The following is a 144,179-nucleotide window of genomic DNA, read 5'->3' as shown; positions in this document are numbered from 1 at the left end:
TTCTGCTAGTGTCAACAACAATATGGAAGAGCTATCCCAACAGCGAACAAATGCAAGAGACCTCATCAAAGAGTCTTACCAAAGCTATAAAGCCGTTCTTGAAAAATGCAGGGACGCCGCTTTGGAAGACCTGAATAAGCTGTATCACGACCGAGAATTGAAAATCATGAAAGAGACCCATGAACTAGAGAAAACCATTGACAACATGGTGGACGCCTGCAAATACACTAGCCAGTTGTTGGAGAATGCTACAGTTCCAGAAATGATGTACTTGAGGAAAATTGTAATTTCAAGAATGCTGGCGTTGAATGCGAAATCACCGAAGATGGAAGGTTATTACAGTATTGAATTCAAATCGGATTTTTCTGAGTTTGAGCAAGTTACCAAAGATCAGTTTGGAAGATTTGTAACAGAAAGTGACATCAGCTCGACAGCTTCTAGCCCCGTTTCAATAAGACCAGAATTACCACCCCTCAATATCAACGGAGTCACAACCACACCTACGATTATAACAAACGGCTGCAGTATACCATCTGTAACAAACAGCCCTATATCGCTAGCATCTATGCAGTCTTCTTTTGATGGAGATTTAAGCAACAATTTACAAAATTTCTCTATTACTCAAAGTCCTCCATTACCTAATGTCAATTCAACTGCTCTACAAGGATTTTCCAGTATTGCCGAATATAATTTGGCACAACTTGCTACTCTTGCAGAAACGACCAACAGTGCCGCTACTTCTCCTTCTCCAGGGCCTTTCAATTTGGTTGATTTACTGAATAATGATACTGCCTACAAGAACCTTGCTTCCCTTGCCAAACTGGGACTCACTGCATCTGGTAAGTTTTTATTGGTATGACATGATGAGTGCAATTTTTTCTGTTTTGTTCTGATTTAGAGTTGAGTTAGTAGTAATAATAAATAATGAATAATAAATTATTTCCCAACAGGATTCACCGATACACATGAGATAAAGATTAAATTAGTAGTCTAGGTATGAAACAAAAAAATTAGTATTGAGTAGCAGTAGATTTGTACAATAATAATAATAAATAATAAATAAATAAATAAATATAAGCTTATTCATGGATAAATACAATAATGCCTACTTCAGAATACATACCTTATTATCAATAAACTGAGATATGAATCTTATGTATCTTTCCCATTAATTTTGTCACCCCCTTCAAAAATTGTTTTCATTATTTCAACTTTCAATAATTTTGGATATATTCCTGTGTGTAGGATAGTATTTGTTAAATGGGTCATTGGTCTGCTATTATATCACTTGATGTTATCAAAACTTCAAAGTAAAGCCATCCTCTCCTGGGTTTTTTTAGTTCTAAGTTCATTAATAGTGTCAATTATTTCATCTTCATCGGTTTATTCAATATGAAAAGAGTGCAAATTCGTTTTGGGTGCTTTTTGACTAAAATTCTTACCTTTTACTATACTTTCTGCTAGCCTATTCCCCACAGTACTAAAATTTATAAAAACATTTGATATATCCTTTTTTTATCGCTAGTCATTGTATTATCCATTTTAATTAATTTATTTTCATTAGAGTTTTTGCTATCATTACATACTTTTTTCAAACAAATCCAGAGATCTTTTGATGACAGACAATTTTTGTTTATTTTGGACTTATACTGTTTTACTTTAGATGTTTGATAAGAGATGTTGAAGTTTTTTTTTTATATATTTTGTACTTAATTTCTAGTTTGTCATTTATAATCTAATATATAAAAATGGATGTTTGTTGGTCGGTTGGTTGGTTGGTAAGTGATAAACTTCTACATCGCTCAACCGATCGTGATGAAACTGACATGTATAAGTAATTTTTCATAGAGAAGGTTATCAATTTTTCTGTAACTCACCACTAGATGGTGCTGAAGAACAATTTTTTGAAAGCACTGTTCTATAACGCTGCGCACGCCTAAGGTCGTTGATTCTGATTCTGTCAAAACATTGGAACAACAGCAATACAGCAACATGGTACTGATTAGTACTACAACTACCAAATTCTACGCGGGCGAAGTCGCGGGCAACAATTCTGTGTTTTATTTTAGCTTTTAACAATTTATTTATAATATTGATATTCAACAAGAGTTTTTGTGAAGTTTTTCATGAAATTGTTTTAGAATAATTTTTGTTATTTCATTCTTTGGATCTAAAATGATCGGTTTTTTGACAGTTTCATCTAAACACAAATTATTATTTATTCTCATGTGCATTTTCAAAAGATCATCTTCATTCAAAAATGGCAATAGGTGAAAAATTCTACTGACCTTGTAAATTGATTCTTTTTTCTTCAACTGTGTTATTTCTGTATGAAAGCTATAATATGATATTTAGTAGATAATAAAAGTAATAAGTTGAATATATACATCATTTACTCTTCTAATATCATAGTGGAAAAACGTGTATAATTACACTTTAAATTCATTTTCATTCCACGATTTGCAGTTTTTGGGATTCTGATTTTTTATTGTAAATCGAAATAATATAATAAACTAACTAACACAATAATCAAATTGGGTTAAAATGTTAGTATTATATACTGTGATTTTGGTTTCCCGTCATTTGGAGATGACTTTTGCCATCTTCCTGTAAATGTGAGGTGGGAATCAAACGTCAATGAAGTAATTAAATTCAGCATAGTAAATCAATGAATTGGTAACAGTAATAATGACAAAAATAATATAGGACATGATGAAAATTATATTCTTTATTCTTTGAATCATGGTAAAATGATAATGGAAAACATCAAGTTTGCAACTAGTTTTCAGCTGAAAGTATTTGTTTTGTGGTTTTTTTTCCAGTTTGTATCTGAGAGTAATTTCTATGCACCATCAACACATCTTTGTGAAGAATTTTTGAATTTAATTGCTTTCTTCCTTTTTTTTCAAAAATTTCCCATGTTTTTTGTATGAAGATGGAGAAGTGGAAAGCCAAAAAGTTTATTTTTCGAATATGTTGTTATACAATGTATAAGTGTTTAAGATATAAAACATAAATTATACAAAAAAAGGTATGTGTATGAATCAAAAAATACAAATTCAACATTTGAGACCACTGAAAATCACCTAATTTCATTTGTTTCGCTCTAATATTTGCTAATTCAAAAATTTTACAAGAGCATAATAAGCTTGTAAAAAGAGATAGAAATAACTGTGAAGAAAAATTGAAATTTGATATTCTACTGCTGCTTATTTTAATGTTAGATTCACAATTGATATATTGCTGAATCAGGTAACACTTTTATGCTTCTCATAATATTATTTTTATACGTATTTTCTCTCCATTTTCTTCATATCACCATTCAATAATCCTTAATCCTGTTGTTTACAATTGTCCTTTTATTGATATATAGTCCAAGATCCCAGAGCGATCAATAACTTATTTTCACACGGATGAAACTGTAAAGTCTCAGTAGCGTCTCGTGTGTTTTGAATACCTGCGTGTTTATGAAACTTGCTGAGTGACACCTGGGCAGGTACCAGGTGAGAAAGGTAACTAAAAATAAGAGCTACTTAACTTAAATTTGTATAACTAATTTTTATACATTTTTTGTAGAATATTATTTCGAAATACTGTAATAAGTGTCAGACACTTGTCATGGACCAGAACTTTTGTCAGACGCTTTAAAGCTCCACTAAAATTAAATGAACTTTACTCACTTTTACATGTCTGATTTTTAAATATGTTATTAATGTGACTATAATAAAGTTATAATTAATCAGTCAGACAAATTAGAATGACCAAACATCCCTCAAACACAAAAATTAGTTAACCAGAAGTATGAGCGCGAGAGTGCTGTGCGCATGAGCCTCAGAGTAAAAAATTCAAATACATTGAGAATACTTCGATCCGATTAGATATTTTTGCATCTCTGTTTTAATATGATGAACTCTAGCATTAAAATAAATATCAAAGTAAATTAATGTATTGAATATATTTGGGATAATTAATTAATTTGGAGCAATTTGGTTTCATAAGAAATTGTATTTACTTTATTGTCAAAAAGATACCAGCTAGGATAATTAAAAAATAATAATTTTTGTAAAAAAATGTTCAACTTGGATTAATTGAAACAAACATTTTTCATCTTTTAATCATCATATTCATTGTCGCAATTATTAGAATTTTCATTGTTCAACCAATCATGATGCTGCTCATCCGAGTCATCATCTTCATCATTCTCAGTTATGTTGTTGCTGTCTGGTTCTTCTGAAAAAATAGTTCAAAGAATTGAAAAACATAAAATCACAAACATAATAAATTCTAAACCTGAAATCAAAGTATAATACCTGAAGTTTGAAGGAATTCACTAACGTTTGCTGGTAATTGGTCACCATGAAACCAATGAAAGTGATATTGGTTTTCTTCTAATCTCCACCCATTGTGTTCAGGAGAAAAAATGGTTGTTTGTTTTGCATTTGCATTATTCCATATGCTAGAAATGTAATTAGCACGGCGGAATTGTTGGAATAACTCACTTTGGCATGGTGGTAAACTGCTAGCATCAATTTTTTTTTTTATTTTTGCGATCGAATTCTTCGTTAATATTAGATACGCTGTAATTATTCAAAAATAACTGAAGCAATGTTGCACGTATCAGGAACACTATAAATTTCGCAGATAAATTTTTGGATTATTTTGAAAATATCTTTTTGGATGCGCTCATCGGTAAACAACTCTGATTCTCCAAACTGCATGAAAGCTCGCTGATATTCATGTTTCTTCAGTAATATATTGAATGGTCTTTGTTTACCTTTTTTAAAAAAGGCGGGATTAATGTCACATCCAGTTAGAGCGTGAAACCCTGGCAAACTTCTACATAAAGATGGGATGGTCCCAAGTACTCGTAAACCTTTGTCAAATTGATGTATCTCTGTTTATTCCGGTCCGGTGCCTGCGTTTAACCATACATTCGAATCATCATTTTTAAAATTATGCATATGTCCTAACATAATTATTGCAATGTCAGTATCAGAACATCTTATAACTAAATTTCCTTGGAATTTGTTATGGATTATTCGCTGTTTAATACAATTTTGATTTTTTTAAATGTCTCTTTAGTAAATAACTTTAACGCATTACAGGATTGTCTACAAAATATACATTTTGAATTGTTTCCTTCCATGATTTTCACTATTGCAAATAACTTAATATTTCTCACAAATTACACGATATAAACAACAAAAACATGTGCTCTGACAGACTCGAACTAGACTAGATATTATAGGTTACGTGCAAGGGGCACATACACAGTAGAGTGAAACAGATTGTGAGTTAAAGAAGGAGAACCGAGTTATTATGGACGTCTCACTCACTCTGAAATGCAAGCACAGCACTCTCGCGCTCATACTTCTGGTTAACTGATTTTTGTGTTTGAGGGATGTTTGGTCATTCTAATTTGTCTGACTGATTAATTATAACTTTATTATAGTCACATTAATAACATATTTAAAAATCAGACATGTAAAAGTAAGTAAAGTTCATTTAATTTTAGTGGAGCTTTAAAGCGTCTGACAAAAGTTCTGGTCCATGACAAGTGTCTGACACTTATTACAGTATTTCAAAATAATATTCTACAAAATATGTATAAAAATCAGTTATACAAATTTAAGTTGAGTAGCTCTTATTTTTAGTTACCTTTCTCACCTGGTACCTGCCCAGGTGTCACTCAGCAAGTTTCATAAACACGCAGGTATTCAAAAACACGAGACGCTACTGAGACTCTACAGTTTCATCTGTGTGAAAATAAATTATGTCTGATCGCTCTGGGATCTTACTCTAATAGTTTTACTTCATGATTCTTCTGTGTTGTTGAACGACCTTTTGAAATTTTATTAATTTGTTCATTTTCTGAGTTTGTGTCATCTTTCTCACATATTTGTTTTTTTCTTGAACCAAAATCAGCTAATAAAAATATATACAGATGTTTGTTAATGTTAACCACTATATGTCACATTATTGGGACCTGAATCAAAAGTTCATGTACCTACATGATAATTGAAACAGTATCCTAAATGTTAGAAATCACTGACACGACAAGTCTTGTAGATATGAACGATTTCTAGTAGAAAAACTAACGACAATGGTACTAATAAAATGTATTATGTGGCCATAGGTAATTTCTTATGTAACTTGAATACACGATATACCTTTTCCAGTTTTTTCCAGTTTTTAATACAAATGTTATCATTCAGATGCCATACCCAATGGAAATAACATACTGGTCCGTTCTACATCGGCTGCATCACTAAATTTAACGAATAATCTCATTAATGGCTTCAGCGGTGTATCCACATCTACGTCTCCTTTACTATCCACACCTGATGATATTATCCCTGATCCTTTGACCAATATTCTCCCTTCCACAGGAACCAACTCGAATCCTTCGGTGCCCCGCACAAATAAAGTAAGTCCAATGCAGATTCGCTGCAAGTTTGGTCAGCTGGGACCCAGCAAAGGACAGTTCAATTCTCCGCACGGCTTCTGCTTGGGACTGGAAGAAGACATCATTGTGGCCGATACAAATAATCATCGAATTCAGGTACAGCTGCGAATTTGTTTTTCTATCTATGTTATTTGAATCATTCTCAGAAGATGAATCATGACGACAGTTACGAATAGATTGACTTGTTACTTGATGAAAATTAATAACACTACCCATGATAATAATTGAAAAATTTTCCCATTTTTTTTTCTAGACGTGTTTTGCTGGCTTCCTCGGTAGTTAAGGTGTTAGCGAATAGCGTCTAGTAATAAAAAATGTTTGTGAAAATTATTTTATTATTATCATGGATAATTACAAGTTTTCCAATGAAAATTTAAAATATTTTTAACTGATATTTATGTGGTGTGGCTAGTCCAGCCTGTATTTAATGTAATTTTATTATCAGTAACTTTACTCGAAATTTTACTTTGATTTTTTTAGTTGATTGTTGTGTTAAATTTTATTATTGTTTCAAAAAACCTTCCAAAAGGGTCTGAAAAATATCAGAAAGTTTCTCAGTCCATTTGTAAAATTTAAACTGCATTAACGGGTCATTCAATAACCCACCCTCCACATTGTCAGCGAAACTAATCAAAATTCTCGCTCAAGTAACCCACCCTCCACATTGTCAGCGAAAATAATCAAAATTCTCGCTCAAGTAACCCACCCTCCACATTGTCAGCGAAAATAATTAAAATTCTCGCCCTCTGTATGCTTATATAAACTTTGATATATATGTGTTGGAATCAAGTATCGGCCAATTCATTCATATATTTTATTTATTTTACATCAGTTGTTAAATAAACAGTTTTAATTGAAAAGCAGTTTTCAAATTCTTTGAAAGACATTTTTTATGGAGGACTCACTTTCTAATACAAAAGTACAGCCAATTTTTAATACCATATTCTTCAGTCATTCTCAACAGGTTATGGGCCCAGAGTTCTCTGTTTGAGATTATAATGAAATAAATGCATGAACTGAAGAAATTTTTTGTGGGTTACAAAAACACAGTTTGAGAACGTGAAATAAACTGGTAGAAACTGGTAGAAAAGAAATCATCTGAAGGAACAATTCATTCAGGCCAGTCTTCCCTTCCTACATAGTAGGTAGAATAAACTATTATTTTTATTTACCTGTATCTACTTATCCATGTGTTACCATGGAGTTTGTTGTTTTACATCAGTTGGTGAATGAACAGTTTTCATAATTTCTAATACAAAAGTACAGGCAATTTTTAATACCAGATTCTGCAAACAGTCATTCTCAACAATATGTTCAAAGTAGGATCTATTAAATTTTGCAAACAAATCATGAATAATGAATATTTAATGCTGACGTAACTACCATCTAGACCCCTCCCTGGCCCCCATGTCATCAAAAATAAGAAAAGCAAAGATCCCTCTATTCTCAAAAACTACACCTCAACGATTTGATCCCCACAAACTTTATTTGAAAAATATATCACAACATGTTTCGCTAAGACATTAGCTTTCTCAAGTTCAAGTCAAATCCTTCGAAAAAGCTAATGTCTTAGCGAAACATGTGATATATTTTTCAAATAAAGTTTGTGGAGATCAAATCGTTGAGGTGTAGTTTTTGAAATTACTATGGATCTTCATCAAGTAACGGCCGAATAAATCAGAAAATCCCTTTATTCCCCATTGGTAACTTATGTATGTTTTTTTACTACTTTTTGTAAATTGTACCACTGTTGCAAAATATGATTCGTTTTCGATTCTGTTTAAAATAACTTTGTAAAATATATATTTTTTGATAAAGTAACTTAGAATGATTTGCTCTCTTAATATTGACATATTCTTCTAAGGCCAATAATTATTAAATAGCAGTCTGAATAAAAATAAGTAAGTTCCAACATTGAACCTCTAGAAAAATAACAATTTTATTGTCTAGATATTTGAGAAAACTGGAACATTCAAATTCCAATTTGGAATACCTGGAAAAGAAGAAGGGCAGTTGTGGTATCCTCGTAAAGTAGCGATCATGAGATCAACTGGAAAATATGTAGTCTGCGACCGTGGAAACGAACGTTCTCGCATGCAGATCTTCACAAAAAATGGCCATTTCTTGAAGAAGATCGCTATTCGCTACATTGACATTGTGGCTGGCCTTGCAGTGACAAGCCATAGTGAAATTGTTGCTGTAGACAGCGTCAGTCCGACCGTTTTCATCATTGGAGAAAGTGGTGATCTCGTTCGTTGGTTCGATTGTAGTGATTATATGAGAGAACCCTCTGACATTGCCATTCATGGTAAGATGTACTTAGATGTACCTGAATATTTTTGACTTATGTGTATTTCAAAATTATTGTTGCATGTAATTTTTTCAAGGTAAGGAATTTTATGTCTGCGACTTCAAGGGACACAACGTTGTTGTATTTAGCGAGGATGGTCACTACTTGCGCAGAATCGGATGCGAAAATTTGACTAATTTTCCTAACGGTATCGATATATCTGATGCTGGAGATGTCTTGATTGGTGATTCACATGGAAACAGGTTTCATGTTGCCGTTTTCAATAGAGATGGGTCACTTATTTCTGAATTCGAATGCCCCTATGTGAAGGTTAGTTTCATTCTGTATTTATTATTATTTAATGATTATCATATTCCGAACTCCTTCAGAAGTGCACACTTTTTGAGATAAAATTTGAACAATGCTCATGTCAGTGAGGTCAAACTAATGAAGAAATACATTATTATAATTGTAGAGATTGAAATTGCATGTTCTAGTTTTTTAAAAGAGGAATTTCCTTCAGGATATATTGAAGAGTTGTAAATTGTAAGGGGCAGTGAAGTGGAGATGGTGTTGAGATCATGATTCTAACATCTTTTGTTTCAGATATCAAAGTTTGCTCTAACTCAACCTTCGTTTCATTGCTCCTTTACGATTTTAAATTTTCAGACCTACCTTTTTTACACATTCACTTGGAATTTCCTCCAAAACTATAACAATATATATGCACGTTGAGAAGTTCTATGTTCGAAAGTAGACTTTTTACTTGAATATCTAACATATCTGACTTTGTATCAAATAATAAATGAGGCCAGAGTGATCTTACTGCCAGAAGGAATTGGACGTTTGTTCCCTAACTGTGGTGGTAATCATCAGCGATGACATAATAGTCACAATGATTGATGTTTGAATTTATTTATTTATTCAGTATAAACGGGAAACCCCTGTTTTACAATGATTGAATAAAAATTCGAAGTTGGCCCCTCTTCTATCGTTTCTATTCGGTAGAATCTGGCAAATGTCTGCTATACACTTCCCCAAGTAGTGACCCAGGGAAGCATCACTACGTATTATATCCGTTCATATAGCATCAGGACCTCGCTGAAATTGATCGAGTGATCACCTACAGGCTGGTTTTAAAGTGTTACTTATCGTCAGTGCAAAAAAAGATCTAAGACACAGTGCTAAGAAAACAGTGCTGCCTGGTACTCAAACGACTATTCAGAGGTTTAATGAACAATCTCTTGATGAAGTCGTCTAATTGCCATTTTTTTGAATTTTAAATATGACAAATGAAAAAGATCAAGTTCTGAAAAGTATGTATTGAAATTTTTTTAAAGCCTACAGCTTATTGCCATCGAGCCATAGTTAGTCTTGTGGAATCGCAACCCAAATGAAAAAATGCGATTGTTTCTCAAGGATCTTGAGTTAACAGAAGGCAAAGGTCATCTAAAATAGCTGAACAATTGTAGTGGAAGTTTATTATTTTATGAAGGAATAGAACCATTGCAAGTTTACGTCTGTCCTCAAGTGAAAATAAATCTAATACAGACAGCCTCATTTGCGAGGTAAATCCAAAGTAGGGTAGGCCAAGTTTCCAAATTATATATTTAGAAAAGCGATTTTGCACTTTTTCAAGCCTCTCTTTATGACAAGAATAAAGAGGACACCAAATTACACTATTATATTCCACTTAACTTTATTTCACTTTCAATACAACAAATACTTCAACTAAAGCTTCAACTAATATTTGAATGTATAACGCCTTAGTGGATCACTTCACGTACCGAACTGTAACTTCCACTTGACTGTCTCGAAATGCTCCTGGCTAGGTTTATATATCGTAATCGAATCCAGTAGAAATTTCGCCGAAGTTCCAACGAAATCTAGCATTATTCTCACTGCTTCTAGAGCGGCAGGGAACATTCATGCGCTCTTAGTTACGTCAAGATTGGTTTATGGTAACCAGTGGCGGCCGGCGTTATTTTCTTTAGGGCATGATTCACAATAATATGTTGAGATATCTCAAACAAAAGTGTACAAAGCCTGATATGGCATAATAAGATGTTGCCTAATCTACTGAAGGTGAATTTCAAGGACGTGAACAATTTAAAAAGATTTACTGAAATTGGCATTCTTTACCATATGATATTGGTTATAATTAGTTTCTTTGAACCGTAGTTCTTTTTTTGCTATATAAAAATATTTTGTTTCAGGTATCGAGGTGCTGTGGATTGAAGATTACTTCTGAAGGCTATGTAGTAACGCTTGCCAAAAATAATCATCACGTGCTGGTCCTGAATACCTTATACATCCTTTGAAGCTCCGAGCAAGTTGATTTGATCTCGCATTGTACACAGTACTGAACTGATTTTATTTTACATAAGTAGTCTAAATCTTTTTTAATTTCTTTTGAAGAGGTTACTTTGAATATTTTATCGATCATTTCGCAAAGACTTACGAAGTGGTCCATCGTTCACCTATTAATAAGTAGTGGTACACATACTTATCGATATATCTTTATTATTTCATTCATTTGATTTTTTAGGAGAAGCACTTTTGGTTTTTTTGCATCTTATCGAATTCGATTGTTTGAAACGACAGGCGTTGCAAGGTTCCTAATTTTTTTATTTTTATTTTTCGTTTTAAGCTATCGATTGAGTACTATTTTATCAACTGAATGTTTGGAACGCTGTATGTGCCAAGTAGATTTTTCATTTTTATTTTTTTTATATATACTAAACGCTATTGTTGATTTTTAGTTTTGTTTTTGAGTGTCTGACTTGGAGCGTATGGTCGTGCGAGTGGCTTGTTTTTTATTCATCATGTCGCCTTGAAAAATGTCGAACTTGGAAACTAAGACAACTTTATTAGGCCTTTTTTGGTACATTATGATGAGTCTTGGTTCATAATCTTGATTTCATGAAAATGCTAGTCTACAATATGCGGGTTCGTATTTTCCATCAGATTTTAAAAGTTAAAATAGGGCAAAGAGCGTCTTTTTGACATTGAGGTTATAGACCAAGCGCCGGCAACAGTTTCAGTGGACATTTGCCCCTCAAATCAACTTTTTTTGATAATTAACGAATTCACACTAAAGGACCTGTTTTTCGAACACAATTCCAACCTTAACAACAAAAAGTCCTTTTCCGAAAATTATCCTTTTGAGTGTTTCGCAATAGTGGTACAAAGATAACTTTTTTCTCTGAAGTTATGTTTCTGACCACTGTTTGCTTTCGGCTGATTAATTACTAGAGGAGTCTCTAGTATACTTCGATGATGCAGTTTTCATATTACTTAGGGCAGTTCTTATGATTTTAATTGTTATACTTCCTGTCATGTCTCCTTTGCTTGAATACTCTCGGACAAGCTCCGCGAGTTTATTCGTCGGCTCAAAAACAGATTTTATGATGATTCTTCCAAGTAGAAGTCCATATTTGTCTATAACCCTTGGTGAAAAAGCTTGTCTCGCATATTATTTTTTGTTATCTGCCATTATACCATGTTTAAGAGTTAATCCCTCACAGTATACCCTCTTTGGTATATCCATTTGCTTTGAAAGATGTTCCCAGATGTTTTAATCTTTTCGAGGGATCAAAAATCTGGCTTCTCCGATAGTGTTTTTATTGTTTCTATCTATCAGCCTGAGTGTCGATTGGATTCGAAAAGAATCTGGAGAATTTGCGATCAGTAAAAAGCTTTTCAAGAAAATGGGTACACAAAACAGGATTCACAGTGAGGGTTTCATCTCAAGAGACTTATGAACTGACAACAAAAATAATATATATTCATTGCAATGGTTACGGACAGAATAGGATGTCTACTTCAGAAGTTGAAAAATAAAAACTGTTTCATACCAATAAGAAAAGTCAAGAATTGTTTGAACATACAAGAATGGAAAGAATTTCTCGTCTAGTGTTTACAATGTTGGTTACTATGACAAAATCCTATACAAAGTACTTTCCATAATTTCACTAAAATCGTAACTTGCAGTTGGTGTATCATTTGTACATTTCGTCGAAATCTCTCGATTCCGTCAACTGAAAGGTTTATGATTTCTACAGGAATCGTTTCCTTTCAGGAGGAAATACTGTATTTCATAATTGCATTTCATGAGTTGATTATTGGTTTTTCCAGTGCTTTCGTATTATGTTGTTACTAAAACAATATTTTATATTTTTTATGAATCTCCACGTAAACAAAGTTCATAAGAGAAAGAGTGAATAATGACCTCGAATATTTTAATTTAGATTTATCATTCTCCCGAATTCTTTCCATATACTGGTATATTCAGTTGTTTTTTCGAGGAAAACATTTCAGCTATCGAAGTAAGCTATCAAAACTTTATTTTGGGCTCTTTCGTTGCGATTTCCAGATTTTTTCCTGCAGTGACGCAAAAGTGTTACTTGACGCAAAAGTGTTACATATCATTTATAGATCCTAATTTACATACATAGAAACCAAAGAGTATTGGTATAAATCCATATAAATAAATAAAAACCATGCGACTAGAGTGAGACGACCAGCTGCACAAATTTAAAAGGGCGTCATTTTTTACATATGATCATCATTTGTCAAGTGTATTGCAAATGAAATGCAACACAACAAACCTTTTTTAAAAAATTCATCAGAAGGTTTACCAGAATGATTACCTTTTCAAATTATTACACAATAAATTGGTGTAAAAAGCAATCACCTTTTCCACCACAATAAATTCCAGAGTATTAGTTCTATGTTTTCAGCACATGAACATTTACAACGAACAATCAAGAGTTAGAAATGGTACATAGCCCCACGGGACATTGACAAATGACAAAGAATTATCCAAAATGTCAATACAAATTCGCCGTTCGTATGTAAAAATGGCAGCTTATATTTCCTACTCAGATCGATCCTCGGGCATCTTTTAGAAACATGTATAAAACAAAAAAAGAAATGCTATGATATAAAAAATATTTGAGTTGCATCAGTATCTTGTTTCTTTTGTTTTTTTTTTGTTGATATATTCATTTAAAATCTTCAGTCATTCATTGTATTATTATTTAAGGCTCCAAAATTTTATAAAAATCCTAGATGATCACTTGGATCTGAATTTTTGTTGTTATATTGAACAAAACATTTTGCTCATTGTGATTGAATTGAAAAACAGGATCCGCCTTTTCTTTTGAATGAAGTCGAATTATCATTGTTATTGCTTTTAGTATTGTCTAACATAGTGATTTGTGCTGTCAGGAGGCCTGGAAAATAGTTTTGACGGGTTCACTGAGTTGTCAGTTGTCATTCGATATTGTGTTTAATATTCGACAATTATATTTTTCAAGGCTGGCATGACTTTACTCAGGTTGGATAGCGTTTCCTCGTGGTGTATCTTTTGCACCTCGAACAGTGCCATGTAGGTTAGGACCTAAGGTTACAGCCTAAACAGCTAGCTTTTTGTGATTCTGTAACAATCTGACGGATGCCACTGAAATTCCCATGTAGCGAGTGTATGTGTGTGTTCCAAAAAAAACAAAAAAGAAAAAATCACCGATGCGAGCTGAAAAATCGGTCGAGCTCGCCCGGTAAAACCATGCCTGTGATAATAGTATCTTCAGGATAAGTTGTGACCTTAGTCTCTTGTTGTTATTTTGTGCGCTGCGCGATGACCGCTTGTTTTTCGGCGGTAGCGTGTGTGTGCCACAAATGGTTTTTAAAATTATATGTATATAATTATATAAAGAGAAAAATACCCAAAAAAAAGTTGCTCGAATTTAGGGCAGATTGTTTATGTATTTGAAAATAATCGTATCTTATACACTATTTATTGGTTCGGCATAGAGAAACTGTCCACTTTTGGTTTTAGGTTGGATGCATGTACCGTTTTAGGTACGGATGATACCGTTATGTTCTTGCCATCGAAACTTATTATTTCCAACGCTTTTAATTGTCCATCAAGCACTTGATAATTGCTCAAGTTATTTTGACTTGATAGCATTTACACTTCTATAGTATATTTTTTCTTACTATATAAAGTTAGACAGTGTGTGATGCTTTTCACAAGTCCTTCAACATATTGAATTGCTAGAAAATCAATATTTACCAACTTTCGAGAGATGGACATTATTAATGATTTTGAGGGGGTCAATTGAGATTCAACAGTCTTACAGTATTTATTTCAAACCCAAACAGTCTATGAAAAGGAAAAATAGTTGATTTTTTTTTTCATATAAGAAAAATTCATAAGCTTTAGTTTAGTCTATCTTCATAAGAATTTTACCTTTTGGTCAATGATGTATAAGAACACACTTTTTTATTTCAATTGAACTATTTTGCAGTTGCTTTTAAAATTATATAGAAAAAAAATAGGTTTTCAGACTTAATTATTAAAAATTATTGATGCTTATAATTTTATATGTACTTATACAACAGACACATGAAATGAGAGAAAAATCCTCATGACTTATTTTGGAGACTTTATAATAGGTAATACCTTCAAATAAAACATATTATTTGCATTTCGTGTAACAAATTAATGACCTAGTTGAATATTTCTAATTTTTTTATTAATGAACAGAACTTGCCTGTAATGTGCTTTATTTTTTAAATTTACATGTTGATCAAACAAGTAGTTCCTTTCTGAATTCAAACCACATTTTCAACTTGACACATATATTTTGATTCATCCACCTAACAGAAAAAATATCTACTCTTACTATTTCTTTATGTGAAAACATTTGTTACAAATATGAGATAAAAAATGAACTTTTGTTTTTTAGTCGCAATTGAGTGCAATATCGGAAAAAGCCATTGTATAGAGATCATTATTTATGACTTCACATTTTATCATGTACTAGTTTTGGTATTTATTAAGTGGCAGTAACAAATGTCTCACCAAAAATTGTTAATCATCTGCCAAAAAGGGCAATTTAAAAGTATAAACTTGAAAAAATAGTTTATTTGCATTTTCAACTATTAGTTTTTTAGTATTATTCAAAAATATTTTGTTGAAAGGTTTGTGATAACACTGAATCTTGAATATAATACAATTTTTCATTCACCTTGAACTCTAAAATACATCACCATATTGTCATTTATATACAATAGCATATGTGGAAAGTTTTTTTCATGTGCATAAATATTTACTAGCAGTCAGTTGGCCTTACCAACTATTGAGTTATGGGAATGGAATTAAGAATGGCATTACTTTATAATTTTTGCATTTTGACAGAACGGCAATGAACTAACGGGGCTTTATTCTTAACCAATGTGAATATTTTTTCATTTTACATTATATTTCTGACATTGCGCTTTTTTGCTTTTATCTTATGGGCGCACTTGTTGAATTTATTTTATTACAGAGATATATTTTTATTTTTATTGTACATATATATATTTTTTTGCTCTTCGACTTTTCGAAGTTTTTTTTTTTATTCGCCTGGTGGACAGTTTCTCTTTGAGAATTTTGTTCTTCAAAATTATATGTGATGTCAATAATCTCACACTTTAAGAAATATTTGGCATAGTCTTATATTTACTCCTTTTTTATTTATTTACCAAATATTAATTTACTTTTGATATAAATTAGTTTTCAGTTTACATTTATTGGATAGTCTAGTTCTAGTGATACTTCGTATATTGCATTTGCTCACATTATTGAGGTTACTTTTTATGTATTTCTTCAGCGATCATCAAAAAACAACAAAATCGACTATATTATAAATCGTGGAAGAAGTACGTGACATTTCGAATGGAAACGTGGTTGATTTCAATTAAAAATTAATATATATTATCAATGTGATAGAATTTTTTGATGATTTTTACAATCACAAGTCTTAGTGTATTTACCAAGTGTTTTTTAGATACTCGTATACCAGTAATTTTTGCCATAATATTTACATGACTAAAAGCTGACTTTTTCTCAGTTTTACGTTGAGTATCATAATATACATATTATATATTATTAACATGTACTATCTCACCAATATTCATTAGCAATAAGTATTTTCAGTCAGTATTGGAGTGAGAAATTCGATCATTCCATTTCTGCAGCGTATTTTTCGACGCTGCTGAGAGTTATATATGTTTTCCGGTATTATTTTGTTTAGTAGATTTTAGGTAATTTAGTTAATTCTAGAGCTGAGTAGTTTTTCAGACAATGAGAGTTCAAAAATACCAAATCATTTATTTGTCCAAAGATAATTACGCATATTTCAGACAATGCATTTGATGTTCCTTGTTTCCTTTTGAAGACTATTTTTTATAGCTATTTAAATCACCGTGCCAAATCTGTCGCATGTTTGGTTTACTAAAAATATTAATTTCCAATTTATTAGTCGATAATTTTAATGAAAATCCAGTATGCTCGACTTATGGCAAACCCCTTACAACTTCTGGCGAAATAACTTTTCACATGCACTTGAAGTGTGAAAAAAACTAATGTTAATCAATGGTTCTTCAATCCAGTTATCAGAGGATCAAATTTAGTTATAGATTGGGTACATAACAAAAGTCTAATGCCAACTCAATTGACAAAATGTATGGTTTTGAAATGTATTTTTTACAGTTTGGTATGCCGGAAAAGTAATTTCGTCAAGATTTATTCTCTCCCTCCTCGCTCAATCTTTTTATTCGACCTTATGAAATTTATGTACAAAACTAGGAGCCAGTTCATTTGAAAATTCAAAAAATACTTTAATTGAGAAATAAATTATTCAAAATTGGGTGAGTTGGATTTGATTCTTTTCGAATGCTCTGTTTAATAATATAACCAGATAATACAACTAAATTTGCTCAATCAGTTAAGATTAGGAATATTATGTATACTTCATTTCATACTAATTTCATGTCACCAAGTGCAAAAAGTAAAGTTGCATAACAAATGTACAGAAAGGATATAAAGATGATTTATTATTATTATATTTTCTCTACATTCATACAAAAAGCAATACCCTTAAATATTAGTAGATAAAAAATTGATGAAATCTGTAATCAGTTTTAACTATCGTTGACATAATAATATTAATGACTGTGTATACAAAACAAAATTTGAAACATTGGTAAAAGAAAATCAGTTTTTATTGACTTTCTTTAGGTGTTTTCACCGTTTACAATCTGAAAAATATTAAAATTGTAATGGAGAACTTTATACATATGTAGAAAGGATAAACTTTTTAGTTCACCCTGCTCCGTAAACTAAAAGTATTTTTCACAAAAAAAAAGAGTTCAATTTATCAGAAACATGTTCTCTTCATCAAAAAAATGCTAAGAAATTTTTCAGATACTTATCCTAACGTTTTGGAGGCTACAATCTGCCTCCATCTTCAGCATTGGAACAAATAGAAGTATATTAGCAGTTTTACAATTCTGAAAACGGAGGCAGATTTTAGCTTCCAAAACGTTAAGTATCTGTATAATTTTTTGGCCCTTTTTTTGATAGTCAAAATTATTAAATACGACAAGTTATTTAAAACATTTTTCTATATGAAAAATACTTTGAATTTATGCAGTTAACTTATCGGGGTGAATTAAAAGGTTTGCCCTTTCTATAAGTGTATAAAGTTATCTGTTACAAATTGTGTTTTGTATGAATGTAGAAACAGTGAAATGCTGAAAAAATTAAATAAAGACATTCTCAACTTTGGATTGGGTCACAGAGCAATTTGAGGTAATGATATGACAATCAATTGTAGGAAATCTAAACGAATAGTACAAACAACTAAATTTATATCATTGGTTAATTATTTTTTTTTAAATCAACACAAAATACTTTCATTATTTTTAAGAAAAACTATTAGAACTGTTCTAAAAAATCATGTAAGAAACCATATAGGTGAAAAATAAATTAATATATTTTGTATCAATAATAATGAGTGTTATGTCAAGGAGAGGTGAAACTTCGTTTTGGGACGCTTTACCACACATACTTAATCTTGAATAATATTTGCTTATTGTTATTGCATAAAACGATGTTCTTTTTAAAGACTGTCAAATGAAATAAGAAGTTAGTGTTTGAGGGAGAGAATATTATTTTACGATGCACAAGTTTTTTTTGAACCAAATAAGCTGCAAATCGTAAACTGAAATATTCCTAATGCTTGGGCATTTTTGAATTCTTGCTGATGGAATTCCGCAAACTTGCACCAGACATTTAAATGTGTCCAGTGTATCTGTTGACAGTTTTGACAAATGTTACTTAATAAATATACAAAAGAGAAAAAATAAAAAATATATATATATATATATATTGATGTACTGTAGAAAGCCGTCAGGGCTTAACAATCACTATTTCAGACCACTAAAGGTTGTGAGATCATTTTTCTGAGTAAGATTGTGGTATCTTTAGTGTTTTGTTAATGCCGTAAAAAGGTCTAAGTAGGGATAGGAGACCTTCGGGAATATTGTTTATAATTTCATTCTTATACAGGATTTTCGTCATGTATGGTTGAAAAATTCCACACTTGTGCAAAGGCTTTATCTATTGATCAATATATTTTTTATCAAGTGTTACAATGTTATTCCGAACAATTGTGTAATACTCTTATGCCAGTCTCCCTTTTTCTTTTATTTACCTTCATTGTTTCATTTTCATGCCACTGTAACCAAATGTTTGAAGGTAAATAGTAAGACACAGTGATGAAAAATGTATTGTTTTTATTTCGAGTCTCGTAGGGTTCTATTGGAAGGGGAAAAACAAGTTTTATTTCTTCTGTGGTTGAATTTTTCATCTATATTTGAAAATCACCTGTATAGTGCTTTAAGATGGTACAAGAATAATTCTAAAGTACAAAATGAAATATTTTTTGTACCATTGGGGAAAGTTTTGGATTTCTATGTTGTTGGTGTTAGATCATTATTTGCAAGGGTTTTACTGAGAACTGTCAGCTTTTCTCTTTATTCATTTTTTGAATTTAAATAATGATCTGTATACCAAATTCGGAAGTCTTCAATTTTTGTCAGTGCTGATTTCTAATATTAAGACAATTTGCAAATCCTATGCTATCCCACCATATCTATATCTTGAAATGCATGAAGTCTATAAAGTTTATTGTCAGTGTCAATTGTTTGTGTCTTTATCTATTTAAAAATGTTTCATTTTAACGTAGACATTTTCATTCAAGTTCTTTTTTTTTTAAATCATTAATATTCTGTATAATATTTAGTAGATTTTGCAATTTGGTCATCACAAGTGGTACTCCAAAGCTGTGGATTTTGAGAAAAGTCTCGAACTTTTATTAGCTTGTAAATTCCAGTGTTCCAAATGTGATGCGTTTTCATTTCATTCTAATATACCTAATATAAAGCCTATGATTTTTAATATTTTTTATGCAAAATATATTTAACTATTTAAGCAATAAGATATTGAAAGGTAGAAAGTGTACTTGCCATATATATTATATATATAAATATATTTTTTATTCCAATTTTATTTTTTTGAAACATTTTAATGCTGTGTGGGTTGATACATTATAAAACAAAATGAAAATCCTGTAATGTCCCAGTCGTGGCTTCGATTAGACACTTTTTATATAGTCATTTAAAGTACAAATGTTTTTTCAATGTATGGATGGATAACATATCATATTTTGATCCCTCTCTTTATCGGCCGAGTTTTTGAACACGGATATTATTTATTTGTGAAACCAGCATTATTTTTTAGTTGTGCAATTGTAAGATTAAGTGATTAACAAGGAATTTGGAAGATTGTTTTTGTTTCAATACTAAATTTTTAGGAACATTTTAAATAACATGGACCGTCAAAATTTTCAAAAAGTTCGGAACCAGGGACCATACGATACTTTGCAAAAGCTTCTGGTGATGTGAAAATGTATTCTGGTCTCTAGTTCTGAAAAATGTTGGACTCAAGTCATTGATATGTCCAAGGATTGAATAGCATTCACTTTTATTACAACTTATTCACATTCCACGTCATGTCAGATTCAATCCTATTTTGTTTTCAAATATTTAATGGTGATAATATTTCATAACGTTAATGTTGAAGTCATACTTTTCAACCGAGATATCTTTTATAGTCCATATTGAATTTCAAACTTTCGATATATGTTCAAATTTGTCATGTATCTGTTCAATCCTTTAAATGTTTGTTAATCACAATAGTCTTATAATAAACGAATAAATTCACTGTGTCTTAGTCCTGTCATATTAAACGAATTAAGAAGAAAAATGTATACATTTTTGAATATTAATAATTGTTATCTCTTTCCAAAGATTTTTAGTGATAAGGTTATAACAATAATAATATTCGCTAAGTTCTATAATCAGCTAGGCACATAGAATATCTGATATTATTAAATGGTGTGTTTTTAAATATAATGTGTTCGTTTTGTCAAAAAAGACGGGAATGCCTTAAGCGCCCATATGCTTGATAATAATATTTTGAATTTTTATTGTAGATGTTGAGATCCTCCTCGTGCCCCTTTAATCGTTAAGAATCTGGAGTGTTGTCCGGCTCTTTCAATAAATGCAGTCGAGTTGACCTGTTTTTGATAGAAAATATTTTTCGGTGTATGCTGGTCCTTGCAGATCGTATCTGAAATCCTTGGTTTATGCACAAAAGAGTATGCCAGATTTGCGGGGCAGAATATGGAGAGTTCTAGTACGTTCTGTGCGGATCCCAAATCTTCTATAACAATCACTTGTAATAATAATATTACTCATCTGGTTTAACCAGTCTCTGTGTACCTATTAGTAGCACTCTTGTTCCTCTGCTTAACCTTTCGATATAGATGTATCAATTCCGGAAATTACCGAGTTATTTTGCCTAAAAATATTCTAGTACCAATATATGAATATACATAGTTTATCGCATATTATATATGTATTATATTTATATTTCGGACAAGTTTTTTCTACATGCTGTTCTTTGATAAAGACTTTTACTTTGTTTATTAACGGAAGCATGATTATCTGTTGTAGCACAGAACATGATTTTGCACAGTACTGCAGATGAAATGTTTACACTAGCATTTTTCAATATTTACTTTTATGTAATTTGACGTGTTCGTTTTTTATTATTCGAAAATGTTTGTCCTTTTGATTTTGTGAACAGTTGCATTTCTTTTTCGAAATATAAAATCAATTTCTAATTTCTTTTCCTTTTGTCACTACAAATTTAATGAAACATTTCAGAAATTACTTTCATGAAAATATCGCTTCGTGTTACACATATGGTTATTCAGGGTGGCAAGAGCTTGTGTGTTTTTGGAACTGTTTTTTATTTAAATTGTACTGAAGGTTGTTTTTAATTTGTAAGTTATATTATTGGTTTTTGAATAAATATAATTGTGAAAATTGTGTTATCTTTTATCTTTTGTCACGACAAATTTAATGAAACATTTCAGAAATTTCTGGTTATTCAGGGTGGCAAGAGCTTGTGTGTTTTTGGAACTGTTTTTTTTATTTAAATTGTACTGAAGGTTTTTCAATAGTTGAAAAGAATTCACATTCTTCAATCAAATTGACATTTAATTTATCGATCGAAAAATTATCCAAACAAACATTGAAAAAAATGATAACTAATCTGCTAAAATCAGAAAGGACAAAACACAAGCACTACAAGAAAATCCTTAAGGCGCTCTAAGAGCGATGCCCGTACGAAAATAGCGATTCACGTTGGATTTGAATCGCTGGAGAAACAGTGAAGTTCGAGGTGTACTCTGAGTTGAACCTCAAAACGATGAGCAGCCAAAGTCCATCGCGTATTTCTGACATGTAACGCTCTTAGTGATATCAAATGTGCCCAGTCACTTGAACACCTCCCATGAAAACATCTATAAAAGTGACAAATCTCCAACCTTTCTTCGATGTTCTGGACTGTCAAGGTTGTAAGTGATGTTCGTGTCTCCAATCATGACTTAAAATTTAATTTTATGACTCTTCAGCCAATCATAAAACTCGGTTAGTAAAAATTATCCAATACAAACCGCCAATTCTTCAGTCCACGTGGACTAATTCGTTGCGGCATAATTCGTTTGTATTGGTTTTTTTGGCCTTTGACTTAGCCGACACCTTTAAGATTACTATATCGGTTACTTCGACTATACAAAGTGGGTTTATCTTATTTCTCCGTGTTTTTGACAAAACAAAAGCGAATCCAGGCTAGGTTTCTATGCACGTTGTATATACACTAGACTAACCTATATCATAGTATAAAGATAATAATTTCTTTATACTATGCATATATACAAAGCATTGCATTTCTCCAACCTAAATTTCGAAATTACTTAGAGAGTGTTGAAAACGAGCATGTTATTTACTTTCGAATATGTATCCACAATGTAATTTCAGCAACTTCCAATTTTATGAACAATGCGATGTTTCAAAATTCTTATGTTCTGAATGAATCTGGGCAATATATTGCGACCTCCCCAAATCTACAAAGGATGGCACGTGTTTGTTGGGAGTGCTCCACTTATTTTCGATTTTACTTTTTCAAATATAATCCCTTAGATATTTGTAGTCTTCTAGATTGCGATGTAAATTATATTTTGATTTTATGGAATAAATCCTACCTACTTATTATTATTTATCCTAAGTTCTCATTTGAAAATTTTCCACCCCCAAAACACTTCAGGGTAAGATTTTTTGTCAACCCCCTTCCCCTCCTATAGTAGCACACTAATTTTTTCAATAACAGATATTATGAATAACTGATACCGCTATATGGAAATGTACCTTTTCCAGAGTAGGCACTCCAAAAGCGCTTTTTTAATATCAAAGGTGATAGGCACCTATAGGTTTTGAAAAATAAACGATATCCCGTTGTCTATGGTTATTGACCTAAATTCGTAAGATAAGGTGATAATTTCTATTTGCTAGAAAATAAAGTAAGATTTATTCAATCAGAGATAAAAAGTTTATCAGGCAATACCATTTTTATTCTTTTATAATCAGCAGGCATCAGTGTTGCCAAACATTGCACATATGGATATTCTCTATAAAAATATTTCAGGTAAATCCTATATTTGAATAATGAGAAAGAACTGTATATTGTTATTATAAATTCTCTTGGAATTGAATGGAAATCTTTAGTATGATGATAATTACCTTCAATCATAAATGAAAGAACTATGAAAAGATTATGCAATATCGAAAACATGCAGATTTCAGGCTTTACTGAATATAATTGAATTCATCTTTGATATAGGTATGAGAGCGCCAGAGCAGAAAAATATGATTTGACGATTTTATTTTTTACAATATATTTTAGAGAACATCTCGAAGCATAAACAATTTCTCAAAATTATTTATTTGCATTCCAAAACCTCCAACTTTTGCAATTTTGCCAACTACGCATCATTTACCATTATCTAAATATCAATAATAGGTTTCAATTAAAATTTCGTCAACCCAGATATCGAGTGAACTATTCTGAATGTTGAGTACTTTATTGGCGTGAAGTTATCCACAGATTTCTGGCCACACATGCCGACGTAGAGGAAAATAAAAATCTGTGGTTGGGATACAAAATTATTAGCACCCGTACTAATATCTGTGGCTGGAAATACCTATTCACTATAGGTTGAACGTGAAATTATTAAGACTATTTGGTGTTCAACATTTTTATAGTCTTGAGTAGATTAAGGCGTTGATAATCCTTTTCTCATCAACAATACAAATTCAGTGGAAAATAAAATTGAAAATATTAGACTTACTTTCCAATATCCTATATAGAAATGATATCCGATGATGTGCGTCAATCAAAATCACACAACTTCCATAGTTTCTTGAGAAGATCAACTTGGTGACAACAGTTTTCTTGTCATCTAAACAGATTTCGAAAAAGAAATTGTTGAAACAATCAGACTCATTTTTTGAGATTCCTTGTATTCATGAAAACCACACAACTCTTATAGAATCTTGAATAGATCAACACAGTGAAAACCGTTATCTTGTTACCCATACAGATTTCGAAAATAAAATTGTTGATCAGAGCAACTTTTTAAACCCCTTGTAGAATTGAAACCAGATAATGTGCGTGCATAAAAATCGCATGAGTCTTATGGAATCTTGGGTAGATTGACGTAGTGATAACAATTTTCTTGTCACCCGAACAGATTTCGAAAACAAAAATGTTGAAACAATCAGACTCATTTTTTGAGATTCCTTGTAGAATTGGAACCAGAAGATGTGCGTTCATGAAAATTACACAACTGTTATAGAATCTTAGGTAGATCGATATAGTGAAAACCGTTTTCTTGTCACCCATACAGATTTCGAGAAAAAAATTGTTGCAATAATCAGACTCACTTTTTAAAACACCTTGTAGAATTGTAAATAGAAAATGTGCGTTCATGAAAATCACACAACTGTTATAGAATCTTGGGTAGATCGATATGTTGCAAACCGTTTTCTTGTCACCCATACAAATTTCGAGAAAAAAATTGTTGCAACAATAAGACTCACTTTTTAAAACACCTTGTGAAATTGTAAATAGAAGATGTGCGTTCATGAAAATAACACAACTGTTATAGAATCTTTGGTAGATTGATAGAGTGAAAACTGTTTTCTTGTCATCCATACAGATTTCCAGGAAAAAATAATGAAACAATCAGACTCACTTTTTAAAGCACCTTGTAGAATTGGAAATAGAAGATGTGCGTTCATGAAAAATACACAAACGTTATAGAATCTTGGGTAGATCGATATAGTGGACACTGTTTTCTTATCACCCATACAGATTTCCAGGAAAAAATATTGAAACAATCAGACTCACTTTTTAGAACACCTTGGAAAATTGGAACTAGAAGATGTGCGTTCATGAAAATTACACAACTGTTATAGAATCTTGGGTAGATCGATATGGTGCAAACCGTTTTCTTGTCACCCATACAGATTTCGAGAAAAAAATTGTTGCAACAATCAGACTCACTTTTTAAAACACCTTGTAAAATTGTAAATAGAAGATGTGCGTTCATGGAAATTACACAACTGTTATAGAATCTTGGGTAGATCGATATGGTGTAAACCGTTTTCTTGTCACCCATACAGATTTCGAGAAAAAAATTGTTGCAACAATCAGACTCACTTTTTAAAACACCTTGTAGAATTGTAAATAGAAGATGTGCGTTCATGAAAATTACACAACTGTTATAGAATCTTGGGTAGATCCATATAGTGTAAACCGTTTTCTTGTCACCCACACAGATTTCCAGAAAAAAATATTGAAACAATCAGACTCACTTTTTAAAACACCTTGTAGAATTGTAAATAGAAGATGTGCGTTCATGAAAATTACACAACTGTTATAGAATCTTGGGTAGATTGATAGAGTGAAAACTGTTTTCTTGTCACCCATACAGATTTCCAAGAAAAAATAATGAAACAATCAGACTCACTTTTTAAGGCACCTTGTAGAATTGGAAATAGAAGATGTGCGTTCATGAAAAATACACAAACGTTATAGAATCTTGGGTAGATCGATATAGTGGACACTGTTTTCTTGTCACCCATACAGATTTCCAGGTAAAAATATTGAAACAATCAGACTCACTTTTTAGAACACCTTGGAAAATTGGAACTAGAAGATGTGCGTTCATGAAAATTACACAACTGTTATAGAATCTTGGGTAGATCGATATGGTGCAAACCGTTTTCTTGTCACCCATACAGATTTCGAGAAAAAAATTGTTGCAACAATCAGACTCACTTTTTAAAACACCTTGTAAAATTGTAAATAGAAGATGTGCGTTCATGGAAATTACACAGCTGTTATAGAATCTTGGGTAGATCGATAGGGTGTAAACCGTTTTCTTGTCACCCATACAGATTTCGAGAAAAAAATTGTTGCAACAATCAGACTCACTTTTTAAAACACCTTGTAGAATAGTAAATAGAAGATGTGCGTTCATGAAAATTACACAACTGTTATAGAATCTTGGGTAGATCCATATAGTGTAAACCGTTTTCTTGTCACCCACACAGATTTCCAGAAAAAAATATTGAAACAATCAGACTCACTTTTTAAAACACCTTGTAGAATTGTAAATAGAAGATGTGCGTTCATGAAAATTACACAACTGTTATGAAATCTTGGGTAGATCGATATAGTGTAAACCGTTTTCTTGTCACCCATACAGATTTCCAGGAAAAAATAATGAAACAATCAGACTCACTTTTTAAAACACCTTGTAGAATTGGAACTAGAAGATGTACGTTCATGAAAATCACACAACTGTTATAGAATCTTGGGTAGATCGATATGGTGCAAACCGTTTTCTTGTCACCCACACAGATTTCCAGAAAAAAATATTGAAACAATCAGACTCACTTTTTAAAACACCTTGTAGAATTGTAAATAGAAGATGTGCGTTCATGAGAATTACATAACTGTTATAGAATCTTGGGTAGATCGATATGGTGTAAACCGTTTTCTTGTCACCCATACAGATTTCGAGAAAAAAATTGTTGCAACAATCAGACTCACTTTTTAAAACACCTTGTAGAATTGTAAATAGAAGATGTGCGTTCATGAAAATTACACAACTGTTATAGAATCTTGGGTAGATCCATATAGTGTAAACCGTTTTCTTGTCACCCACACAGATTTCCAGAAAAAAATATTGAAACAATCAGACTCACTTTTTAAAACACCTTGTAGAATTGTAAATAGAAGATGTGCGTTCATGAAAATTACACAACTGTTATAGAATCTTGGGTAGATCGATATGGTGTAAACCGTTTTCTTGTCACCCATACAGATTTCGAGAAAAAAATTGTTGCAACAATCAGACTCACTTTTTAAAACACCTTGTAGAATTGTAAATAGAAGATGTGCGTTCATGAAAATTACACAACTGTTATAGAATCTTGGGTAGATCGATATAGTGTAAACCGTTTTCTTGTCACCCATACAGATTTCCAGGAAAAAATAATGAAACAATCAGACTCACTTTTTAAAACACCTTGTAGAATTGGAAATAGAAGATGTACGTTCATGAAAATCACACAACTGTTATAGAATCTTAGGTAGATCAATATAATGAGAACTGTTTTCTTGTCACCCACACAGATTTCCAAAAAAAAATATTGAAACAATCAGACTCACTTTTTAAAACACCTTGTAGAATTGTAAATAGAAGATGTGCGTTCATGAGAATCACATAACTGTTATAGAATCTTGGGTAGATCGATATGGTGTAAACCGTTTTCTTGTCACCCATACAGATTTCGAGAAAAAAATTGTTGCAACAATCAGACTCACTTTTTAAAACACCTTGTAGAATTGTAAATAGAAGATGTGCGTTCATGAAAATTGCACAACTGTTATAGAATCTTGGGTTGATTGATATAGTGGAAACCGTTTTCTTGTCACCCATACAGATTTCGAGAGAAAAATTGTTGCAACAATCAGACTCACTTTTTGAAACACCTTGTAGAATTGGAACCAGAAGATGTGCGTTCATGAAAATAACACAACTGTTATATAATCTTGGGTAGATTGATAGAGTGAAAACTGTTTTCTTGTCACCCATACAGATTTCGAGAGAAAAATTGTTGCAACAATCAGACTCACTTTTTAAAACCCCTTGTGGAATTGAAACCAGATAATGTGTGTGCATGAAAATCGCACAACTCTTATGGGATCTTAGGTAGATTGATGTAGTGATAACAATTTTCATGTCAACCGAACAGATTTCGAAAACAAAAATGTTGAAACAATCAGACTAATTTTTTGAGATTCCTTGTGGAATTGGAACCAGAAGATGTGCGTTCATGAAAATCACACAACTCTCATACAATCTTGGATAGATAAACACAGTGTAAACCGTTTTCTTGTCACCCATACAGATTTCCAGGAAAAAATAATGAAACAATCAGACTCACTTTTTAAAACACCTTGTAGAATTGGAAATAGAAGATGTACGTTCATGAAAATCACACAACTGTTATAGAATCTTAGGTAGATCAATATAATGAGAACTGTTTTCTTGTCACCCACACAGATTTCCAGAAAAAAATATTGAAACAATCAGACTCACTTTTTAAAACACCTTGTAGAATTGTAAATAGAAGATGTGCGTTCATGAGAATCACATAACTGTTATAGAATCTTGGGTAGATCGATATGGTGTAAACCGTTTTCTTGTCACCCATACAGATTTCGAGAAAAAAATTGTTGCAACAATCAGACTCACTTTTTAAAACACCTTGTAGAATTGTAAATAGAAGATGTGCGTTCATGAAAATTGCACAACTGTTATAGAATCTTGGGTTGATTGATATAGTGGAAACCGTTTTCTTGTCACCCATACAGATTTCGAGAGAAAAATTGTTGCAACAATCAGACTCACTTTTTGAAACACCTTGTAGAATTGGAACCAGAAGATGTGCGTTCATGAAAATAACACAACTGTTATATAATCTTGGGTAGATTGATAGAGTGAAAACTGTTTTCTTGTCACCCATACAGATTTCGAGAGAAAAATTGTTGCAACAATCAGACTCACTTTTTAAAACCCCTTGTGGAATTGAAACCAGATAATGTGTGTGCATGAAAATCGCACAACTCTTATGGGATCTTAGGTAGATTGATGTAGTGATAACAATTTTCATGTCAACCGAACAGATTTCGAAAACAAAAATGTTGAAACAATCAGACTAATTTTTTGAGATTCCTTGTGGAATTGGAACCAGAAGATGTGCGTTCATGAAAATCACACAACTCTCATACAATCTTGGATAGATAAACACAGTGTAAACCGTTTTCTTGTCACCCATACAGATTTCCAGGAAAAAATAATGAAACAATCAGACTCACTTTTTAAAACACCTTGTAGAATTGGAAATAGAAGATGTACGTTCATGAAAATCACACAACTGTTATAGAATCTTAGGTAGATCAATATAATGAGAACTGTTTTCTTGTCACCCACACAGATTTCCAGAAAAAAATATTGAAACAATCAGACTCACTTTTTAAAACACCTTGTAGAATTGTAAATAGAAGATGTGCGTTCATGAGAATCACATAACTGTTATAGAATCTTGGGTAGATCGATATGGTGTAAACCGTTTTCTTGTCACCCATACAGATTTCGAGAAAAAAATTGTTGCAACAATCAGACTCACTTTTTAAAACACCTTGTAGAATTGTAAATAGAAGATGTGCGTTCATGAAAATTGCACAACTGTTATAGAATCTTGGGTTGATTGATATAGTGGAAACCGTTTTCTTGTCACCCATACAGATTTCGAGAGAAAAATTGTTGCAACAATCAGACTCACTTTTTGAAACACCTTGTAGAATTGGAACCAGAAGATGTGCGTTCATGAAAATAACACAACTGTTATATAATCTTGGGTAGATTGATAGAGTGAAAACTGTTTTCTTGTCACCCATACAGATTTCGAGAGAAAAATTGTTGCAACAATCAGACTCACTTTTTAAAACCCCTTGTGGAATTGAAACCAGATAATGTGTGTGCATGAAAATCGCACAACTCTTATGGGATCTTAGGTAGATTGATGTAGTGATAACAATTTTCATGTCAACCGAACAGATTTCGAAAACAAAAATGTTGAAACAATCAGACTAATTTTTTGAGATTCCTTGTGGAATTGGAACCAGAAGATGTGCGTTCATGAAAATCACACAACTCTCATACAATCTTGGATAGATAAACACAGTGAAAACCGTTTTCTGGTCACCCATACAGATTTCGAGAAAAAAATTGTTGTAACCATCAGACTCACTTTTTGAAACACCTTGTAGAATTGGAACCAGAAGATGTGCATTCATGAAAATTACACAACTGTTATAGAATCGTGGGTAGATTGATACAGTGAGAACCGTTTTCTTGTCACCCATACAGACTTCGAGAAAAAAATTGTTGCAACAATCAGACTCACTTTTTAAAACACCTTGTAGAATTGGAACCATATGTTATGTGTTCATGAAAATAACACAGCTCTTATAGAATTTTGGGTGAATCGATATAGTGAAAATCGTTTTCTTGTTACCCACACAGATTTACAGTCTCAAAATATGAGTCTGATGCAACAATTTTTTTTATTGAAATCTGTATGGGTGACAAGAAAACGGTTTTCACTATATCAATCTACCCTAGATTCTATAACAGTTGTGTAATTTTCATGAACGCACATCTTCTGGTTCCAATTCTACAAGGAATCTCAAAAAATGAGTCTGATTGTTTCAACATTTTTGTTTTCGAAATCTGTTCGGGTGACAAGAAAATTGTTATCACTACGTCAATCTACCCAAGATTCCATAAGACTCATGCGATTTTTATGCACGCACATTATCTGGTTTCAATTCTACAAGGGGTTTAAAAAGTTGCTCTGATCAACAATTTTATTTTCGAAATCTGTATGGGTAACAAGATAACGGTTTTCACTGTGTTGATCTATTCAAGATTCTATAAGAGTTGTGTGGTTTTCATGAATACAAGGAATCTCAAAAAATGAGTCTGATTGTTTCAACAATTTCTTTTTCAAAATCTGTTTAGATGACAAGAAAACTGTTATCACCACGTTGATCTTCCCAAGAAACTATGGAAGTTGTGTGATTTTGATTGACGCACATCATCGGATATCATTTCTATATAGGGTATTGGAAAGTAAGTCTAATATTTTCAATTTTAATTTTTCCCTGAATCTGTATTGTTGATGAGAAAAGGATTATCAACGCCTTAATCTACTCAAGACTCTAGAAAAATGTTGAACACCAAATAGTCTTAATAATTTCACGTTCAACCTATAGTGAATAGGTATTTCCAGCCACACATATTAGTACGGGTGCTATTAATTTTGTATCCCAACCACAGATTTTTATTTTCCTCTACGTCGGCATGTGTGGCCAGAAATCTGTGGATAACTTCACGCCAATGAGTACTTTTATAAAATATTATATAGGAAGCTAAGAATGTTCGTTTTTATTACATCAAATGTTAGTTATTACTTTTTTCTCTGACAAACAGTATTGCCCACAACTATACCCACTTGAGGATATTATACTCTCACTAGAAAAGTATATTATTACATTTACTCACGACATTCTTTCGTATTTTTTTTTTATTTAAGCTGATATTCATGTGCAACCTAAATAGTAGATTCTGTAAAATGCTGACATTTCAGCTATTTAGGCAACATCGCTTAATATTTTTTATCGCAAGACACGCATGAGTAATGAATTCATGAGTACATTTTGATTGTTCTGATTGTGACCGGCTGATGTTCTAGTTGCGAATATATTTTCATGAATGTTTTTTATTTTATATTTTTTTTACTTTCTGATATGTTGAAACAGAGTTGATGAATTTTATAGATTCAAGTAAAAAATGTCCGAAAGATTGACACAATTTGTGAACTGCAAAATTTTAAGAAATCATAAAATTTCTCCTGAAGACATATGGGTTAGAAATGGGAAAATTGTCGACCCAGAAAAGATATTCTTTGATGAGAAAGTTCAAGCAGATGTAGTTGTTGATTGCAAAGGAAATCTTATTGCTCCAGGATTTATTGAGTTACAAATAAATGGTAAGTCTGATTTTAGAGAAACTTTCCAAAACAACGTTTATCAAGTTAATAATTACTGTGATCAGGGAAAACATTTGAGTAGTGTCTATTCCAAGGATTGCCAGTGAATTTATCAAAGAAAAGTTTAATAAATTATTAGATTGAACTCAATGAATCAACAGAAAAATTTTGTTATACAAAAAAAAAAGATTTTTTGTAGAAGTTCATTTCAAAGTTCTATGCAGAAGGCAGTCGACTAAAGAAACAAAAAACATTGAAGGAATAGCTCAAGATTTCCTTATGAGAGGTTATTGAATGTTACAATGAAGTTTTCATTGAACTTTTTGTGAATTTTTCACCTTCCATAATCTGCAAAAAATTGTAATGGGGAACTTTATATAAATGTAGAAAGGGCAAACTTCTTTTTCACCCAGATAAGTTAACAACGTAAATTCAGTGTATGTTTTACAAAGGAAAATGTGATATTTATTAGTAATTCATCGTATTTGAAAATTTTGCCTTTCAAAAAATGAGCTAAGAAAATTAGATAGATACTTATCTTACAGTTTCAGAGGCCAAAATCTGCCTTCTTCATCTTAAGAATTGAAAAAAACAAATATGAGTTTCAGTTTTTCTTTCTTCGATTCGTTTTATTCCCAGACTTCCTCGACAGATGTCAAAGAAGTTTCAAAACATGAAATATATCAATGTTGTTTATTGACTTTTAAAACATTCAATGTAGTGTGTTTTTTGGATATTAGTCTGTTACAAACTTATGAAAAAACTTCGAATTTATGCAGTAATTTATTGAGGTGAAATAGAATTTTACTTCTTCCACACCAGCACAACAAAAAGTGACTTTTCAATATTTTTGGATTCATGGATGTTCATCCTAATTTCTAAGTTGAGTATTTGAAGTTTGTGACTAGTCCACTAATTTTCTATATGGGTATTTACGATCCTTATTGTTTTACTTGTAAATCTTCAGGGATGAATACATTTTTTTTCTGTTCCATGTCGATTCTTGATAAAGCTGCTTTATAGAAGTTCAATTAGTCCAAAATGAAATTATCTAGTAATAAATTTCATTACCCATTTCCCATCCGTATCTTTACATTTCAACACTGCATATAGGTAAGATGAAAGAAGTCAGTGTTTTCTTTGATGATGAGCTTAAACTTTCTCATAGCATCATATTTACCAAGTTTGCGAGAAGTACTTTGATGGTAATTTCGTTCCACAGGAGGTTTTGGATTTGATTTCTCCCACCATGAGCACACTGAACAAGGAATAAATGTTGTGGCAAAAAATTTGTTGAGTCATGGAATTACATCTTTCTGTCCAACTGTGGTAACTTCGCCCAAAGAAGTTTATCACAAAATTCTAAAACGCATCAAACAAAGGAAAGGTGACAAGAACGGTGCTACAATATTGGGAGTCCATGCCGAGGGGCCTTTCATAAGTAAAGAGAAAAAAGGAGCACATCCTGTGAACTACATTGTCGAGCATGATGGGGTAGGTACCATTTTTTAGTCAGGCAGAGCCAGAGTAATTATTACAGATATGTGCTGTTATAATCTGAAACTAACTAAAACTAAAAATTAAACTAATTCTTAGTTATTTTTAATACCTCGACACGTGTTTCAATCACCAAGTGATCATCTTCAAGAGGAAGATTGAACTAACTCTTAGTTATTTTTAATACCTCGACACATGTTTCAATCACCAAGTGATCATCTTCAAGAGGAAGATTAAACTTCTTAGTTTAATCTTCGGTGTTGGGATAGAACTCCAGTTATATTGAGAATTGTTACTATAAAATGATAAATATAATTTTTTTTCTGATCTTATAAAAGCAATAGGTATATGCATAAATTGTTTGTTTGAAGTATAAATACTTAATATAGTTTGTTCTGGCAATTTATTCCAAACACAATCGAAAATTTATCTTTTGTAAAGAGAGAATGAAGAAATTCACTTTATTATCAGAAAAAAAATTATAGATAGAACATAGATAATATCCAATCAAATAAGAACAAGATATGTTTCACTGAAGTAAACAAAAATGAGTAATGCTCAGTAAATAACGGAGAGGAAAACCTTTCTGGCTTTCTACTTCTTCATTAATGTATAAAAAATTTGAATTGTCCAAAAAAAGAATGGAACCTACTTGCAAACTAGATCTCAAACATAATGCATTTATTATTAAACACCAGACCGCTGTTTGCAATGCAATAAGATTTATGTAACAATATCCTGATACTCCGATATATCAGTGATTCTCATTAATCTTCAGATGCATTAAGTTAATTACAGTTAACAAATTTCATCCCCTTAACACTAATACCACGAAATACTAATTTAGAGATGTGATTTGACTGATATTTTTCTTGGTGATGACTGATAGATTAGTTGATAAATGATCCCGTTAAGCGATCATAAGAGCCGGATTTGAATTTTGGTCATTTCAATTATTTTCAATTGAGTTTTTTTGAAAGATACATACAGCTGCCAGACTGAGTCATGCCCGGTGAGAAGCTCCTCCCTCAAGATGTGCAGTAGATGTGTAGAAATCTGTTATTAGTCTGTTAATTTATTCGAGCAGTAAACATCCAAATTCAGGACCATATTCAGTTAGTGATGAAGTTTTAAAAGTAAATTGCATGTACACATCTACTGGACATCTTGAGGGAGGGACTTCTCACCGGCCATGACTCAATCCGGCAGCTGTATGTCAAAGCAAATGATGTTTTATATTTTTCCGGTAGCAGGTTCCAGAGAAGAAAATTTCGAACTGTTTTTACTCTGGTAGGGTAGGTGGTTTTTCACTATCTGTATCTATGTTATTCGCGTTCATTAACGAAAAACTTTGGATAGTCATAAATATTTCAGTGTCATAAACACTTTTCATGTTTTACACCTACTGAAACTTTAGAAAGACATCAAAAAATTCTGAATGGATAAATATTCCGAATATTTTTATTTATACTCTGTGCCTAAAATCTGAAACCTACAGAGATATAATGTCAATTAAATCAGGAAACGGTTGCCCATTTTAGAGTTTATCCAAATGAAAATTGAAATTGTGAAATTCCCACAATGAAGTGTTTCTTGAATATATTGAAAAAAGATTTACAAATCAAATCAATGCTTTATTACCCAAGATCTGAACATCTTAATGGCAAATTCTAGTAAAGTGAAACTTGTATATGGGACATTGAAAACAAATATAAGCTATAAAATAATGCATAGAGACAAGAGCAGCATATACGGACAGAACAATATATAGCCCAGCTGAACAGATACAAATATAAGTACATGAATATATGAATATTGAATAAATGTAATTAACATTGTTTACACAAAACTACATGCCAATTACTTGGTAGAAGCCTTGGTAGAATTCGTCCACACTATAATAGGGTCTCCCAACAAGGAATTCTTTTACTTTCTTTCTGAATTTCTTTTCATTATATATTCGTCTTAAATTAATGGGAAGGTGATTAAATAACTTCTTGCTATTAAAATAATAGAATTTTGTGTAAGGGCTAGAGTAGGTGTTGGAAGGGAAATGAAGTAAAACTGACGTGTATTATAGGTGGTATTGATTTTTATATTTTTTGTAGATAAGACACACTGTTTCCAAAATAAAAAGAAATACTAAGGTTAGAATTTGTTGCTTCACAAATAATGGGCGGCATGGATCCCTGTAGTTAGCTTTGCATAAATATCTATTAAATTTTTTTTGTAGAGAATACCATAATGAAATTCAGTTTGAAAAACTAAAAAAACACGCTTTGATAGCAACACAAACTAAAAAATAAAAAATAATTCGAAACTAATTTAAGATTGTGTTCAACATAGACAATAAGTCCTATGGCTTGATGTAACTAATGACTTTTAATAAGTCTGAAATCAGAATAAATCTATTTACAAAAAAAACTTATTTTGTTGTAAAAAAGCCTGGGATGCTTTAACACTTTCAGTGCCAGGGTGGTTTCGCAAAAATGTCTCACCGGCCCAGTTCCGGTTTTTTACATTTTTATATTGAATGTAGGGGTCAATGTGTCCTGGTGAAGTTTTTTTTTCGTAGGCAGTATTTTTACACAAAAAAAAGGTATCGGTCACTAGTGACCGCTTTGGCACCACGGGTCATGAATGCCTACTCATTAGGTAGCGGTCATCGAAGCGGTTACTAACTCATGTCGAGACTTGTTTACCAACGCCTTCATTCGGTGTTACGAGCTCGAGAAAGACGGTTGTGCTTGTCATTTTTACTTCGCAAATTTTAAAAAATTTGTGAATGATCACGGCGCTTGGTTGAACTGGCCCTAAAAAATAGGAATCAGTTTTCTGATGAAGGTTAAGGATACGACATTTATGTGAATATGTGTTTATTGAAATTTATTATTATAGAGTTCAGTGAAACTGACTCAGACCCATACGAAACGTCAGATTCACTTCAAGATCCTACGTATACTGTTAGCCGTAGTGATGATAGCCTATCACCAGATGATAATCAACTAGACGAAACTGAAAACGTTTTGGTAGGTGAAGATGGCGGAAACACCACCCATAATCTCACGCAAAACAAAGATGAGGTATTTGTTAGTCAAACAGTAAATGTGCAAGATAATAATTCTGATACACAGAATTCAAGTGATAGTGAGTTTTTCCCTATAATGAACAGTCTGGTATCAAACCGGAATACGCAGCAGTTTTGGTGCATGCTGAAATCTCCGAATTTTATTCGCTGTTTATAGATAACGAGATTCTGGAAATGATGGTGGAACAAACTAACCTCTACGCTACCCAAGAACTTACTTCAGCGGACGATATATCACAGGCTTCAAGATTACATAACTGGACTCCTACAAATAAAAATGAAATGAGACAGTTCCGTGGACCCCTTGGATACATGGGATTGGTGAAAATGCCAAAGCGTCAAAGATTATTGGAGTCAAAAGCGTCTTTTCAAAAACTCCGTCGTTTCAGAGATTATGACCAGAAATAGGTTCCAATTACTTTTAACATTTTGGCATTTCAGTGACAATCAGCAATGTCCTGATTGTAACAGAGTTTATAAGAAATATGTCAAGAAATATATGTACCTGGCAAAGTAGTATGCATTGATGAAAGTCTCATTCCGTTTCGTGGACGTTTACTTATAAAGCAGTATATCCCAAACAAGACCCACAAATATGGTTTAAAAATGTTTAAACTTTGCTGCGATAATGGTTATACATGGAACATGAAACTATATGCAGGAAAAGAACAAAATCCTACTACGTCAGTGCCGACAAAGATTGTAATGGAACTTTCAGAAAAACTCTTGAACACAGGAAGGACAATGATAACAGACAATTGGTACACTAGTTTAGAATTAGCAAATCAACTTCTAGACAATAATACACATTTAGTGGGAACACTTAGGGCTAACCGTAGAGGTAATCCAAAGAGTGTAACATCAAAAAAGTTGAAGGTAGGGGAAATTATTGTAAAAGAAAATAATAGGGGCGGAAAGTGGCGAAACAAACGAGATGTCCTTTTTCTATCAACTAAACATGGCGATGAAACCGTTGAAGTTACTCAGATCAGATCAAATGGCGAGTTATATCAATAGAAAAACCTGCAGCCATTATGGAGTATAATTCAGGAAAGTTTTCTATCGACATATCAGATCAAATGGCGAGTTATAATACAGCGTTACTTAAGACAATAAAAATGGTACAGGAAAATTGCAGTGGAAATACTGTTAGGTACAGCTGTTGTCAATGCACACATATTATACAGAAATATTACTGATTTCGACAGAAAATAATAACAAGTTTACTCGAACCTACCGAGAATTTTGAAGAGAATGATAATCAACAATGTGCAACTACATCAGCAAAACGACAAAAAATTACACCCACACTTTTGCAAAAAGAGATGGACCGGCGGTGAAAACAAGAATATATTGCAGGGGATGTTATAATAAAAAAGTGAAATTTAATCTTGAAAAAAATTAAGTAAAAAAGGTTACCACTTACTGCGCAAATTGTGAAAATGAACCCCATTATTGTTTGGAATGTTTTACCACTAGTCACAAATAATTCCTTTTTTTCTTCTTCCAAAATTTGTATTTGTTCATTACTCTTAGTGTAGAAATGTATACTCGTTTTCGCTATTTATTTGTACTTATTTCAATAAAGAATACTTGAGTTTTGTATACTTATTATATTTAGTATTGAGAAAAAACCATTATCAACTTTGAAGCGGGTAATTTTTGGAGGAGCAATAGGAATCAAACAATTCATTGGAGAGAAATGGTCAGCAATGCCATGGCGGTCATGCCTATATAGCTAAATGCGTGTTAAAGCTGTCGTCTGTATAGCTCTCCAAATCAAGTTACTACCGTCGGTCACAGGTGACCGCTCTGGCACTAGAGGAAATGTCCTCAAGCAGTCTCTAATGACCGCCCTGACGTTGAAAGTGTTAAATTATATTTTTATTATGGCTCAATCTGGCAAATGTATATTTAGCACCCCACGCCTTTTCACAACAAAACTAATTTTTCTGTAAATATATTTATTCTGATTTCAGACTTATTAAAAGTCATTATTTATATCAAGCCATAAGACTCATTATCGATGTTGAACACCATCTTGAATTAGTTTCGAATTATTTTTTAATTTCAACTTTTAGTTTGGCTTGCTAGCCCATTTGTTTAGGGATATTTTTATAACATACTAAATATCATAAAAATAAATGCACGAGGTCGTTTCATTTCGATTAAATTGGTACACTCGACCACCCTGTAGATGTCTATGGGTTGAACAAAGCCTGCAAAAACGGTAACTAATCTTTTATCAAGTTTTTTACAAACTGTAGGTTTTCGGCTAAAATGAATAATCTGAAAGTGTCGAGTTTGTACATTCTATGCAGTTCTTGCTCAGCAATTAAACTGGAAATATTGTGCTTTAACATGGAACGCGATCACTTACCATTGGCTGAGATGAATAGAGCTGTAGGGCTTCTTCAAGGTGGCATGCGACAAAATGATGTAGCTCTTTGTTTGGGGGTCTCCCAAAGTGTTATCAGTCGATTGTGGCGGCGTTTCCGTGAAACTGGCAGTCCAGCCGAACAACATCCAGGGCGAGGACGCGCTACAACTGCAGTTCATGACCGATTTTTGGTCTTAACCGCAAGAAGACAACCGACAATCACAGCACCTGAGTTGGTTAACGTGTTGCAGCAGACGCACCAGGTAACCATTGGTCGTGATACTGTCAGAAATCGACTGCATGAAGCAGATCTCCACAACAGAAGGCCACTTAGATGTCCACCTTTGTCGAGAGGCAATCGCGGTAGAAGATTAGAGTGGTGTCAAGAACATCAAAACTGGGATGCAAATGATTCAATTCAATTCAATTCTTTATTTATCCATTCGAGCAAATACAGCTATAGGACAAGTCAAAAAACATATAGACATACAACAAAGTACAGTGAGTAAAATGATAAAATAAAATAAATTATGTACATGCATAACAAGAATTGCAGACAAAATACAATTAACATAGGATAGTGAAATAATACATGTTTACAGGTTGTTCTTTAAAAAATTAATTCATAATAATCTTCTAGAGAGTAGGGACACAGATCAATTAGTATCTTTTTCACTTCAATAAGAAATTTCCGGTTTGAAAAGGATCTATATCTTTGTGGAAGTCGATTATAGAGTCTTAAGCCAAGTACAGTAGGTGAATTTAAGCTAATATTTAAGCGTCTGAAGGGAACGCAATATTTGCCTTTCTGTCTAGTATCATAATTGTGTAGTTCATCTACACGCATATGGTCGTCACGAGCTTTGTGTATATTCTTCAAAAGTTCTAAAATGAAAATACCACTAACTGTTAAAATCCTCATGTTTTTGAAAAGGTCACGACAACTATGGTTAAATGAGACTCTAGCAATACATCTAACAATGCGCTTTTGAGCCAGAAAAACATTTTGTGCATATGCTGATCCACCCCAGACTGCAATACCATAGTTTATTCTTGATTGAACTTCTGCAAAATAGAATGAACGGAGATGATTCAAGTTCAATGTATATCTAAGATTTCTGATTTGGTAACATTTTGAGTTCAGTGTCTTAGAAAGCTGTAGACAGTGAGTTCGAAATGATAAGTCTTCGTCCAAAAAAATTCCAAGAAATTTAACACTTTCAGTACTATAAATGCATGTGTTATTAATGTTGATATTTAATGGCAGTACGTTTTTGTTTTGATGAGTATGAAAAGTTACACAATTTGTTTTGTTTGTATTAAAAAGAAGAGACATATCAGAAGACCAGACTGAAAAGTTGAGCATTGTGGTGTTAATTTTTGTTTTCAGAATTTCAGAGTTCTCTCCTGTAAAAAGTAGCGTTGAGTCATCTGCATACAATGTAGTGAATGCATCAGTTAAGATCAGAGGTAGCTCATTAATATATAAGACGAATAGTATTGGCCCCAGAATGGAGCCTTGAGGTACCCCAATGTCATTTCTTTGAGGAGATGACCGAGATGTTTTACCACAATGAGAGATTTTTACAATTTGTTTCCGTCCTTTCAGATACGAGCTAAACCAGTCATGAATTTTACCTCTTATACCAAATTTATATAACTTATCAAGCAGAGTTTCGTGTTGAACACAATCAAAAGCTCGACTTAAATCACAAAATATTCCTGTTGGATTTTCACCCTTCTCAGTAGCTATTAATACTTTCTCATAGAAAGAGATAATTGCTGTTGTAGTAGAGTATTGGCTACGAAAACCATGATGATTATCCATAATAACTTTGTTCCTCTCTAAAAACGATACCAGTTGATTTAGAACCACATATTCAATTACTTTTGATATTACTGATGGAATAGTGATTGGTCTATAATTAGATATGTCAGATGGATTACCTTTCTTTAAAATAGGAGACACTAATGAAGTTTTCAATTTTGTTGGGAATATCCCGTCCTCAAGAGACTTATTAATCACATGAGTTAGAGGTTTAACTATGTATTCTGCAATTTTTTTTAATATTACAGCTGAAATTCCATCATAACCACAGGAGGGCTTATTTTTAATTTTATATTTTATAACATTGAGAACATCTATCTCAGAAACATATTGAACAAACATACTCTCTGTTTGAAAATTATTTTGTGGATATTTAATTCGATGATTTAGGTGTTGTATATTTCCTATTGTTTCCTTAGGTATGTTTACAAAATAATCATTAAATATATTTGATAAAATTGATGGTTCTTCAATAATTTCATTATGTAATTTTATTGCGATGTGTTTTTGGGGTTTATTTTTTCCATTGAGCTCATTTATAATCTGCCAAGTAGACTTACTTTTGTTTGATGAATTTTGAATTTTATTGATGTAAAATTGACTTTTCGTACTTAACAAGAGGTTTTTATGTTGTTTTTTGGCAAATTTATACTCAAGATCAAGTATTGGAAATTGTTTTCTTAGGTAATGTAATTGTTTTAAATCTTTAGATGATTTTTTTATTTCATTTGTTACCCATTCATTTCCAGTGGTTTTTTTAATTTTTTTGTTTTTAATAGGACACGTGGCTTCAAAGTTGTAAATCAATGTGTCAAGAAAGGCGTTAAATTTTGAATCAGTATTGTTTACCAAGTAAACCTCTTCCCAGTTTTCCTTCTTTAATAAGGTTATAAAATTATTAATATTTACCTCACTCGTTTCCCTAGCATAAATTGTTGTATTAACAGAAGGTTCATTATCTGAAGGTACTGCAAGTAGAAAATTATCATGGTCTGATTCTGTATTAATATCAACCTTACCCTCACAGTATTCAACATTTGTATATATTTGATCTAGTATACTTTCACAGGTGGAAGTGACACGTGTGGGAGTGTGATTGGTTGGGAGTAACCCATATGATTCTAAAAGATGAGTAAATTTTAGAGACTGATGTGTCGTCATAGAATTTATATTGAAGTCACCACACAAAAATACGCAACTCCTGTTCTTACATACAGTTTCCATAATCATTATGAGGTTTTCAAAAAATGTATCAAAGTGGCCTTTAGGTGACCTATAACAAGAAATAATTATGAATATTTGTGTTTTCCTGATCCATTTCAAACCACAAATTTCAATATCTTTTTCAATGCAATACTCTTGAAAAAAAAGTGACTCTACATTAATATCATTTTTGGCCCAAATGGCAACTCCACCTCGATTGTATCTGGATCTACCAAATACATTTACCAGCTGATAATAAGGAAAGTTAAAACTCAAAATGTCGCTGTTTGTCAACCAGGTCTCAGTTATGCAGATAAATTTCAGGTCCATATTGCAATAGTCCGATATTAGTTTGTCAATTTTATATTGTGTTAGTCCACTAATGTTTGAAAGAAGGATATAGTATTTTGTGTCCACTATTTTGGTATGCGATCTAAAAAAGACAATGGCCTTTTTTCTGCTACCACCACTTCTTCATTGCTAAGGAAATGTCTGCCCCTTCTGAAGTCAAAACGTTCAAATCCTATATATCTCGGCCAGAAACACGGATCATAGAGTTTTTCTTTTAAAAGAGGATCTGCACCAACCATGAACGATTGATTGTTGCGTCTTGTATTGAATGTTGATAGCTTTTTAACTTCAACTTCTAGTAGACTCGAGTCCTGTTCTAGCTTTAAATTTGTTTCAATGAAGTTTTTAATGTTTTCTTCCTCAATATCATCTGGAACTCTTGTCACAAATAACCAAATTTTTTTCGGTTTATCCTGTTTTCCGTGAAAATTACTGTCTCCATTACCACAGCCAACATTTATTTTATTTATTTTTTTTATATTATTTTTTTTTGTTTTTGTTTTAGCCTCTTCAAAGCCTTCCTCTGCGTTCCCATCATCATTATTTAAATTAATAATCTTAGTCATTATCTTTCTTTGTTTGTTTTCCAGTTCCAATGTTGGATTTATATTTTCCTTTTCTTTTCCCAGTTCCAATATTGGGATTTTATCTTTGGGTGTTTTGTTTTTAGGTGTGCCATCCTGTATGTTGGTGTTTTCCCCCATTTTAGACTTATCATCAATTTCAAGGTGTTGTTTTGTATACTCACTTTTTTTGAGTGACTTGTTTGTTTTTGTATCATCCGCATATCTACTGCTTTTTGTGGAGCCTGGGGTTTGATGTTTTATTTGATTTATGGCAAGTTTTTCTTCCATGAAGGCAATTTTCTCCTGTAGCAGACTTATCACCTGTTCTTTGTCGGTAATGATTATGTCTTTATCTAGTATGATTTGTCTTAGTAATTTATTTTCTTCTTTAAGATAAGCTTCTTCAGATAGATGAGCCAATTCTTCACTAGGTTGGTCAGTTTCATGTTTACAGTCAGCCTTTTTTTGTTCCCCAGGCTGCTTGAAACATGCTGGATGGAAATATTCTTCACACTTTTTGCACTTAATTTTATTAACAACTTTTTTAGAGCAATGTTTACATATGTAACTTTCAATTTCTCTGAGAGCACTTGACAGGACACCTGTTCTTTCCGCCATATTGGGCCACAGTTTTGTTTACAGACGAATCCAGATTTGGATTTCATCCAGATTCTCGTCGAGTAAGACTGTGGAGACGACCTGGAAATAATGACGTTTGAGACACGTCCAGGAAGTCCACACATACAGAGGTGGTACAGTAATGCTATGGGGCGGAATCATGATCGGCGGCAGAACCGATCTCGTTTTTCCAAATCGCTCCCTCCCATCTTGACAGTACCTCGACACCATTCTTTTACCTATCGTCCGTCCGTTTGCTGGTGCTGTTGGTGAAAACTTCCACCTAATGCACGATAATACTCGTCCACATGTCGCGCGTCTAGTGACTGACTGGCTCACCAACGAAGGAGTTGATGTATTGCCATGGCCAGCACAATCACCGGACCTGAATCCCATCGAGCATGTGTGGGACATGCTTCAACGAAGAATTACTCCGCATATGGGGAACATTCATACAATGTTTCAATTGAGAGAGCTTTTAATCGCTGAATGGGCAAATGTACCTCAACAAGACATTGACAATCTCATTTTGTCGATGCACGATAGATGTAGGGCCGTAATAAACCAGCGTGGAGGCCATACTTTGTATTGATTCCAATTTTTTTTGTATTATGATTTTTTTTCGGGGTGCCAAAGAAGAGCCATATTTTTTTTAGTTTTGCTTATATGCGCACTCAGTATTTTTGACCATTTAATAAATTTTGTTGTAAGTTACATTCGTTTAATAATCACCCGTCAACTTTTTTTTCCCTAAAGCGATCTAAAAAAAAAATTATTGCCATTTTTAAAAATATCCCTAGACTTTTCCGATGTGTGTATAGACACAGACAACTACACAGACAGTGTAGTTGTCTCACTTGCTCTTACACAGAGACTGTGTGACGAAATTATTCAATCATGACCAGGATAATGAGATGAACTTATGAAACTATTGTATTGCCACCGGTTCTTAATAGGTGACAAAGTTTAAAAATATATCTGTTTAAAGTTAGTCAAAATCGAGTCCAAAGGAGTCAAATTTTCTCGTGCTGGTCCTACTTATCTTGGACACATTGTATGCATACAGTAAAAAATGTGTAGTTTTATTACAACAATTTCGAACTCAATTTATTATAGGTATCATGTCTTTTTTATTTCAGACACTGTTTCAGTTTTTTGAACTCTATGGCAGTTTGGAAAATATCAAAATAATAACTTTGGCGCCAGAATTTCCGAATTCCGACTCTGTAGTAAAGAAATTATGTGAGAAAAACATAGTGGTATCCCTTGGTAAGTTTGTGAAGATCATTAGGTGAGTTTTGCATATACAGAGTAATTTTTATTTTCAAGGACATTCTACAGCCAACTTAGCACAGGGGGAACAGGCTGTAAGAAAAGGTGCAACATTTATAACCCACCTATTTAATGCCATGCTGCCAGTAAGTTTTTTAATTTCCAACAGTATGGTGTAAAATGGTATATGGAAATCAACAAAGAAAAATTTGCTCAGATAAGTCAGTTGTCGACATGGAAAGTTATTTTAAATTTATAATGGAGTAACTGAAACTCCAAAAAGAAAATAATGCCAATTCCTCCTTAAAATGCAAAGAACTGGAGGATCGTGTATCTTATTTTTTAATACCCAGGTCATAAGATCTAGGTTTCCATATTGTGATTGTTTGGTTCCGAAGTTGTAAGTAGAAACGCAACAAGAAATTCAGTAGATCCTTATCAGGTCTGTCCTATACAGGGTGTTAGTGAATAAGTGCGGCAAACTTCAGAGGGTGATTCTGCATGAAAAAATTAATACATTAAAATTAACACATTAACTTTTATCAGCAAATGTTTCATTATCCGAGATACAGGATGTTGAAGTTTATCTCAAAAACTGACTATGTATTGCTCTGGTAGCGGTCCATTTGTTGACATGCAATTGAGAATTTTATGTTCATCATTGGCGCGCATATGGGTGATGATCTCAATGCCACTGATATATTTTACACAAAGAACGATTCTTGAACTCCTCATTCAATTTGTGACAATCTCTCCTGCCTTTTTTTCGTATGGGGCTCTGTTTTTATGCAAAAAAATAAAACATCTCAACACGTATTTTTAATTACTCTTATAACTTATCTAGTGGCGGTGGTATTAGGATACTGTTTCCAGGACAGAATACCCCCTCACTCCTAATGTTTGCTTGTCGTCATCTACGTTTGCGCGAAAATGATACATTTAAGAAACAAATATCTGACTGAGCGCCTTTGAGAAGTACGAATTTTGCAACTAGAAGAAGCAGTTCGCGAGTTAATTGCTGGGTCACCTGAAACAAGTACTCGAAAAATTGCCAACATAGTGAATGTGACGAGGCTAATTTAATAAGATAGTGTATATTACATTTCCATGAAAATCATCTCTGGGCTGAGGAAAATATACATGAAATTTTTAAAGATTATTTTCGCACCAGTCTTCAGGAAATGTATGGCTTGGGTTACTTCATGATCATTTAATCAGTCCATAAAAAGCGACTCTTACTTTCATTTCCTACAGGAAGCGTTACCTATTCTTCTTGAAGAAATTCCTCTGGTTCATGCATGATGGTGCACCAGCTCATAATCACATACATACAGTATATACAAATCGTTGGAGGAAGTACAGAACATTGGCCTGCTAGATTACCAGATTTAAATGCTCCAGATTACTCCATGTGAGTTTTTTATCATTCGTCACTCCATTCCACTTCCGTTGAAAGTGTTGAAGACCAATTATTGCTGGCTGTGCGACAATAAGAAATACACAAGGAATATTTGCGTGAATGTGACAATCAATGAAGCAAATCTTGTATCACGTGTGAGGGGAGCCAATTTGAACATTTACTGAAGCTTTGCTACAGCATTATTCATTATTTTCGTTTTCTGTTATTGTTCAGCTTCAATGTCATTGTATTAGAGAGTTCTTGATAATGTATTGAAATAATGAAAAATACTCGTTGATATATTTTATTTTTTGCATAAAAACGGCGCCCCCATTCGAAAAAAAGCAAGAGATTTTTTGTCACAAATTGAATATATCGATCGGTTTCAGAACAGACTCAGTTTTTAAGACAACCTTCAACACCCTATATCGTGGAAAACACAGAATGTGAGGGCAAAAGTTATATAGCAAACTATTATTATTTGTCGCCCTTATTCACTAACATCATGTATGAGAGATTTATAAGTTTTTTTCTTTTAAATCCTCGTACATTTTTGGTCTCTCAAAAAAGTAGTCACCACGATTTGCAGGTATTTTCAAACGTTTTCAGTTCCATCACAGGGACCCTGGTTTAGTAGGACTTTTAGCTTCTGATAACATTCCAAAAGACAAAACTATCTACTTTGGAATAATTTCCGATGGAATACATACTCATCCAGCTGCTTTGAGGATTGCCTACCGGGTGCATCCAGAGGGTAAGAATGGTCATCACATTGATCAGATATGCTTCTTCTACTCTAAATAGTCTTATTCAATAATCACAGCGAACCCCTTTAAAAAAATACTGACTATTGATAGGCATTTTATCAAAAAATAATACAAAAAAGCAATAGATACATATGTTTAGCATTAGGTAATAGAACAAATAAAATATTTTTAAAACCAAATACTTACAATAACATAAGTAGGTACTTAAATAATACAATTAATATGACTAATGTCCGTTGTCATAATGGACGTTTTGGTTCACTCGTCTTGGTGCCTGACGACGGGTACGTTAATGTGATGAGTGGGCTTGTTTTTTGTCACAAATGGAGTTGATTCTGAGAGCAATTTTACTCAACTTCAATCCTAATTCATATTCAGCATTCAGTTGATTCCAGTATTTTGTCTTTATAATGACCTGGTGTGAAAACCCACTCTCACATAAGTAATGAACATTCCTCTGGAGAGGAATGTTCCTCCTGAAGAAAATCAAGTAGTTTTCATAAAACAACTCATTTTTAACTTATCATTTCAACCTTTTTCTTTAAACAATTATTTAAATACTTAAAAAATAGGAATGAAATAATGCATTCAACATTTAAAGGGATTCGTTTCTATTTCACCATTTGGCAACATCGGTTATAGCTAATAAAGGACAATGTATATGTTACCTGTATGAGACAAACAAGGATGTCATATTTCAGAGGCGTTCTGTTTACTTATGTTCCGAGTTCCGAGACATTCTGTGACATATAACATTTTGTGCACCTAACATATCTTCCTCTATAAAAATAACAAAACAACTTTTGTTTATGTGGATTGTGGAGGTGGTATTGAAGTATAAATTTATATTTTGCCTTAATTGTTGATTTATAAAGATAATTTTCCTTTTTTAAAGTAGAATATCTAGGTACGTATAAATTATTTCAACTTGATAAAGGTGCTGTTGCCAATATGTGAATTAGGAACAAATCCCTTTAAAAAGTAAAACCCAACATTTGAAACCTCAATTTGAATACTTTTTGAAGTGAATTTTAAAAACTCATGAATTAAACTCAACTTTATTTTGTTCAAACTTGCATTTGATGTAATAACCCAAATTGAGGAACATTCCCCATGTACACAAACGAAGTCATTAAATCCAATCATGAGAAATAACTCCACTTCTATCAATGATAATATAAAATCTGAGACAAATTTCAACATTATAGTTTCTGCATTGATAACAACTCGAGCCCTTCGCCTTTGATAATGCCTACCGCAGTGGTAGACGAAAAGTCAGCTAAATATCCGGAAAATAGCTTTGACACAGTTATCTCCGGCTGTGAAAGTTTACACTTTAGATGTTTTTTTTAAAATGCCAGATGTTTCCATGCAATTCAGGATGCAATGACATGTTTAGGAAGCAACAAATTGTTTTAAGCCACAATTCTTAGATTGAGATATATATTTGATGAGTTAATATTGGTTGATTATACTCTGTCCCATCTTGGCAATTTATTTTCATATTCATTCTGGAAATTACATTAGATGATTAGGAAAAGAAGGAACTAAGTAAAATAAAAATGGTTTATTATAAATAGACATTTTTGTTCCACGGAAGAGGCCAACATTGTTCTCAGGGTCAATTTTTGTTGTCATGGGTGTACACAAAAATCACTTCCTGTAGTTTTGATAATCGAATTCTATCTTAGGTCTGGTGTTGGTGACAGATGCAATATCAGCCTTAGGTCTTGGAGAAGGAAAATATAAAATAGGACAAATGGATATCGAAATCAGGGAACAAAATGCCTATGTTGCTGGAACTGATACACTCTGTGGTAGCATTACTTCAATGATACAGTGCGTTAGATTTTTCATGGAAGCTACTGGTAAATATATAATTTATTATTGGGTAGTTATTGTTCATAATGAAAATAACTTTTGATAATGAAACATTTGGTTTTGTGAAATTTTACACCGTCGCGACGAGTACATTGAATAATAACCAATATTTATATTGTTTTTGCTGAGTACTGACTCTGTTGGGGACATTAGACTAAAATGAATTCACTTGGAAATGTTATCCATTTTGTGAAAACTTGGATAAATTCAACTTTTAATCAAACCTGAATACTGGATGGAAATCCATAACATATTCAAGTAACACTTTGTAAGATTTTCACTAAACAGTTCACAAAGCCGCAACAAGTGTTCAGTGAATCATTTTCAAGTTGCTCTTATATCGTAGCTTTTCAGATTTCCAACCCAAAGGAGAATAAAAAATAACAAGACATCAAAACCATTTTTTTCTCCCAAATTCTGAAGCAGAAAGATTGGTTTTAATATTAAAACTGAACATTTTTAAAATGGACTGAAAATTTTCAGAAAATATGAAGTGAAATAACATCCAAACTAGCGGTGAATTAGCGCAGTGGTACTGGGCTCGACTCACAATCAAAAGGTCTTGAGTTCAATCCCAATCTCTACCAGATATTTTCTTCCAGAGAATTTATGTAGTTGAAGTTGCAATGATTCTCCGTTACATGGCTGGCAGATTGCAAATAACCATGATATTCCACAGGTGGCTCGGGAAGTTCTTAGCATTGCATACCCAGAACATGATGTTAATGACCGAAGCAGTCGATGCCGTTGACACAAAAAAAAAACCTAAACTGTTGGTTTACATTGTTTTCCACTCAGAAGTAATACGTTTTTATTCATACACGACAGTTAATACTTTTGTTAAAATTCAGGTAACTTTTCAGGTTGTGGCACCGAATATGCCTTAGAAGCAGCCAGTTTGCATCCTGCTAGAGTTCTTGGTATAGAAAAGACAAAAGGAACTTTAAATTTTGATGCCGATGCAGATTTTATTCTACTAGATGATAATTTGGACATTATCTCAACTTGGATAGCCGGAGAATGTGTTTATGAAAAGTTATAGATGAATGTCTTGATTCAAGATGAACTAGATTTAAATATTCCATTGCACTGAAAGGTTCATATTTTATACATTTTATTATTATGAAAATAAAAACTATTTAGGAATAATGTATCAGTTTATTAAAAATTAATTTCACACCTTCTAAGAAAATGTAAATAAATAATTAGTATGAAATGAATTTTAATCAAAGATTGACATTATGTTTATGCTTGGCAATTTTCTATCTTGAGTCCTTATTTATAATTTCGTGAGCTTCTTCTGAATTCCATAGAGCCTAAAAAAAAAAATTTAAAAAATGAAAAGGTGGCTTGGAAACATGTTGAAAATGAAATGTTGAAGACAAAATTCTTCCTTCGAGCAACTGAATATAATTAGAAAATAACTAAATTGTCTAAAATAACAAATTGTTTACATAAAATTTAGTTTTATGTTATAATTGAAGAGTTGTGTTTCTGATATATACAATTTTTGAAACTAGAGATATGTTGTGAATGATATTGAAATAGCCGAACATTTTAACAGATACTTTCTAGATTAGTGATAATAAGAAATAATAATAAATCGTTTATTGCCCAACAGAATTCACCCATTCACAGGATTAAAGTAAATAATCAGTACAGTAGTTTAGTAACGGTAATAATGACAACAATAATTTGAATAAATATTCAATATAATAGAATAGAAAAAACGAACAAATCATTTACATACTTCAAGTGCAATGATCATAAATAAAGTTGTATATAGTCGCACATTGATTTTATTGAAGATTTCAATATAATAGTAACAGTTTTCATGAGAGAATACAATTAACAGTTGAAAAAGAAGATGAGCACAACACCATAGCATTTTTAGACACTTTGATAATAAGGAAAGAAAATGGAAGTTTGTGCCATGTGTACCAAAAACCGATCAAACCAGACATAATATTGGATTTTTTGTCCTGTCATCCCTTTTCACGAAAAACTGCAATATGAAAAGGTCTTCAGCATAGGGTAATGACACAGCCTTGGAAAATATCACATAGAATATGTTCAAATAATGTCAAATTTATTGTTGAAAAATCAATTCTGAAATATCTCGTGAATATAATCTTATACACATGCTCGAATACTGGTCAAGCTACCTGCCTTCCAGTAATACCAAAGGAAAAAAGTATTTCAAAGTGAGTTATGTCAAAGGATCATGAGTTGCTCAAGTATTACAAACCACAAACAATAGATATGAAAAATGTTATAACATTGGAAGAAATTATAGAATACTTCAATTTTGGTAATTTTCAGTTACTAGATTATGACGATAACCTACAAAGGATCTCGAGACAATTTTTCTAGTCTTGCCAAAAATAAACTTGAATTTGTTTCTAGAATTATTCCAGTTTTTTTTATCTGCCTGATATTTTATTTCCATGTCGATTTTAATGGAAATTATATTATTCTGAATGTCTTGTCATTTCAGCTGTCCTTCCTACTGGAATGGATTTTTTTATTTCAGTAAACAACTCAAAAATTTTGTCATATTTCTCTTCACTATCTCTTCAATAGGTGTCTTTTTAAACCCTTTGTGATTTCTTGTTTGCTAAATTTTTAGTTTTTGATCCCTATTCATAAACGTATAATCTTTCTTGGAATGATAGAGAACATAAAAAACTTTTCTATATCCGATATTTGATTATAACATTACATCAGTAACAAATCAACACTTTTTATATTTTTTGCCACATTTTACTGAATAGGACTTTTATTGTGAATATTCTTGATCAGGAGGTGCAACTGTCTTGTAATTTATTATTCAACCATCCAATGTCTTGAAATTTATGTGATATCCTCTGACGTCTACGAATACCAAAAATTAGTCTCAAACATGAATTTTGTTTTGATATTAACCTATTAAGCAAGGACCATAAAGAGAATCTCCAAAATTGAACCATGACAGCACCAATGTCTACTAAAGAATATCTTCCACATACAGTGTTAGAGATTTTCGACATCCACATATCGTTTTCAAAATAGAATAGGCTCGTTGTAATAGACCATTGATATACTTTACGAATCTTAAGTTAGCTTCATTAACCAATGCCAGTGGTTCATTATTGATGTTGATGTTCATGTCGAAACATGAGTCACGGTGTTTTTTTAGTTTGAATATAAATTTAACGAAAGCATCAATGTATTGATGAGAATGGTTGCAGTTTCTTTGTCTTTCAGAGGAAAGCTGTAATATACTTGTGTGTCATCAGCATAAAGATGAGCCGAACATTTTTCAAAAGAATCTGTGAGACCTGAAATGTATACGGTCAACAAATAAAGGCTCCTGGGGGACACACCAGCCCGACGATCCTTATACTGAGATTGGTTATTAAATATTCATACTTTTTGTTTTCTTACTATCAAGTAACTTTTGAAATATGTCAGAGTTTCCTCAGAGACCCCAATGAATTGTAAGATGTTCAATAACAGTCGGATTGATTGTATCAAATGCTCGGCTGAAGTCCAGAAGAGTTAATACAGTGCATAACCCTTGATTAGTAGCTCTGAAAATATAATCAGAGATATGCAAAAGGGCGGTTGTGCAACTATAGCCCTTTCGAAATCCAGATTGAACTGCAGAAAGCAACGAAAAGTTTTTCAGATGACCTTGAAGCTGCACTTTGATAGCCCTATCCAATACTTTGGACGAGTTGGTAAAATGTTTATTGCTCGCAAGTTCTTATATTCAGTGGGACTAGAATTTCTAGGTATAACTTTAACAAGTGCTATGCCCCACATTTCCATGAAAAATATTTTCAGTCATACAGTAATCGATTAAATGTGTAATATATTGTATGATGTACTGACAACACAGTTTTATTAACCTAACATTCAGCCCATCACATCCACAAGCATTTGTTCTGATGTTACATAACGTTCTCTAGATAAACAAATCATAAACCTCTTCAAAGTGGGATGACACATTCACTTTCCGATTGGTTTTATAGAAATTCAAAAATGCCTAGGTAAAATGTCAAATGTTGATATTTCAAAAATATTAATGAAATATATACTCAACACATCTTAAAAAGCAATATTTCTTTTGTTGATTGTGATTTTTATTATATTCTTTTCTAACAATATGCTAGTTTTTATATTTTATTGCAATTGCAAGGGGATGTATATAGACAAGATCAGATCTGTCAACTGTCAGATTATACAGCTCAATTATTAAGTGAAGAAAAAAATCCAGTGACTGGCTAAAAGGTGCTGGACACATCTAGTAATAGAGACTAAATGAACTTTGAACATAGATCAAAATTATAGGAAATAATTCAATTATTCAAGACTGAAATGGTTTTACATTCACGGTCAATTTTCTTACCCGAATGCTGCCTAGTATTCTGATCATAACGCCTATTTTGATGGCTATAATCTTGTTTACTGCTATGCGCTACTGGCAGACAATCACTCTTTAAAATTTCTTCAATATTTCCATAACCTTTGAACTTGACTGCGAAGGTTTTATCAGTGATAGCTGTAATTGAGGCATCATAAAACTGAAAAAGGGATATTAGAATGTTTCATCCAATTGTAAAATATCTAAAAATTCAATTTCACAAAAGTAATTATTCAGAAATTATTTAACCTTTTCTTATTATTATTTATCTTCAAGAGATCATTACTGTATGATAATATCAGAAATTTAAAAGGAAACAACTAACACAAGAATCTAAAAAAAAAAAGATACTTAATAGTGTACTGGACCCAAAATTCGAACTTCTAACACTGAATGGATGGTAATATTATAAACTTAACCTAACCAATCAAACGAAAGTTTCTCACCTGTCCATCTTCCCAATATTTAGCTAAGCAGTCATCACCAACTTTCCATTTTGAATCAACCAATTCTTTGCTCCCTTCGATTTCACTTTTTTTCACCTGGCCCAGGTTCAAATATTGCCTCAAACTACGACTGGCAAACTGACTGTTCACAGATATCTTCTCTATACTATTAGCTACATCATTGATTTCATTTTGTGAAATACTGATAGTTTCTGAGGTATTGCTATCATCAATTTTTTGTTGGGGTTTATCTAGAGAGTTCAGATAATTTGTGTTAGAACTGTTATTGGTTGGATATTTATTGTATTTTTTATTATTTGCATTTGAAGTTTTTTTTTCACTTGGTTTATGGTCAGAAGTTTCATATCTATTTATGTAATTATTGCGAGAGGTTGATGAATAGCGGTTATCATTTTGTTTATGCTGCGATCTATTTATCGAGTCTTGATTATAACCATTGTTTTGATTGTGGTTAAAATCTTTATTATCTCTGGGCTTCTGAACCAACCTATCAGAAGCTTCAAAATGACTGACAGCATTTGTTTGGTTCGAGTTCTGGTGAAAGTCATTGGTTGGTTTTTTCTGTGAGTATTGTGACTGATAGGAAGATTTCGGTTGAGACCTGTCAAATGAATTATTATTTCTGTTTTCAAAGCTATTTTGAATGCCATAGCTGTTGGATTTATCAGTTTGTTTTCTCTGTAACCTTTCAGGAATGTTGAAATCATTGTACACATTTTGAGAAATCTGATTATTATCTGATTTAGCTTGTGATGTGGGATATACACGATTTTCACTCGATTTTGATTTCTCTCTATGCAACGTATTGTTTCTATTATTGTAAGGGTTTTCAAATTGGTTACGATTATTCTGGTTCAATGGTTTTTCACGAGGGAAATTGAATTCCTTGTTCTGTTGTTGAGCCTGATTTTGATATCCTTTTTGTAAATTACATAATTTGTTGCTCTCGGGTTGTGTGTTGGTTTTGGCAGAAGATTGAGTCTCAGTAACTGGCAACTTATCTTCGAGAAAAGAAAACAATGATACTTTTTCGGAAGGTCTTTGTGGCTTTTCTGAAATCTCTTCTTTTTGCGTAAACTTTGCTTTACTCCTGTGTTCTCTTTTATCCTTGAAATTGTCCGTACTCTTCGCTGGTTGTATGTTTTGTTTTACTCTACCACTGAACACCTTCTTAGTAGCTCCTGAGGTAGCTTCTGCAATCGCACCTTGCCTCTGAAGTTCAAATTCAGAGTTTTCTTTAACTGAATCTTTATTTTTGCCTAAGGATTTAAAGTTAGACTCTTGGTTATTGTTTTGGATTTTGGTTCCAAAATTCACCCATGGAGGAGGGCCGTCATCACCTGCTGTAATAATCATAACAAATAATGAAATATTAACAAAAAATTAATATGATATTCAAAGCAACTAGCTCTACCAAACACCAATATTGTGAAAGTCTGAATATGAAAAGAATATTTTTTTTATTTGTGTTAAAATAAACATTAAGTTTTTTACACAGGTCAATACAGATACAGAAATATATATATATATATATATATATATATATATATATATATATATATATATATATATATATATATATATATATGACATAAAAACTTGGCAAGTTGACTTGGGTGTCACACCAATAGGTGGTTCCACTTATGTTTCGCTTGCGTTTACGCAGATATTTTTATCAAGTACTTTCTTGGTTTTTTCTCATTTTGTCTTCAATCGAGGACCGCCTGCCCAGTACTGACGATGCCCAATAGGCTGAAACAGCTGTCTACCGGTGGCTCTTAAATTGAAATCAATATGGGAATGATCAAAAAGTACTTATCTATTCACTTTTTTTATTTTCATGGAATTATTTTCCAGCAGCTTGACTGCATTAACCTTTCTAGATTTTATAAATATATAATATATCGAAGTAGGCACGTAGGTTTCACAATATCAACAATTTAAAGTTTTCAATTCATTTTCTCAGAGACAAATTCAATGAATACAACATTCTAAAGGTTACATTTAATTTCAAATATACTGTTAAGGAATTCATAGTAGCTATAGAAGGCTTTGTTTGTTAAATCATTTTTCAATAGAATCTTCAGTTCATTTGTTTCAAGATCCCTGATCCGGCAAGGTAGTTTGTTGTAGAATTCTGGAGTATAAAAAAGTGAAGCATTCCTTGATTTATGAAAGTCTAAGATTATTCATTCTTATATTGTCTCTTTTCCTTGTGCAGTGATTATGTATATTGCTTTGAGTTTTATATTGATTAATATTTTCACGCATATTGACAATGCATTCGTATATGTATCTTGATGGAATGTTGTAAATTTTTGTCTGACATCGGCACGATACTCCACGTTGGAAAGTACACGCATTGCTTTTCTCTGAATGCCAAATACTGCGGATGCATGTGGTGACTGTCCTATACTATTATCGCGTATGTACAAACTGATCGAATGAGAGCTTGGAAAGTCATCACACAAACTTTCTGGTCCACTACTGATCTATGATTATTTAGAAGGTAAATGTTTTCATCAACTTTACTGGCTATATAATTTACATAACAGTCAAACAGCAGTGTGGGGTCCAGGTATACTCTCAAAAACTTTACTGATTCTGTATGATAGGTGGAGAAAATCATTGATTCAACTTTGCTACCATTTAGATGCAGCCATTTTGAAGTGAACCAGTCTGATGCTTTGGACATTGTAATGGCCATACTATCCTTTAAAAATTCAAAGTTTACCTTGGAATTTGTAAAAGTCGTATCGTCAGCGTAGGGAGCTATGAGCTAAGGTATATTTGATATCGTTTATGTAAATTAGGAACAATAGTGGACCTAGATGTAAAATAAAATCTAGCTTTGTAATAATTTTGCCACAAAACAAAAATTTCACTGAAATTCTTAGCCGAAAGTGTTCTAAAAACACAGAAATATAACAAATATAAAATGAAAATTATGAAACCTTTTAAAATAGGCTAATTATATATGAAATGAACTATGGTTCATAGAAACTAATCATAACAAATAGCATATGATAACCAAAGTGAATTTCAGGTAATCTGTTCAAATTCTTTACGACCTTGAATTCCACAACACCTTATTTTGCCATATCAGACTGTCAATATTTGTAAGAGGTTTATCTTTTTTTTTTATGAATAAGTTAGTTCTGATTTACTAATTCGATATTGTTTCACTTACAGAAATTTATAGAAAGTACTAAGGAAATAAATATATTATTTTGAATTGAAATTCTAAATATATTATTCTCCCCCAGCGTTCCTACATAGTGGAATCTGTCAAATATCTGCGGGAAGACAACTACAGACATTTGTGCAAAATTCCTTACAGAGGAAATTCTTCCGAATGGTTTTAGTTCATTCAATCGGAAGATCTCCTAGAAAATCGAGTGATCACTTACAAACCGGTTTCACAGTAGAAAACCAAAATGGAAGAATGTCAGTCACCTTCAAGATTGTATAAATTTTATGCATGTTGATAATAATAAATAAATTGTTACATTCCAGCAAATATTATACAGAAAGTAGTAGTTGAAAAACTAAGTTAACCAACTATAAAGTCAAAAACTGTCATAGAATTTGTAATAGTCAAGTGCTGAAATTAGGTATTCCTTGCTCCGATTGGTAGTCCATAAGGAAAAATCCGCAAGACATGAAACATAACCATCTCTTACATTACATACACTTTGCTGCATTTACAGAGTGGCATTTATAAAAGAATGCACATTAATCTGACTCTTAATGTTTGAGGAAAACGGCTTGAGTTTGCGTTACTCAATTGCATGTGACTTGCATTTTTTGAAACCAATGGGAAAGTTGATTTGGTCAATTATTAACAAAATTATATATTATGATTATCATATCATAACAACAAAATTTAAAAATTCTTCATTATATAGAGCTGTAATGATTTTATTCCTTTTTGGAATTTATTTATTTACATTGAATAATTAACATTTCCAGATAGATGACAACCTTCATTCCTATATTAGATTTTTCTGGTTTAATGGAAATGTTTTCACCATTATTATTGATCAATTATCAATTGAGTCACATCTAATGAATTTCATCAACTGATTTACCATCTGTACATTGTAATAATAATATATGTACCGAAATTACAAACCTGCCTTTACGCTTATGAAATCTGTTACTAAATTAAATAAGAAATATTTACTTACAGTTCGATCTATGATTCCTTTGAACGCTTTTCGCAATCTCCCATTTTTCAACAAGATGGGGAACTCTACCACCTAATATAGTACAGTTGCTGGGGTTCAACAAAAGACACCCGGAAGTAATTTTAGCACTGCTAATAAGAACTTTAGTTCCGGGAGGTGTCTTATTGCGGCTGATGGCATTGATAAGACCAATTTCTAATGCCTGAACATATGTATCACCATCTGTTAAGGTTAGCTTTAACATTCGGGGAGCTGCTTGAGATTCTTCGTTAGCTTTCGGAGCTGAAATATTCCTAATCTTCTGAATCTGGAGAATAATCTTGGAAGTTTTGTCTTTGGATAGTTCATTTGTTAACATGGGACTGCATATTTCTTTGAGATCAAACTAAAAAATGAATAGAAAAAGGGATAAGCCAAATTGAAAGTATATATACTTTTAGGAGAAATAAGTTTTTTGGAAAAAACTTTTTTGGCTCTATACTTCATGATTATCTAGAAAGTAGATTCCGAAAAGAGGAAGACAAATTAAATATAGCAATAAAAAATCTCTATCAAAATTTGTAGATCATGCACAGAAGTTTCTTTCAGATATGTGCTGGAAAAAAATAATCCGAAACAACTAGCTTCAAATATGAACATTGAATTTCACAGAAATTATTATTTTCCAATCAATGTATATCCTAAACATTCATGATTGATAATAGTAATCTTACACAGAAATGCTACATCTTCAATACGTTTTTGGATAACTTTGAATTATGATTCAATCAATCCTTGCAAAAACTCCATGTCAACGGTGACTAGTTTTTGGAAGTAAATCAACTAGTTTTATGAATGTTTTTTACAAAACATCATTATGATGGAGCTATTGAGTATCCTCCAGTTACATTTTTTCATAAGAATTGTGTTATTCATTATTCAAAGTTAATCAAAAGACTCTGATGGAGGGTTGAAGATAAGTGTTTTCACCAGAAACTTCTAGAAGTCTCCCTAAACATTTATAAGTGACATTTTATATCAATACTTTTATTATGTTGAGTGAGATTCCTTAGTATGATATCTGTTTTGATTCCAATACGAATGTTCGTAGTAGGTACAAACTGAATGAGAAAAGTTAATTCCCTGTAATTCAATGTTCATATATTTGAAAGCAAATGTTTTCATTGTTGTTTTTCCAGTTTTTATTTGAAAAAAACGTTCTGAGTATGTCTGCATCTGATTTTTTTCTACATTTTTTTGGAAGTTTCCCAATTTCTACTTAATGGTAAAGAAGTTGAGTGCCAAAAGGTTTTTTCTCCTCAAAAATATTAAACTATATAGTTACATTCAATGCAGACTTGTAGATCTTGTCTTTATCTTTGATGTTGCCGTTGTCAGTGACTAAAGAAACTCCGTCCGAAGAAATATGCCTAAAAAGAGAATAATAAATGTGACAAAATTTGGTGAACACCAGAACACCATCTATAACTACCATTCAGGACCCAATATGGATGACATTCTTTTGAAGAATTTATTTGTTTATCCTTGAAATTCAATTTATCCGATGTGATAAAATGTACAATTCGTCGACTACTCAAGAAAAATACTATTTCTTTGAATTAATATCTATTTTGTAACTTTTAGATAACCAAATGTCAAGAATTAACCTCAAATTTCTTGAGTCTTCTTCTCGTTTCTTATGGGTTTGCTAACTAGACCGTTAACCAGTTCTGACAATTTTCTTACTTATGTGGTCGACTCTTTCATTTTGCCTCTTCCTCACCAAAGACTTTTACTTGCTCATGTTTATCCAAACAATCACATTTTTGTTACGAATGGACGATTCCAGTACCCCTATTCAGTGTTGCCACTATAAAATTTTTGGGTCTAAATCGACTGACATTTTCTAGGCCTTTTTTGGAATAATGCAAAGTCGGAACAGATAGATTCTTCAATTTTATAGATTTTTGGATGTTTCCGAGTATACGAATCGAAGTATTAAAGTTGATATGGACAAAAATGAAAAATCCTAGGGAATTTTAAGTTTGTACGTTGTTTAATAGTGGTAATTCTGTCATTTTACCGTCACATGTCATATACCATATGAAATTTTATTGTTGTATTCACTTATTGTTTATTATATTCAGTAGAACAGGATTGTTATGATAGAAAAAGTCTAATCATCTTTGGACTTCTGCAACTGAATAGTCTTCAATCAATAAATTGTCTTTCAATAGGGCACCTGGAACATCCTCTGGTAATAATAATGGTATGGAAAAAAATTATAAAACACCTACAGAATACACTATCAAAACGTAACTACTCGGCAAAAACAAACTGAACACTGAAATGCTATGTTTGTGACAACAGCCGAGAATACCTACCACAGAGAAGCGACAAAGACGGCCATTTTGTGTCCTTTTCTCGTAGACGCATGCGTCGACTTGGTTGTCTTCACGTCATTCTCAGGCTTAGTTGTCTCCATTAGTCTATGAGCACTAAGCAGATTGTATTGATGTTGTTAATGAAAGTTTAAGTTAAGATTACATAAAATAACAAAAGTCACTTCTATGGTTATAGTTATTATTTTGGATTTGACTGTGTTTTGAGCTCTTTAGTTGTGAATTTGTGAGGGTATTTTTTTATTTGGTCATTCTACAATGTGAAACTGGAAGGAAACAGAAAAAACCATATTGTTTGTGAAAACTACTGAAAGAACTCTTTCTGTTTTACAGTTCGACTTAGTTTTAATATTTCCGATAGACTTTTCATATCTGGACGATGAAGTTTCTTTTCATAAGAACTTGGTACACTCAGGAGCATCACTACACTATAAAAATTGAATGATTTAGAAAAAAATATCAGACCCATCGTCTTTTGAAGATCTCACATTTAGTTATTCAAAATTGAAGGAAAATCTGATCCATGAATCAAATTACCTATTTTTCATTAATACAATTATATTGGGCTTATGATAAAAATATTTTTATATATGAGTACCTATATATTCAGATCTAAAAGAATGAGAGATTCTTTGGGTCTATTATCTGTTATTATTATGCACTGGGAAGTAAAAACATACCTATTAACTGTTGAAAATGAAGGTGTTTCAATGACAACACCCAACGATTGTCATTTTGAGGAGAGGAGTAAAAGTAATAGAAGCTGCATTCGAGTTGACGTCCGATCGAACGAGAAGTGCTTCTTACGTCACTAATATAGTATTTCATTATTCTAATACCACCTTCAGATATGGTTTCCATTGGCATCATTCTTCCATAGATGTCCTCTCCGCCTATTGACAGGGTATTTTAAAACACTCATTTCAAAGTGTAATAAGGTTCCCGGGACATTATGTCAGTGATTTTACGGAGCATTGCTTGTCAAATCAAAACATATAATTAAAAAAAAAAGATATTAAATTTCTTCTCTCTTTTTTGATTCAATAGTCTCAACTTCCTATGCCGGCGCTTTATGAATTTGCAATTTGGTTTACCGTTTTTAATTTCAATTTACCATTTTAGATAGTTCCGAAACTTTTTGAAAGACTGTGCTCTTTTCTTAAGAGAGCGGGAGGAGGAATCAATTATCTGATATCTGATAGCAAATTGAACATGTGATGGAATAGTGACTATAATAGGTGAATTAACGATTGTCTATGTCTAAATAAAAATGTATTCACTAAGCAGAAAAGTTCCCAATTGTAAGACAACAATTGCGAAGTTCATCGTCCAGTTGCGACATATATCCGACTTATTGAAACTGGACCAGATAGTAAAACAGAGTCTTGACAGCCATTTTCATAAATTATTTTGGGTTTCTTGTGATTCCCGTGAGTGAAAGTAATTTATTTTACCTATTCATCAGTTTCTCATGTCTGTAATAAACGTAGTGAAAGTCATTACTCTCAAAATTTCACAATTGAATAACTTAAAAAACCTCAAAACAATAATAATAACCTATGTCACTGTCACAGTCACAGCATAGGAACCTATGCCTAATATGTATGTCTCAATTATCATATTGAATGTATACATATACATTTATGGGAATGTCTTTCACTAGATATACAAATAGTGTTTGTTACCCAAAAACAAATGAAAATCTGTATAATTTTTTTATTCGAAATAATTTACAATTAACTATCGATTAGACCTTCAGGTAGGTCTTATCGGGAAAGATTAAATTTTCTATCGCTCTCATTCGTCCACGACCAAAACATGTGTGGAGAACTGATACCTCTTTTTGCGTATTCGTATTCAACAAGTATGTTTCCCATTAAAATCAGACTGAAAGAAAAACAAATGAGAGCGCAGAAACAACACACTTCATGTAATGTACCGTCATCTATCCATTTTGTATATTTGTCATTCAAAGTCTGTCCCAGTCTCCGACATTTGTAATTCACCTTTTCCCTGAAAATTGAAAAAGTATTTAATCAGTATTTGAAAATTGCTATGATGGTGATGGAACTATTTAAAAAACCTGATACTGTTTATATATCTATGCCTGATACAGTTGTCAAGGCGATTCAAAATTTGAGTTTGAATGGAAATATTCCTCAAAAGATAATTCAGTTTTATTTCTTTCATTCAAAATAAATCAACAGACAATACATTTTTCAACTTCACAGTGAGTTGTAAAATTATGACTTCGTAGAAGGGACACAATTTTGTCAAACTCCGATTTTAGACTGTGAATTTTGTTGAATATTGAACTCGAAGTTTATATTTTTTTTAATATCTAATTTGTGGTCTTCTACGCTTTCATATAAGACAGTTCTCATAGAAAGTACTCTTGAACTTGGTTCCTATTATTCAGTATGAAATTTCATAGATGGCAGAGTAAGGAATACTTTATTGAAATATCATTTCAACTAATAATGGATTATTTTCATATACTTTTTAGATACATTTTTATCTTGTTCATTTACTGGACTTCGATACTTACCTCACTGGTAACTTTGAAAGATTCACTGACGATTTTCTATTTTCTGGAGAGGGAGGCTTTGATTTCGCCTTTGAAGAATTCATTTCCTTTTTAATTTTTTTTTCAATTTCAGGTACTTGTTCACAATCGGAGGTTGTTTCAAGACACCCTTCTTTTATTTCTATTAGATCGCCTCCTAGTCTGAAAATCAGTAGTAACCAATAAACAATAGAACTGTCTATAATTCTATAATAAGTTATATAGAAACATAGTTGATATTATAAATTATGAATGGATTAGAGGTTGATATTCATGGTATTTGAAAAAAATAATGAGGTTGATTGAAAATTAAATAAATTTTATACATTATAGTTGTCTGAAAATGATGATGAACAAGTTAGTCGCAGATCAAAACCGCCATAGGATAAAGTAATTTGGTTTAAAGTTCATAATATTTGCATTTCATAAAAATCATATTAGATATTACTCAGGGAAGAAACACCCCATAGATAATCAATTTATTTTTGCTTAGGGAACTTCTATCACTATTTCTCTATTTGTTTTAAAAATATATTGTTTTCATTTATTGTAAGTTAAACATTTTCAAACATTTCATTTCATCTTTCCTCAGAAATTAAAGATATTATCCAATCTATTTGGACACCTTTCCAAAAAAATCTATGAATGATTAGGGTTGAGAATTTCTCTTTGAATTCAAATACCTACTCCATAGAATGTCTAATTTACAAAAAATACAAATGTTTGCAAAAAAAATGATGGCTGTTTTGTTTTCTTGTGTAATGTTTATTATTCGGGTGGGCTGAACCCGAAATTACTTTTATTTAGAACGTCAGGTTTTTTGACAATTTAGGTATCTATGTTAAACCAGTTATCATCTTAAAATAAAAGACTAATTATTTTTTTATGTTCATAATTGCGTGAATAAATCTGTAGTTCTATCCCAACACCAATCCTTTATTTTTAACACCTGTATTAAAAACAACGGTTTGGTGTTGGGAACTCCAGTAATATTCATTACTACACCAAAGGTTCCAAATAGACCATCACAAGTTTATAATTGCGTAACAATACATTCAGTAGTGAGCCCTAAACACATTTCTTTTTCCCAGAGATACTCCTTTTGGTACATTTTCGTTGTAGGTAGCATTTGGAAGGTCTCTCTGAAGCGTCCAACAGTAGTCTGACATCATTGAGACGCTCCATCTTCCCTGTATTTTCCATTTCCTTAATATCTTGGTGGAATCATTCACCTTGCTCTTCACTCACATCTCCTAAATTTTCTGAAAAGTAGTTGAGGTGGGAATGGAGAAAATAAATTCTTAAACTCTTTAGGCAACCTGAGGCTTGAAATGCTTTTGATTCTTTTCATATAATGAAACTAGCGTTTCCTAATATTACTGATAACCAGTCCGTGCATAGCTAATTGTTAAGTCATCTGAAAATAGAACTTTTAACGGGTGATGATCAACTGTATTGCCAAACATGCGCCAAACTAACTGACTATTATAAAATAACAAGTATAGCTGAGGCACCAGTCAATTTAATAATAACACTGATGATCTTCAAACATGACTTAACCTCTGACGGAAGCACCAAACTCTTACGAAGGTTCGAAATAGATGAACACTTCAATTTAGCAGACCACTATTATAATCTTTATGCAGTCATTGTTCACTGTGATTATGGCGTTGAATCTGGTCATTATAACGCATTGGTCAAAGACGAAACGGACTGGTTTAAGTTTGATGATAGTTGTGTCACTAAATATTCTAGCGATATCTTGAATTTATTGGACCCTCTGAAGACACCCTAAATTGTATTCTATGAAAGAGAGGACATTGGCAGATCAAGATCTTCAGATGATGTGGTGCTGCGTGTTTTTCCGGGTTTCCCTGCAGCTGAAAAACCGAATGCGCCACTGGAATCAATCAAGTCGCCCCGGAGCGCCAATCAATTGTTGTTGTTGTTTCATAATTTGTAATACTTTCTTCTTTGCTATAAAAGTGTGCTGCATAGATTACTAAATGGATTTGTTTTTAGAGTTGAACAAAAACACTTTTCTTCAACTTTCCATCTCTTGGAAGTGACTTTGTAGATTGCTTTATAAATCTCAGCTTTATGTGAAGCGGTGGAAGCAGAACCTTATGAGGAGGCATCAAATTTAGGTGCAGGAGTTTTTTTACCAACTTAAAGCTCCCTCGGAGGCCGATCCTTTTGATCCAGTGGTTTGCTCGGTCTCTACTATCCCACAGACAGAAAAACAAGGGAATTTGGTAACCCAGATTGTTGTTCAAGCAACATGCCCAAGATCACCGCACACTTGCCATACGTAGTCCTTATATTTTAATTTGAAAAAAAATCAATTCCAGGTTCTTGTAGTTTTCCTTGAAGTATACAAAATGACCGACAGGAATGGAGGCATACCTATTTATTTATGACTTCAAGTTAATCCGAAAAACCACTTTTTATAATACAATTTAGCGTTTTGCGAAATGACTAGACGTTCCGGAACTTTTTGAGTATTTTGTTCAGTTTTCAAAACATCTAAATACATAGAAATCAGTTGAAAACATCCAAACAGCTTTTTCGTTGTAGATTGTGTTGTAGAACTTTTCAGTTATCTTCAATGGTAAGGGATATGTTAATCTCTAATTACCACCTTGTATAATACTAACATATTTATTTGAAGGTGATTGACAATGTTTCGTGATGAATTTCACTAGTTCGGACTTCCATTGTCTACTATATAAAATGATTTGAAATCCCTGAAACAAGTAAAAAAGAATAGTTGAAAATAAAAATTATATTAAGCAACAATAAACCTGAAATGAAATGATAGTGAAATAACCTACAAGTAAAAATATAATAATTGAATAAATGAAAATTAAAGGAATGAAAAAAGAAAATAATAAAAAATCTACACTTTTTATTTTTTTATTATTTTCTTTTTTCATTCCTTTAATTTTTATTTATTCAATTATTATATTTTTACTTGTAGGTTATTTCACTATCATTTCATTTCAGGTTTATTGTTGCTTAATATAATTGTTATTTTCAACTATTCTTTTTTAATTATTCTTTTTTACTCGTTTCAGGGATTTCAAATCATTTTATATAGTAGACAATGGAAGTCCGAACTAGTGAAATTCACTAACATATTTATGTACGTGTATTATCGTGAATATAATTATTGTCTCTAGGTGATCACTAGATTTGAAATTAACGTTTGAGAGTAAGGAGTAAGGACTTCATACTCAGTATACATATGCTATATATACACAATATGTATACTTCAGTTGAGTTACAAATTTTAACTGTGATATCCATGTATATTTTAAATTGTGTCACTTACATTAAGAATCATTACCATACTATCCGCATTGCTGCTGGTTATACTCTCAGGCAAAATTATAATCTGATAGTTCCTGTACACAAATTAACATCTGTATCAAACGGACCTCATGTTATGTCTATAAAAATATTTAATAAACTTCCAACATTCATTAAGACAATTTCAAATCCCATGAATTTCAAAAATAGCGTTAAAAATATTCTCTACAAAAATGCCTTTTGTTCACTATTGTTTGCTTGTTTACTATTCTACTGTTTACACTGTTTTTTTAAATTGTTTCATAGAATTATCTCCTAAATCTGCCATTGATTTGATTTTTTTTATGTATATTCCATATTTCATCACTTGATATTTTTCAACTCCAATCTTTACTGTGTATGTGACGATTTCCATGCTTGTTAAAAAGTTTCAGGAAAAATAAAGCATTGTATTGTATTATATTGTATTGACAAATAACGTCTTTATTGTAGTCCTCCTTGACGACGTATAATCATTATCAATTATTTATCGAAAAGAAATTGATATGGGAGAAATATTATCAATCAACAAGTTACTCACTCTAGCCTATTTGGTCTACTGTTCTTATTGAGTAATGCACGTAAAGATGCGTCTGATATTCTCCTCGTGACCTTCTTGAAATCACCCGTTGGTTTATTTTCAATTATTTGTTGTGTGATAGTAGCAATGCTAGCACGACGTTTGCCCATAGTTTTCGACGCGTTCCGGTTGTCTGGAGGACATTTCTGTTGCCAATTTGTTGAACTAGATGAATTACCTGATTCATTTTGAAGAACGTTCCTGAAAAGAAACACAATCAATTCTTCTACAGTAGGTACAGGATACATTTCTGGAATATAATTCAAACTACACTGTATGTGGTATAGCCCAAGTAACCGGTATTGTGCATACTTAAAGTGTCGGCGCTCTCAAAGGCCAAAAAAACCAATACAGAGAAATAAAGCCGCTGCCAACTAGTCCACGTGGACTGAAGAATTGGCGGTTCGTATTGGATGATTTTTACTAACCGAGTTTTATGATTGGCTGAAGAGTCATAAAATTAAATTTGAAGTAATGTTACGGTGACGAATAGAATGCGAGCCGTCGTGTTGTCAATGTTCAGTTCAAGAACTGATCGCGATTTGAGTGTTGAAATTCGATATTGGTGCAGTTATAATTACTTAAAATTTTTGTTATCAATTTAAAATGTGGCGTCCTTGGACAAGTACTAATGGTAATAACGAGTGTGTTAACAACGCAGACTTGTGATTCCAATAACGATGGTGAACAATGCGAAAAAGAGATACCAGTGAATAAGATTCGGATGCATTCGAATATTGAATCGCAGATAGTATGTTTCAACGTATATAAGAATCTACATCTCAAGTTTGGTTTCGAGGGAAACAAACTATTACAAGCAACATCAGATTTGACCAAAATTCCTTTCTCAACTGTACGTAAAATAGTCAAAAACAAACCTTATGAACGCAAGATGCGATGTGATACGGGATTACCAAAACCATCAGATGTTTATCTAATAAAATCATTGAAAAAACAATATACGACTGTTACAAAAGCAATGAGATTCCTACAACTGAAATCATAAGGAAGAAATTGAATACTTGGGGCCATAACGTGAGCTGCTGTGAAAAAACTCTTCAGAATTGGATAAAGAAACTAGGATTTAGATTCAAAATAATAAACAAACGTCAAGCAGTTACGGAAAGCAGAAGAATAGTGGAATTGCGTAACAAATACTTAGAACAAATAACTGAATATAAACAAGAACAACAGCAAATTTTATATTTGGATGACACTCACGACATGGTTACGAAAGGGTGGACTGATGGTTCGAGAATGTGTACGCCTAACATGCCTGCAAACAAAGGATCGCGACTAATCATTGTGCATCACGGAGAAAGTAAAGGATGGGTTCCGAATTCTTTGAAATTATGTGGAAAAAACTTGAGGACTGCAATATTGACAATATATGAAAGCTACTATTGCTACTGGTTTGAAAACACATTGATCTCAAATTTGGATGCGAATAGTGTAATAGTTCTTGATAACGCTTCCTCATTCGCGACAGCTCACCAAAGTACCGAATAAAAATTCGAGGAAAGATGAAATACAAAGATTTTTAATGGCTATCAATTAGTATTTTGAAGATTACTACACCAAAAACCAACTACTTGAAGTTTTACAGATGGAAACGATTGAAAAAGTGTATGCCCTTGAGAGTATTGCTGAAAAGTATGGACACACCATACTGAGACTTCCTCCCTATTTTTGTGTTTTCAATCCCATCGAGTTGATTTGGGGAAATCGATTTGGCGATTTGGCGATCGATTTTTTATATATACGCGAGTAAGTAGTATTCAGAAGTATTTTCAATTATCACCCTGTTATTTGAACCCTACTTTCCCACTCACCTATATAAACGAAATATTTATTAGAGAAGTTAATAATCGAACATGGCACTCAAGAAGGTGGTAAACCATAGACACGTGTTTCGGCCTTTTGTCCCATCATCACTATGTTGCAGCGTGTAAGCATAGGCAACACTTGGTTGCACTTGGTTACACTTACATTTAAATTTCACTGTATGTGCAAATATTATAATAATCACATTTTCTCTGGTGATGTAACAAAATTTTCAACGTCGAATTTTGCATTTGACTTTTCGTTATGTTTCTTATATAATCATAAATGATTATTGAATAACGAAATTCGTTAGCTCCCTAACTATATTATTTAAGGGGAACTGTTGGAAGATAGGTTGCATTATATCGTTTACTTGAACTATACACAACGTTTTTTTCAAGTGTTGAATCTTCAATTGTGTTTTTGAATTTCAAATTATTTTGATATATCCTCTTGAAAGTTTTATATTCTTTTCTCGTTTTATTAAAAACTTGAATTATGTTGGACGGTAAGTGTTCAAAATTGGGAAACGAATAATACTAAATATTTTCACGTATCTGATTACCTGCAATACTGATTAAATTTTATGTTCGACTATTTGTGGTATTTACCAATTCTCCAAGGAAAGAGTTATCCGTTAATATATTTTTTTTAAAAAGTAAATTTTTTTCGTTTAATGTTGGATGAACTAATTATGCAATTCAATATATCTTAATGATTTTGTGGGTTTTAACATACCAATCCGTTATCAATGAATTATCACTTGGAATTATTTTGGTATCTGAAAATAGAATGGTATTATCAATTTCTAACTATAGTAACCTTTAATTTGGGGTAGTAACTATTTACTAGATTTTTTACTTTTTAGAGCTATTCTTCGAAGGATCATTATTTGTATTGTAAAGTTTTATATGGAACTGCTGAAACTTTTGCAGAAAATACTTTTATATATTAGAAATGACATACTTTTCCACTTGACAAATTCATATTTTGAAAACAACTGTTTTTATTTACATAACGTTTCTTCAACTATTGATAGTATCCATGATATAGGGCATCGACAAATATGAAAAACAAATAAATAAAATCTAAATATTTTCATTTTTCTATTCAACTATTTTATTTGTTATGATCAAATAAATCACCCATTGTGTATGCGAAAGGTTAAATAGGTTGTGATAGGTTAAACAGTTTTTTCGTTGAAGCACCCGAATCGGGTGTTGCGAGTCGAACAACTCGTTCTTTTGCACCCGTATTTTTCTCGCTCAATTAAAATCATAAGTACCTACAACTTTTATAGTAAATTCTACAATATAATTCTACGATATTAACGATAGTTAATTTTTATACTTGATAATGGGATAAAACCCGAAACCGGTCGTAAAAATAAAATAACTAGTGGAAATTAGACAAAGGTGTTTTCATTCAGGTCATTAAAGTAATCATGAATTTCCACAAAATAAACATGTCATCAATTACACAAATCAACGATAATATTCGAAATATTTACAAAACACGAATACCTCTTTTTTTGTTGAACCAAATTGTTTGCAACTTGACTGATATCGTAAATTAGGTACCGTAGGCGAAATTTTGAATCGAATTAAAAAAAATATTTTCTGTGAAAGTAAACTTGAATTTTGCAAAATGGTACATGTAAACTGTTTGTTGTATTATTAAAACATCACTTGTAACTACATGAATGTAATACTGATAAGTCTTGTACTTTTGTATTCAGCTCAATGACGAGAAAAAAAGTACATATCTATCTATTTTATATAACTGGAAATTGTCATGTACTTCTCTACAGAATAGTTGTATATGGAATTTATTTTGCAACAATTATCCCAAAAAAATTTGTGTCACAGAGTGACTCACCATTGCCAACTCACTTGGTATATTGTAATTGTTTTCTCGCTGCATCTCTTTGCTGTTTCAACATCTGCACGTGTGTCACCATCAAACTTGCCGATTCTGTTAACCTTTCCTCGTGCTGAACTGATCCAAAACGTTCTGCTGCCATCGCAACCAATGAGGTGGCCTTCATTAGTACGTCTATCTGGAAAAAAGAGTAGCGGTGCACCAAAACTGTTCATTAATGAAAGAAACTATAACAGGATGTACGTCAATGAAAATTAGATATTATAAACGAAAAATATTTCAGTACCCCTAGAGAAGCCAATCACTCGTGTGGACGAAACATTGAGTAACTTATTAAATCAACGACGGTCAGTGAACTGAATCACTCAATTCGCTCAATGGAGAAAGCCATAAACTAACATATCCTTAAATATTTAGAAGGCTTTAACATTATGAGCTATCATCAATATGACTTTTGGAAATAAAAATCAACAGGCGATCTTCTATCATATGCCACCCATATTTGGAATAAAGCAATCGAAAAATTTCATCAGTTCGGACTTTCCTTGTTTAATATAATATAAATTGATTTGAAATTCCTGAATAATATTAAAAAGATTAACCGAAAACAACAATTTTATTTGAACAAAAAACTGAAATTACAAAAAAATAACATAAAACCAAACAACAACCAAAAAATAAAAATTGAAATAATAAAAGCTGAAATTTAAAAATTATTATTGACAAAAAACGAAAAATAAAAATTAAAAGAATTCAAACCAAGTTATGTCACATGAAACTAAGAGGCCATTGAAAGTTCGCATTGCTGAGCACAAGAAACACACACACAAGTGGGCTGAAGTTGAAATCATCCACAAAGAGGAACACTGGTTTAAGAGAAAATTCAAAGAAGCCGCGTATATGTTGTCCAACAACGCATTTAGTCAAGCTAGTGTAGTGATATGGAAACCTCTAATCAAACGAAAAACGACCAACTCCCGCTAAAAACCAATGAACCGGAAAGAGAGAAGAGGGGATAGGTGAAAGCACTCAAATGGTCTATAAATAGTCGGATGTCGGAGGATTAAGTCCAGTTATCACCCGAAGACGATTGTGGATACGTCGTGACATAACTTGGTTTGAAATCTTTTAATTTTTATTTTTCGTATTTTGTTAATAATAATTTTTAAATTTTATTTTTTTCATTATTATTTCAATTCAATGGCAGCAGGAGGTTGCATCTCTTAATGAGGATCTAGAAGTGATTTCGAATTGGGGTGAAAGTAACCTGGTTCAATTCAATAATGTCAGGACAGACAATTCCGCTTTCTGATTCGATACGTTTGTTGGGGGGTTACAATGGACACCAATATGTCTTGTCACAATCATGTCGCTGGAATTGCAAAGGCTGCTTCTCAAAAGCTTGGAACAGTGTTCCAAACCAGAAAACTTCACACAACTCAGCAACTTTTGATGCTTTATAAAGCTCAGATCAGACCTTCTTTGGAGTGTTGATCTAATGTATGCAGCTCCGCCCCTAAGCATACCCTAAAGCTGCTGGGTTCCATCTAGAAAAGAGCCATCAGTTTGATTGGAGACATGAACATTACTTGCAACCTTGATAGTCTAGAACATGAGGAAAGATTGGGGATTTGTCTCTTTTATAGATGTTTTCACGGGAGGTGTTCAAGTGACTTGGCACATTCGATTCCACCAAGAGCGGTACATATTAGAAATACGCGATGGACTGTGGCGTCTTATCGTTTTGAGGTTCAACTCAGTACACCTCGAACTTCACTGTTTAAGAACTACTTCCTTTGGAGAACTGCGTTTATGTGGAATAAACCTCCTGAGAACATTTTTCCAAATGAATTCAATCTCCAGCGATTCAAATCCAACGTGAATCTCCACTTTCGCACAGGCACCGCTCTCAAAGCGCCTTTAGCACTTTCCTGTAGGGCTTTGTGTGTTGTCCTTAGGAAAAAAAATTGATTTCAACAAGACATTACTTCATATAAAGCTTTAAAAACTGCGCGGAATAACAAATGAAACTTCATTTAACGAATTCGAGAACAACTGAACTTCAAACTTGCCTGAAAACGTACCCTTGGCGGTATCTGGTGAATAAATGGATCGTTACTTCCCTTGGTTCCAATTTCTCACACAGAGAACTTTTCAGTTGTCCAAATTTGAGTATACAATGCTTTCTAGGGAATATTGCTATTATTATTACTGTCAATAGGGAGGTTGAAATTTCAGGTAATTTTCATACTATAATTGACATTTCATTATCATTCATAAGAAATAAAGTTTGAAAAAACTTTCCTCCCTGTTTGAAATATTTGAGGACTACATCATTTATTTGAGAAAATAAACAACATACATGCGTGTTCTCTGAGTGACTCAAAAAACCAAATCAATCTTCAAAATATTTTGAAACTGCAGAGGGCTCTCTGTATACTCAAAATGAAAGACAGAACTTTGCATTCAGTTTTTTATGCACTTAAACAAAACAACTAGATTGATGAAAAAAAGTATTAATGATTACAAACTTATATGGTAGCTAATTACCAGTTAAATCGATCTCACCTTGGTCATAATCGATGCGAGTAGCTCAGCCTTTTCACAATCTGTGCATAGAGGTTGCATGAGAGACAGTTTTTCTTTGAGCCGTTCAATCTCTTTGGACAAGTTCATTTCTGTTTGGTCCCTACATCGTCTTTGTCGTTCGTATCTATCTTTTACTGTAGTTGCATCTATGGTGAAAGCTAGTGCTAAGCTAGTAAATTTCTGTTCAAGTTCTTCCTCGCTCAATGGACCGCTGAAAAATAAAATGAAGCACTACCTTTTTTCAGTGACAATATGACGCATATATTACTGAAGTGTTCTCAGAAACTTAATTGGAAAATTATATTTTCAAATGCACTAGCGTTTCTGGTTGAACTAGGCCAGGAATAAAAACTATAGAAAATTATCTGATTGATTCGGCCATTACTTGATGAAGATCCATAGTAATTTCAAAAAGTACTCCTCACGATTTGATCTCCACACCCTTTATTTGAAAAATATATCACATGTTTCGCTAACACAGGTCAGAAACTTTTTAGACCACCCTCGTACGTATCATAAACAATAATTTTTCAATTATTATTATGATTGTCAAATTTTTTTGCTTGTAAATCAGACTATATTTTGAAATGAAAAGAGTATTAGGGTACGTATACGTTTTATTTAAGCTGTTTTGAAATCAAATGCATCTCAACAAATATTAAAGGATATATCACAGACTATTTTATAAGCAGATTGAAAAAATGACATAACCACCAAAATTTGCGTAAATATTCTATGTTGGACTCGATATTTCTCAAATGAATTATGATATGAATAATTGAAACAAATAAAGATATGTATCTTAGCTAAGACAAATTAAAAAACAAATGTTAATTAATTTGGGACATTCCGAGGAACATTTTGTTGAAGTTGTCTATATCAATCTCTTCACGCCTTGTTATTATTACATTCTTAATTGTTCAACAGTATCCGAATTAGCAATTTGTCATTGACCTATGGTCTTCTTAAATATAACCCAGACAAAACAAAATTTTCAACAATAGTGAAAGGTTTCAAGACTATCACCTTTTATGCAGAATACAGAGTATCTTGATTTCACACAAAACGGTAATCATATGATAATGCTTGTTATTAACATATTTTCTCATTCCAAATGAGTCAGTTGATAGTTCAAAATGCAGAAAAAAAGATTTCTAGCCTGTGGATCAGTAATATGTATTAAACTGTTTGTTCCACAAAGGACCGTTATTAGTCTGACGATCTGTCGATATATGGTAGGTACACTAATATCTTGACCGGTTGAATATACGAGAAAAATGACGATGGAACTGATGAAATTACGAAAAAATTTTAGGCTGGGCAACCAAAACATTGCAATTATTTCCTTCAAACCGATAAAATTATGTGTTATGTAGGATCATAGAGAATACCATTGATAAGAATAGAAATTATAATGAAGAAAACAGAATTGAAACTTCTACCACTTTTATTAAATAAAGTAACTGACGTTACTGCAGTTTCATCCTATACTTATACACTTGAAAAATAAACTTAATCTGAAGGATCTTTCACGTTCAGCATACCGTTTTTGGAAATTTCGACCACATTGTCCCACATAAACACTATTACACTCCGGACACGTAAGCTTATAAACTCCAGATTTCTCCAACTTGTCCACTTTATCTTTGGCATTGAAAAGGAAATCAGATAACCTGACATGTGGTCTGAATGCCACTTCCCGTTTTTTTTTTCTGAAGAAACCCGTTATTATCTCTGTTCTTTCACCAAAATATGTTAGAGTTACCCATTTCTTGATTTCTGATTGTTTGATCTGGGGATATACAGCCTACGATTCAATGGTGCACAGAGCATTCTCACTGCCTTTGTCTGCTAACAATCTAGCTAGGGAAATTGATATAATTACATAGATAGGCCATAATAATGGTTTCAAGTTAGTCAGAAAATGAAGCCGTAAACTCAATTACATATTAATATATCCCCAGGTACTTAATCAAGCTAAGTACCTCTATTATTACCTACAGTGGTGTTATATAAGGGCTAATGTCATCTCAGTTTAATGTATGAGTTTGAAAATGTTCTTATAGGAATAAACTGCAGTAACGTTAGTTACAAATAAAAGTGGTAAAAAATAGAAACTCTTTTCTTCATTATGATTTCCTACCATAAAGTAACGGCTACATTCATCAATTTATTAATAGAAATTATGTTGTAGAGAATATTTTTTTAGCCCCAAAAACCACAGCTTATAAACCGGAAAATGGCAAATAATGATATGTCTAAATTTGTTCTCAAAATATAATTTAAACAGAATTGGGCTCAAAAATGAAACCCGAGGTTCCCGATAAGGATTTTTTGCTTGGAGGAAGTTACATCTTCTATAGCAACATACTGGTTTCTTGAATCGAGGAAGCTACAGCGCCACTGATGAGGATATTTCTTATTCCATGAATATTAAAATATTTTTGAAAAGCTGGACAGTACACTAACGGAAGTATATTTCATGAATCGGGAGTCACCTTCTCTATAAATCAATCAATCAATCAACTTATTCATTGTAAATGAAACATTACAACGTCGTTATTTCCTTAGTATTAAAATTAAAATACATATACACAGAGATGCACAGATCAAAGTAAAATAAATAAATATATACAAAATTATCATGCACATGTAAACCTACAAGAGATGTAGTACATGTATTATTCATTTATAAAATCTTCTATTGAATAGAAACATTTTTCTATTAGGACAGATGGAGAATTCATTCGAGTGTTTCTTTTTTGCAAAGTCTGGAATTTTATTATATAATTTTGCGCCCCAATAATCGCATCCTTGCTGTGTTTTCTTGCTATGCTGTGAAAGTTTGAAAAATAGGTTATTTTAGCCGCTTGATGTGCTGAAATTGTTTTCATTCTCCTTATACAATATATTGCTGAATTAAGCTTTTTACTCATTTTGCTTATTTGTACCTTCCAATTTAGTTTTGAGTCCAAGGAATTTTAGTGATTTTTCCTCTGTATTGTTTTTGCTTGAAATCAGTAGCCTTTGAGTTTTTTCTTTGTTTAGCAGGAGTATATTTTCCGTAAACCAAATATCTGCTTCGGCTAGAACTTGCTCTGTCTGTTGTCTTATGTCACCTTCATCTTTGCCTTTAACTAGAAACGTTGTATCATCTGCATATGCACTTGATACATAAACCTTGATATTTTCGAGAAGATCGTTTGTGTAGATGATAAACAGAATTGGCCCTAAAATAGAACCTTGAGGCACTCCTTGAGTTACCGGAATTGTCTGAGATAGTGAATTTTTCCACCATGTCGATTGAAAACGATTTGACAGGTATGACTTGGGCAGTTTATATGAAATTCCTCTTACTCCATAATATGATAATTTCTCTAACAGTATTTCATGGTCAACAGTATCGAAAGCTTTACTCAATTCACAGCTTAATATCTGGGAGTCCTCTTGATTATCAATGGCATCTATGATTTTTTGAATATTCTCTATCATTGCTGTCATTGTAGATTTTCCTTGCTGATATCCATGCTGAGAGCTGTTGGAAAATGCTGAACTGTCAAAGAACTGGACTAATCTCTTTTTGATTACCATTTCGAAAATCTTTGATATTACTGGTAGGATTGAAATGGGTCTAAAGTTATTTGGAATATCTTCCTCTTTTTTAAAAACTGGTATAACTTTTGCATGCTTTAGTTCATCTGGAAACATCCCTTCGTTTATGCATTTATTGATTATTAATGCAATAGGTTGCGCTATTACATCACCTAAGTCCTTCAAAATTGTGGTTGAAATTCCACATATATCTTCAGTTCGTTTACGTTTAATTTTATTTAAAATTTGTTTAATTTCTATTTCATCCGCTTCAGAAAAATAGATTGATCGGACATTATCTATATTATTATTTCTCAGCATTTCAATAGAGGGAACATTGATTTTTCCTTGCTGTTTCTGATCCTACCATTGCAAAATAGTCGTTTAACTCATCAGCCATGAGTTTAGATTTGTTGATTTTTGTAATATTCGGTGCTGTTTCAGACTTAATAATATTCCATATGCTTTAGTTTTGTCGACAGCCTGTGCAATGTACTCTTCATTATACCTCTTTTTTGTTTCTATTATGTTTCTATTATAATCGTGTTTGTACTGAACATAAGCTCTTTCTGATGCTTCATCTGATCTTACTTTCCTTATTGTGTCTAAGGCATCTAATCTATTTTTCATCTTTTTCAGTTCTTCAGTGTACCATTTTGACGATTTTGTTCTTCTTTTATTTGTCTTTTCTTTTATAGGAAAACATGATTCATATATTGTCAGAAATGCATCATGGTAGCATGTGTAGGCTGTACAGGGATCAAGATTTTCAAGTAATGTTGTCCAATCCAATTCTGATAATTTCTTTTTGCATTTTTCAATGTTTTTAATATTTATGTTTCTCGCTGTCACCATGTGATTTTTTATTCTTTCATCTTTTTGAGACAAATTTAGTATTTGTCCCATATGATCTGTTTGAGAGTTCGTTTCAGAAATTGTGTTTGTGAATATGTTATCGATGCAGCTTTGAGATCTATATGTTACACGTGATGGTTCTACAGTTGTTTTATGTAATCCATAGGATGACAGCAGATCCTCCACAGAACAGAATGTGTTACTTTCAGTCATGAAATCGATGTTAAAATCTCCCGCTAAATAAATATTTTCCATATTATTCGTTCCTGTTATAAATTGCAAGACTGAGTCCAGCTGTTCTAAAAATATATCGATTTCTCCTTGTGGCGATCTGTAGAGTGCCAGAATTATTCCATATTTTGTTATAACTCCAACGATTTCAATCTGCATTTCAATTGAAAAACCTGCTACCTCTTTCATTTCTCTGTACTCCATATTGTTTCTGAGAAGTATCATTACCCCCCATGTATGTGATGTGTTCTAGAGTAGGTAGTAAGTCCCCACACTGAAATTTTCAATAACTAAGGTATCTATTTGCCAATGATTTAGCCAGTGCTCTGTCAATACTGCAATTTTTATTTCCTCTTGTTGATTCAGATATGCAGTCATTTGATCAATTTTATTATTTAAACATTGTATATTGAGATTTAAAATTTGATTTTGTTTCACATGCCCTTTGGAGCAATCTGGCTTAGGCGAGGATATAAAAAATTATATTGTAAGTTTTCTTCCTGTGTCTCAGTTTCCATTAATTCTTCAGATAGAGTAGCCTGTTTAATAGGTTGCGAATTTTCACTGTGACCTGTTTTTCCTTCATCGTTAATAACGCTCATATTGGTTGTAGAGGATCCTAAAAACATTATGGTTTTCAATTTTAAAACTTTCACTAGCAATTTACATATATGCCATTTTCCGGTTTTGTTGATGTTCCTGTTATCTCGGTAGTAGTTCCTTCTTTGCAGGACATTGTTGCATTCTACAACTATTAAAGGAAGGCCAGCAAGATGTGTTTCCTTCAGGAGAGAAATATGATTTATGTATTTTCTCTCGTTCATGTATGTCTTATCGTACCTATAAGGTTCAGTCAAAATCATTAGGTTTGTTTTATGTGACATTTCTGCCAGCTCTATAGTAGAGATATTGTCAATTCTGTTAGGCCATATAATTAGGACATCCGTTTTTGACAGATGCTGGCTTGCATTTATTGAAGTCTTCATCAATTCAATTTCAGTACAATTTGGTTTTAAGATTGATTCAATTGTATATTCTCCTGATAATTGTTTTCTTAAGAAACCTGCCACATCCCGACCATTATTTCCAGCAACAAAAATGATTTTCTTATCGTTTTTTGCATTATTTTCCTCAAAATTTTTCGTTTTTATATCTTTCCTGTTATTTTCCCTGTGGTTTTTGTCTTTATATTCCATGATTACACCAGTAAAGTCACTCTCTACGGCATTGGTGGATGAGTCAGTAGTCTTTTCTACTGTTGTCCCATTTTTATCTGTTTGGGTGTTCTCATTTTTTGTTTCTCTTGGATTTGTTTGTGTATGTTTATCTTTGGTTGGTCTGTTTTTGTCCACAATTTTTTTTCTAGCACCTTGATTTCTTGTTTTAATTCAAATATAAGTATTTCTTGCTGTTTTAATAGACTGTTCATTTCCGCTTCATTTTTCGTAGCTTCTTCAACAAACTGTTTGTGTTGTTTTTTCAATTCAGTTATGTGTTTGTTCTTCATTTCCCCATCTTCACTCAATTCTGATATTGTTTTCTCCAAAGTGCTGAGTTCCATGTCCTGTTCATCAGTTTGTTCATTACAACAAATAATTTTGTTGCCACTCATCTTTTTTATTTTTCTGTATCTGGGTAAGCAACTTTTGTGAAAAATACTGGCACATTTTGTGCAGACATAGTTACAGAATGGCTTATTTTTACAACATTTATAGGCATTGTTTACACAGACTTCTACACTGGTAGCCAATGGCTACTATTGTTAGTTTTATGCATATCTGGGTAGAATCCTATTGTTGAAGACAAGTTAATCGATTAGGAACACTATATATTTTCTCAAAATCAAACTAAGGAACCCGTCATGACTAGATGATAATTTATTGTTGAGTTTTATTTGCATTGCAGGTTCAATGCAAATAAAATGCAATCAATATTGATCATCATTCCATAGTAATAAAACAAAAATAAAATATAATTCTCAATACTGTTCAAGAGTACATATTAATCAGAAATTATATTGTACCAGTCAGAGATGTTCAACAGAACATATTTCAGTAAATCTACATTCTTTTTCGAAACATATCCCAACTGGAAATTTCACGATGCAAACTTTCAATAACAAATTCCAAACCGACAGACACATTTCAATCATTATTCAGCAAAGTTGAATGTTCAATAACTTTTTATTTATTGAAGAAATTATTGGAAATTGGCCAGTAAACAAAAGCATGCCTGTTGTAAGTACCTACATGCTCAATTGTCTACACGAACATTTCCAATTTTCTTACTCTCATTGCTGTACGTAATTGAAATAACTGTACATACGGGGTGAGTCATCTTAATCGTATAGGTTGTGGAGGGAAGGAGTTTTAACCCAGAAACGATTGCAGAACTTTCCTTCTAAGTGATAGGTAATCCCCCAATTTTTTCAGATACGAATGGAAATCGAGTGATACCTCATTAAACGGGGCGTTCGATAGGGAATTGACAGTGGAATCGCCACTTTCACCGGTTATAGCCAATATATACAGGGTCCTGCAACAGTGGCGAGGTGTTCCATATTCATAATGTTTTTCATTTAATCTTGTTTGGTTTGATATTGCACGATTTATGGGAAAAATTCTGCATCCAATGAAAAAAATTATTTTCCATTTAGAAAAATGTGATAGGTACATACATTTATTTCGTGAAAAAATATTTGTTCGGACGCGCTATAATGTACCAAATTGAAACAAGATATCTTTTGTATATTCTTATCAGTTATCAAATGGACATCGAGTTTATGGCGTAGAAATAGGAAGAACGACCATTTTTCGAAAAAAATGATTATTTAAGAAAAACTATTGAACCTAGCCATAGGAAATACTCATTGAAATTTGTAGGGGTTTCGTTGGCATTCCTTACGGATTAATAATATACAGGGTGTTCCATTTAAAATAAGGAAGTTTCTGCAAATTTTTATTTACAATATGTGGCAAGCGGTTTTTCATACCCTGTATATCATAAGTAGATTTCAGATATATCGTTTGAGAGAGTTACCAATGTAGAATATTTGACAAAAAAAAATTCAATTGGACATGGCACAACTTTATAATTTCAAATATTCTGAGTGACGAATATTGGAAAAAAAACCTGTCATACTAGATGTATCGAAAACCGTCAATATTTTCGAAGTGAAGGTATACATAAAGTGTCTATTATTTTCTATGTAGAAACCGAAAAAGCAATGGAAAATATAGGTTGCTATTTAAAAAAATACAGTTGGGATCCGCCCAGAAAAAATTGAACACCCTGTGTGACCGCCAATATTTTTATTTTGTCGAGATCGTGCAATGAGGTAATATTATAGAAATTTAGATTCCTATCTGTTTCCTAAATTGAGATATGGAACACCGCGCCACTGTTGCAGGACCCTGTATATATGGATTGGTTTGAAACTCTGGCCATTGAAGAAGTCCACAAGACGCCCCGAGTTTGGTTGAGATACGTGGACGACACCTTCATAATACAGAATCATGGGAATGCAGTATCTGAACCAGGAATCCAACCACCATCAATCGACTAAGTGAAGAATCATTGAGACTCTACTAGACGATGCTTTTGGGCTCTGTAATACAGAGGAAGGTCTTGAAAAGAAACTAGGCATTATCAAAAAGACATTCAACAGAATGGCTACTCCAAAGTGACAGCAAGAGCTCCACAAGGAAGAGAAGCCGCCACAACCAGTACTTGTACTTCCCTACATCAGAAGATTTGTCGGAAAGAATATGAAGAATTGGGTCCAAGTATAACATTAGAACCTGTTTCAAATCTGGGAACACTATCCGTAGCAGTCTCATGAAAACCAGGCCACCAAACGCGGACTGCGATTCCAAGAATTGCATTTACCGGATACCCTACGAGTGCGGAGAATCATGCATCGATGAAACTAAGAGGCCATTGAAAGTTCGCATTGCCGAGCACAAGAAACACACACAGTGAGGGGAAACCAGAAAATCAGGATAGCAGAGCAGGTTTGCACTCATCAACATAACATCAAGTGGGCTCAAGCTGAAATCATCCTCAAGGTTCATCCAACACTGGTTTAGGAGACAATACAAAGAAGCTGCATATATGTTGTCCAACAACGCATTTAGCCAAGCTAGCGTAGAGATACGTAACATATCGAAACCTCTTATCAAGCGGAACACGACCAACTCCCGTGCAGTTATCACCGAAAGACGATTGTGGATACTAACAATCGAAACGTCGTGAAGTAACTTGGTTTGGAATCTTTTAATTTTTAATTTTTATTTCATTTCAATTTCAGTTTTTTTTGCTTAGTATAATTGTTATTTTTCAGATAACCTTTTTTAATTATTAACAGATTCTTTCAGGGATTTCAAATCAATTTATATCATATTAGACAACGGAAGTGCGAACTAATGAAATGCATCACCAAACATTGTCAACCACCTTCAAACAAACCTGCTTACAGAAGATCGAGAAGATGTGAATGACCATATTCGCGCTGGACACCTCAGAACATCAACAACCGATAAAAAATTGAAATAATTGTTAGGACGATTCGTTAAAACACCATTACAGAAGTTACTGAGGATGTCGGCAATTTTTCCGGAAATTTTGGCCATGAAGCGTATGGCAGCGAAGTTCGTACCTAAATTGCCGAATTTTGATCAAAAAATTCATCGCATGAGTCAACGGCGATCCAGGTTTGTTTAAAAGGGTCATAACTGGTGATGAATCATGGGTATGACATCGATACCAAAGCCCAGGAGAGCCAAGACCAAAAACGCACGCCAAGTTCGATAAAATATCAAGGTTTTGCCCATTATTTTCTTCAATTAACGTGGTGTTTTGCATCGGTATTTCTTGCCACATGGTCGTACGATCAATAAGGAGTATTATTTCGAAGTTATGCGAGAAGCAATACTAAGAAAACTTCCGGTATTGTGCATCACGATAATGCACCTGCTCACTCGTCGTTGCTTGTTCGTAATTTTTTGGAAAAAACAACACCGTAAATCTGCCTCAGCCACCGTATTCACCAGATTTGCCCTCTTGCGATTTTTTTCTGCTTCCGAAATTGAAGAACCCATGAAAGGGTGGCGTTTTGGGACGATTGACTCTTATTCCAAAAGGTGTATATCAGAACTGCTTAGAGGATTGGAAAAACGCTGAAACAAGTGTATACTATCTGAGAGGGACTACTTTGAAGAAGACAATAGAAATTGATGAACATTCACCTTATTTTTTGAACGCATAATTGCATGCCTCCATTTAGTTTTCAAACTAAACAAATTAGTCACTGGAAAGTTACATCAAGGTTGCATTTGTCAGTGGACGAAATTTTATTTTTAGATTTCAAGGGGGTTAGTGTGAAGATAGTAGGGTCGAAACCCTTGTCCCGCTGCCTTCATCTTGAAAAAAAGGGTGCAGATAGTTTTTGTGGTTCATCTGTGGCAAACTATTGGTCGCATAGAAAATTAGAAAAAACCTTTTTCGTTGAAAATTAAATTCTGTTCAATTCCAGTCCTGTGACTTTTCGTGGTAGAACCAAAAATAATTAAGTTATAAACGAAAATCGAAAAACGAAAATTTTCAAACAATCATTTTATAACTATCAACATTGCAATGTTGTTATAAAATAGATATTGACTCTTTTCCCCAACACGAGATAGTGTCTGGACACGTGTTTATGGTATCATCAGTGGATTTAATTCCCGGTCATTTTCTAGATGACATAATTACTGTGTCCTCAGTCTTTTTGATGACCAAGGCACCGTCTCAAGATCTGGTTGAATATCGACGTTGAATGGCTGAGGAAGAACTGGGGAAGGAACTGGCGGCATTACATTGTCTGTGGTTCATTTCAAAATAATGTTCCTCAATTAATTTTGATATTGCGATTATGTTGCTACAGGTCTTCTCAGAACAATTGAAGCACACCACTAATAATAATAGTAATAGCAGACATAACATTTTTGAGTTTATATTATCGTTTCCTTTTCCTGAAAATAATCTTAATATATATGTAATATCGATGTCAATTTATACGTACAATTCCATGAATTTCGAAATTTTGCTTTTAGGTAAATAATGTTTCGTGTATGATAATTTCGTATGGAATATCTAACCAAATTCAATGTTTACTTATATGTGTTTATTGTGTCTGGAAGTTACTCATTTACATGATAAACACACTTTTTTATATAGTTAGTTTTTGTAAAATTCATTCCTTCCTTCCTTTTTTTGGAGGTTTCCCCTATCTTTTTGTATAAGTAGAAAGCCAAAACTTTTTTTGCCAAACAAATAATCTCTCCTGAAAATATATCCCTTTTAATTTAATGAAAATATAACAATTGAACGCATTTCCACCTTTCTGATTGCTAATCAACTATATATGGTGTCTTATTATTGAAATAAAAACAATTTAAAAACTGATTTCGTCGAAAAACACACATTTATTTGAAGGTGATTGACAATGTTTCATCATCTTCGTCATTCGTCATCACCCGAAGACGATTGTAGATAGTAACAATCGAAACGTCGTGAACTAACGTGACTTGGAATCTCTCAACTTTTTATTTTCTTTTATCATTTCTTTATTTTTATTCATTTTTGTTCAATTGTTCTATTTTACTTGTATTTTATTTCACTATTATTTCATTTCTGGTTTATTTTGCTTAATATAATTGTTATTTTCAGCTATTCATTTTTAATTCTTCTTTTTTAGTTGTTTCAGGGATTTCAAATCATTTTATATAGTAGACAATGGAAGTCCAAACTAGTGAAACACACACTTACTTTGGCACTTTTTGAAAAAAATGTGTTTGGAATAAAACGATATCAACATTTTTAACGTTATCAAGATAGGTTGAGTTGAGCCCTATTTTGCAATAGTGGCGAAATTTACAAAATTACCGTTAGAAAACTTATTTTAATAACTCCTACACTTTTAATTTTTTTTGTTTTTTCATCTTGATCGAAGGAAACCATTATTGTTGAAGTCAAATTTCATATGAAGCTATCGTTGAAACTAATTTCATAAATATTTCCTGGACGTTTTATAATAGATGGAATTGATTTTACTGGAGTTTTATCCCAACACCAAACCGTTATTTTAACACCTCGACACGTGTTTCGATCACCAAGTGATTATCTTCAAGAGGAAGATTAAACTGATGGAATAGATGAAATTGAAAATTATTCATGATTATGTCTTCAACGCGGGGTCTATAACATCGTCATGTTTCAACTAATTCACACAAAACGTCAATAAAATACAGGGTGTTCCTTAAACACATGCTAGTATTTAAGGAGGTAATTCTTAAACCCATTTTAAGGAAAAAACGTCCTATGGACGTATGTCCTAAACGCCTTAACTTTTGAGATACAGGGTGGCAAAGTTTTCAAAAATAATCAGTTTTTTAATAATAACTGAGATAATTTTGTAGACATCTTTGGCATATTTGGTACATATATTCCATGCCTCAAGGCGCATTTTCTGATGTACAATTTTCTTAATTTTCTCTGCCAGTGGCGTACGTACGAGTTTTGAAATGAATATATTTTTGGCAAAAAAAATACTACGCCATTTTTGAGCACATTTGATTTGCTGGGTCGGCGATATTGGTCTTACGATCGCCTGTTGAGGCGACGGCCTGCAGGGAATCGCATAGTGTATGTAGTCTCTAAGAGATCAGATTTGTTGCAAAATAATTGAGGATCTAAAAGGTATTTGTTTGTTGTCAGATGCACTGTTTAGTTATCCTGGAATAAATGACGTGTAGCAGAATTTATTTACTGCACCTCTTGAAAATATGGAGTTTGTCGATATGTGATTTCTTTTATAGATTAAAAGCAGAAAAAAACAGCGTACCCACCATAGCAATAAAAAACGAATTCTTTGTATGTACAAACGTCAGTAGCTAATATTGATGTTGGTTTAAAGTAAGGTGTTGGTGTAAAAAACTGTCACAGCGCGTTTTGATTGATTTTGAAGTATTATTGAATTTATTTTGGTAGTCCGCTGTTTTTCTGAATATCAGTAAATATGGTAAATTATACGAATGCGGAAATGGCGCAAATGCATTACGTATATGGCCTTGCCGATGGAAATGCAACAGAAGCCAGGCGCATTTATCAGGAAAGATATCCTAATCGTGCCTTACCAGATAGCCGAACCTTTTCAAATATTCATCGTCGACTTGGGGAAACTGGTAGTTTCAAGAAAGGGACTCCGGAAGGTAGACCTCGTGTAGTAAGAACTCCTGAAATTGAGGAAGCGATGCTGCAAGAAATTGAGGAACATCCTGACACGAGTACGAGGAAGATCGCTAGAACTCTGGATATTTGTCATCAAATTGTTTGGCGTATTTTGGTTGATTTTTTGTTATACCCATACCATATTTCAAGAGTGCAGGCATTACTCCCCAGAGATTTTCCACAGCGTGTGAACTTCAGTCAGTGGTATCTACAAAGTATTGCACTAAATCCGCAGTTTGAGGTACAAATTTTGTTCACAGACGAAGCAAATTTTTCTCGGAATGTCATTCAAAATTTCCATAACAATCATGTGTGGGCTGAAGAAAATCCCCATGCAATAACCGAAACCCATTTCCAACACCATTTTTCGGTTAATGTATGGGCAGGAATTATAGGTGATCATCTAATAGGCCCATTTTTTCTACTAGAACGCCTTGATGGTTGTTTTTATTTACACTTTCTAGAAGAAGACTTACCTGGGTTATTGGAAGATGTGCCACTTGCGTTAAGGAATCGAATATGGTACATGCACGATGGCGCCCCTGCTCATTTCAGTGTAATTGTCCGAAATCATTTAAATACAGTTTATCCTAATCGTTGGATAGGTCGCGGAGGACCTCAGCAATGGCCAGCAAGATCCACCGATCTCAACAGTTTAGATTTTTTTATGGGGTCACTTTAAAACTCTTGTGTATAAAACTTCCGTTAATATTTTAGAAGATTTAAGAGAGCGAATAGTTGCTCGTGTGAAACTATACGAAATACGCCGGGAATATTTGAACGGGTGAGTAATTCCATGCATAGAAGAGCGTAAACATGCATACTAAGTGCAGGTGGCCACTTTTTTCAGCAGATTATGTTTTCAATTATTATTAGGGAATTGGTAATGCGTTATGAAGCAATTTTCAGATTCTCATTCATTTTAGAATTGATCCAATTTCTCAATTTGCTTTCTGTCGATTTTTATTTTTTTGAGTGAAAATCATGCGTCGGACAAAGAAATACCAGGAGATCAAATTTTCTCAAAAATAAATGAGGATTTTAAAAATTATTTTATTTTGAAAATAACGCATTGGCGTAGTACTTTTTCTCCAAAAATATTTAATGCGAAACCCGTAGGGATGCCACTGTTTGAAAAAATACAAATTTGTGTACATCAGAAAATGTGCCTTGAGGCATAGAACGTATGCACCAAATATGCCAAAGATGTCTACAAAATTGTCTCAGTTATTATTAAAAAACTGATTATTTTTGAAAACTTTGCCACCCTGTATCTCAAAAGTTAAGGCGTTTAGGACATGCGTCCATAGGAAGTTTTTTTCTTAAAATGGGTCTACGAATTACCTTCTTGAATATTAGCATGTGTTTAAGGAACACCCTGTATATACACTAGACTAACCTATATCATAGTATAAAGATAATAATTTCTTTATACTATGCCTATATACAAAGCATTGCATTTCTCCAACCTAAATTTCGAAATTACTTAGAGAGTGTTGAAAACGAGCATGTAGGTATACAGGGTGTTTAAGGAACACCCTGTATACCTACTCATGAATCACTCCGTTCACGAGTGAAAACAATCTAGAAATTAGTTTGGTGGTTTTTACGATTGTCGCGTTCATACAGTCCGCTAGACAAACACGGCGAGGAACTTAAATTCATATTACCCCTTAGTATTGCTTTACCAACTGTTTGAAACAGTTATACCTACTCACCGTGGACCGGCTCCTAGAAGTCCCATTTTCTCCAGAACGGAGTTTGGCAAACTCGGGAAAACCTCGAAGGATGAATCGGTTTCTTTCAATTTGGAGGCAGCGCCATCAGACATAGACCTCTCTCTTCGGAATTGTGCTTGCTGAAAAGAAAAACACCCATCACGTCAACTGATTTTTATTCATATAGTTTGATCAAAGATCATTAACAGCTAAAGCAAAGCTGTTATGTTCTTGAAAAGTGTAGTTCGGAGTATTTCAAGTTGAACCTAGAAGCGATAGACTGTTGTATTTTGTAACAACGCTCACTTTTAACATATATGGCTCTGGATAGAATGAGAGGGCTGTCACTTCTCTTGAGAGAAGTTTCAGACCATCAAAGCTTGTATTGTTTGGGTCTTCAGTCAGGCGAATTACTCTTTTCTTGGTAGAATCTAGCTGCCTCATGGCAGCTAGAGTTTTATATTTGACAGCAGTATTTCAAAGAGGATTTAATTTCAGTCGGATCTCATTGTCTAAAATTTTCAAAATATCTTCTTCAAATTTTGAAACGTGTGTCCGGAAATAGAAATAGTTTCATATACTTCTGATTTAATTGAAATACTTAACGAATTCATAATTCGGAGGTACCGAGATCTTCTGGTGAACTAAATATCTGTTACAACACTGTTTATTCAGAGGATACCTGAACAAAAAAAGATTGTATAAAGGAAATCTTACCTGCAGCTGGGGCAATGAAGAGACATGCGAATGTGAGACACTGGATCACGGAGGCTAATGATTTATGGACATCCTAAATCATGTCTAACTATGATAACCATTCAATAAAGGACCTGTAGAAACTAGTACAAGAAAAAGAAACTGGACGAGTATCCTGAGGAGATGGGAGGAAAAATGAGGACGCTGTAAAATTCTCGAAGTCTTGAAAGCAATGAACAAATCAGATGACTCCCAAAGAGCAATTTATTAGGAAGACTAGAAATCTAATATATGTAATACTTTCTTATGATAGCACAAGTCCTTTCTTTTAGATGCAACAGGAAGAGATTTCAGCTTGAAGTGTCAGTAACCAAGTAGAATTTAATGCTGAAAAACCCAAGCATCAGCTTTTCATGAGAAGGTGAGTGTGGCTAATTACTTTCATCAATGTGTTTGGTGTTGAATTATTTGCCGATATTAGTTGCCTTAGACAGTTTATTACATTATTTCTAACAAGAAAGTTGTACAGAGTTGGCCAAATTGAAACTCCTGTCAAGATAGATGAAAAATGATTGCTGTGTCTGAGGGTCAAATTTTATGACAAACTTAATGGTGAAAACCACATATCTATATCTATCATCGTTTCTGAGTTACAGCATGTGCATTTTCGAAAAATTGCAGTAACTTTTATCCTGACAAAATTTCTTGTTTGTATGAAAACATGCATATTTCTACATGATTCAATAGAGCTTAAAATTACCTTTCCAAAAATGTAGCACATTTGATGTTTTTCTAGAGCCATCTATGAAATATAGAGCTTTGGTTTTTTCATGTAGACTTTGAAATGCACACTTTGATCAAGTAGGCTTTGAACGACGCGACGCGGCTATAAAACAGAAAAAATTGTTCAGTGGTTGCTATCAAATGTTGAGAAAGCTTTTCACAGCAGTAATTAAAACGCATAGTTTGAATAAAACTGATGACCGTTTATACTATATTTACTACTAATAAATGAAACTTCAACAATAATAATAATAATAATGATAAAGAACAAACAATCAAATATATTTCTTCAGAGAAGGTATTCGAAATGTCTACCAGCTTCAAATATACACAGACGACACCTTTTCTGAACCTTTTTTTGCCGAATTAATTAGTTCAATAGGAGTGAGAGAAGCAAAACTTTGCATCATTGCCGTTTCCAATTCGTATCTAGAATTGGTCTTCAGTTTGAAAATAAGATCTTTAAACCTTCCCAGAGATAAAAGTCAATAGGCGCTAGGTCTGGTGACCCGGCCGGCCAACGGTTGGGACCTTGGTTGACTATTACCAAAATTTGCAGCCAAAAAATTGGTGACAATTGCAGCGTTGTGAGGCAAAGCTTCATCTTGTTGAAAATCTATTTTTCAGGGCTCCACTAATCACAAGAGGTTCAATATCTTGCCTTAAAATTTATAAATACCTCTGAGATGCGAGAGTGCCATTATAAATGAATGGGCCGATAATTCTACCCCTGAAAACACCTGCCCACATACTGAATCCAAGTCTCCCTTGACTTCTCTGTTCCACAATAAAACGAGGATTTTGTTGGGCCCAAGTATAAGAATTATAGCGGTTGAAAAATGCCGACACTGTTCACATAAGCTTCGTCTGCCCTAAAACAATTTGACGAAAAATCATGCACTTGGTTACAACTTTCCAGGAACCAGAGATGAGAAAAGAATTATATTAGAGAAGAAAGTAATACAAATCATGAAATTATGAAACAACAAAAATCAATTGGCGCTCCGGGGCGACTTCATTGATTCCAGTGGCGCGTTTGCTTTTTCAGCTGCAGGAAAACCCGGAAAAACCTGCAGCACCACATCATCTGAAGATCTTGATTTGCCAATGTCCTCTCTCTTTCGTAAAACAAAATGTAGGGTATCTCCAGAGGCTCCAATAAATTCAAGACATCGCCAGAACACTTAGTGACACGATTATCGTCAAATTTAAACCAGTCTGTTTCATCTTTGATCAATGCGTAATAATGGCCAAATTCAACGCTAGATCCACAGTGAACAATGACTGCATCAAGAGAAAAATATATGATAACTTTAAATTTGATTCTAAACCTGCCTTTTAGAGAAAATCCCTTCAAATTTTTGCACTTGGAACACATAGATTTTTCGTCACCCTCTTGTGAAGAAAGCCAAGTATTGTGAAAATCTTAGTTGAACAGTCTTTTGTGGTATCGAAAGAGACAAATCCCAGAAGCAATCAAAGGCTACCGATCAAAGGCTACCCACAGTATGTGGACTTCAATGTAGATATCAACTAAACAACGAAACTGTCAACAAACGTGGAAACGTCCAATTTTTCGTCAATTTTAGTCAATAATAATTAACGTTCCTCAGAGATTCTATTGACCTTATCGAGGTTCAATACAATACAACTTGAACTACACTTTTAAAGAACTCTCTCAGTTGGAGAACGGCATCTTTGTGGATCAAACTTCTCGACATCGTTTTTCCAAATGGATATATAAATTACAGCAAGTTGAATCCAACGTAATTCGCTACTTTCGTATATACACGTCAGTTAGAACTTTTTTGCAGTACTTGGGCATCTTCTTGCAAAAATCAAGCGCAACGGTCCTGTACAATCAACTATACATTCTACCACAGTAATATTACACTATTTCCCAAAAAACGTTGGTGTGTGGAGTAGAAAATTAGTTGTTTAAAGTAAATATTTTCGAATTTGCCGCACATCAAAGATTAAAGTAAATTGTTTAATGCAGGAGATTTTTTTGCGTAAAATCTATTTCGAACTTTTGGAATGTGGATATTGCCAATATTTTATAATGTTCAGAAATATTTAAGCTTTATGAAAAATGTATTGAATAGTACGGTTAATGTTATGTGAATATTAATCACATTTTGGAAAATTCATTTTCTTTTGAGGATGAGATGACAATCTCATGAAAGTCGATAAATCCAGTCGAGTGTGCTGTTGATGGTAATACCGATAAAAGCATCCCTGCAAATTGAACTGATTACTTTCATCGCTGGTGTAGCACAAGGGTCAATTTTTGCTGCAACTTCAGACACGTGAATACGTCTTTGAAATTGCTTCCATAGGGGAAGGCATTTCGAAATGTCGAATGATAACCAAAATAGGGGGATGCAGTTTGGTATCGTAGCTTCGTATCTATTACATCCATACAAATTTTAATTACATCACCGGATAGCTAAATCGTCAAAGAATTCAATACGCTAAGTGAGGACTGTGACGCATCGACCGCGGTGGAGGGATAAGCACCGAGATTTTGAAGTCATTTTGTTGCGTTTCAAGATTTCCGTCACATATTACAACTACGTTTCCCGTGTTTTGGGCTACCTATCGGGCGCGTACCCAGGTGGCGGATAGAGGAACGGCCAGGAGACTGGAGGCCCTGTCCGGGAAACCAATGTGGCCTTACGGAAGGGGTCACCGCACTCCTGGTCAGTGGCAGAAATAAGTAGGGTGAGGGGAACTAATACCATCCAAAAGCCTATGCAAAACATGCCACCGTGGACCAGTCTACCCAAGCTAAGGTGTAAGGAATCGTGCCGACAGCTGAATGGCTGCAGGGTGATATGCGGTCACGAACGATCCCCTTGGGGAACTGGGCGAAACCTCATTGTAACCAGCCTACCTCTGGTAATACAGGGCTCTGCCAGAGGTGACCAACTCTTTCCTTACTACTCGTGGGAACACACATGAATGAAACAACACAGAAACAGAAACAACAAAAACAAAAACCAATCCCGAGGCTGGACAGAAGTGCTCACCACAATCTGGGGCGGTGGCTGGGTATGAACAGAAATGTCCACCCCAATCTACCGCTTGGATTGAGGCTGGACATTGCAGATCACCTTCAACAGCAAGGGCACTTCCTGCGGCGGGCGCCAAGAGTTCCACCTTGAATAAAGGCAGGGAATCGGCTGCCTCTGCAGGAAAGCTCCCTCACTCGTGCACCTCCACGGAGGGAACCCCAAGAAGGCTGAAGAAGCCGCGCAACGACAGTAATATCACTGCACCTTCCAAAACCTTCGCGGAGGCCACCGTGAGACACTTCAAGGTTTCCAAAGAGAGTGTGTGTTCGGCGAGTCTTGGCCTACACCTGCCAATATGAAGGAGATGTCTCTTAGTGACCTGTTCACCTTCCTGGAAAGGACAGGATGGACAATGACCTAGGAGGACAACTCCTCAGGAGGATGTACAATGGGTCACATGTGGCCTAAGTGCTGTGAGTCTACACTCACCTTCCTTACTCTACAGATACAACTACGTTTAGATAAATATTTTGACAACTACCCGCCTTTTTTGTTTACTTCCTTAGACATCCACCTGAGCGCTTTACTATACACTAATTGTGCTATTGCTGAATATATGGCAGTTGTCACAATCGAAACAATTTGTTTAGTTAATTGAAATCAATTTGTATTAGAACCCACGTGTTGTATGTAAGGTACCTCGTGGCGTAGCGAGCTAAGGAGTTGACTTCGATCTTGACGGCTTTGCAAGACGCCGGTTCGAATCTTTTCCCCTCCCGATATAGAAGGCCCCGACACTCTGTCGAATGAGGCCCCTATGTCCTCCGTTAACAGATGAATAATATCTTCATCTATCTCACCCCAGCCAGGTAGGGGTATAACGCGAAGGGCGGTATGGATGTCTAAGGACTTTCATGCCACCATCAAACATCAGTCGTGACCCATTTGTCTTTCTGACAAACTTCAGTTAAAAGGGGAAGGAGGCCAGGCTTCAACCTGAATAAAATCAAGATGGTTAACGTCGTCGTGTTGTATGTTTTGTTATTGTTTGACCTTTATTGTGTTATATCGCTATTTTTCCGCAGAGACAAGTTTTCGGTATATATATATATATATATATATATATATATATATATATATATATATATATATATATATATATATATATATATAGGTTAGCCAAGCGGTTAGGCGTGGGCGCTTTGTTCACTCACTCGAATTGACTGCCGTGTTGGTCGGTGGTTCAAGCCCTAGTCTGAACGATCGATCTTCACTTGCTACCGACAACCCGTGTTAGGAATCACACGTTAAAAGGTAAGACCTCGTTAATCCTTGGCTCGCACAAGTTTAGACTTCTGAGGGTTGTCGTTCGTAGGGGTGCGACAGCTGGTTAACGGAAAAATAGATTTTTTTTTAAACAGATATATATATATATATATATATATATATATATATATATATATATATATATATATATATATATATATATTCGTGCGAGCTAAAGACTAACGAGGTCTTACCTTTTAACGTGTGATTCCTACCACCTTTATGTACCTTTCAATAAACATAACATTTTCTCACATTCAATCAAAATCAATGCCAAAATCAACACCATCAATGCTGGTGTTTCCCCCTCCTTTGATTGTATTTCAACGACTTATTGGAAAAAACCACGAATCCAATATATTGCTTTGCTGACGACAGCACAGGTGTCTCGTAATTCCATTTGGATTCCAGGACATCGGCTACGGAAGCACATCTTCACCGGTAGCAGGAGGTTGTATATCTTAATAAGGATCTAGAAATGATTTCGAATTGGGGTGAGAGTAACCAGGTTCAATTCAATGCCACAAAAATTCAGGCATCTGTTTTTTCAAGAAGATAAATGTCTCTGAATACTGTCACATAAGGAAATTTGTTTTATTCGGATTTAAATAAAAACTCTGCCTGTTGGTTCATTCATTTGGTAGTGAATACTCTTCATATTGAGTAAATAAAAAGAACAAAAATTCATTCGCGAGAGAACCCAATACACCTGTTATTCCATTCGGGAAATATTTCGTTAAATTGTCCAGAAATACCGAATATCTGAGAATCAATTGTTTATCGAATGGTATTTATGTCATCCACGATCTATAATCAGCGTTAACAAAACATACAAAATACGATTACGTCTTTTGGGTCAAAGCAAGTATTTTTATAGGTGATAAAGAATGAAATGTTTATTTATACTTACAATTAAATACACTATAATTTCAATAAAATGAAAAGACTAGTTGTTGCCCGCGGCTTAACCCGCATAGAATTTGGTTTGTCACATTAAGTTTCGTAACAGACCATTTTAAACAAATAGTCACATTTTTTTATTAATCTAAAACTTCAGGTTTCCAATTTCAAAACTGACGAAATTCAATACAATCATTGAACTCCTATTTTATCCCTTTGGGGGTGGAAATTCCTGATTCCCTTTCTTTATGTTCATTTACGCTATACAAAGAATCAATCTGCATATTTCAAGATTCTAGGTTCAGTAGCTTCGGTTGTACGTTTATATAAGAGCGGGCATAAGCTAGTAATTTATATTTTCATTTAAAAATTACAGTAACTGAAAAAATATGCCAACCGCACTAAGTAATGAATAGCTTCGAAAATCGAATTGAGTTACCTATAAAGACATTCGTAAAACTAACACAACCGTCAACGAAGTCTGCCCTTACGCGTCTCTTGCATTCTAGGCGTTGGCGCTTCATTGCTTAGACCGTCCCACTACCTCCGTGCATCGTTCTCCGTCGTCTTACAGTAGACGCGACGCGCAATGGCTCACTGCGTCAAATTAATCTCATCTTGATAACTTTTAAACGATTCGTCCAAATTACTTAGTGTAAAAGACAAAGTTTATATTTATTAAATAATTAAAACTGTAATAACTGCCATTGCGATAGTACCATGAAATACCATTTTATTCATTGAGATCGAGGTCGATCACCCGTTTCTTCGGTGTCGATATTTTTCCAGTTGAAAAAGCGCTGAATTACTTTATGACTGTCGAACCTTCGAGCGTCATTGTGGTCATGTTAAAATTTACTTAGACTAAACAAATAAATGTATTGCATCCTGCCAATGATCATACACTTGGGAAGGTTGAAAGAACGCTGATATGAGGTTTTTTTAGATAGCGTAGCTGACGCGAGGGCTTGGGAGTTTCTTACAAGAGATACAGAAAAGGTTGGTCACCGGATCTCGTCAAGACGAGATCGGGGGTCTCATCCCTCAGCCTTTGAGGCTGAGGGAGGTGGCCTAAATAGGGAAGATATTTTGTTTGTAAGCGCGTGGGGCGAAATTTAAGTAAAAACGATAGTGAAATCTTAAGCCGGTATGGGGTACAGGGAGTTTAAATTAAAAGTGTTTGTGTAGAAGACACACCGGGTCAACGAAACCTATGGTTGACCACGAACCACACAAAGAGGCGTTATGTAAGTGTTTGTTATTTTTTTCTACTAACCAGTTGATATTTAGAGAGAGTTCACATAATATTTTATCTGAGTCCACTTCCTATTTACAAAGAGGTTACATATTGTAGGGTTCCTAGTGCTGATAGTTAAGCTAGAGTACAATTACAAAAAAAATGGTGAAAATTTGAAGTTATACACCACCCTCCCTGAAGTAAAAGTAAAACTAAAAGTATTTTGTACCGAGTTGGTATGTTTATAGTTGTTTAAGAGTTTGAATTAAAAAGTGAATAGCACAGTAAACATTTGCGGCGAATTATTTGTTCTATTTTCTCTTGTTTTATTGCAATTCAACATTTTTTATATAAGATTTTACACGTTGTTTTTTTATTATTTTGTCCATAGAGTCGTATTCTACTTATTATACTTTATATTTGAAACTTTGGACTTTCATTTTCTCTTGGACTGAGAAAAATACCATCCTAGTAGAGTAATATGAAGTTAAGAGAACACAAACAAATAAGAGACTTTTTGTCAATCTATCGAGAAGAGAATAGTGAGTGAAAAGCATTTCAATTAAGATTGAAATTCAGTTCTGGAACCACACAATGAAAGAGAATATAAGTAAGTATACCAAATGATCAGATTTAAAAAAGACCGGCCTTCGTGCGATCGGCACGAACTCTACAGCTTTTTCGGACCTGCCTTGATATTCAAAATTTGATGCGGAGAAATCTGCATCTGGTGACAGCGCTGCTAAAATTCATTTCAGAAAATAAATGAAGGAGAAACGAGCTAGAAAGCTCCTATACTCGAAACTTTGAAACCTTCAGTTTCTTTCATTTTCCCTTGTCCTGAGAAAAAGGACCATATTAGTACAAAACGACAAGTGTATCAATTTCTATAAGAATTTCACAGATATTCTAAAATGTGCATTGTAAAAAAAGTATCCGATTTAATTGTACTTATGGCTCAGTATTTTGTATATAGTGGCTAACACATAAGAGGTAGATATATGCTATCGCTGACTTTTATTTATATTTAGAACTATTTAAGATAAACAATCGTACGGTTCATTATCTTCATGTAACTCCAACAGTATAGGCAGCGCACGCCAAGATAGCTCTCAGGGAGTAAGAGTTTTTCCGACTTACCTAATACTTATCGTTATATTATGACCAAAATTACACAAAACATTTGTAAATTATAGCCTCTATGTTATTTTGAAATGAAGGCTGTATCAATGTAAAGTTTCATCTAAATCCTTTCAGTCGTTTACGCGTGAATTGAGTGCTTCATCTTGTAATGGTATCCAGATTAATGGTAATCAGGTAGTAAGACAAATGACTCATTACGAAACTTTGAAGTCCACCATTGAGGATGATAGTGTTCCATGTAAGTGAAATTTTATATTGTAACATTTTTCATACTGCAGTAGTTGTTTGGGAGGGAATTTTCTTCTAGTTTGTACCTGAAAGTAACTTTTGTACATGATCTAGATATATTTGTAAATAGTTTATTTGGAAATTATTTGATTTCTTCCTTCCTTTGAAAGTTCCCCCACATTTTTTGTATGAAGATGAAGAAGTAGAGAGTCAAAACCTTTCTTTTCATGAAATATACTGGGCTCTTACCAAAGTTATCATTATTTTTTTGAATTTCTGGATATAGGTATACAAGAAGTTTTTTCTGAAAGTTCATCCAAAAATAACTTTCTTGATTGTTGTCATGTTTTTTGGAAAGAAAGATTTTTGCTTTCTACTTCTTCAAGTTGATACAAAAAATGTGGGAATCTTCCAAAGAAAGGAAGGAAGCAATCAATTTAAAAATATTAACTCTATACAAAGATGTCTAGATCATGCAAAGAAGTAACTTTTAGACACAAAATGGAAGAAAAAGCCCTGTCGAAACAGCTATTTTCATATAAATATTGAATTACATGTTACTAAGGAACATCCTGTAGATTCAACATGTGTTGGAGTTATTCATAAAAATGATAAATTATTTAATTTTGAACGTCAGAATGGAACACTTTGTAGGAAAAATGTTAGCGAATCCATTCCTTTCATCCGCACGAACATTATCAACATTAATGTTGTCTCAACAGAGAACAGACGTTTTAAAAATTTAATGGATGGATTCCTTTGAACACTTCTACATATATAATGATGTTATTAAAAATCTAAAGCAAATCATTCTATCAATTTGATTACAAATATATTCTATTTCGGGATTTTAATAAATCATAAAATATGATTTACGACAGCTGATGGCGGAAAATCTAAACCAATGTTCATCTATAATTTAAACTGACGAAAAGTCAATATATGCAATTTGATGAGAATAAACCTACAATAACCAGAAGGTCAAATAATCTGAAAATATTCTCAGAAAAAAAAAGATTTCTTTGGAATAGAGAATCGTATTTCTGAATTACGTTTGAAATTTTGCTTCAAACAAAAATGTTTTTTTATCTACCTTCAAGTACTTATAAAAATCATTTCATCATTATAAGTCTTTATTAAGTACCATCTAAGTATGCCCTAAATGAAATAGTTTATTGTATGTCACAAAGGAAGGATGGGCTCAAAATAATTACAGGACTATTCACTGGTCAATACACATTTAGAGGACACCTGAACAAAACAGGGCTGTATAACGGATACCTCAGACGCAGGCGGGACAGGGTGATCCCGTTATCGACAAATTATGCCCAGAATGACAAGAACATTCATCAAAGAATGGGTATAAAATCAGGAAATCGGTGAGACCATGGGTTTGCAAGTTTTTAGGAGAAAGAAGAAAAAAATAAGTCCTATTGCAAAGAGCGAAAAAATCCACAAAAAACATGAAACTAGACTCACAGTAATAATAAACTAGTTGGCATTGAATTTGGCACAGGTACTGGATAAATGAATGAACAATACTCCGCGGTCAGAAAAATTTTATCGTGATTTTCCAGTTATTTGTGCATTAGTTGAATATTTTATTTTACTTGAACAGAAACATTCCAAATGCGATACTTTTTGAATAACAAATCTTAGATCATTTTGAAGCTATTTTTGAAAGGTCTCAATAGCATCCCGTTGGAAATTTATCAATTTTTCAACAATTTACGTAGGTTGAAAATCAAAAAGCTTCATTAATCGTTGAAAATATTTTTTTATCACCACCCTCGATCCGTTTTTTATGATCGGAAGATACATCCGCCATCCCCCGCACAAATGGTGCGGGGCATGGCGGAAATCTGTTCTTCTTTGCTTTTGCGCAACCAAAACGATCCTTTTGTGGATCGGATCGTCACGTGTGATGAAAAGTGGAAAGGTCGATCATTTTCGTATCGGTTCGTCACGTTTAATGGAAAGTGATCCTCTACGACAACAATAAGAGTCGTTCAGGATAGTGGTTGGGCGCCGATGAGCCACCCAGGTACTTCCCAACGGCAGAAACCCACCAAAAGAAGACCATGGTTACTGTATGGTGGTCAGCGGCTGGCGTGACTCATTATAACTTTCTGCAACTGGGCCAAACCATCACAGCAGAGTCCTATTCTGAAGAAATCGACGAACTCCACCAAGAATTGAGTCAACTGCAGCCGGCACTGAGTAGTTGTTTACAGCTGATTCTCGGCCTCCCCCCACCACTATGACGTATTAATTGCTTTTTTTATTGGTTGTTGTTTGGTGAAGTTTTTTTGTTGTGCAGTGAAGTCAAGGCGTTGTGACCTTGAAGTGTCTGGTGCATGGATCGTTCAGATTTTTTTTTCATATGAGATTTTGTGTGTTTATGTGTGTGTGTGTGTGTGTGTGTGTGTGTGTAGGAGAATGCACGGTACAGGGTTTCATCATGTGCTTGTTTGTCTATGTACAAACATACGTCTGCATACTTCGAAGATCCTCCAAGTAATAAATGCTCCATCGGTGTTAGGGCACCAAGTTAGTAGTGGAGTGACGTCACAGCAATAACCGTTCAACGGATAGAGAGCGACATGTTCACTCCACGACGTGTGGCAGAGTAATGCATATTCATCGGTCTGCCCTCACCTCTCCCGAAGCGATGAAGGTTCGCTCTAGCCCCGCTATCGATGGTGACACAACGGCAGCCGAGGACCGTTTGCCTAGCGTCTACCCTCTCCGAGACCGCAACGACCACTGCTTGCTCGTACCGGCAACTGTTATCGCATCAAGTTGGGAGATGGGCTTGGCTGTGACGTCAGGCATCTCTAGTGGATAGCAACTAGCAATGTGAATCTTTCACGGTTTCATGGTGGGGGTGACTCACACTGTTTAATATAAAAGAAATGCCTGGCACACTATGAAATCAGTAGACGAATATATCTGCAGCAGTTAGCAATTGGTAGAGTGTTATTCAGTTCGTAATAGAAGGAAGACGGTGAGTGTATTTGTCTGTTGGAAATTGTTTATATTTTCATATATATTTTCATCATGTCCGTTTCAAAAGTAGACTTGAATAAAATTAATAATTTGATTGTACAGGAGGTTGAAATACTAGAGCAAAAGGCCTTATCATCATTGCCAATTGATGAAGTGTACATAATTAAAAATATGTCAACTTATTCTACACGATTTGGTAAATCAATTTTATTAACTTTGCAAGATGTGAGCAATGATAAATTATTTAAAACATGGCTACCAAAACGTATTTCGTTGCAATTCAGTGATGACGATATATCTTGTATCAACTCATCAGGTGGTAAATATACGATGATGTATTTAGGACAGAGCCAACAAAGTTTTGCTGGCATGAAAACGCGATCTCTAGTCAAATTCAATATGATTGAATAATAGTAATAATTTATAGTGAATTTCTTTAGGTCATAGCTTACAAAGTTTTTTTGGTGTGAAAACGATAACTCTAGTCAAATTCAATATGATTGAATAATAATAGTAATTATAATGAATTTCTTATTGTTTTATTAATATTCATATATTAGATGATAATTATATGGAAATATAAACATTACTAACTTAGTTGAATACACTCACTTTGTAACTACAAGTAAAATGGGAATGTGAGTATTATATCACTGAAAAATTGGAGGTTGCTTATTGTTTTTTTATTCGATTTCAGTTCCACCATTTAAAGATGTGGATGCAGTACGCAAGTCAAGATTGGGTCGATATTGTAGATCTCAAATCATCGGTTCAACATTTGTCGTCTAAATTGAAGGTGTTGGGTGATGGAGCCGAACATGCAAGCGTTTATGATATGAGTGTATGCTATGATGAAAAACAAATCGAATTATGCCTTCGTGATGCTGAGAACTATTGGAGTGGTGCAGAAGTTTGCAACAAATTTTTGGATAATGAATTGGAATTGTGGCAACTTTGTGAGGTTATGATTGAACTGAACCTAAGAAGATTCCTGTATAGCCTCCAACCATACTTGCCAGAATGGATTATTCATCACTTTGAATTGAATGATGAAAATCGAGAGGAAATTGAAGATGGTCGCGAAAATGATGATTATGAGGAAGAAGTTATTTTAGATAGTCTGTATGTTCCTGTAAATCATAAATAATGTCAAATAAAAAACTTTGTATTATTTTCATGTTTTATTTATTTAAATCTGATGAAATACAATAGAAAATGATTACAAAACAATAAATATGATATAAAATACAATACATGATATAAGTCAGTTACAAATAAAAAAAAAAAGATCATAAAACAGTACATGATAGAGTGAAAAAAAAGTGTCAATATCTGCTATGAACTGAACCATCCAATGCATTGTATGTTAAAACTGTATCATGCAAAATTAATGCATATACTTTAGTGTTGTCTGGAAACTTGGTCTTCCTCGTCTCAAACTCAATCTTTATATCAATAGTTGATGATTTTGTTGCATTCGGTTGATGGGAACAATCGATGACGAATAGTGGATTCTCTCTAAATTGTCCAATGTCCATCAGAGGTTCACTCATATCTTTATCATAATAACTTCGCTGGAAACTCTCAAAAGCATAATAAGCAGGAGCATCAAGTTTTTTATCGAAATTCAAATTCCAACGCTCATATGGATAAACTTCAGAATTCAAGTATACTCGAATACTATTGATATCAGCAGTTGTGAATTTTGTAATATCTTGTGTTCTATCTTCAGATGTGGTAGTACTTTGGAATGCGATGATGACAAAACGAGGAGTTTCCAATGCGTTAGTTGTTTTGATGGCCCATATGTCTGAAGAAGTCCCACGTAATGATGGTAGTTCATAGAGGTCCCACATACGATACGCCAACTTGATTTTGGCATTCAGACCGCTTTTGTTTATTCTACTCAAAAGTTTGAGCTTGTGTTTATCATCTGGTACAATATGCCTTATTTTCCATTCGATTTTATTTATTTCCAAATCAGCATCAACCTCACCTATATATGAGTTTTTGAATGATCGAGCGATAATCAAAATCAATTCCTGTTTGGCATTCAAGATACTTTTGTTGTAATCTTCAGCAAAACCCATCAAATATTTCAGTGGTAGTTTTCCACTAAAAACATGACTGTTTGTATCCAAGATATCTTGCTTCAATTGTGAAAGTCCCCAACCAGATGTCAATAATGTGTTAGCATGAGATTGTCCAAATGATATCATGGTTTTCATTGTAGATGTTATCCCAGGTTTTCTAACAACAGCCACTTGTTCACCACCCATTTCATAACGAATTTCGTCAAAGAGAAATGCAATTGCATTATTCGAGAGATAGCATGTTTTCGCTACATCTTTGGGGGTGAATTTACCTTCTATGTAAATGAAGCTCTCGGCAATATCTAGTATAACATCTTGATTATTGATTGCAATTCTGATTTCATCCGAATTCCTGAATAGCGGTGATCCATAGGGCTTATATGTGTGCTCATGTAAACTTATGAGAGAATGATCGAGCACTGGTTCATTGAATATATTCAACTTTTCATTGTTTGTTTCGAGCACCATTGTTATTTTCTCACTTTCAATCCAATCGATTTCAAAAATTTAAGATCACTCACAGACAGAGCGTTATGTGCTAACTGTTTAGCATACACTTGTGGAATGAGCTTCTTTTTATGCACACCTTTCTTTTTGATAGTGCAACTCGTTTGGGATTGTTCAATGCGATTTTGTCTATTATAAATGAAACCCATAACAACAGTTATTCGATTTTCTTCAATTCCAAAATAATGAAAATCTCTTCTTCACTTCCAAAATCGATAAGGTTATTTTTTTCATCCAAAATACGCACTGTAATGTTGTGAATCAATTGACGACCTTCTGGACTGACAGGCATATATATAATACTGTGTGGTTCTTTAGTGAGATTGTAGCCAGGTTCAACATCAATATCGAATGAGAAAAGAATGTGGGATTCTTCACCATTTATATATGAACCAGATATTATATTGCAATCTAAGCGGATAAGTCTCACAGTTGTAATGTTTATTGGTAATGATGATTCATGTATCTGATTTGGTGGAAATATTTCATGAGCGAACCCCATCATTTCTGCTATTGAATTTGGATGTGTCAGATCAATTTCATATTTGGATCGCATTTCACATTTGAATGTATTATTATTGGCGTGTAGATAGAAAATATCATCTGCAACGACATCATTTGGTTTTTTATCATGAAACAATCTGAACATGATATGTTTCTGTATGACGGCATTGATCTCTTCTATTTCATAAGCACCACATGGAATTTCAATTGTCAACTTTTGGGGTATCGATGAGTTGTCATTACTGATTCTAAAACTAACTAAGTTATTAGCTTCAGTTATATTATTGATTGTATTGCACCCATAGAATCCCAAAAGTCCTAATCCATAACGACTGTTCCTATCCAATTCAATTGGTGGAAAAAAATCCGCACTCAAGACACTTGTCCCGACAGCTTGTAGCTCGAACTTTCGTGACATGACTGATGAATATTTTGAAACACATTTCAATTTATTATTGTACACAGCAACAGCACATTTGAGACAATTTACACTTTTTGGAAGGTGTTGTATTGTAATAAGTATCATTTTTATTGATACCAATATTCACATCCTCTATATTACAAATACAACACATAGATTTCCGAGGTATAGGACCGTCATTAACATCCGATTCTGAATTTTGATCGTGGTGGTGGTGCTCATAACAATATCTATGTTTCATTATATCGATGTCATCTTGCAGATGCTTAGGCAACTTTTCCCAAACATATGCAATCTCATGTGCAACACATGCAAGTATCACTTCCTTAGGCATATTTGCAAGCATCACTTTATCCATTTTTTTCAAGGTACCATATTTTGAAAACATTCTAAGTGAAAACCCCATTCCCTTGATAGCCTCCCGATCCAGTTTTGGTGTTGAATCCATTTTTATTTGGAAAATTATTTAGAGAGAAACTGCAAGCACAAGTGACCACAGAGAACTGTATTAAATTTCTGTTGTCGATCATAGTTATATTTGATTTTTACATTCGAACATTTTCGAAAGAATCGAGTCAATTCCAATGGTGGGGGTAGATCTCCAAAACTATCGAAATATGTGACTTCTTTCCCATATTTTTTATATGCCACCCAATGTGTTCCTGGTCCACTTATTCCATCTAAATTAACAATAGCTGTCTCGTTTTGTTTTGGACCTGAAGATGGTAATCTATCACGCATAAAAACACCACGAAAATGTGGAATTTTCATTTTTTGTGCATAATAACTGAGATCGAGATCAGTAAGAGGCCTCTGAGGTAGGGGTTCAATTAGTTTTTTGTTTTGTTTGTGGCTTTGTATGGTTTTAAATATAGTCCTAAACCTTTACGGTATGGTTTGAGATATATTCCACTTCCGCGTTTGCCTAATGCTACAGCCTCCATGGTTTTATTGTGACGATTGGCTTCCATTAAAGCCGCTCTGCTGGCTTTTGCCGAATTCACGGCCTTGGTAATACCAGCAGCGGCTCCCGCCAAACTTCCTAGTGCGGATAGTCCAGCAAAAATTGGTATCAATGGTAAAAGTCCACCGATCTTGGGAACAGGAATTATGCGTGGTGTGCGGATTTTCTTCTTTCCACCGGCAGCTTTAAGGTATTTACGTGCCGCCTGCAATGCCACAGTGATAGCTTTTTTGCTATTATTCGTCACAAATTGATTCCCACCAGCTTTCTTCAATACATTTCGCACTTTATGGACTATCCCAGCACCAAATGCAACTTTTTTAATTTTATTTTTCTTCGTTTGTTTCCTCTTACATTTTTTCTTATTGGTACTACAACCCATGCCCATATGTCTTTTCGCTTTCATAATGTTGGTGACAAGTAATGCAGCTGCTCTTTCCCCAATACTCGCGTCCTTCGATTTAACCCTATCCCAAGCGCTGTATTCAAGTTCTTTGTCGGCTAAATGTCTTGCTGCAAGATCGGATGGATGCTTAGAATATTGAATATCGTGTTTTTTGCATTCAATATCTAATTTATTGATTCCAGGGTCGTTACGAGCTAAACGTTGTTTCAATTTTGTACCCGGTCCACAGTATTGATAACCTCCGGGTAGATGTAATTCGAAAGGAAGTTTGTTTATTAAATCATTAACAAAACCACAACCTCTTTTAATTTTACGATCACTTTCAATACGTCCGTATCGTTTGATGGTACACATTGAAATGAATAAGCTAATAACATTTATATAGTCTCCAACCACGGCACGATGCGCATTGTAAAACAGAAAGAAAAGTTTGCTGTAGATAATCTAGATGAGAAATTTGGTTGTGGATTGAATGGACAAAGGGTATTCAGACATGGTCCACTACTTCCATCATCAGTTCGAGGACTCATTATAGGACCTTCAAATTGTGGAAAGACGAATGCAATGATATCACTATTAACACATCCACAAGGACTGAGATTTAGAAATGTGTATCTCTATTCGAAATCACTCAATCAACCTAAATATCAGTACTTGCGAAGTGTTTTGGAACCTATAAAAGGATTAGGTTTTTATACATTCAGCAATAATGCAGAAATAGTGGAACCCTCCGACGCTAAGCCTAATTCTGTTTTCATTTTCGATGATGTGATATGTGAAAAGCAAGATATTATTAGATCATATTTCTGTATGGGACGTCATAAGGATGTTGATTGTTTTTATCTAGCACAGACATATTCACGGGTACCCAAACAGTTAGTGCGTGACAATACCAATTTCATTATAATGTTCAAACAAGATGAGACGAATTTACATCACATTTATTCAGATCATGTTTCACCCGATGTAACATTCAAACAATTCCAATTGATGTGTGTTAAATGCTGGGAGGACCAATATGGATTTCTAGTCATTGATAAGGATAGAAAAATAGATGAAGGTAGATATCGCAAAGGATTCGATAGTTTTATATACCCATGATCTTGTTTTTGGAACTTATTCGATCACTGAATATTGTAGTGGTCACTTCACCAACGAATTAAGCTTTAATTCAAAAAAAGGGCATTATGAATACAAAAAAAGATCCTGAAAATAAAAACAATGAAATAAATTTGAAACGTCAACTAGTAGAGACAACAGAAGCTGTCAGGCAGAAATTCAACTCTATCAAGAATGATAATATTGAAAATCGTACGACACTTGAAAGATTGTATGAGCCCATAATGAAACCATTGAATGTTTTATCATCAAACGCTACTTCTAAATCACCAGTGTTATCACCAAATCATGGAACTGTTCAATCTACTTCAAATTATCCCATGAGTACTCCAATAGGAAGAAAACAATCTTTTGGTAGTGTATCATCTGTGAATAGTGACACGAGCACACTTCAAGACGATATGAGAACAACTCTATTCGAAACACCATCATCGTCCCACATCGATTCCTCGGATCCTGACATCTCACCTGTTATGAATGAAAGTGGTGAAGATGTTTTGATGAAACATTTGAATAATATAAAATCTAGAAATCCAGCATATGATGGAACATTTGGCGTACGTATGGATCCAATTACACAAAAGCTGAAAATGGGAAGTCTAGTGGTAAATTTCAAAGATGGAAACATTTCATTTTGGGATGCTAATAAAGTGAAAAAATATGAATGCGCAGGTAGTCCAGAATTGTATGATATGATTTTTTTGAAGAATCCACAAGATGTTGATAATGAAGAAACTCGTCAAGTATATTCCAAAATATTGAAAATAACGAATGCTCCATATAAACAATATCATCTGAAGAATGGTTTTAAAAATACAAATTCTAAAAAATTTCGTGAAGTTATCAAACCTCTATTAGACTCACGACAATATCCAATAAGAAGTAGAAGTAAAATTGGTGGAGCACTCAAACGAGTGAAAATGGAGAAAATATATAATTCTAAACCTGTGAATTATGTGTACTGGAATTCACCGAAAGAGTTAGTTGCTCGCCTACGACTATTGGTAGCTTCAAAGTCAGCCGGACATACCGGACATGATAATGAAATAATTTCAATAATTGAAGAATTACGTGAAGAAGGTATAATATATTAACATATTCACATGTAATGATCACTGTCACATCATCATTCAATGCAGTAACATTATCACCTTTTCTCTTTAATCATATTGAAATAGAATGACTAATGAAATAAGTGATGTCAAACGACAAGTTGTTAATGAATTACATAAACCTGCAAGACGTAATTTTCGTAGAAGGATAACCACCATCAAAGGTTTTGCAGATCTATGGCAAATAGATTTAGCTGAACTGCAACCTTATGCAAAAAGTAATGAAGGATACCGATATATACTTGTAGTGATAGATTGTTACTCCAAATATCTGTGGACTGTAGCAGTTAAAGATAAAACAGGTAGTACAGTAACTAATGCAATGAAACATGTACTGAAAGAAGCCAAATACTCCCCCAAACACATACAAAGCGATCAAGGGAAAGAATTTTTCAATAAAAGCTTCTCATCTCTCATGCGAGAATATAATATCAATCATTATTCAACATTTAGTACAAAGAAGGCAGCTATAGCAGAAAGAGTGATTCGTACAATAAAGGCATGGCTCTACAAGGAATTTTCGATGAGAGGTCACCACAAATGGCTTGATATTCTTCCAATTATAACTAGTAGATATAATAATAAAGTTCATCGTACAATAGGTATGGCACCCATCAATGTTGATTCAACAACAAAATTAAAATTCAAGGGTATCAATGGAATTGGAGGAAGACAAAGTAAACCCAAATTCCAATTAAATGATATTGTACGTATAAGTAAATACAAACATATTTTTGAAAAGTCTTACACTGCGAATTTTACCACGGAGCTATTCAAGATTGTTAAAATTAATAAAACCATCCCAACGACTTATAATCTTGAAGATATGAATGAACAGCCGATTAGAGGATGTTTTTACGAAGAAGAGTTATTACGAACCGAGAATCCTGACGTATATCTGATTGAGAAGGTGTTGAAGAGAAGAAAAAATAAAGTATATGTAAAGTGGTTAGGCCTTCCTAGCGAACAAAATTCTTGGATTGATGAATCAAATATGGTTTAAATGTATATAATAGTGACTTTTATGAATAAAGTAATATTAAAGTTCATTATTGTTTTCATTTCAATTATAAGTATGTGAACTGAAAAATATTGCAGCGGTAAACATTGCCCCAGCCATTCGCAATGTTCTGTGTATACCAAACCAAATTAATTGTATACTCCATTCCCGCTTATATTTTTCAACTCACGATATTGAAAACACATTATCATTCCCAAAACTAATCGCCGTCACTTTGAAATGCAGTATCCAACTCTTTTTGCCAATTATCTCTCACTGATAATGCTGTCTCATAAAGCTTAGTCGACTCCTCAAGCTCAGCCTGAGCTTGCATTCTCGAACGTTGATGGAATTGCTTATCTTTACCAATTTTTGAACGGAGTTCATCAGCATCTTTAGACATTCTAGCCAATTCAACCTTCGCTAATGCAATCTTGGCATCTAATGCTTCAAGAGTTTCATTATTAGCATTAATAGCTCGCTCACTCTTTTCAAGTTCAGCAATAGTCATCTGTGCCTTTACAAGACGGCATTTTGCTTTCCTTTTCATTTCCCCAAACCGATGGAGGGGGCTGAAAGAAGATAGCGGTTCAGCTTTCAAATCACTCTTCATTTCTTTAGGAGTACCTTTTGGCTTCCTCTTCGATCTGTCACTTTTCGTTGCGGGTTTTTTCTGTCGCACAACACTTTTGGATTCTTTCTTTTCTTTAAAGTCAGTGACAATCGATGAAGATGCCTTAGTAACCTTCCTCTTGATTGTTCTAGATTTCTTATCAACACCAAGAGGAAGGGTAGATGAAGAGTGTTTGAGTGATGATAATTGCGAAACGATCGGATTTTCAATAATAATTTGCTCATTTGGTTCTGGCACATCTGCAAAGTTAACGAAGTCGTTAATATCAAAATCATTTATCGAATCTTGACTCGATAAATGTAATACTGGAATATTTTCAAAATCAGTCTGATCGATATCAACAAGTGGTGAACCATCTTCAGCAATCAATAGCGGCATAGAGCTCATGATTATTAAGGTCTGAGGAATGATATGTGATAGCAATAGAATGTGGATAGGAAAGGTGATGATGTTACTGAGACCTCACCATTTATAGAAGAAAATAAACTAGCGCATGCGCTCTTTCATCAACTGGCACATGCGCTCTCTCACTAAACTATTCACGCATGTAACAATCTTTGTCATTTAAGAGGAAAACTTTGTGTTGCATGCATGTATTTTTAAATGTTAGAAAATAATACAAATAAATTCAAAATATATATATTTATTAATAATAGAGGACAATAACGATAATAAAAAATGAAAAATGTTAATATGTCTCTGTGGATGTGGAACGTTCTTTAACTCTATTCCTCAATAGTTGTTGCTCGTGCGTCAAACACCAACATTGAAAAAAATGGATTCTCCTATTGGGGTAGAGTTGACCAACCTTCTCACACAGATCCCAAGTACTTCTACATGCATTGCATACATGATTCCAACAATTCATGGAATATGTATCACAACGCAAACAACGTTGCAGTGGAGTTGGAACGGCAGCACAGGTACCACAAATATTTCTACAGATACCTATATTGTTAAATATTATAGGTTCGGAACACTTCAGACACTGTAACTGTTGTTGACGATAATCCGATTTTGTTCGCTTCGGTGGATGAGAAGGAGGCGATAGTTGAATCCGCAACACGCAATCACTACACATACCAGTACATGGATTGATTGAATCCTTAGGTCTACTTATTTGACAAAAGTAGCACACAATAGCCCCTGCAATCATCATTGGGTAGACACACACTTTTGGTTTTTCATTCCACTCTTTTGGAAACGGCATTTTACTAATTCGATTAGAAATATTAAGAGATGACTTACAGAAACTCTGAATGCTCTCTCCTATACCTACGATCTCTATTTATACAAATCAACATCATGTGGAAGTATAGTGGGATAACTTCTCCTACTATTCCACTCTAAACGAGTCAAGTGGGAGTCGCATCACCTCCTATATAAGTTGACTTGCAAACCTAGAGTTCATTCATTCACTCTCTACAACTGTGAGCAAACAACAACAAGATGAATTCTGCAAAAATAAATGCTGCATTAAATAGAATAGCTGCTGTTGATGAAAACAATTGGATAGACGAATCAGATGATGAGGATGTCAATGTTCCGCTAGAGGAAGTAATAGTTGAAGCAGAAGATGTTGGAGTCGATGAAGATGAGATAGACGAAGTTGAAAACGAGGCCAACCAAAGCGACGAAGATGATGACGTGATGGAGTTTGAGAGGGTCATGGATGAAGAAGGAGATGATGAAGGGATAGAAGCTGACACAACTGAAGGTGATGGTGCTATGAGGATCGGTATGCGAACACTCAATGTCAGTGAGACACTGGAAGATCCCTTGGATTTGTATTGTGCATTGGATGCATACGTATTGATCAGCACAATAGATGGAGAGAACAAAAAACTATGTTGGTGCTGCTTTCGGTTTTATTCGCATAGAAACAATAATGGAGGGTGGTATGCCCATGTCAACACCCACAACACTGTCTCAATTATGGAAATGGGACAGAATTGGTGTGAAGCTTGCGAGAGGCCACTAACAAACTTCACCCGAGTATCTACATGTATTATATGTAATAATGTCCAACCTGTGGCACAATAACCGTGGACCTACTGGTCAAAAAAAAAAACAACAGCCCTTTTCAGGGCTACATTATTCACACAAACAGTAGTTAGTTGTATTAGTATTCATAGATTATGTGACAAATGAATACTTTCACTAATAAAAGTCTAAGTTGGAAATTTGTTAGTCTTTGAATATCTATACATTATATGACAAATAAATTACTATTTGTTAGTTTTTGAATATCTATACATTATATGACAAATAAATTACTACTTTGACTGAAAAGTCGAAATTTGGAATTTGATAGTCATTGAATATCTATGCATATGATGAGTACTACTTTAAATGAAAGTTGAAGTTGGCATTTGTCAATCATTCATATGCATATAATGATGAATACTTTCACATACATATATTTCGTTTGAGATTATAATGTTAACATAATGTTAACAATGGTATGAATCTGTTTCTGTTTGAAAGTATAATGGTAGCTCTGAAAAGAGCTATTTTTTTATTGTTTCAGTCTTTAATTGTAGCCCTGAAAAGGGCTGTTATTTTTTATTAATCCATGCAATGATATGGACTAACGCTCCTCATCATCAGAAACAATAATTATGGTATCGTCATCTGAATCAGATGATATACTAATGATATCATCCTCATAGTAGTCATCTGAATCAGATGATATACTCATGATGTCGTCGTCGTCATAATCATCTGAATCAGATGATATACTAATCACATCATCCGCATTATTATCGTCAACAGCATCTATGTCGTCCTGAATACCTTGTTCCACTCGTTCTGCGAAATCATCAGGAAGATCATAGATTCGCTGCAGAAATTGAGCGAAGGTTGTACTCAAATGATCAGACGTTGAATCTATTTCATGTACTTGGATGGGTCCTGTACTCGACATTGTGGAAGAATGATATAGAACTGGGATTGTTGCTATATTTATATTGGAAGAAATGAAATGGAGGGGGTGAAATGTAGAACAGTGTTTGAGATTCGAAAACATCAAGAATGAAACTCTGAGCGATTATTAGGAGAAATTCTTAGTGATTATTATGGAAAAAAAAACTAATAAGAGGGGGAGGAAGGGAGAGGAAGGGAGGAAGACACTGCCCCAGCCTCGCAGTGCCTCGTGTACACCAACCAAAAAGTGTGTACTCCGTGGAAGGAAAGGAAAGGAAATGATGGACGAGTAGATGATTATATGTCATCATCGGAATTGAGGACATCATCATCGATCAGGATTGGGGATGGCGGAGGACTATCCTCGATGAGGATAGGGGATGGTGGAGGACGTCTAACGTCAAGCTCGTCATCAGCATCATCGCCAGAGTCGTCGTCGTCATCATCGTCGTCGTCGCTGCTCATTGGGACAATGTCATCATAAGCAGGGTCCCACCATCCGTCAGGATCTGGATATTCCGAATCGTCCAAGTGTCCTTCGTCACTGCCAGTGACATGTTGAACTTGCATCCTGATGTCGTGATCCTGGTATTCATATGGCGGACTGTGGGGTTCCGTGGTGGAAGAGACTACCTGTACCTGGCTGTTATCCCAGTAATTGAAGTTGTACCCCTGATCCGGGCAGCTATAGGGTTCGGAGGTTGAATCGGGTTCCATCTCGATGCTAGCTGATCAACTGAATGTTTCATCAGATGATTTCTACTTTTATACTTTCGAGAGGGAGTGGGAGAGGAGTGGGACATTGAGTAGGGGTAAATTGCAGTGAGACATAAGACATATTCAATGAGTAGGGGTAAATTGCAAAGTGACATAAGACATATTCAATGAAAGAGATACTTGAATGGATAAAATACAAATGAAATATACTTGTCGATTTCACTATGAAACATGTCTATTTTTTTATTTTTTAAATTTTCTTCACATGGAATTATTTACAAGTGATTAGAGAACACAAAAATTGATGTGAGGTATTTGTCTAGAAGAACTTGGAATTGAAATAAAAAAATAATAATAATAATAAGAGGAAGTGAAGAAAAATGCTCCAACCATCGCATTGTTCAATGTGTACCAAACCAAAAAACAGTGTACACCCTTTATTTCACTTCCTTTTCCTTTATTCAATATAAACTTAACAAATATAAACTTAAAACTACCATAATTAAATATTCCTAACTAACCTAAAACTAATCTTATATTTATACTTAATCTACAAAAAAGGGTCCATAGCTGTCCATAACCTTTTGTGTAGCTCTATCGAAGAGGTTGCCGCTTCACACCTTTCCTCCAGAGATGCAATGTCACGATCTAGTTCGGCCATTTCTTTCTCTAATTCCCTACGTCGCTTAACCTTTTCACCCTTTAGGCGGTTCATGTTAGTCAACGCGGCCTCACTAGATCGGGCAGCATGTTCTATTTCTTTGCATCTCTGTAGAAAAGTATTCATCTTTTCACTCACCTCTCCGATAGGCTGTCGCACTTGTGGCACCAACACCTCAGGATCCGCCGGTGTCGCTGGCAGCGGTGGTAGTCGCACCACCAACGGGGACAATATCACCAACTCCGGGGAAGGAATCCTCGGAGTTTCCACTGCTGCTGGTGCTGCTGCTGGTGTGGAGGCCCTCTTACGAGAGGTCGAAAAACTACCTGCATAAGGATTAGTCCTATTGCAAGTAGCTCGGTACTTTGAAATAGGACCAACCCTTGCTGCAGGTCGTTGGCAAACCTTCTTCACAGCCCTGACTTCCTCCTCCTCCTCGAATAAGTCAGGGCTAGAAGATCTACACCTAACTCGCGAACGCGAAGTGGTTGCCTGGTCACCCGTCACCGCTCTCGAAGATGCTGCCTCCTCCTGGTCAGCGGACACCGGCAGAATAGACGCCACAGCATTATTCACCTCCTGTGTATTGGTTGCCATTCTGAAAAAGAAGAAATAATACAAAGTTAGTTGATATAAAAAAAATAACATTCTTAATTTACTTACTCAAATGTCAAGTTAGTCGTCGGAAGCTACTGCCTTGAAGTGGAGTGGACTGCTCTCGATGAGATGACTTCTCGAACTGAATGTTGTGGAGTGCTCTCCGGAGGGTATCGACTTCGATGCGTGAGTGGTGGGAAAATGGTGGGAGCGCACATGCGCGTTGAGGGTAGGGGTGTACATGCGCAAATGTTGGGAGTCGGGGGGGGCGGGGCTTCGGGGAGGGGAGGGGCGGGGCTTCGGAAAGGGGGCGGGGCTTCGAGAAGGGGCAAAAAACGCGCCCCGGATGCAAGTGGTGGATGTTGAGCGCCCCAGGCCGCGAAGCGGCCTGCTGAGCGATCGCTTCATGATCGCGAAGCGATCGCTTCGCGATCGCCTATTAACCTAACGTAAGTATGCAGCTAACCTAACGTAACTGTTAACCTAACCTAACGAGGGAATACTAACCTAACACCTAACCTAACGTAACTATGCAGCTAACCTAACGTAACTATTAACCTAACCTAACGAGGGAATACATTCACCATGTTGGTTCCATTAATACATCATCAGTTGGTTTTGGTTTTGGTTGTATTATTCTATGATTTGGATTAATGTTCAGTCCTGGATATCCCAGTCCACCTGATGATGATGGCCTGACTTTATAGTTTCTCTCCAAAACTTCTTTATGGTTTTTCTCCAATACTTCAACTCTCTGTTCCAGTACATCATACTTTTTCATTGTAGTCCCTGTTATGTTTGACATAGCATCAAATTTTTTATTTGTAGACGCTGTTATGTCAGACATTTTTATGTCTACATCACTTGTAAGTTTGTCAAATTTACGAGTGAAAGTTATCCGAGCCTCTGCAATTTTATCGTCAAATGCTTGACGGGCATCGCGAGCAATATTGCCTATTGTGGATTGTATTGCAGCTTGTAGGGCTAGAAGTATAACCTCCTTTGTTCCGTTAATTTCCCCCTCAAGGTATGATACAGTTACACAATCACTCTTGTCAATTGGTTCGCTTGTATTTTTCAATATTTTTCTTTGCATGTCATAATGACCATCTTTTGTTAATTTAAATCCATTGCCGGGTGGACCTCGGATGACATTACCACCCCATTTTTTTTTTCTGCCAAATTTATCGATTGTTTTAGACATTGTGCACCCACGATGATTCTTTTCAAACTGATATTCCTTTCTTTTACATTATACTATATATTGCAGTAATCGATTAGGGAAATAGAAATAATACAAATAAAATTTCAATCATTTTATATTCATTACAGTAATACATATACATACATACATATTACATTAATATCACAATACTTCTGTCATATTGAATTTTCCGGTTTTGAAGATATTGAATGATACTTCAATCATTGATCTCGGCAGATAATAAATTAATCAATTGATCCAATGGAGTCTCCTGAGATTGTGATTGTTGAATAATATTACTTATCCAACGAATGTTCTCATTTGGATCGTTTTCATAAAATTCAATATCATTATGACCCCAAGGAAGAGTGTGGGTAGTATTCGGAATGATAAATCGTTTATCGTCGTGGTATGATAATGCAACTTTATTTTTCAATTCAGTATACATATCATGCAACACGCTTCTAAATGAATTCATCTTTCTGAATATCATACCACCTTGTTCGACGATTTTTTGATAATCTTCGCATGTCAATTCATTCTTTATTACCGATCGTTTAACCCCTTTGGCTTTCTTAAATTCACCATCAACAGATTTCACATAATATGCTTTAGCACCTGTACCATAAAAACTCATGATTGGATCATTTGGAAATTCATCTTTGAAGTTACCCAAGACTGAACTTGTTACTGGAATATTGAATTGGTTAACTATACTGTAATTGGATGTATCAAATCTACTTATGTTAGTTTTTATGAATTCATAAAAATTTTCTGTGTTTACTTTAAGAATGAGCGAGTCGGTATCTGTGTAAAGTAAAGAGACATTTTCATCAAAGTGTTGTTTGATGCATCCATAGAAAAAGTCATACATGACTGTTTTAGATAATTCTAATATGGAAAATCCCAAATATAATGGTTTATCGTAATGAACCTTCACTCTACCCAATTGAATGGCAACGAAATTATCAGTGAAAATTGAACAATTTTTGAAATTTGGTTTGGCTATGAGAGTGCTGGCACCTATATTTTTCTTTATATTTTCCCAATGTGTAACGAGTCTAACATCAATTCGATTATCTACATTCTCCATTGTCTTTCCATACACCGCATTATTCATTAGTTTATAGAAATCTTTAACAGATTTGTTGTTAGACCTATTACGCATTTCAGTATTAAGATCTATATAGGGTTTCATCCAGCATGATTGTTTGAATTTCAATACTCTATGTGTATTCATTACAATCAATCCATTTTTGACAGCTTGCTGTAGATTCCTATAATGAACAATATATTTTCTTTTATCATTCAAATTTGGAATTAATTTGGGAATTTTCGATTGTGTACGAGGTGGTATTATTTTTTCGACTAAAAATGGAAGGTCAGAATGTTTATCATGCAACTCTTGTGGATAATGAATGTCCACTTCAAATACATACCCATACGGACTATCAGTACTCACATCCATCACATCGAGATTAAGAATTTCATTTGGTGTCAACCATGTAAATTCACTTGTTGGTAGAGGTTGTGACATACTGTGACCGTATAGATTTGTTGCATCTAAATATGTAATGAATGTGGAAGGTTCATTGGGATTATAATTGGGTAAAAATCTATTATTTGCTATATGTTTCCTCTCGCTACATTGACTAATTCCACCTCGTATACCTTTTTGAAAAAAGTGAATCATATCAATGTCAGTTAGTAATTCCAATTCAACATTAGTGAACTTCAACATGGCATCCCATGATAATCCAGGTGCAGTATAATATTGTGCCGGATCTAAGTTATATATCTCTAAACTTGTGGTGCGGAAGTTTTCAAAAATATCACATAGTAGTAATACATCCGACTTCAAATACAAATCAGAGTATTCCCCCAAATTCTGACACTCGAATAAATTCCAAACATTTCTAGCCCTATCATAATCAGTTTCCGATATATGTTCACAATTGAGTGTGTCATAAAACTGATTTTTTGTCGGAAGTAATGGATAATTCAATTTGTCAATGTCATCAACAAAACTATATGGAAATACACCTTTCTGTCTCATCAAATTGAATTTCTCAATTTGTGGGAAATGTTTGTGCATCTCCAAATATTGATCGGAGGTCAAGTTTGCACCCAACTTCTCCAACGAATTAGTCATAAATTTATAACTATCGATAAATCTCATTTTGAGATAATTCTTCCTAACCACACCATCTTTATCGGTATAGCTGTGTGTGAAGAGATGCTTCGTGAAAGATATATATTTCTCTTTAGTTTGCGGGATAACATCAACTTTCTCTTTATTCCTATACAATTCTTTTATGAATAAATGACAATCATAACCACTTAAATTATGAAAAATGATAGGTATGAAGTTTGGTATTTTGAAATTTAAATTACATTTCGAGTGAGCGGCATGTGATCTTTTCTTTCCTGTGACATGACAATGATCTCTTACTTTGACTTCACCATCAGTAAATGCTTTATTACATATACCACAAGTTCTGGCTGCAGCAAACTGTTCTTCTTCTTCGTCAGTTTGTGTATCCATCGGTTTAGGGTTTCTGAGATGATTTTCATGTATCTCTTTCAAATCATCTTCAATGCTACTCACAAATTTCTGAGCTGCATCTACACCCCTATATGTAACAAATTTTGACAAATCATCATTATATGAACACTTTATCAAATAAGCAAATGAATATGGGGCATGTTTGAATGTTTTAATCGTGTATGAACTTTCAGGATTTGGCTCATTCACATGAATCGGTTTAAGCACTGATTCAAAATCAGCATACACTACAAATGGCACCCTCATTTGCCTCTCAAAGTTTTCAAACATTAGTTTATTTTCCGCAACCATTCTACCATATTTATTGATCTTTAAATTAGTAGTTGGTGTTGTGGTACTAATGTGATTACAATCATACATATTATGACGTAAAAGCAATCTCTCATCAGAAAAATATATCAAACATCCGTCACAAAAATATTTTTTCTGTCTATGAGCTGATAGTTGATTAGAAACTAATCTTGAAAGATCTTTGATCCAACAATAGTGACCATTACCGGAGTCATCAGTTATAAACAACAAATTGACATATCTCCGGAGTCTTCTCTGTGAGTATCGCAATGGACCAATCACTTCATACTTCATTTTACCCTTCTCAAATGTACTCTCTAAACCGTAAACATTAATTGAAATATCATTCCTATCTTCGAATATTTCGATACTCTTATTATTAACTTTAACCGGAAAATCCATACCTGTGACATCTAAAACAGTGGAAAAATGTGGATATGACGTAAGTTCGGACACTCGACTATCTGCAGGATATAATGCTGATGTTATAGCCCAAGCAAAACAATATTGATCTTCATTACGAACATTCACAACAGCTTTCTTCCATTGAATACATTGAGGCAGCTTCACATATGAACGTCCTTCCAGTGGACTGTATTTATTAATGTTGACCTCGAGAAACAATATTTTTTCACAAGTCCAACCTGAATTATTAAAAAAAAATTACTATTCAATCTTATTGAAATTTTTAAAAAATAAATACCTGAGTCACGATCCTGGAACTCAGTCGTTTGAGCCACAATTACATCACGGAATCCATCAAAAACAGCATTCAAATCTGAAGATTGGTCCACTATTTTATTTTGGGAATTAAATGACTTCGTGTCCCTCGAATCATCAGTCTGAAGAATATAATTCCCAAAAACTTCCATATTCACCTTGATGCTTTTATGGATCCTGATGGCTGATTCCAGTAATTCAATGACCTTCTGCCTAATCTTATTGAAAAATGACATGTAGTCACTGGTTACAATCGAACTCTCCACCCTGTATGTAGCAATGCGGCAATTGAATGCATTCGTTATAATTTGAACACCGTCAGACAATTGAACACATGCATTATTTTTATGACTCATGGTTCTTCGGTGAGAATTCACTTGGGTCATAGGAATTGTCACATTACAACAATTGCACGTATACATAGGTGTTGCATTATCCACTCTCACCCGTTTCACTGCAGGCCCTCCTTGGCAACTCTGGAGCTGATGCCGACGAAGATTATCACTACGAGTGAAAGATTTACCACAGTCACAGGAATACATTTTATATAATAGTTCTCACTAACTCACTTGATGTAAACTGACATAGCCAACACTCGTACGCTTCTTAAATACACTCTGATAGGACCCGTCAAGACGTCATAGCCAACCCCACTTCTCAACTACATGCGCCAAGATTACCTCCCAACTGAATGCGATAACAGATGTCGATATACGAGCAAGCAGTGGTCGTTGCGGTCTCGGAGAGGGTAGACGCTAGGCAAACGGTCCTCGGCTGCCGTTGTGTCACCATCGATAGCGGGGCTAGAGCGAACCTTCATCGCTTCGGGAGAGGTGAGGGCAGACCGATGAATACGCATTACTCTGCCACACGTCGTGGAGTGAACATGTCGCTCTCTATCCGTTGAACGGTTATTGCTGTGACGTCACTCCACTACTAACTTGGTGCCCTAACACCGATGGAGCATTTATTACTTGGAGGATCTTCGAAGTATGCAGACGTATGTTTGTACATAGACAAACAAGCACATGATGAAACCCTGTACCGTGCATTCTCCTACACACACACATAAACACACAAAATCTCATATGAAAAAAAAATCTGAACGATCCATGCACCAGACACTTCAAGGTCACAACGCCTTGACTTCACTGCACAACAAAAAAACTTCACCAAACAACAACCAATAAAAAAAGCAATTAATACGTCATAGTGGTGGGGGGAGGCCGAGAATCAGCTGTAAACAACTACTGCACTGGTCAACAGCAAAGGTCCGATCCTGCTCCACCACAACCCCCATCCGTGCATTTCACAAATCACCGTCCAAATTAAACAATTTGAGCATCGAAGTTCTGTCTCACCCGCCCTATACTTCCCAGACCTTTCGCCAACCGACTATTATGTTTTCAAGCACTTCGAAAACCATTTCACTGGTAGAACCTTCACCAATCGAAACCAGACAAAAACGGCCTTCGTCGACTTCATCGAATCCCGAGCAAACATTTTCATGCTGATGGAATTAATCGACTTCTGTTACGTTGGCAGAAGTGCACTGATTCAAATGGTGCTTATTTCGAATAAATTGAAGCAACCTAATATATTGAGAATAGAATTCTGCTGAGAAATGCTTGTATCAGAAACTACTCAAATGTAATCACAATTAACCACATAGATGAAACTATCATTATCCAATTAATTTTCATAGTTGTAATCGGTCTCTGACTGTATACTTAGTTATTTCGATGCTAATAACTTTTTTGGAAAATCGGAAGGCCTAATTGTCTAAAGTAATAGCGAATACCGATAATTTTTGCTATTTTCAAGATGTTATTCGGGAAATTGAATAATTTACAGGAACAAATAATGTGATTAGCGGAATATGACTAAGATAACTTTCCTCGTATGCAGTAATCGGTTATTTCTGTGTATCTAGAATTCAGAGAAAATTTCTATCTTATACATATTCTTAGAATGTTTGGGAAAATCTGTGATCATGTTTGAATAATAATAGGTACGTTGATATCGAAAAAATCTGAAGTGTACCGTGTAAGTGACTAGAAGGATGGAAATGTTATGACATCTCACTTCACAAAGAGAGTTTGGAGTTTGAAGGTGGTTGACAATGTTTCGTAGTGCATTTCATCAGTTCGGACTTCCATTGTCTAATATAATATAAATTGATTTGAAATTCCTGAAATAATCTGTAAAACATTAAAAAAGATTAGCCATTCTTAGACGTATTGATGAAGAGGACCGTCACTAAATGAGAAACATCTTTATATCGAAAACCCACTCACATGGGACAGTACCTGAACCAGGAATCCAACCACTATCAATCGACTAAGAGAGGAATCATTGAGACTCTACTAGACCGTGCTTTCGGGCTCTGTATTACAAAGGAAGGTTTCGACAAGGAACTAGGCATCATCGAAAATGACCTTCAACGGAATGGTTACTCCAAAGTGATGGTGGAATAGACTTCGGCTAGAAGACAGCAAGAGCCTCACAAGGAAGAGAAGCCGCCAAAACCAGTACTTGTACTTCCCCACATCAGAGGATTGTCGGAAAGGATAAGAAGAATTGGGTCCAAGATCTAGGAACACTGTCCGTAGCAGCCTCACGAAAACCAGGCCATCAAACGCGGACTGCGATTCCAAGAATTGCATTTACCGGATACCCTGCGAGTGAAACTAAGAGACCATTGAAAGTTCGCATTGCCAAGCACAAGAAACACATACAGCGAGGAGAAACCAGCAAATCCGGAATAGCAGAGCATGTTTGGACTCATCATTGGTCGGTCGGTAGCCAAGCGGTTCGGTGTGGGTGCTTTGTTCACTCACTCGAATTGACTGCCGTGTTGGTCGGTGGTTCAAGCCCTAGTCTGAACGATCGATCTTCACTTGCCATCGTCCAACCCGTGTTAGGAATCACACGTTAAAAGTTTCGACTTCTGAGGGTTGTCGTTCGTAGGGGTGCGATAGCTGGTTAACGGAAAAACAGATTTTAAACAGATCAACATATCAACATAACATCAAGTGGGCTCAAGCTGAAATCATCCATAAAGAGGAACACTGGTTTAAGAGAAAATTCAAAGAAGCCGCGTATATGTTGTCCAACAACGCATTTAGTCAAGTTAGCGTAGAGATACGTAGCATATGGAAACCTCTAATCAAGCGGCACACGACCAACTCCCGCCAAACGGTCAGCTCCCGCTAAAAGCGATGAAGCGGAGAGAGGGGATATGTGAAAGCACCCGAATGACCTATAACTAATCAGATTTCGAAGGAATAAGTCCAGTTATCACCCCAAGACGATTGTGGATACTAACAATCGAAACGTCGTGAAATAACTTGGTTTGGAATCTTTTAATTTTCAATTTCTTGTTAATAATATTATTTTTTAATTTTCAGCTCCTGTTATTATTTAATTTTTTTGGTTGTGGCTTGTATGTTATTTCTTATGTAATTTCAGTTTTTTTGCTCATTAAAATTGTTATTTTTCAGCTAATCTGTTTTAATTTTTTACAGATTCTTTCAGGGATTTCAAATAAATTTATATTATAGTAGACAATGGAAGTCCGAACTGATGGAATGCAGGGTTTGGAGTGTATATATGACAGAATGTGCCATCATTGTGGTCGCTAAAAGATTCAATCCACGAATATCAATGATAAACGATGCTCCCCAAGGCGGTCCGCTGCTAAGCCAAGCTTCCACTGACAGCGCTGTTTTGACCAACCATATGTCTCATCGATGGTGCTTGACTGAATCAGGTTTACAGAGTTTGGCAGAGCCGCACTCTTACCATCTGACCTGCAAGATTACTCTCCATATAAACTAATCGGCTTCGTTGAGAAGCTGGGTTCATTTGGTCGAGTTTGAATATGTGTGAGCCACAATAAACTCTTGCGGGTTGCGGTGGAGGATCGAATTGACCTAGTCACTTTTCGACTTGACCTGTTTTCCTCCTCAACAGTTTCTGAAATTTCAGAGTCTCGCACCCTTCATTGAACTATTTCAGCAACATTTTTCATCGTACTGAAAATAATCCTGCACTCAGCGGTAACAGAATGCTATTCAATTTTACATATTTTACACCAAAAACTCGAACGAAATCGTCATTTTTACATTTGTATACACATTCATGCTGCCCGCTATAAAAAATCAGGTGATTCCCATTCATTAGTTCCAATAGTCCACTGTATAATTTATTTGCCTGACAGCCAACTAGATATACATATCTACGTCCGTTTCGTTAGATTAGCATATTCGCGATAACTACAGCAATTTATTCAAACGATTCGTTTTTAACAATAATTTTTGAAATCATTGTTTATGTTCAATCATTGTCAAATTGCTGTTCATGTTATAAAACGAAGTCATATAAATTTTTCGCTACGATACTGTGGATTGTTGATAGCAAAACTGTTGGTGAGAGTTGACAGTTGTGTTTCACGAAACTATAGACAGATTCAATAATCTTTCAGATCATAATTTATGGGAGATATGAGACAGGTCACATGATGACACCTTGAAATGAAAGAAAAGCGAAATTTCCACATAAATCATGGATTTTTTGATGACGTGGCTGAGTGAAGCCTAGAAAATCGATCATAATTTATATTACAACTATAGCTTCTTCAGACGTAGTTAGTATTCACTCAATAGTTTACAACACAATAACATTTGTTTCTATGAACTATAGCTCCTTCAGACATTTTAATACTAATTTGATAGTATTGGATACCCCTGAAGAAGATATTACATAGCGTGTTGCGGTTTCGCAGATAATAATCTGATAATAAACTGTTATTTGAATAGGTTATCAACCAAGCTCCAGATTTTTGGGAAGTGAGGAGGTATCCAAGAGTTGGTAAACCCGAAATTTACGTCAAAATAATTCCTCTGTAGATGAGAGAAAACAAGGTAGTTTGGAGCTGATTTCGTTATTTATGATATACTTCATTCCCCTTTCAGCTTTCGACTCATTTCTCAAAACATTTTTCAAACCGAAAAACAATTTTCCAACCAATAGATCTATTTTTTTATGGAAATGTTTTAATGGAAAAACTAGAGAAGGACCCAAATTGAAAGGGATATATCTTTTAGGGAAGATTCGTTTTTTGGAAAAACCTTTTAGACTTCTTAGTTCTCCATCTACGTACAAAAATGTGGGGAATTTTGAACTTGTTTGTTTTCTTCTTCTGTCGAAAGTTTGACACATTTTTTTGTATGAAGATGGCGAAGTGAAAAGATAAGCATTTTTCCCAAAAACTAAATAATACTTGTTCGTTCAAACCATTTCCTTTTGGATGTTTGTGGTGGAAATGAGGTCAGATGTTGGTTTGTTTATAATCAGAGTGAGACTTCTGCTTATTGTGAAAGCTCTACTTCACGATATTGCTCATAATTGATATTTGAAAATTCAAAGTAGTTATCGTGGACACTGAAATCACCAAATATGAAAATTTTCGCTTTAAAATGATTAATTTTCAAAAACACGAGGATGATTGCGAATGAGGAAGGTCGTGTCCTAAATAGCGTGTCGCTTTGGAGGTGATGAACGTACTCACAAATCTATATAGCGATTTAATGTAATACTATGATATGATACTATCAAAGTTTTGAGGTTTCATTGTTTTCTCTCGTTGATCACTAGATGTATAGAGAATAATCTCAAAATTACAACTGAATTGGAAAAAGAACTCGAAGGCTGTTATTTGTAGCACCTTCTTTGGTGTCAGTAAGGCCATTATAAGAGGATTGAGTTCTCCCTGATGACTATTAGAAGTAGTGGTTTTCAAGTAATCCCGGAGTTTCGATCGAGTACTTAGCTTTTTCGATTTCCATCGTTAAATAACCTGCAATGAGATATTTGACATTGTGACTTTTTATAGTAAGGCCCATTTTGGATTTCTGAATTTATCCTTGTTCGTGATATGACAATGATTGTAAATCCATGAGTGAATTCGAACTAATAACACTGAAACATTAAATACTTCTCCCTTACCTAATCTTTGGGATCGAGAGATGAGTCAAAACACGATTGTTATTCATAATCATAATTTTCGACATCGAACGAGATTTGTTTTCTGTATTTCTTTGCAGTTTTCACTGCAAGACCACTAGTTGGAAAACCAGAACTCAAAAACAAACCTCAAGCTTTTTTTTCTGATTGATTCGGCCGTTACTTGATGAAGATCTATGGTAATTTCAAAAACTACACCTCACGATTTGATCTCCACAAACTTGTGGTAGTTTTTGAAAATCAAGCTTGTTCTTTGAGTCTAATATATTCGTGGTTCAGTCTAGCTTTACTGATAAGACCTATATCAGGTCAAAACAGAAGTGTCTTCTCTGACGCTCATTGCAAAAAAAATTGACAAAATACTAGAATTGATCCTTCACATGATCGAATGATTTTTTTCCCAAGAATAATCACGTTAGCAACAATGAAAACCGTATCTATCAAAACGGTTAAAATAAATCGACGAGTTTCAAGGAATTTGACCTCGATGAGTATAAACGAGGACCGATTAATTATTATGTTAATGTCAAGATTGATTGTTCCAGCGTAATTGCAGTTATTTGCTGACTTGCGTATGTTCATTTTCCAAAATATGTCATCGAAGTAATCGAATAGAATAATCTGGTTAACACATAAACAAAGTCATCGAAGTGAATCGGATCTATTTTCAAAGTGTACGTGTATTCACGACTGAAATCGTTCGAATGTATATGTTGTCGAGAGTTGTCCAAATTTTGAAATACAATGTGCCGTAAAATACTGACAATACTCTAACGGAACTCTAACGAGCAACAAAAAAAGATAGTAAAAATGTAAGTCCTTCTATCACTTTCACAATGGAGAAGGAAATCCACAACGAATTGCTATTCTTAGAAGTATTGGTGAAGAGGACCGACACGAAATGGCAAACATCTGTGTATCGATAACCCACTCACTCATATAGAGTAGTATCTGAACCAGGAATCCAACCACCATCAATCGACTAAGAGAGGAATCATCAAGACTCTACTAGACCGTGCTTTCGGGCTCTGTAATATAAAGGAAGGTCTCGAAAAGGAATTAGGCATCATCGAAAATGACCTTCAACGAAACGGTTGCTCCAAAGTGATGATGGAACAGGATTCAGCTAGAAGACAGCAAGAGTTTCACAAGGAAGAGAAGCTGCCACAAACAGTACTTGTACTTCCCTACATCAGAGAATTGTCGGAAAGGATAAGAAGGATTGGGTCCAAGTGTAACATCAGAACTTGCTTCAGATCTGGGAACACTATCCGTATCAGCCTCACAAAAACCAGGCCACCAAAACCGAACTGCGATTCCAAGAATTGCATTTACCGGATACCCTGCGAGTGCGAAGAATCATACATCGGTGAAATTAAGAGGCCATTGAGAGTTCGTTTGGACTCATCAACATAACATCAACTGAGCTCAAACTGAAATCATCCGCAAGGAAGAACAATGGTTTAGGAGAAAATTCAAAGAGGCCGCATATATGTTGTCCAACAACGCATTTAGCCAAGCTAGCGTAGAGATACGCAACATATGGAAACCTCTAATCAACCGGAACACGACCAACTCCCGCCAAACGGTCAGCTTCCGCTAAAACCGATGAAGCGGAGAGAGAGAAGAGGGGATAGGTGAAAGCACTCGAATGGCCTATAAATAGTCGGATCTCGGAGGAAGAAGTCTAGTTATCACCCGAAGACGATTGTGGATACTAACAATCGAAACGTCGTGAAATAACTTGGTTTGGAATCTTTTAATTTTTAATTTTCATATCTTGTTAATGATTTTTAAATTTTCATCAATGTTTTTTGATTTTTTGGTCGTTTTTATTTTATTTCATTATAATTTCAGTTTTTTTGCTTAATATAAATGTTATTTTTCAGCTAATTTTTTAAAAATTTTTTTACAGATCATTTCAGGTATGATTGTTAAAGACTTGTTGATAAACAGTGTGATATTTGTTTTTGTTGAATTACTTTGTTAAAAAGTGATTCAAATTTCGTATTTCGTATCAAACTGTGAGTTGAATTGCAAGCAGTCATCTGAAAATATTACTTTTGTGATCACATCACATTGTGATCGCATTTTTCATCTGAAGAGTCACGAATTGAAGCAACTTACCACATAAAAAACAAAGTAAGAAAGTGAAAGTGATAGAAATAACATTAAAAATACTATAAACATTTGTCATAGTCCAGCAAAATTAGGCATTTATCATGGCTGGGGTTTGTTATAAATGTAATGAGTCTTGTGTTTTGAAAGACAGCAAAACAGAATTGTTTGGTTACCCTTGTGACCAGTGCAAAAGAATTGTTTGCAAATCCTGTGCTGGGATATCATCTTCGTAGGTTCGTGCAGTTATAATCACAACCAGAATAATGTTGTTCCACTGTCGTTTATGTAGAATTAATAACATACCACAGATTGATCAGATACTCAATAATATTGAACAAGAAATCCAGGACAATACATCACATCTCAATGGGAAGTTAGTCACATTGGAACAGAGGATCCTTTGAATTGAATAATTCATAGAGTCGAATAAGCTAATTGAACAGAGATAATTGAAAATTGAACAAATTCTAGATTTGAACAAATCACTTCAGTGAAGACTTTAAACATTAGAACAGCTCGTAAAAAGCTCTAGGGCCAGCTCTTCAAATCAAGAGAATGGTGAAATTGGGACAAACTTAGCGGATAAAAGGAAACTAGGTCAAGTATTCAAGGACATAATACCAGAAGATTGTATAAAAAAAGTTTTTCGCATTGGGAAGAAATCAGGTAATAATGTGCAACGTCCGTTGAAATTGATTTTAAATGACTCACACTTTGTTTTAACTTTACTGAAAAATAAAGATAAAATCACCAGTCCTGACTGTCCCCGGCTAAAGATATCATCTGATTTAACGTTCCAACAGAGAAAGCACTTGAAATTATTGAGGGAATAATTGAATACAAGAATTTCATCTGGGGAAATTGATTTGACAATAAAGTATGTAAATGGTAGGTATACCTAAGATAATTTCTAAGCAAAAAAACGCCTGAAACCGGGTAGTCAACAGTCACCATTTGATTTCTTGATTTATTATCAAAATGTAGGTGGTATGAGAACTAAATTAATTGAGCTTCAGCAGTCTGTCTCTATTTGTTCATATGATAGCATTATATTAGTCAAAACTTGGCTAACATCAGATTTTCTCAATTCAGAACTCAATTTGGTTGATTATGATATTTTCAGGAAAGACAGAGACTCTGTTTGGAATACTTACAAATTGAGAGGAGGAGGGGTATTGATAGCCACTAGGAAATGATTGAAATCTTGTCAATTTCCGGTAGAAGACATGGTTGAGCATTTGTTTGTTCAAGTACATTTTCAACATTCCAACTAGGTTTTTGGTTCCTGTTATATCCCTCCTGCATCCGATATTTTATTATATAATACCCACTGTGACTGCGTTGAATCTTTGGTTATGACATATCCTAATAGCAAATTCATTATATTCAAATACCATCAAAATTGAACTGAGTCGCATTATTTCCTGAAACATTTCCTTTGAATATTCTATACTATTTCATCATTATATTGCTTTCTTTTTATACTATATATCATATTATTATTATTGTGCTATGTATTTATTATCTTCAGTTCAGTTTAAGATTTTGCAAACTTTTTTTTCCTTTTGTCTCCATGACAAAATTGTACTGTGATTTTTATCACTATGTTATTGTATTGCGTTTTATTTTGTATTAAGTGTTTATTGAATTTATTATCTTTAATTTAGTTAAGATTTTACAAATTAATTTTTTTGTAACAAATTGTAATTGGGACTACCCGTTGAATCAATCAAAAACCAAAAACCAAAAACCAAACAACAACCAACAACCAAAAAAAACTAAAGAAAATGAACTATTAACACGAGCTGAAATCTTAAAAAATCATCAACAAGAAATAAAAAGCAAAAATATAAAATTTAAAGATTCTAAACCAAGTTTCTTTTTTGGTACCTTGGGAGCTGTCTGACTTGTCCATTTAGTCCAAATCTCCAGAAAACACTGCAGCCTCTTGGGCTTGTTGCGTTTAGTCTCCTATCTTCTCATGACACCCATTCCATCAGTCTGTACGTTCCCTGTACTAGTTTGTACAGGTTCCGTGTTGGATGTTCGTCATATTCTTCTGGACGTATTTTCGTACGTCCATATATTACCTGCCTCCTGTGATTCAGTGCCTCACATTCGCATAAGATATGTATTGCTGTTTCTATCCCTTCGTTGCATAATCTGCAGCTGAGGTCTCCGTTGTACAGCCCCATTTTATTGAGGTGTCCTCTAAGCGGACAATGACCGGTTAGTAGCCCTGTAATTATTCTGAGCCGATCCCTACTATATTGAAGTAGTTCTTCGGTTCTTTTCTCGGACGGTTTCCTAATGAAGGTTCTACTGTTTGCCAGGTACTTTTGTCCAGTACTCTGTGTGCTTCTTATTGATCCATGTTCTAATCTGGTTTCTTACCAATAATTTTGGTACCCCCAGAGCTGGATCAGGACCGTTATATGAAGTTGATGATCCGCGTCTACGCATTCATCAGCTTTATCATAATCTGTGATTCCTGAATGCTCTGGCACCCAGTACAAAGTTAATTTGTTCCTGTTTGCAAGTTCATTCAGTATCTGCACTGATAGCAGACAAGCACTATTAGCCTTGAACAGACACCGTGTTACTTCAGGGCTAGCACTAGAGTGCCACCAAGATTTAGCCAAAGCCTCGGTAGATAATAACATTATCCTGAGGTGGATTAAAGGGCACGAAAGGAGTAAAGGTAATCGCATTGCCGACTCTTTAGCCAAGGAAGCGGCTGGACTAAGAATTTTAGGACCAAGCGGCACCCACGGCCTAATGACTTCGACAATTGCGGAACTAGTCAAATGGTTCACCCATGCTCAATCTTCAAAGAGATGGGATGAAATCAAAGGATGTAATCTTGCCAGGATCACCTTGGGCGACCCTGGGAAGCTGGCGCCGAAGAAATATCTGGCGATGACCAGGAAAAATCTACGCCTTACAGTAGGATTTCTGACTGGCCACTGTCAGCCCAGGAAACACCTACATAATATGGGGCTAGTGGACACACCTCTATGCAGGATGTGTGAACAGGAAGATGAGACTGTCAGGCATGTCCTGTGCGAGTGCCCGGAGTTATCGTCAATAAGAGAGTGTGTGTTCGGCGAGTCTTGGCCTACACCTGCCGATATAAAGGAGATGTCTCCCAGCGACCTGTCCACCTTCCTGGAAGAGACAGGATGGACGACGACCTAGGAGGACAACTCCTTGGGAGGATGTACAATGGGTCACATGTGGCCTAAGTGCGTGGGCTTACACTCACCCTCCCTACTCTACAGATACAGAAGTTCATTCAGTTCTTCATGGCATTCACAGACCAGTTTTGATGTCACCTTCGGGTTTGTCAGAGCCCCTAGTGCGCTCTTGGTGTCTGTAAAAATGTTGATCCGCTCATTTCTTTGAGGTCTCAATTTGATAAGCCTTGCACACTGCAAAGTAGCATACACTTCCGCCTGAAAGACGGATGTGTATAGTCCTAGCGGATAGCTGTCGTTTAAATTTCTATCCGCTCGGTATATTCCAGCTCCCGTTCCATGTTTGGTCTTCGATCCATCTGTATACCAGGTGTTTTTTCCAAACATGTTTTCGGGATGACTAATGGTCTTCCACTGTTCACGGCTTATGATTTTGGCCGTGAAGTTTGTGTTAAAGGTGTACTTCGGTGTCATGTCGTCCGTGCACATATTCAATATTCCGAAATTTCTGTTCGGTCCGATATTTTACAGTTCGGTGAGTTTTCCAGTCTGAATTGGCCCATCCTGGCCTCCCCCATTATCACAAGGTATAAAGGAGGTAGATTCAGGAGTGTCCCCAATGCAGCTGTTGGGGTAGTTCTCATTGCTCCCGTCATTCCCAAACATGCAAGTCTTTGCACCTTACCTAGTTTGTTGATGGCGGTCGCCTGCTTCATCTTTGGCCACCAGACCAGAGATGCGTATGTTATCATGGGTTTAATCACCATCGTGTATAGCCAATATACCATATCTGGTTTTAGCCCCCATGTTTTTCCATAGGTGCGTCTGGCGAGCATCAGTGCTATCTCCGCTTACCTCTTTATCCTGTCCAGGTGTTGGTTCCAGGTCAGTTTGGAATCTAGGATTACTCCCACATATTTAACATCCCCCGACACTTGTATTTCTTCTCCTCGTTTTAGAGGTTTTAGAGGTCCGAGACCTTCCATTTTAGTCCTCTTGGTGAATGTTACTATGGTCGATTTTTATGGGCTTATGTTAAGCCCTTCTTCTTCGGTCCATCTTGTTATAATATTCAGGGCCTGCTGCATGCATCCCTTCACTACATTATTGTATTTACCCTGGACTATTTCATTAAAATTTCAGTTTTTTTGCTTAATATAATTGTTATTTTTCAGCTAATTAAAAAAAATTTACAGATTCTTTCAGGTATTTCAAATCAATTTGTATCAACCAACAATTGAACACCAAACAATAACCAACAACCAAAAAAAACAAAAAAAATGAACTATTAACACGAGCTGAAAAATTTAAAAATTATTAACAAGAAATAAAAATTAAAAATGTTAGTATCCACAAAAATATAAAATTCAAAGTTTCCAAACCAAGTTACTTCACGATGTTTCGATTGTTAGTATCCACAATCGTCTTCGGGTGATAACTGGGTTATTACCCGAAGATCACTCGAAGACGATTGTGGATACTAACAATCGAAACGTTGTGAAGTAACTTGGTTTGAAATCTTTTAATTTTATATTTTTAATTTTCATTTCTTGTCAATATTTTTTTAATTTTTCACCTCGTGTAATAGTTCAATTTTTTTGTTTTTTTTATTGCTGCTTGTATGTTATTTCATTGTAATTTCAGTTTTTTGCTTGATAAAATTGTTTTTCAGTTGATCTTTTTTAATTTTTTACAGATTCTTTCAGGGATTTCAAATCAATTTATATCATTATAGACAATGGAAGTCCGAACTGATGAAATTCATCTTCTATGTTGAATGAACATTCGCTAATTAGGTAGAAGACCAAGAAGGGGATATATTAACGAAGGTCAACAGGTACAGACTAACTACTGTTTTAATATATTATCGGGCAGGTTGAAAACATATTTTTATAATAAACAAAATATACTGAAAGCATGGTCGGATGAATATTAATGGGAACAACCAGTTTTGAGAAAAAAGAAAGTGACTACCAATTTTATTATTACAGAAATATCCGAAAGTGACCTGAACAATACTGTAGACAGGTCCCGACATTTATAACAGAAATGGTGGGTTCATGATTTCTTGCCCGCGTGCTTTTTTTTTACTCCGAAACTGCAACCTAGAGCCATATGTTTGTCACTATATCATAACTCCAAAATAGTAGGCATTAAATTCGCAGAAATGACTGACATTTTTGCCTTAACATGTATCTTGCAGTGGCGTACAGAAATTATACTAAACAGTTGAGGAAAGATGATTATGAAATATATAGAATCACAACCTTGAAAACAATGTCTTCGTTTGATTGCAATATTTCTGAGAAGTTAGTGCCTACTATTAAGGAATTGCACTATTGTTGATTCTGTTGATTACACTTCATTCTGTTGGCCGTTTTTCGATTTTTAGAAATTATAGTTTACTAGCCCGAACCATTTCACTTTTTGACTTGAAACTTGCCACATACCGATCTAGGTTTGATGACATACTGCTACCGTTGCTGCTTCCCTCTTCAGGACTGAAAAAAAAACAAATGCAATTTGCAGTTTCCTCCTTCTTTTCGTTATATTTTCAGATTTCCTCTACACATTTCACATGAGGTTTGAAATGCGACATGAGACAATGTTGATTGACTTTTGGAACATGTTCTCTGATATTTAGTCTGTCGCAATTTCACTATTATGTATATATTTCTTCACAAGAGTTAGGCATGTACGGCCTATTTCTCATCAGTTTGGTCCATTTCTGAGGAATCGGAAATACACTTCCAGATATAAGAATACACGCTGATACTTTCAGCGTATATCTCTCAGCGCTTGTTTCATTGGCAATCTTTCTTTTCTTGTTCCATTCCACTCGATGTTCAGCGGCTGTTGAGTCTGTAATTGTTGAGTTGGTGGTTGTCGTTGAATCTAATAATGAATCTTTACAAGATTTTCTTTTTTCCCAACAGATTTTATCAATGACACTATTAAAATTTTTAGCTTTATTGCAAATCGTGTTTGCTCTATTCATACCTTTTTTAACACTCGCATGATGCTTTGATGTATAGTGAACGTATCTATGTGTTTTCTTTCGATAAACATTTGTATCGAAATTATTTGATGACTTTTTTAACATTGAATCGAGGTGTTCAATAACTGTTGTGAACTTTATTGTCGGATCTTGCTTGTTGAGATGATTCAAAGAAGCATTCAGATGAAAAAAAAACAGCGACTTGCAGCTATATCAAGAAAACTACAGCTCTTCCTGCATAGTGTTTACTTTATTGATTGGTATTATAAAAAAGGTGTTTTTTGTAAGAATCGCTAGTGTTCAGCCTATTACTACAAGGGTCAGAAAAAATCAAAAAGAGACGTTCTTTAATGGGTCGTCTCTTTCTTTTTGAATAATACAATTGGAAAACATGGAGAGTTTCGGGCCATTGCACCCGATATTCTCACGGATTTTGATTAGGGTTTTCTCCCAAAAATTGTGTGGCAGTGGTGCCCAATGCTAATGGAAAAAATGGAATAATCTTTGAACAAAACTTTCTAATAAAATTTATTTTGATTTTCACTATGAAAGATTTGCAAAACCGCGACATGTATTTCGCCATACAATAGATTCCTCAAGCAGGATATGATTAACAACTTTTAGATTGAAACATTCTATATTCTAAAAATATTAGCTATAACCTATAGTCTGATCAGATAACAATCAATTGTCGGCATATAATAATTAATCTGTAATATTTATTAACGCATTACGATAAAATAGACATTTCGAAATAAAATTTCTGAATATTCATCTCAACCATCTACCCACACCGTAGGTTCTGGTAAATGGCTACCGGAAAACAACTACTTCCTCAGCTAATACCACGCTGGATTTTGAATTATATCAGACAGACGTTTATGCAAGACATGCCAAAGAAGTTAGTCTCGCAGATGATTTCTCCTTCATCCAGCAGCAGTAGATCAACTACAGACCGGTTTCGAAGTATTACCCCTTATCAGTGCAGAAAAGACGTTTTCACATAGTTTTAGTGAATCAGTATTTCTACCTGTAATTACCAGCTTTTATTAGTTAAGAAGGACGATAGACTAGAATTAATTATCTGATCGGACCGTAGATCATATGTAATGTTTCAATCTAAAAGAAGTTATTGAAATCCTACTTGAGTAAGTTATTACATAGCCAAACACATGTCGCGATTTTCTAAATCTTTCATAGTGGAAATCAAAATAAATTCAATTAGTAACTTTTTATATGAATTTCCATTAATTATTTGCCAGTTCCATTTGATTTTTCAGCCAAATTTGTTTTCGAATAATCATTTTGAAAGAAATCATTTGGCTTTCTACTACTCCATCTGATACAAAATAATGAATTAATTGTGTGTTTTTTCTTATAATTGCGCCCAGATTGGTACTGAAGAGCCCCAAGTTAAGTGTCTTACGGCGAAACATCGATGTCTACCAGTTAGGATGATAGTGTTCCATGTAAATGAAATTTTTTACAATTCATTTAGTATATTGTGTATAAATCCTGTGAATGATATCTGATTTATTTACATAACGAATGTTTGGAATACAAACTGAGTAGAGAAAAGTGTTTTTTTGTATAATTCGGTGTTCATATAAAAGTATTTATTTCCAAAGAATGTTTCTTTCGTGTAATTCAATGTTTATATGAAAGTAGCTGTTTCGAGAGGGTTTTTCTACCAGTTTGTGCCTGAAAGTTGCTTCTTTGCATGATCTACACATCTATTAGAATTGATTACTTCCTTCCTTTCTTTGGAAGATTCCCACATTTTTTTTGTATGAAGACGGACTAGTAGAAACCAAAAACTTTTTTTCTCAAAAATTACTCACTCCTAAAAATATAACCCTTTCATTTATTTTGATCTATCGAACTTTCGCAAAGGATTTTAGAAATTCATAGTGTAGTGGTGCCCACCAATGGAATAAAACCGCATCAATGCCTTTGATAGTCTCTATACCTCAGTCGTAGACATAAGCGTCAGGCATAAACAACGGCAGACCATATCCAACAAACTCAGAAAATAACTTCGTCGCTGTTATATCCTCAACAGCTCCTTGAAAATACACATAGATAGTTTTCTCAGATTATTTTGAACATCGGTCGGTCGGTAGCCGGGCGGTCCGATGTTGGTGCTTTGTTCACTCAGTCAATCGGCCGATGTGTGAATTGATGGTTCAAGCCCCAGGCTGAACGTATGATTTTCACTTGCTATCGTCCAATCCGTGTTAGGAATCACACCTAACACACCTCTTCAGTCCTTAGCTTGCACAAGTTTCGACTTCTGAGGGTTGTCGTTCGTAGGGGTATGATAGCTAGTTAACGGAAAAAAGTATTTTAAACATATTTTTGAATATCTATGATCTATTGCAAAAAAAAACAAAAATTGAATATATTGTTTTGGTGACGATAGCAAAATTTTTTCGACTGCCTAAGATGAAATTTATTTTTGTAGCTGCTTTCCACTTTTGTAAGCACTCATTCTGACATTGGAAAATGATGCTATATTGAGTAAACTGTTTCCGTATATAAGAAATAACATCGGTCCTGAAACTGTTCCTTGCAGTACTCAGCATTGTAAACATGTGCATCTACCTCATTCCGACGTTCAAGAATTATTCCATAAAACAAGTTGAAAGTTATGAAGGTTTAAATTTTAATAAAAGTTGAAATACGTCAAATAATTGAAAATAAACTATGTTCTATTTCATATTTTCCATTTGAACTTGTTAGTTGGGCATTATGATACATTGAAAATATACAAAAAAATACTAGGGCTATTTCCAATCTGTGGTTGAAACATTGCATAAATATATTCAGGTTCAAGAAATGTTTAATTCATGTAATGGAAAAGATAATTTTGTGGTATAATAGTGATAAATACCACAAATCGTTATCTAAACAAGTCTGATTTTGAAACCGAATCATTGAACTGATATTAATTAGTATATCTGACATTCGATGTTAGTTTACAAAACATTTGATAACTTCTAATAAAGGATATCCTATCTCTTATGACAGTATTCTGATACCATTTTAAGTATGATTTGTTCGTTTGAAAAGATCATAGATGAAAATTTAGACCTCAGAAAGAATACTTTCGTATTATAACATACTCTTTTTGGTCTTCTAAATATCTAATACTATACCGGTGACAACGAACTCTTTAAGACGGCGTCGTTCGATTCTTTCTGGAATGAGAAATTTGAAAGTCGGAACGAAGATGTAGTTCATTGAAGTCGATATTTATAATAACTAAACAATTGACGAGAAATGAACCCAACTATATATTTTTTCGACAATTTGAAAGAATATAAAATTTTATCGTTTCAAGGATGTAACATACTTGACCATTTAATTTCAAAATGGCGCCGAAGGAGCCATGTTCTCCAAATTCAATATGGCGTCAATTTGATGTCATCTAGGAAAATATTGCTTAACAATCTGATGTCGTGAGGAATAAAAGACGATATTTGTTTGGTTTCTGAATGAAAATTTTAGAATAAAAAATGTTTAACCAATTCACATTCACAAAATGCAATTCTTTACTTTATCTTGAAACTCTCAATAGGAAATGGTAGTTTTTGTACAACACTAAAGTTTACCTCTTGTACTACAAAAAAATGTGAAAGACAGTGCTGTTCATTTCACTGTGCCAGTGAAAAATTGAAAGTTTGTCGAAAATTAAAAAAATGCTTTTTGTTACTGACACAGACAAATGAATCGCATAGTATTTTTGACATTTTTTATAATAAATGTTGATCTGTTGATCTAAATTCATTAATTTTAAAGCGAGAGGTTATATACCCCAAAAACATAGAAACCTTATAAAAAATTGGAAAACCCCTCCGACATATTACTTCACCAAATTTGAAACGTGTACCAGTAGCCTACAATGCAAAAATTCAACTACAGTGTTCTCAATAAAACCATGAAAAATATCCTATATGAACCTGATTCTCAGTTTAGTCTCGAATTAATTTGTATATTTGGATTCCACGATGAATTATAAGGTCAGAGGGACTGAATGTCACCACTTTTGTTAAATATTTATTGTAAAAAACTTTATTAAAAGAATAGTTAAGATACACTGCCGTTATTTTTGATCATGATTTATATGGAACACGTCATATCTGAAAAGAATCGTTACCAAGCTATATGGACAATCTAAGTTTAAATTTACTTAGCTCGAAACACTGAAATGATTCAAAATAGACAAAATCAATTTGATTACACTCACAATGCTGTGGAATAATAAACACTAAGAAAATAATGAACTGGAACAAGGTCGCCTTTGTTTTCACTAATGTGAGTAATATATTGATGGGTTTTGTTAAACTTACATAATGTGTTGAAACCTACTGGACCCTAATTTCTAAATTCTATTTTTTCTGATCTATTCTGATCAGAAAATAGCTGGTACTTGGTATATAGAGATGTATGTACTATTAGAGACGGTAGAAAATGAGTAAATTCCTTGAAAATAATAAAATAATAAATTCAGCAAAAAACTGTTTATACTGCGAATGAGAGGTTTACTTAAAAATTGCTTCAAGTCGTATGTTAGTGATGAAAAATGAAAAAATGATAAAGTGAACGAATAATTTTCTGATTTCAGATTCAATGTCAGTCTGGGGACATCACAAGGAGCGGTTCTGGGACCGTTATATTCATATACATCAATGATCTGTGGTCGATCATAGAGGACGGGTGGGTTTTTATGTATACTGACGATACGATTATTGTGGGATGGAAAATAAAACCAGAAATATTATTGCTGCTATTGGGAAATGGTGCGAATGTAACCGTTGATGCATATCTTCCCAAATTACGCTTTTCTCCGTGGGTTTACCAATAATGGACTACACTGTATATTAACCAAACTTAGTTTTGTTTAATTATTAGTGCAACAAAACACTTTAACTAAACCTTCAACTATTTTTCAAATGTCTTATTAGATCGTTCTGCATCGCACTGTCACATCAACTTGACTATCTCGATAGGTTCGAACCCGTTAGCATTATTCTCGCCACGTCTAGAAGGGCCGCGAACATCGAACAACCGCGAAACGTCGGCCGGTTTGGCGTAATCTTGGCCACGTAACAATTGGTTTATGGCTACCAGTGGCGGCTGGCGTTATTTTCTTTAGGGCATGATTCACAACACTATTTTGGGGGCAACGTTGGATTTGTGTTTTTTGACCGTGAAATGTGTAGCTGGGCAAGCTATCTTACTGTCTCTCCTCAGGTTTTCTGTAGTCCTCGGGGTTTGGTTTCAGATTGTTCATCAAGTTAATGTTTATATATGTATGTATTACATATGGTAACCGATTGGGTTAGAGTAAGTGGTTCGTTCTACTCAGTAAATCGGCCGCTATGTGAACGGTGGTTCGAGATAGAAAGCGGACGAAATAATTTCACTGTGTATTGTCCAATCCATGCTGAGAATCACACATTAATATGAAATACCTCGTTAATCCTCAGCTCGCATCTGTTCGGATTTCTCAGGGTTGTCGTTCGTGAGGGAGCGACAACTGATCAACGGAAAACATATTTAAAGAAAAGAAGAGATATATACGAGTATTTATGAATATAAATTGTTGAATATTCATCACTGTATATTTAAATGAATTGGTTTTAATTCATTTATTTACACTACGGATCGTTCTTTACCTTTTAATAATTTGAATATTTATTAATTCAAATTATTAAAATTATTTCCTACCTTTTCCAATAATTATATCTCAATGTATTTGGGATCTCTGAGAGTCTAATATAAGTATACTTTCCCGGGATCTCTCCCAATTTCAAAATGTTTCCTCTCTAGACCGGTTTTCTTGTACTGTTCTTATTACGAGTCAGAGGGATCCCTCGTAGAGTCCTCTTTCTGTTTATACTTTTGTGATCCAATCAGTTCCCAGCATAGGGGAAGGCATGATCACGATCCATGAGGTCTCTTGCATGGATGTAAGACTAAGAGCTCTGGAAGGTCGTGTGGTTTCCAGAGGTTCCGTCGGCGATACCTAATAAAGGTTTCATTTTATTTTTCGTCACTATATAAAGGGCTCTTTCCAGTTCGGAATAGATATCCCCAGTGCTGCAGAAGAGTCTGAGGTTGGAGTTGAAAATATTACATTAATTCAATGGCTAAAGGTGCTCATTTTGAATTTATTCTTCGCCAGAGGTTCTAGTTCTGCTTTTCGCAACTTGGGGTGCCGTTTGATTCCCAAAACTAGACGAGTTCTTGATCAGTTAGTGTTAGATTTTCTTTAAAGATGAACAATCGAGGCATTTCGGACTCCGTTGGAAAAAGTAGTTGTTTAGAAATAAAAATGTTGAAAACAAGCAGAACAACCTAGGAAACATGGATATGAATTAATATTTTCATTTCAGGTATATCCAAATTTCGCTCTAAGTCATGTTATATCATGTTTACAAGTTTATATATTTTTCTACGCGAATTTATGTTAAATGGCTAGCTGTTTTAGCCGAATGTGTCATTTTAACTCGAAATACGAGTGCTGGCGCTAACTTACGGTAGATTTATAGTAAATTGTGTGTGCCATTCGGGGCCCCCGTGTCGGTAGGGCATTGGGCACGAGCCCCGTGGGCCTCTATGGTGAAGACGGAACTTCAAGAAATTTTTTTTTATTTGTTTCAACTTCTTATATTAACTCTAACAATGTTATTTTATTCTTAACATATTTCAACTTTATATTTTTAACTTTCCGCACAGAAACGTTCTTGGAAAGTTTCGAGCCAAGAAATATAATCTGAACATTATGATCACTCTGTATAACAGCTGTAAGTTGTTTAGCCGCCAACCGTGAAGTAAATTACTTTGTATGGACTTAAAGGAGGCGACCCATATTACCATACCATAAAAACTAGAGGTTACATACCAAAGTCTTGTCCTCAACTTTTTGAATAATCTCTTGCAAAGATGCTTTCCTCTCCAATTTGGCACATTCATCACTGGAATCCGATTGATAACTGCTAACACTCGAAACTGACACTACCGATGCCTTTCTGGTTCTCTTCGCGGTCAAATCGTTCGAGTTATTATTGATTTCACCGACTGTTTTGCACAGTTCCATAACTGAAATCTGTTAATACGTGTATTTGACAAATTACAAGCGAGTGTGAATATGCTGATGAGAAGGCTAATGTGATATCTGAGTTGCGGTTTCGCTTTGCTTTCAAATCGTTCCTTTCTCCCCACCCTGAGCGCCGATGTTTGTTATTGTTAGCAATACGCGAACTTGCTCGTTCGAAGAAATATTTAAACAATATCTATAGCTCCTTGTTGCTGACTTGTACAGAAAGGGAAACATGTGTCTTTGAACGAGGGGGCAACGATAAGATGTAGGTACTTAATGACGTTAAGATAACCGCTGTTCTTCTTGTAGATGTATTTTCAGAACTTGGGCAGCATGTGTGCAGCGAATGCGCTCCATACGGAGCACTTGCATTCAAGGTAATACAGGGTGATTGCTGACGACGAGGACAAGTTGGATGTATTCGAGAAAGTGCTCCATATGTAATTTGGAGAATTGGAACTTCCCGAAATTGGATGACTAATTGAATATTTCAGGAATAAATTATTCTCTTAAAACAGAACAATTATATTCCGATAATAGTCTTAGTCTGGGGCTGGAGACGGGTTTGGCAAGTTACCTGATCAACGATTTGATATATAGCAGGAACACAGAAGTTGAACAGAACGTTATGTTATATAGGTAATACTGAAACCACAAATGGGTTAGTGTACTCAACTATCCTTTAACCCGGGGCCGCACTGCAGGATGCTAGATGGTCGCTTGGAGGGTGGATGGTGGAGGCACAATGCATCCTGGATGCAGTGAAATGAAGCCAGTATATCCAACTGACAGCTGAAAAGTAACAATCATGCCTCTCTCTGAAGTTGCGAAAAAATTTTTACTAAGTTCATATTCGAGAATTATAGTGGCAAATAGTGTTATAAAAAACCGTGGGTGTATACTTACAATTTGAGGCAGCAACAGCACGGATAATTCGTGAGACTACAAAAAATTACGACAACACCCTGACAAATTTTATTTGTATTTAAGGATGTCAGTTGAGGCATTCGACCTACTTTTGAAGTTGACTAAATGCAAATTGCAAAGAATTTTAACGAACTTCAGAGAAGCTATATAAGCAGAAGAATGTCTTGTGATCACTGTGAGGTAAGTTTGATAATAAACCCAGTTAAATGTTGATCGTTTATTAATTACAAAAACATTAAAACATAATCATTACAAATAAACAAAATAATTGAAACTAAACTAAAGGAGAAGCCTGAGTGGGTAAGATTGACGACATCTCCTCTTACGAAGTCACCATCGAAGTCATAAACGAGGCTTTCCAAGTCATACCTCCTGAAGAGAAAGCAAAGTGTTTTATGAATAATTCAAATTCATTTAGCTTTCATATCAAGGAGTACCACTGGGATTCGTATTGGGACCAGTTCTGTTCCTCATATATGAACGGCAGTGTTAATTGCAGTCTCGACAGGAATTTTATTTTATTTGTTGATCATACCAATTTTATACGTACCTACATAGTGATAAATCCATAGTTACTGAATACATTCAAGATGTGCAGCCAAAACTCCAACTATGTATGAATACCAATAAAACCGATACAAAATGTATTTCATTTCATTAATTAAAATTAACCCACCTTTTAGAAACTCAAATACGGCTCTGAAGTTGATTGGCAGTATCGTACTGACTTCTTAGGCGAAAAATGTCGTCAAAGACTGGTCTGCTGATAGTCAAAATTTGGATATGCCTTATTGACATGGAGCCATACGACATATGCGGCAATAAAGTAGGAATAATGGATGAAGTCTTGGACTCAGAGCTGAGTGCAAAAAACTTTTGTGAACATCTATACAGGGTGTGACAGAAGTACGTTAAAATATTCAAGTGACATATTCCTGAGATAATTTTAAGAAAAAGAGTCTATATAAACTTGTGTTCGGAAATGCTTCGTTTCGGAGATACAGTGTGTTGAAATTGAATTATTTGTTTGTTTTTTAAAAATAACTTTTGCAAGAAATAAGTTATCTTCACGAAATTTGGTACCCAAGTTTTTTTTGACGTAGGAAATCATAATTTCGTATTAATTATCATGTAATATCTAGAGGGCACTGCGTACGCTGTCATGACAGTAGGTAAACTTCTGGTACTTTTCATAAAAAAACCTGATTCCACATCTTTTCCAAGTAAAAAAGGTACACTTTCTCAACAACACTGGAGATGATCCTTTTCGAGATATTTACAATGCGTATTACTTAGCTCCTAGGGCGCTAAGTGAAGAAGCTGAGAACATTACAAAAACTAAGTATGTGGTGGATCTCGTCAAAATAAATAACTTTTTTCTATAAAATGTTTTATCAAAAAATTATTCATTTTCAAGATATAAATTGTTTTTGTAAAATTCCCAGCGAAATAGGAGCTAACTAATATATGCATCGATATAGAAAATTGTAAATATCTCGAAAATGATCACCTTCAGCGATGTTGAGGAAGTGTACCTTTTTTACCTTTTTTTTTTTCATGAAATACAAATCAATTCAAAGAACTAAGATTATAAAAAAAAGGAAAGAAGAAAAAAAATCGCATCAAAGGTGCTGCTTCGTTTACTAAGTGAAGGTGTAGAAATTAGGTTTTTTCATCAAAAGCATCAAAAGTTCACTGTTAAAAAAGTTAGAGGACAATTTGAAATAAATAATGACAGCGTACGCAGCGCCCTCTACATGTTTCATGAAAATTAATACGAAATTATGATTTCCCACGTCAAAACACCCCGGGTACCGAATTTCGCACAAATAACAGAATTTTTGCAAAAGTTATTTTTTTAAAAACGAACAAAAAATGGATTATATCACCTCCAAAACAAAGGATTTCTGGACACAAGTTTATATATACTTTTTTATCAAAATTGTCCCAGAAATACGTCACTTGAATATTTTAACGTACTTATGTTACATCCTGTATATTAACACTGCCTTCTTTGTACATATATCAATGTCTAATATTCACCATATATCTTCCATTTTGTCATTCACCGCAATTTGCATGGTTGTGATACAACATACAAGGATCATATTTACATTGATTTCCATCGCTTGACACAAACAGGTGACAACTACAGTGCTCCAAAAATATAATACGGAATATTACTGAAGTTCTATCCCAACACCAAACCGTTATTTCAACACCTCGACACGTTTTTCAATCACCAAGTGATCATCTTCAAGAGTTTAATATTCCTTTCAACATCTCATTAACCTATTCTATTGGCATCTATTCCCATAGAAGTTCTTGGTGTAAGTTTCAGATTATCACATAAATATTCCTCAGTAGTTATAAAATGTTCGCGATCTTTGCATAGACGAGACATTGCGTCACTACCCGAACACTGGCATTTTTTTTTAGTTGAACCTGTCTGAATAGCTAATTAATTCTTTTTGCTTTTACTGCAGATACTTTATATTTGTTTCTCTTCATCCCAGTTTTGATGTAGCAGATTTCAACAAAAATAAACAACAGAAGTTGTCATCAGGACTATGTCTTAGAAATGAAAGAAATGAAGGAATTTGATAACCCCTTTTCGAGAGAACGTTTGGGAAACCAAAATATCATATGAGTAAACCTGTTTCACAATCTTCTAACTTTGATTTTGGGGTTGATTTAGTTTTGTGACCTTCGTTCTTTCCGACGCCAGTGAAAAAATCTAAGAGGGTCTTTCAGATCTTGGAGGCCCACCCTATATTTTCCAACTATCAATCTGAAGGTCGCTCAAACATCATCTCAGATTAACATTAATATCTAGCAATTAAATTCCCACTAAAATAATCAAGCTTTGCAGAAACTTGCCGTTGCAAAAAGTTGCAAAACTCAAATGGTCTTCGTATTTTATTTCAAGAACTTCCAAACTATATGATTTGAAAGACCTCTTTTGTTGAAATTTATTCAGCTCCACTTACATGAAACTATTTAGAAATAGAAACATATGTCT

The 144,179-nt window shown here is 34.0% G+C and overlaps 5 protein-coding genes and 1 long non-coding RNA gene across 13 annotated transcripts in view; 3 read left to right on the top strand and 3 right to left on the bottom strand.

Moving 5' to 3' along the window:
- mei-P26 (E3 ubiquitin-protein ligase meiotic P26) overlaps nt 1-22,043 on the top strand; it is a 27,055-nt gene extending 5,012 nt beyond the window's left edge. For 3 of the 5 annotated variants that reach the window (XM_023155718.2, XM_074169744.1, XM_023155725.2), the window contains 6 exons: nt 1-839; nt 6,216-6,562; nt 8,417-8,774; nt 8,854-9,086; nt 10,973-11,115; nt 21,146-22,043. The exon at nt 1-839 is cut by the window's left edge and continues 458 nt beyond it. In XM_023155718.2, coding sequence (XP_023011486.2) covers nt 1-839; nt 6,216-6,562; nt 8,417-8,774; nt 8,854-9,086; nt 10,973-11,077 — 1,882 coding nt within the window. In that variant the 3' untranslated portion in view covers nt 11,078-11,115; nt 21,146-22,043. The remainder of the gene's footprint in view (nt 840-6,215; nt 6,563-8,416; nt 8,775-8,853; nt 9,087-10,972; nt 11,116-21,145) is intronic. The other 2 variants (XM_074169745.1, XM_023155739.2) reach the window with 2 other exon arrangements.
- Nucleotides 22,044-31,908: 9,865 nt separating this feature from the next.
- LOC111518319 (N-acetylglucosamine-6-phosphate deacetylase) lies at nt 31,909-50,248 on the top strand. 3 transcript variants are annotated; one of them, XR_002721646.2, is made up of 8 exons: nt 31,909-32,249; nt 33,472-33,743; nt 44,920-45,049; nt 45,110-45,198; nt 47,061-47,205; nt 48,910-49,086; nt 49,702-49,899; nt 49,951-50,090. XR_002721646.2 is itself a non-coding variant. In XM_074169742.1 (7 exons), the coding sequence occupies exons 1-7, from the start codon at nt 32,051-32,053 to the stop codon at nt 49,594-49,596; spliced, it is 1,026 nt and encodes a 341-aa protein (XP_074025843.1). In that variant the 5' UTR covers nt 31,909-32,050; the 3' UTR covers nt 49,597-49,611. The 3 variants fall into 3 exon arrangements, 2 of the variants coding, with proteins under 2 accessions (XP_074025843.1, XP_023030509.2); XM_074169742.1 differs by lacking the exons at nt 49,702-49,899; nt 49,951-50,090 and adding an exon at nt 49,583-49,611; XM_023174741.2 differs by lacking the exon at nt 49,702-49,899 and having other exon boundaries at nt 31,910-32,249; nt 49,963-50,248.
- Nucleotides 50,238-59,837, bottom strand: LOC111518310 (Tudor domain containing 3). Its single transcript, XM_023174730.2, has 6 exons — nt 59,636-59,837; nt 59,489-59,573; nt 58,165-58,549; nt 53,954-55,317; nt 53,493-53,667; nt 50,238-50,415 (listed from the first exon to the last, which is right to left on the bottom strand). Exons 1-6 carry the CDS (start codon nt 59,659-59,661, stop codon nt 50,375-50,377), a joined length of 2,076 nt encoding a protein of 691 aa, XP_023030498.2. The 5' UTR covers nt 59,662-59,837; the 3' UTR covers nt 50,238-50,374.
- A 2,409-nt stretch (nt 59,838-62,246) lies between these two features.
- Nucleotides 62,247-140,364, bottom strand: LOC111518303 (uncharacterized). The gene is made up of 7 exons (XM_023174720.2): nt 140,033-140,364; nt 88,000-88,139; nt 73,316-73,547; nt 70,759-70,925; nt 67,004-67,243; nt 63,094-63,273; nt 62,247-62,558 (listed from the first exon to the last, which is right to left on the bottom strand). The coding sequence occupies exons 1-7, from the start codon at nt 140,225-140,227 to the stop codon at nt 62,312-62,314; spliced, it is 1,401 nt and encodes a 466-aa protein (XP_023030488.2). The 5' UTR covers nt 140,228-140,364; the 3' UTR covers nt 62,247-62,311.
- LOC141480055 (uncharacterized) lies at nt 113,845-120,025 on the bottom strand. Of its 2 annotated transcripts, XR_012464134.1 has the most exons (3): nt 118,763-120,025; nt 114,065-118,703; nt 113,845-113,999 (listed from the first exon to the last, which is right to left on the bottom strand). XR_012464134.1 is itself a non-coding variant. In XM_074169741.1 (2 exons), exons 1-2 carry the CDS (start codon nt 119,319-119,321, stop codon nt 115,420-115,422), a joined length of 3,843 nt encoding a protein of 1,280 aa, XP_074025842.1. In that variant the 5' UTR covers nt 119,322-120,025; the 3' UTR covers nt 113,845-115,419. The 2 variants fall into 2 exon arrangements, 1 of the variants encoding a protein (XP_074025842.1); XM_074169741.1 differs by having other exon boundaries at nt 113,845-118,703.
- Nucleotides 140,365-140,387: 23 nt separating the features above from the next.
- Nucleotides 140,388-141,804, top strand: LOC141480056 (uncharacterized). The gene is made up of 2 exons (XR_012464135.1): nt 140,388-140,495; nt 140,552-141,804. It is a non-coding gene; the product is annotated as an uncharacterized lncRNA (long non-coding RNA).
- The last annotated feature ends 2,375 nt before the right edge of the window (nt 141,805-144,179 follow it).

The sequence above is a fragment of the Leptinotarsa decemlineata genome, unplaced genomic scaffold (genome assembly GCF_025532065.1).
Source record: "Leptinotarsa decemlineata unplaced genomic scaffold, Ldec_3_MD MMD2_P_RNA_scaffold_6, whole genome shotgun sequence".
NCBI lineage: Eukaryota > Metazoa > Arthropoda > Insecta > Coleoptera > Chrysomelidae > Leptinotarsa > Leptinotarsa decemlineata.
The sequence above is the reverse complement of the archived record's forward strand: the minus strand, read 5'-3'. Positions and strand labels throughout refer to the sequence as shown.

Coding starts and splice junctions, on each gene's coding strand:
- LOC111518319 (XM_023174741.2), top strand. CDS start 32,051: ATGTCCGAAAGATTGACACAATTTGTGAACTGCAAAATTTTAAGAAAT. Junction 32,250..33,471: donor TATTGAGTTACAAATAAATG/GTAAGTCTGATT, acceptor TTCGTTCCACAG/GAGGTTTTGGATTTGATTTC. Junction 45,050..45,109: donor AAACATAGTGGTATCCCTTG/GTAAGTTTGTGA, acceptor TTTATTTTCAAG/GACATTCTACAGCCAACTTA.
- LOC141480055 (XM_074169741.1), bottom strand. CDS start 119,321: ATGTATTCCTGTGACTGTGGTAAATCTTTCACTCGTAGTGATAATCTT. Junction 118,704..118,762: donor GTTCCAGGATCGTGACTCAG/GTATTTATTTTT, acceptor TTAATAATTCAG/GTTGGACTTGTGAAAAAATA.
- LOC111518310 (XM_023174730.2), bottom strand. CDS start 59,661: ATGTCATCCATATTGGGTCCTGAATG. Junction 59,574..59,635: donor TCCATATTGGGTCCTGAATG/GTAGTTATAGAT, acceptor TTCTCTTTTTAG/GCATATTTCTTCGGACGGAG. Junction 53,668..53,953: donor AATATTGGGAAGATGGACAG/GTGAGAAACTTT, acceptor TCCCTTTTTCAG/TTTTATGATGCCTCAATTAC.
- LOC111518303 (XM_023174720.2), bottom strand. CDS start 140,227: ATGGAACTGTGCAAAACAGTCGGTGAAATCAATAATAACTCGAACGAT. Junction 73,548..87,999: donor CTTCTAGGAGCCGGTCCACG/GTGAGTAGGTAT, acceptor TTTATTTTTCAG/CGGTCCATTGAGCGAGGAAG. Junction 62,559..63,093: donor CTTTCAAAGTTACCAGTGAG/GTAAGTATCGAA, acceptor TTCAATTTTCAG/GGAAAAGGTGAATTACAAAT.